This window comes from Ascaphus truei, chromosome 1 (genome assembly GCF_040206685.1).
Source record: "Ascaphus truei isolate aAscTru1 chromosome 1, aAscTru1.hap1, whole genome shotgun sequence".
Classification (NCBI taxonomy): domain Eukaryota; kingdom Metazoa; phylum Chordata; class Amphibia; order Anura; family Ascaphidae; genus Ascaphus; species Ascaphus truei.
In genome coordinates this window covers 52,474,994-52,590,619 of record NC_134483.1, presented here as the reverse complement: position 1 = coordinate 52,590,619, position 115,626 = coordinate 52,474,994, and the positions used below count along the sequence as shown (strand labels likewise).

General features: G+C 46.9%; 1 protein-coding gene across 4 annotated transcripts; it reads left to right on the top strand.

Moving 5' to 3' along the window:
* The first annotated feature begins 19,627 nt into the window (after positions 1-19,627).
* On the top strand, positions 19,628-96,880 carry CAPSL (calcyphosine like). Of its 4 annotated transcripts, none has more exons than XR_012799372.1 (7): positions 19,628-19,768; positions 52,338-52,474; positions 68,627-68,804; positions 80,836-81,045; positions 82,255-82,358; positions 92,336-92,395; positions 93,228-93,314. XR_012799372.1 is itself a non-coding variant. In XM_075588134.1 (6 exons), the coding sequence occupies exons 2-5, from the start codon at positions 52,338-52,340 to the stop codon at positions 82,354-82,356; spliced, it is 627 nt and encodes a 208-aa protein (XP_075444249.1). In that variant the 5' UTR covers positions 19,628-19,768; the 3' UTR covers positions 82,357-82,358; positions 93,228-96,880. The 4 variants fall into 4 exon arrangements, 2 of the variants coding, with proteins under 2 accessions (XP_075444249.1, XP_075444267.1); XR_012799374.1 differs by having other exon boundaries at positions 92,336-92,405; positions 93,228-93,301; XM_075588134.1 differs by lacking the exon at positions 92,336-92,395 and having other exon boundaries at positions 93,228-96,880.
* Positions 96,881-115,626: the final 18,746 nt, after the last annotated feature.

Sequence of the window (115,626 nt, the reverse complement as noted above, 5' to 3'; positions counted from 1 at the left end):
TGCTGGGCTGTTAGTCCACTGCGGTAGCAGCCGAAGAGCCTTCCTGTGATTCCCCACTTGTCTGGGGCGGATGATGCGTCACTAGGAGGCGGGACTTCCGGGTGGATGTTGCGTCACTAGGAGGCGGGACTTCCGGGAACGGCGCTCCTTCTGTCTCAAGCCTGGATCAACTGCGTAGCTCACGTCTTCCTTCACCAGAATACAGCTCTAAAAGATACCTTCCCAACGCGTTTCGTGCGCATGCGAACACTTCCTCAGGGACGCGTTGGGAAGTTACCGTGAATAGGAGTTTCAAAACACGTTGGAAGGTTTGTGGTCATCCAGGGACACCGTAGCTGCACACACTAGGCGGTGACGTCAGCGGAGGAGACGCTTGGAAATCATTTTGCTGGTATTGAGACCACGAGGACATCAAGAAATCTCCCCGCACCTAATGAACAGACGTCCAGCACCCCTCAGCAAGCGGATATCCCTGGCAAAAGACCCCGTACCACTGCACATGTCCTACTCAAGGACAGTTAGTAGGATTTCAGTTTTTATCATCGGCGGAGCAGCACGGCTTCATTCAGCACAAGCGCTGGGAAGCCATCATTCATTCATTTACTTAACAAGAGTTTATCTACTGTTTATTAATCAAAAATACATTTTACATCAATTGTAGATGCAATTGTTTTAACTATTAAAATGCTCTTTATACTTTAACCCAAGTCTTATATTGTCCAAAGGGTAATACACTATTGTGGTGTTTTTTGCATTTCTCTTGTCTCCCTCTCTGAGGTTTTCACCTAAGAAGAAAATATTGCACAAGACTCTGTTCCATCCACCATTCCTCAGCGCCACAAGAGGTTAATCCACACGCATCTTCTAATCTGGTTGGAAGATCCCAGATCAACCTCTCAGGCAGCTCAAGGACTACCTTCGTCATAGACTGTATCTCAGGTTTTGTTCTTCTGTTTGCACTATCATTTTTGTACAACATTGTTTACACTAGCGCTCATTTACACTTATCATTTTACCCCTAAGATAGCCTGGGGAAAGACGATCTGTGGGCAGAGCAGAGGGGGAGAAAGCCCATTTGGGAGAAAGGCTGGGGTTGCTATAGCAACTCACTGAAATGTCTAAGGAAACCACAACATGTAGCAATAATGTTGCATTTCTGATACAGCAAGCTGCTGGGACAGGGGAAATAACACTGTGTCTATCACAGGGGCACTGTGTGTGTGCACAGAGCAACACACATGCAGCTGGAAATGAGAAACTGACAGGCAGAACTGCAAAGAAGGGGGGGGGGGGGTGGAACAGAAATGTAGTTCTTGTTCCATGACACTCCCCGTCTGGTATTCTAGATATATGTGGAACATATGTGCAATATAACATAACAATTCAAAGTTCATGTCCACATAACGAGGTGATACCGGCCGGTACCACTGGTGTTGAAATCCCTTGGCAAAGTCTTTTAGCAAAGGATGTTGGGTGGATGAACCGGTCAAGGTTAGCTGGGTTCACCACAATGTCTTTCTGTGAAAGTCTCTGGCACTGTTTCCTTTCAACTTTGTGAGAGAACAGTCCCTTTGACTCTGTAGTTTTCTCTACAGAGTGCATCACCTCGTGGATGTGCCAGTCGTGGTAGTTTGTCACCCAATCACCTGGCGTTTGGCGGAAGGGGATGGCCCTTGGTTCCTTTCAGAAGCGGATCAACGCCCCTGGAAGACTGGTTGTCAAGTCTGGTCCAGTGAGTAGTGCCCCGTTGGGAGAGGCTTCTTGGTGCTGAGCATTGGAGCTGAACGTTACCCAGATCTGGCTGGGTTTCTGACGGTGGTGAACACCAGATGATGGGAGGTGCCGGCATTTTTTTACCTTCCTTCAGTGAAGGCGCTGGCTCTGCGGAATCTCTTCCGCATGAAGACCACAATTTGATTCTTGGTCTCCGGCTCCCTTTGTGGGTTGCGGCGGAGCGAAGTGAGCTTAGAGATGGCAGGTTCTCTATTGTTCAGGAGGCGTCTTCTTGGTGAACGGAATGGTAGCGGGTTCACCCAACTGCCCGGTCCGTCTTTAACGAGCTCCTTGACTGTTAACCTCGGGAATCCTCTATCTTCCCTTGGTGGTGTTTGCTTGTCGTCGTCCCTTGTTGTCTGGAACGCTGTGCAGCGTAGGTCATCGGTGCATTCCTCTTGCACGAGAACATCTCCACGTAATTTGGTGAAACGCTTTTGTGTCTCTTTGTTGACTGCCCTCAGGAGGTTGTTCTCTCCTTGGACATAACGAAAAACAGTCACTTTTGCCCTTGTAAATCCCTTTGTGAAATGTCTTTGCGACTGTCTCTTTTTTGACGTGTGAGAGGACAGTCTTTTTGACACTGTGGCTTCACCTGTAGGGCGCAATCTTTTGCGGCTATGCCAGCCGTGACAGCTGGCTGCTTTATCGCTTGATACTCTGTGGAGAGGAACAACTGTACGTCTTAGCCGTGCCATTGCTCGCGAGAGGATTGTTCGATTGTTTGTCTTTTGGACGATCCCTTTGTCGGTCACCTTTGGGAGGTTACTTTCTTCCTTCAGTGGAGTCGACTCGTCATCCTTGCTTATCTGAACCGCTAAGCATCCTAGGCCATTGTCACATCCCCCCGATGTGAGGATGTTTTTGTTGATCTCAGGGGTGACCTTGTCTTTTCTCTTCACTTGGCCCTCCTGTCACTTGGAGATGGCCAAGACATGGTTCAGAGAGAGATGTGTGCCCACATTCTGTTACCACCGTTCTGCGGGCGTCAACATAGTCTTGTCCGTGCTCTTTGTCAGTGCACGCGTTGCCCACTATCACCCATCCTAGGTCAAGTCTTTGGGCGTATGACACGTTGTGGGGTCCGTTATGCTGTTTACGGACTTTATGTACCCTCATGATGTCCCTACCGAGCAGCAGCAAGATCTTGGCGCCTTGTTCTACCGGCAGGATGTAGTTGGCTATTCCTCTGAGGTGCGGGTAATGGCGTGCCACGTCTGGTGTGGGAATCTCGTCCCTGTTTGTGGCCATGTGGTTGCACTCGATGAGTGTGGGGAGAGCTATCTTCACGCTGTTATCCACCGAACGTATGACGTAACCGCATGCTATTCTCCCTGTTGACTCAGTTGACCCTGCACAGGTTCTGAGGGTGTAGGGTGAGGCATTGTCTTGTAAGTTGAACAAGTTGAAGAACTCCGTCTTCGCCAATGATCTGTTGCTTTGGTCGTCGAGGATTGCATACATCCGAATAGCCTTCTCAGGTTGTCCCTGGGGGTGCACTGCGACAAGGCATATTTTGGAGCAGGACATTTTGTAGCATTCTTTTCCGCAAACCTCGGTGCGCTGAGATGTGACGGATGTTGGCTCTCTTTCTCCTTCCTCCCCGCCATGCTCCGCTACGGACGATGGGTTGTTGAGTTGGTGGAGTGTCAGCGCCTCTGGATGTAACGATGCTTGTCACTTTTGCACACTGTACATTTGATATCTTCTTTACAGTCTCTGGTTAGGTGAGTCGTGGAACCGCAGCACCTGAAGCAAACTCTGAATTCTCCAAGTAACCTCTTGCGTTCCTCTAGGGACTTCATCCTGAACCCAAAGCACTTGTTAAGTGGGTGTGGCTTCTTGTGTATGGGACATTCCCTCTTTGGGTCCCTTGGTTCCTCGTCTCCGGCGACCGATTGATCGGGAGTAGCTTGGGTCGTGGGAGGCACGTCCGTCCTGTGGACCGAGATGGGTGTTTGGGTGTTACCGTATCTCGCCACTGGTCTCTCAGTCCTCAGGCTGCTTGCACTGTGTGTGGTTTGCACACTTAAGATGAAACTGGGATCGTTCCTTGTTCCTTGTTCGCGAATGAAGCTCAAGAAAACTGAGAATGGGGGGTAGGCGACTTGCTTCTCCCTTTTGTATTTGGAGCCTTGTGAAGTCCATCTTTCTTGGAGGTTGTAGGGTAGCTTCTCCAAGATTGGTCTCACTCCACGAGCTGAGTCCAAGATGTTGAGACCTGTTAAGGAATGGTCTTTCCTTGCAAACTCCAGCTCTTGCAGCAGGTCCCCGAGCTCTCCTAACTTCGAGTAATCTTTAGTTGTGATCTTGGGGAAGCTGTCGACTCTTTTGAAGAGTGAATCCTCGACTGCTTCGGGGCTACCGTGGCACTCTCCTAGCCTTTCCCACACTAGGTCAAGACCTACTTGGGCTTGGTTCGCGTTTGCCGCCCGAAGTCTCTTTGCGTGCTCCCTGGATTCATTCCCCAGGAACTTGAATAGCAGGTTGAGCTCCTCCCTTGCTGAGAAGTCTAAGCTGTTGATTGCGTCTTTGAACGTGAACTTCCACGTCCGGTAGTTCTCAGGGCGGCCGTCGAAGCTGATGATTCCTGTTTGCACCACGTCACGCCAGATCATGTACTTGGCTATGTCTGTCAGGCCTGAGGCATCGGCGTGTTGGTCGCGTCCTGAGGTAGTTGCTGGGAGGGTCCGTGCGGTCGCCTCTTCCTTGGTGTGGACGCATGATGACTGCTGGTCAGTGTGAGGGGCTGTGTTCTCCCGTGTGGGTGTACCTGGATTGCGAGCCTGTTGTGGTGCATCCGTGTGCGCGCTGGCGTGTGGATCACTGTTGCGGCTGTGGCTATCCCAGGCAGCATGTCCCACTGAAGGAACAGCATCTTCTCCTCGTGGAGCTAGCAAGTCTTCGGTGTCTGTGGAGTCACTCCCTCCGTGTTGAGATGGCGCGCTGGTGTTTACGCTGAAGAGGCTCCTTACGTAGTCTTCAGTGAGTTGGATTGGATCCTCTGAGGCTATCCGTCTGTACGGTAGCTCCCCGCCGTCCTGTCTCGCAGCTGCTTCTAAGACTTCGGCTTGGGCTATGGCGGCAGCGGCGTCCTCTTCTTTGCTTAGAGATTCTAGATCCGCGTCTAATTCGGCCTTTCTATGCGCAGCAGTGGCAACATTGGCAGCGGCGGCGTTCTGCTCCTCCTCTTCTATGCGCACTCTTTCTGCCCTTACGGCTGCCTCTCTCCGACCATATTCGGCCCTGGCACGTGCGGACTCTGCAGTGGCTCGCGCCTTGGTAGCGCTTGCATTTGCGCTGGACACGTCAGATTGCGCTGATTTTGCAGACCTTGATGAGTGCCTTGATGTGCTGGAGCGCTGCGACGCGGTCTCCAGGAGGAGCTCTTTTCTAACGCTTTGCGCGTCTGTGATAGCGGTCCGCACGCGGCTGTCACGTGTACGGTCAATGTTATTTTGTAGGTCTCTTTCTTGCAGGCTTTCGCCGGTTTTGGCTCTGGTCAGGTAGGTGATGTATGTCTCTGACAGCCCTTGGTAGCACGAGTGGTTAGATTTTATTTGAATAATTGCCTGCGCGAGCTGTTGTGCATTATCACCAATACTAACAACATTGCGTAACTCTAGTGCGGTTCTTTCCCAAGCCTTTTCTAATTTAGCGCGGTGCGCTCCAATGTCAGTCTCATATTTTTCGCGGGCCTTTTGTGTCAGTGTGACTGTCTGTTTAGGCCTTGCTTCTGCCTGCACCTGTTGCAGTTGCGCAGCAGTCTCTGTGTCTGAGTGGCTACTCTCCTGCGTGATATGTGGTGAGGCTCTGAGTTCTGCCATGCTGTAGGTGTGTGTAGGCCTTTAGCCAGTGCGTGTGGCATGCGGTCTTTTACCTGTGTCAGCTATGGGCGACTGTCTCAGATGATGCCGATCGGTGTCCTGCAGCGTTCAGCGTAGGGGTAGCTGTACTCACAGGTGTCCGGTGGCTCTGACCCGTGTCTTGGCGGGTGTCCGGAGGCATGGCCCTTGGTGGCGCTGGCTGTGGGGACGTGCGCAGGGTAAGGTGAGATGGTAATCACTCACTATGGAGCTGTGCAGAGGGTGAACTCGGACAGAGAAAGGCAATCACGTTTTGTGTGAGATGCACTGTCTGTCTGCAAAGCTGCTGTCTTGTGTGTAAGGTTGTTTGCTGGCTGTGTCCAGTGTGAATCTGCTTGCTTATTTGTAAGGCTGCAGGCTGTGTGCAGTTTGCTGTATAAAGCTTTCTGCCCTGTCTGGCAGTGTAAAGCTGCTGCTGTTTGAAAGGCTGCTCTGTGTTATCATAAAGTCTAGAGTATCAGCTCCTGTAAGTGTCTGTAAGGCACACTGTATCCTTTTCCCTATTCTGGAGGCCAGGGTCATATGTAGGATGATTAGCCCAGATAGGTTCAACTCGGCCCTCTTTTCAAAGCACTGAAGTCCTGTATCTTTTCTTCACTTTATTTGGGGAAAGCAGCATAAAAGACAGGCACTTGTAAAGAGATGTTGGTGTTTAGATAATGTCTCTCTGTGGGTGCTTTGTAGTTAAGGACAGGTGAAAAGGGTAATCCTGTCACTAGAGAAGTTACAGAGGGTACTCACTCAGCCAGTGATGATGGTGGAAAGGAAGTCCCAATGTATGCTGGGCAGCAAGATAGCCTGGGGACAGACCATCTGTGGGCAGAGCAGAGCGGGAGAAAGCAGACTAGCCATTTGGGAGAAAGGCTGGGGTTGCTATAGCAACTCACTGAAATGTCTAAGGAAACCAAAACATGTAGCAATAATGTTGCATTTCTGATACAGCAAGCAATACGAAATATTACTGTTTTAAACATAGGGTTCTTAACATCGGTAGCTCCAGGCACCTTCCTGAGAGGTAACCCTAGTTTTGCAACAGGACAGTCAATAGTAAGTACCCCAAGTCTTGTGGAAGACATAGGGAAATATAAGTCCATCTTAAAGACGTTTTTTTTAAAAAAAAGGGACACAGCGGGTATTACTGAAAATTCCAAATGCGATACCCCTGAGTTCGTGGTAGTAGACTTGCAGTCAGTAGTGGATACCCCGAATACTGTGGGCGAATCAGGGTGAAACAGTATAATTAAAGGAGTGGACATCCCAGACTTAAAGTCATATTTATGTAATGGGTATTCCCCCACCCAACCGCATATAGAGTATGTGTGAGGGGGAACCTATGTGTTACCAGGTGTGGTGCATATACCTGCAGGTTCACAAAAGACCTGAGCCTCCGCTTGCTGGGAACCTGGGGTGCTCCCTGGAACGTTTCTTGATCAACACCTCCACCTGTGCAGGATTCTAGGAGTATAGAATGTCCCCTACACAGGACCCGCATATAGTAATCACATACACTGGAGTATAGCTATAACCATTTACTATGTGCAGCATCAACATAACACAATACACTCACATTAACCATATGTTATCAACTCAATAACTGTACCAACGTCTCAAGTGTCAGTCACTCCCGCTTAGGAGCGTACCCCCATGCCCACCACCGTGTACCCCCACACCGTGTCCACAGTATAACCCCTTGTCCCGTGGTCAGCGCTGCCACTATGTGTGAGTACTGCCACTATGTGTGAGTACTGCCACTATGTGTGAGTACTTTGTTGGTGCACTAATAACAATACCTGCCCGGTGCGGCGGCACCTGGCTTTAAAGGATCTTCACAAAGGATCAGTCGAGTTCCTGCACAACATCCAGGATCCACCCGCGTGGTGATCCATCAGGGGCGATCCCACCCTGAAGATAGCCCAGTTCTCTTAAAGGCGTAGGCTTGAGCCCAAGCCTCTTGGCGGGAAGCGCAGCATCCGCTGTGTCCCTAACTAGCAAGCAGCTAATGGGGCAGGGTCCCTAACCTAGGGCCTGTCCCTACAGCAGCACAAGATATAAGGTGGCTCAGGACCTATCTGGGGTCTAGGGGGCTGCTGGCCTAATGCAGCGGGTCACAGACCCCTGCACTCACCTCCTTCCCCTGGCGCTTCCTGGTCTTGACTGCCTCGCTTCTCCAGCACGCAAAATGTATTTATTTCCTGCAAGCAGGGAGCTGTCAGGATCGCCTTGACCTCCTGCTTAGCCATAGTTCTTCTTTGTCCACTGGGTGTGCTGCTGTCTTCTGTTTCCTCTTGGTTCCTCTGTCTGCCTGTCTGTCTTCTTGTTGCTCCTGTCTCTGTCCTTTATAGCTTCTGCTTCCTGGTTTGTTCAATTGCCTTTGCTTCAAGTCAGTACTCCTATGCACATGCCTCTGTCTTTGATTCCTGATCTGTTCCTGTACCTGTATTTGAGTCTGTTCACAGTAAAGGCCCTTGCTAGTAATCTGGCTTGTCCCTGTTTGTTCCTTGCTCCCCGGTCTCAGCCCCTGCTCCCTGTTCTCAGTCCCTGCTCCCCATTCTCAGTCCCTGCTCCTGGACCTGTCCTGCCCCGCCTGTCCTGTTCCAGTCTCCTCGTTGCCGACCTCTGCTTGTTACCTGACTTCGCTACCTGCCGCCTGCCTCGGACCCCTGCTTGTTACCTGACTTCGCTACCTGCCGCCTGCCTCGGACCCCTGCTTGTGACCCCTACTCCGCTCGTGCTGTTCCGGCCACCGGGATCCTACCCGCCACAGGAGTCTCCCGTGACAGGAGCTCCTGTAGCCCTATTGGCTCCCTGGTGTCACGGGGGTGATGGTGAGGCTCATGGGACTTATAGTCCCTTCCAAGAGCCTTCCCTGGTAGGCTAGGGTTCGCGCGCTATATCCCTGCACATGCGCAATGTCTCTGCTGGCCGCTGCGTGTACTTTTGCACTGCGCATGCGCAAACTTGCGCAAGATGGCGGCGCCCTGCTCGGGAGCCGCCGGGGACCTCCGGAGCACCGGAGTGCTCCCTGCTCGGCCCCCACCCTCCAGAAGTGCCGGCGGGTCTGTCGAGTGACCCCCAGCAGCGGAGGTAACGAGGGGAGGAGGGTCGCGGGGCAGAGGGGGGACAACCTGGCTACATCTAATTATCCCGGGAATAAGATCAATAGGAAAATCGTACGAACGATGTAGGGGAAGAATCTCCGCTTGTACCTTGTTGAACACATCCAGGTATTCGTGATACACAGTAGGAAGGTTAATAGATTGGAAGAAACAGGATCCAGGCCGGCCAACACCACGACAGGAGACTTCTGGGGAGCGGTATCCGTGGACGAAGACCATTGGAGAGGCAGAACACCGGTCCAGTCAATGTGCGGATTATGGAGTTGAAGGCACGGTAATCCTAAAATAATTTGCACAGAAGGAGATTGAAAATTATCGAAGATGATTACCTCCTTATGGCCATCAGCCAGGGTCAAAGTGAGAGGGATAGATTCCCAAATGATAAATGCTGGCTGGAGTGGTCGGCCGTCAATGGCCTCGAGGCCAATGGGAGTCTTCCTTCTGACCATGGGAATTTGGTTCTCTGAAGCGAACTTCTGGTCCAAGAAGTTACCACCCGAACCTGAGTCGATGAACGCTTCCACCTTCAGAAAAAGGTTCGGACCCTCCAACGTAGCAGGAAGCATCAACTTCTTAGGGAGAGTGTCAGGGGGAGATGGGCAAGGAGAGACAGTACCCAGTAGAAGCCCCTCTACCTCTACTGGGTGTGCCCGTTTCCCGGCTTCAGGGGACAATTCTGGAGACGATGTTCCGGAAAGGCACAATAGAAGCATAGTCGATTCAGGCGACGCCGCGCTCTTTCCGTGGCCCGAAGCTGCTGGCTGCCGAACTGCATCGGTTCCGGAGATTCCAGTGCCAGGAGCGGAGTTGTAGGCAACCTAGGAGAAACAACAGAAGAGGGAGAATGAGAACAACTCCTTTCATGCCGCCGCTCCTGAGTACGCTGATCCATGCGTACACTCAGGGTAATCAACTCCTCCAGGGAGGAAGGCCGGACATGAGTCGCAAGGTCATCTTTCAACCTATCCGTGAGTCCATGCCAGTATGTGGCAGCGAGTGCCTCGTCATTCCATTGGACTTCAGCAGCCAGCGTGCATAACTCAATGGCGTATTTGGCAGCGGATCTTCGGGCCTGAGAAATGTGAAAAAGAGAGAAGACGACTGTCTCACGCCGTGCAGGAGTATCAAATACTAGTTGGAACTCGCGTCTGAAGAGAGAGTAATCTTGTGTCACTTCACTTTTGCGCTCCCACACGGGGGAAGCCCAGGCGAGAGCATCTCCGATTAACAGGGCGTAAATATAAGCTACTTTGGCGCGGCCAGTAGGAAACAGGGAGGGGGACATCTCAAACTGCACCTCACATTGGTTTAAGAAACCACGGCAAGTAAGGGGGTCCCCATCGTAACGATTTGGAGAAGGAATCCGGGGCCCAGGATTGGCGTAGGTGGTGGTCACTAGTGTAGTGCGAGCCATGGGGTTCTCCTGAGGGGAGAACTCGGCCAATTGCTGGGAGACAGTAGATAATTGTGAGCTAACGAATTGCAAGGTTTCTAAGAAAATTTCTATGACGATACCGGTACCCACCTCAGGGGGGTCTGCGTTTGTTGGGCTCTGCATAATGTCACGCCTGTATGCTCGCAGACCTGGCAAGACCCCAGTACTGAGGTGGGAAAGGTATTACACCACACACCCACAGCAGTGGGAGCAAGCCCGGAGTGTGGTATAACGTTGCTGGGCCTGTTGAAAGAGTAGTTAGTAATACTTGCAACGTCCTTAGTAGTATGCGAGAGGATAGTCGTGTCCGTGTGCCAATGTTCAAGGGTTCCAGAAGGTAGATTCGTCGGGGTACAAAGCCAGGTCCAAGGATTCCAGAGAGCAACGTGGTAGAGAGCGTAGCAAGGTTCAAAGGGGTACAGAGAGCAGAGTCGTCAGAGCAAGCAGGGTCAAAGCCAGGGAAATCCAAAGGTAAAACACAGGAGCAGGATACAACAGGAACACAGAGGGAGCACAGCATAGGTCAGCACACAGGGAAACAGGAACTATGCAGAGCGAGGAAGAAGTGGACAGACAGGGATTATAAAGGAGGGTGCACCAATGACATAGAGGGGAGGAGCAGAGAGAGAAGTGGGAGAAGATAGGGATAGGTCAGGAATAAGAGAGGAGGAGACAGAGGGGGCAATCAGGGGAGTAACCAGTGGAGAATGGGAGGAGGGGTCAGGGTTGTGGCAAGGTTGCGAAAAGGAACGTGTGCGCGCGTCCTCTGTAAATTGAGGATGCGCGCGCACAGGCTGGGAGAGTGAGATGGCCCGCAGGGACCGGGAGGAGGACGCAGAGGGCGAGCAGAGCCCGGAGGAGGAGTGTGTGCGCGCGCCCTGCGTGAGCGGAGGGAGCGCGCGCACAGGCCGCGTCACTAGGCGCTCGGAGCGCCGCGCTGCGGGAAACGTGCAGGAGGAAGGCAGAGGAGCGGAGGGGACCGCCAAGGATGGCAAGGTATTGCTCGTGAGCGCAAAGGGTGACTGAGAGTGGGGAGCGCTATCGCAGGGGCTCAGGGACCGCGTGGATGCGCGTGGTCTGCTGGGCATGCGCTGAGGAAGTGGGAGAGAGGTAGAAGGAATGGGACAGGAGTGGGACAGGGTAGAAGGTTTAACAGGAGATGGGACAGGGGAAGCTAAGGAAGGGGAAGGAATCCCCTGGATCGTCACACGAATACTCTTACAGGACTCTGTCCCCAGGCTCTGGTCGGTTATTCTGCATTCCTACCTCAGCCCTGCGGGTGCGCCTCCTGATGCGAGATGAGCACCGTCACATTTTTCTCGGACAAACATGGACCCCGCTGAGGTAGTGCGAGCCGTATCTCTCCAAGGAGATCATGAGACACATCTCGCCCTGCAAAACCAAAATCTGGCACTCATTTCAAGCCAATTTCAGGACATTTTTACCCGGCTGGAAACACTCCAGGTGTGTTCTAGCCCTGCACGGCCCTTAGCGGAAGCTTCTCCAATGCCAACCCCTTTACTCCCTACGCCCAGGGAAGCATGGATATTGACGCCTCTGCGTTATGGAGGGGACCCTATTGCGTGTAGAGGGTTTCTGAACCAATGCTCAATTCAGTTTGAACTCCAGCCCTCCATGTTCAGCACTCACCGATCCAGGGTACCCTATGTAATTTCCCTACTAACAGATGAGGCCTTAGCCTGAGCTCCCCTTTGTGGGAGAGAGAATCCCCACTGATTAATGGCTTTGTTGCCTTTCTCCAGGCATTTAAAAGAGTATTCGATGCCCCCGGCTGTGTCTCCTCCGCTTCTGCTTCACTCCTTTGAATCCGACAAGGAATCCGTACCGCAGACCAGTATGCCATTGAGTTCCGAACCCTTGCTGTGGAGACGGGCAGGAATTATGAAGCTCTGGGGGCAGAATTTTTGCAGGGGTTTTCTGAATGTTTAAAGGACAAACTGACTTGCCGGGATCTTCCCAAAGATCTGGAGGAACTAATTTCCCTCTGTATCAGAATGGACCTCTGGATACAAGAACGGCAGACTGAGCGAGCTCAGTCTCCCAAAACCCCAACAATTTGGCTAGCTCCCCATTTGAACGCTCCTCTTACTGCACCATCGCCCAGATGAGGAACCGATGCAATTAGGAGATACCAAATTACCTGAGTAGGAGAGAGCTAGGAGACAAACCAGGAGGCAGTGCCTGTACTGTGGGCTAGGGGGTCATCATGTCCGAGACTGTCCTAAATCAGGAAAACCCCAATGCCCGGTAAAGATAGAGGAATATTCTGCCGGTTTCACTCTCCTCGGGACCAGCATCCATCTTCACTCAGGCATTTGTGGATTCGGGAGCCGCAGGAAATTTCATTGACCGCGCATTTGCGGAACTCCACTCCATTCATCTCCGCACTAAGGAGTTTCCACTAGCAGTAGTGGCCATTGACGGAAGACCCATGATACCTGGGACCATCACTCACGAGACTAATCCTCTGCTGATTTTGGTTGGGGTACTTCACAAAGAAACACTGTCCTTTTATGTCATATGCTCTCCCTCGACTCCAGTGGTCCTAGGACTTCTCTGGTTGCGGCACCACAACCCTAGGATCGATTGGGCACCCAATCAAGTGAACGCCTAGGGACAACATTGCCATGGATCCTGTCTCCCGGTGTCTTGCACTATCTCCGAGGTCTGGCTACCTACCGAGTCTTCCTTTTCATGTCTGCCACTTTCTTACCAGGATTTTGTCGATGTATTCAATAATAAATAGACAAAGGAGTTAATCCCACACCGAACTTATGATTGTGCACCACCCCCTGGAGGCTGCACTTACCCCCTTTCGGAACCAGAAACCAAGGCTATGCGTGAATACATTTCGGAGAAACTTCAGCGTGGGCTTATCCGCAAATCAAGCACCCCTGCTGGTGTGGATTTCTTCTTTGTTTCCAAAAAAAGAAAACTCTCTCAGGCCGTGTATCGATTACAGAGGCCTAAAGAAAATCACCGTAAAAAATTGGTATCCTCTACCCATCATTCCTGAACTGTTCGACCGCTTACACAAGGCCACGATCTTCACCAAACTGGATCTCTGAGGAGCTTACAATTTAATTTGGATCAGAGAGGGTGATGAGTGGAAGACAGCCTTTAATACCCGTGATGGCACTACGAAAATCTAGTCATGCCATTCAGCCTTTGCAATGTACCGGCCGTATTTCAAAATGTTAGCAATGAGATTTTCCAGGATTTACTTGACCAATTTCTCATAGTGTATCTGGACGATATCCTTATTTTTACCAATTCTTTGTCCGAACATCGGGCACAGGTTAGACTGGTCCTCCAAAGACTTCGGGGGCCCTTCCTCTTTGTCAAGCTCGAGAAATGTCAGTTTGAACAAAAGATTTCCTTCCTTGGGTATTTGATCTCTTCCCGTGGGTTTGAGATGGATCGTGCAAAGGTATTGGCAGTACTGGATTGGCCTGTACCTATAGGCCTTAAACCAACTCAAAGATTTCTTGGGTTTGCCAACTACTACCAACGTTTTATCAGGAAATTCTCCAAGGTGATTGCACCCATTACGGCTCTTACTAAGAAAGGGGCGAACGCTAAGATATGGCCCTCTGAGGCTCTTGTAGCTTATGATACGCTCAAGTTCGCCTTTTTGTCCACACATGTGCTGATCCATCCAGATCCTACGAAACCCTTTGTGGTTGAAGTAGACGCATCTGATCTGGTAGCCAGAGCTGTGCTTTCTCAAAGAAGGATTTTCAGGGGAAACACCACCCCTATGTTTTCTTTTCCAAAAAATGTTCTGCCACAGAAAGAAATTATGATGTTTGGAATCGGGAACTTCTGGCCATGAAAATGGCTCTAGAAGAATGGAGACATTTGCTTGAGGGGTCAACTTCACCGATCACAATCCTTACAGATCACAGGATCCTCGAATACATTGAAGGAGCAAAGAGACTCGGGATGTGTCAAGCAAGGTGGGCTCTCTCTTCTTCACTTGGTTCTACTTTTTGATCTCTTATCATCCGGGATCCAAGCATGTCAAGGCAGATGCGCTATCCAGGCAATTATCTCCTGACAGTTACGAGGAGATTGAGCAGGGACCCATCATTCCATCTTCACAGATTATCTCTGCCGTATCATCTTCACTTCTGCAACAGATTTCACAGGCTTAGGCAGAGGATTCCAGGTCAACATCCACTCTTTCATCCAAACTATTTGTCCCTCCCCACTTTCGTAGTGAAGTGTTGCGATGGGGTCATAACTCCAAGATGGCTGGTCACCCGGGAGTTAGGAAGACATTTGATTTCCTTTTTCGGATCTTTTGGTGGCCAGAGATCCGCAAAGACATGAAAGAGTTTTTGACAGCCTGCGTTGTATGTGCCCAGACTAAGGTGCCGAGGACATTACCCTACGGGTTGCTCCAGCCCATGCCAGTCCCCACCCGCCCGTTGACCCAAATTTCCATGGATTTTATTGTAGAGCTACCACCCTCCAGGGGTATGACTACCATACTGGTAGTAGTTGATCGCTTTACACGCCAAGCCCACTTTGTTGCTCTTAAGAAGCTACCCACAGCTTCAGAACTATCTGAAATCTTTATTTAAAATATATTTCGTCTTCATGGAGTCCCGACGGATATAGTTTTGGACCGCGGATCCCAATTTGTCTCAAGATTTTGGAAGGCCTTTTGTCAAAGAAGGGGCATTTCCCTCCATTTTTCTTCTTCGTACCATCCCCAGTCCAACGGGCCGAGTTTTTCCGCAACTCTACGAAGCATGATTCCACACTGGAATCTCCGTTCTTTTGTGCCTACAGGTACCATCCTGCTCCCCTTCCTTCATCCAGTCCTCTCTCCGGAGTCCCTGCAGTGGATGATAAGATCCAAGAACTGCAATCACTCTGGAAGAAGATCCAGACCAATCTGACCAAAGCCGCCCTCCAGCAAAAAACCCAGGCGGATAAACGTCGATGACCACCTCCCCCGTTTCAAGTGGGAGATAAAGTTTGGTTGGCTACAAAAAATATCTGACTGAAACTGCCCTCTTCCAAACTCGGACCCAAGTTCATTGGCCCTTACAAAATTCTGAAATAAGTCAACCCGTTGGCATTCAAACTGGAACGACCAGATAACTTAAGAATACCTCCAGTATTCCACCTCTCCCTCCTCAAACCGTTTGTCCAGAATGCTTTCTATCCTCCTATTCTACCGCCTCCTAGACCATTTATGGTGGAAGGCCAGGAGGAATTTGAAGTACGCCAGATACTGGATTCCCGTAACTCCCGGGGCGGGCTACAATACTTGGTCCATTGGAAGGGTTATGGACCCGAAGAGAATTCATGGATCAAATCCGAGGATGTCCATGCCCCCAGACTGATCCGAGCATTTCATCTGAGATTCCCTGCCAAACCGGCTTAGATCGCCCGGAGGTCTCTGCTAGAGAGGGGGGTACTGTAAGGATTCTGCTCGATCCATGCCGGGTTTTCACTACGGTTCAGGTTTTCTGTCTCTCCTCCCCTATCTGCTCACTGTGGCCATTTTGGGTACTGGCAGTCTGCTTTATAAGGCTGCAGTTACTGGTGGGAGTAGCCGAGCAAAGTTCTGTTTGCTGCAGCTCCGTTTGATCTTCGCTGTGACACCGACCTCTCTGCCTTCTGCCTGCCCTGACCTTTGCCTGTCGCCTGGATCTGCATCTCTGCTGCCTGCCCTGACATTTGCCTGTTGACTGAACTCTGCACCACTGCCGCCAGCCCTGACCCCTGCCTGCTTAACAACTACAAATACTCTTATAGGACTCTGTCCCCGGGCTCTGGTCGGTTATTCTGCATTCCTACCTCAGCCCTGCAGGTCCACCTCCTGATTCGTGATGAGCACCATCACAAGCTCCACGTGCGTGGCCTGGACGTGAGGTGAGAGGGGATTGGTGTTGGAGACCCTGCGCCGTGGGACCTGACCACCCCCCATTCTACTAACAGCATCCCCTGGTTACAGGCCTGTACCAGGAAGGTACCAAGTGCACCAACGATACAAGGGGGAGGGTAGCGCTGCCCTCACATATACATTTGGGACAAGGGAGGTTCTATGGACCCCGGGTTCTAGGCGCCAAGGACACCCTAAGTGTTGTTGGGGAACAAGCACCCATACTGTATTGAGTTATTGTATTTCACTTTGTTGTATGTTGTTATCCGTTGGGCATTTCTGGGGAACCCAGTAAAGATTATATGATACCTGGTTGTGAGTGTGATTAATTGGGGGGTATACAGTATAGGTATACCAGTTCTCGTGAGGAACTATCCCGCTGTAACAGGAGACCAGGTATTTACACCTTTTTACCGGGTTCATTCACTGAGCAAAACAAGATAGTAAAACAAATGATCATTTATTCCATAGAAACAGAAGTACACACAGTGGATTACAAAATACAGACGAAAACACACTTACTGGGGGTCTGGGCTACAAAACTGGACTTTCCTAGGTGAAATGGCACATAAAATAAAGTCTTTAGGTTGACCAGGACTTGTCCCGGAATGTCCTGGAACTCAAATCGGCATAAAGTTCCTGACACCACCGCTGTATCTGCTCCGGAGATGCCGAAATTCCTTGACCTGGACATCCTGGTACTCTTTTCGGCTTGCAATCGCCACCTCGACCGCTACATTCTATTCTCAGAACTTGGCCCCGAAAAGTGGGACTTTGAAAATTTCTCGCCTTGAAATTTCTGAAGCCGGCTCGCTGCTATTTCTCCCTGAGCATCTTTTGGTGATTTAGAATTTGCCGCTGCTGTCTTGGCGCTTAGAATCTGTGTGAATCACGCATACACATTGGCTGTTGGCTTTCTTATAGTATTTCAGCTTCATTCATGAAATACTCCAGCCAATCCGAGCGTGGGAGAAATCCTACCAGCCAATTAGAGCATTGCCAGTCTATCTAAGCCAGGTAAGCACGGATTCGGATTCTGACAAGGGCATGCGCCAACTTGGCACCTCTGCCCCCTGTCTGTCAGAAGCCACCCACGGAGTTAAGCACGTTCTATAGTGCTGGGCGCGTGCTACGCCGCGCGCGCCCGCGGATTTTTAGTTGGCTGCCGTTAGTCAGCCTTTCTATAGATGTGCCGCGCGCACGGCAGGAAGAGGGGAGCCGACAAACAGCGGCGAAGATGAAGAAATTCATCTTTTCGCGACGCTGCCTGCGCTCAAATGTATGCATTGTTGTGTATGTGTGTATGTATGTATGCATGTATGCATGTATGCGTGTATCCGTGTTTATATGGATGGATGTATGTGTGTGTGGGGGGTAAATAACTGCACACACAAAAAAAAAATTATTAAACTTTTTTTTTAATTTAAAAAAATCTTACTTACACTCACACAACATATACACGCATATACACGCACATACACTTACCTGCAGCTCCCAGCTCTATATACACGGAAAGCATGCGGCACGTGCACGCGCGTTCACATAGGAACGCGCGGCCGCACGGCCACATCCTGTATAGAATGGCCCTTAGGCTCCTCAAATACTGGGTTGGGCAAATAGTTGTCCGATGACTTCTATTCATCCCAGGACGTGAGTACTTGAGGCTAACTCCGCTGCCCAAATGGCTTTGACACCTTGGCAACCTCTGAAGCTTTCATGTCCGGGACCCAAGCGGACTTGGTGGCACCAAGCTTGGTAGCCACATGGTCTCTCGGAACTATGGACCTGGAAGTCCCCAGCTCATAATACCGTACACAAGCATATGTACTGTTAAAAAATTATGAAACAGAATATATTTTCCCATATTTTTTCTAAGTCCCAAGGTAGAATGAAAAAACGTTTAGGTTCATTCCCAGGGCTGTATCTCAATCTCTTTGAAAACCGGACTTAGGTTTCATAAAAACCCTCACAACCTCATATATGGTAGGAGTACCCCCAGAACCTCTATACTGGTTCTGGGGAACCGGGCATCGAACTGGGGATCCCTCTATTACTGGGGGGACCCCGGTACCATTCTGGGGATACTTTACACCCCCTATGCCCCGCTTACCTTTCTGGTCTGTGCTGAAGCAGGGAGTCCTAGTGGTGAGTCGCAAAGCGTTTCCAGAGCAGGATTTTGACAGGAGCATTGTGCCTACATGTTTCCGGGCTGCCTGACCTGTACATTATAGGGGCACCCAGAAACTCTGGACCCCAACTATTTAGGCACAATCTAAGACTTTCTCCGCAAAATCCCCCCTGAAACTCATAGCCTAGCAATCTCTGCTTGCTGGCATTCCAGGAAAGGTAAAACACATATACATTCTTTATTGTCGCACAATCACACACATTGCATGTACAACAAATGGGTTCAAGAGCTGACACTCTAAAACCCCAAATATGGATCAGAGGTAACCAGCCGGGCATAATACCTTTATTGATGGCCTGGTTACCCCCACACCGTCACACCCGCCAACGCAGGAATCCTCACGGGTGAAGGCGCTGCACCTATTAACCCCAGGCTCCCCAGGAGCGGAGGCTTAGGCTCCCTGTAAGCCAATCAGGTGGCACCGTAGTACCTAACGCCTGCAGTTTCCCTCAGCAGTAGGGAAGGGGTGTAACACTAACAAGAAATGTTAATAATAAACAGCTTTTCAACAGAAAAAAAAAAATATTGGCAACAAGTGTACTTGATCTGCATTTTTTACATTGATATATAAACAGCTTTCCGCCTCCAGCTGCTTGTTAAAAGCGTGCTCTGTGCAGCAGAGGCGTTCTCCCAGCGCCCAAACAAGAATTAAGAGTACTTAAAGATACGTGGCATGAGCTCCTTCACCCCGTCAGAGCCCCACTGACGTGCAGCGTACGTCATAAAAAGTGGCACCCTAGGGGCCCTTATGGTGTACGCTGTACATCACGATCTTTTGCGCAGCTTATTTTAATGATATAATCCCTTTCATTGTGGGAGAAAAGGGATACTTTTAACAATTAGCCCCAAAACAAGTCAAACACGAGGTAACAGTACCATGTATTAAAGCATTTAGTTTGTGTATGAATACAAAATAGGGTGGATAGAAAAATAGTGTGAGGTAACAGTAAAGCCCCCACACCGTTCCTGCCAAGGGTCCTCCCCCAAAAAAGCTAGCCCCTAAATCTGCATTTATTTACCTTAATCATTCCATTTTAATAAAAGAGAAGAAAAAATGCAATATGTTTTTCCTGGCAAACAATGGATCCTATGGCATAGAATGGGTTAATCACTTCGGTTGTAGCAATATAAACAGTGATACAGAGGGGTGGGGCTAGTGCCCACTGCAAACACCCACTGCACTGAATGGAAATCCCTCTGTGCTTGTCCATCCCAAGCCGTTCCCATAGCAACTCCACTGTGCGTGCCTCCAAACTCCAGCAACAGGCACGGGCAGGGCATGTCAAACAAAGACAGGCAGGACAGCCGGCCAATCGGCGTGCAGTGTTCACTTTGAGAACCAATGAGAAGAGAGAGAGCAGCCAAATGGGTGGTCCTGCTGCACCTGCTGAAAGAAGGCTGCGTCCATAGTTGCAGGTGGAAGCTACAGGTTGCAGCCAGGAGGATCCCCAACTTCTGGGACTTAAGGTGATCTTAGTATCAATTAACCAATACACAGGCCCACATTGTGGGTTATCTCCCTTTCTAGACTTATGTATATGCAAGCTCAGGGGTCGGAGGGCAGGTACCCAGAACTCAAGCTGCATGATAGTTGGAAACGATGCAAAAAGGATGCACAAATACACACACATACGTTATATTTTGCATGAAAAACAAACACACTGCGATTCAGTAGTTATTTCCTGCATTGAAAAGGAAAGTTATTGCGATAAAGAGTCACATAATTTGCTTTTAAATTTTTAGAAACATTTTTTTTTAAACCAAGAAATGCAGGAATTATCTGGAAAAAAAAGGACCATGGAAATATATTATTGAATGTATTGGAAATTGCCTTTTTGAAGGGGAAAGCACTACATACAATAAGGGTACAATAATAGAAGTTGCTATGTGAACCCAGGTATTGCAGTTTATTTGGATAGTGCCTTATTTATTTATAATAGATGTTACCAGGTACAATTACCTGGAGAGTTACCTCTCGGTTTTAAGTATTCCAGGATATTGGGGGCCTACGCACTAGGATTGTATTTGCCATTTCCAAATGTCACTGCAAAGAAGTACAGGCATACCCCGCATTAACGTACGCAATGGGACCGGAGCATGTATGTAAAGCGAAAATGTACTTAAAGTGAAGCACTACCTTTTCCCCACTTATCAATGCATGTACTGTACTGCAATCATCCTATATGTGCATAACTGATGTAAATAACGCATTTGTAACAGGCTCTATAGTCTCCCCGCTTGCGCACAGCTTCGGTACAGGTAGGGAGCCGGTATTGCTGTTCAGGACGTGCTGACAGGCGTATGCGTGAGCTGCCGTTTGCCTATTGGGCGATATGTACTTACTCGCGAGGGTACTTAAAGCGGGGTATGCCTGTAATGCAAACCGTCATAAAATGTGCGTTGTAGAGGCGCATGCGCGATGGCAGTGAGTATGGATGCATGATTCCAGTGCTCCATGCCCCGCTCATAATATAAAGAATTAAAATACCTTCACTCTATACTGAACTGCTAGAATTTAACTACCATAACTCTACTAAACTACCAGGATGTCAAAACGGGCAACAAAAACGCCGAAATCAAAGGGGCTCCCGCTATATTTTAACAGCGCAAGGAGCAGCGCGGCGGAGGCCATAATGGCGCCGAATTCAAATCAGGGCTCTGATTCGGAACGGGAGGGAGAGAAGGAGGACGGCGAGAACGCTGAAGACAGGCCAGTTAGGCTTGGCGATTTCAATCGTTTATATACCGACCTAAAAACCCTCTTGCAAGCAGAAATTAAAGAGCAGGGGAGGGAAATCTGTAGCTTGGGAGAGCGCACAGGTCGAGTTGAGACCCAACTTGACATCGTTACCACTGCAACCAAAAGCAATGCAAAAAAAACATCAGAGATGCAGATCCAAATTAATGACCTGAAAGAAAAGCAGGAAGACGCAGAAAATCGGGAGCGTCGCAATAATATAAGGATACGGGGGGTCCCTGAAGAAGTGGGGGATTGCGAGGAATTTGTCCTGAGATGGATGGGGGAATTGCTGCCGGATACCCCCAGGGAAAGATTGGAGATGGATCGCTGCCATAGAGCCCTGAGAACGAGGCCGACGCAGTCAGATCAACCGCGGGATATCATAGCGCGGCTGCACTTCTACAAGACCAGGGAGGCCATCCTCCAAAAGTCCCGCGCCACCCCTACCATTGAATTTGAAGGAGCAAAATTGCTCATCTTCCAGGACTTATCCCCCCTAACCTTGCTGCGACGCAGGGCCCTGCTCCCAATCACAAAAGTGCTGAGGGACAACAACGTCCGATACCGTTGGACTTTCCCTTTTGGTTTGTCTACCAGCAAAAATGGACGGGCCCTTCACATGAAGGAGATTGGGGAGGGAGTGGTGTTCCTCCAGAAATTAGGCCTCAAGGGGACCCCGCCAGTGCCGGTGGAAGAAGAAGAGGAGATCCCGGGCCCCAGCTGGGCAACAGCGGGACAAGCGCCCCGGTCTCCACGGAATAAAAGATGAGTCGCAACAAGGCAAAGTCTCTCTAATCCTCAGTGTTGGGGTATTAAGTTTCCCAGTTATCAGTTTTAAGTTCCCTGTTATATCGCTACGGACTTAAGCCCGCTTACATTACAGCAAGATCGAGCTTGATTTAAGGTTCCAGCTGGAGGGGCAAAAATCCTCGTTTTCCCACCTGTAAAAGACGCTGTACTCACCTGGACGAGAGAAACAGGAGGCCCAAAGATGGAGGCACCCACGAGGTGAGAGAAAAACCCAGCTTGGAACGCAGGAGCAGGAAACCACCATCAACCTGGAGGAGAGCGCGAACACAGCCGGTCTGGACGAAAGACGCTCCCAAAATGGCGGCGGCCGGATGTCCGGGCGCCAGTAGAGGAAGTGCGCGGGCGGCCATCTTGGAGGAGGCAGAAAGACCCTAAGGACGTCAGGAGGCGGCGACGAGCGTCACGCGGGCGACCCGGCCTGGCGGGATTTTCAATTTTCGCCGGTCCCAAGCGCCGCAACTGCAGGGGCAGCAGCAGCTGCAAGCGACACACCGCCGGAACGAAGAAGGCCCAGCGGACACACCCCGGGAGGGTACCCAAGGGTGGAAGGCCTAGGAGGGGGGGGGAAAGGAGTCCCACACAGGGCTATAAGGGAGGGAAGTTAAGATCAGCGGCGGAAGGCAGGATAGAATAAGGGTAAAGTAGGTGGAGCATATAAGAAGGAAGATATAGCCGGGGGGAGGCAGAGAGGGTGGAAGAGGTAAGGGAGTAAGCGGGGTGGGGCAAGAGGAAGGCATAAGGGAAGTGATGGAAACAGGAGGGAGACAGATGGAAGAAGCAAGTGGAGTAGCAGTAGAGAAGAGGGATGGGAGGGAAGAGGGTAAGGACAAGTGGTTATACCAGAGGGAAGAAGGGAGAGGAAGTATTGAGAGGGCAATAGCAAGTAAATGAGATACAGGGAAATGGAAAAGGTTAGAAAAGAGTTCGTTAGGGAAGGGAGTCCGAAGAGAAAATAGAAGGGAGAGATAGTACACCAAAGAACGTTCTCTAAGAGAGGTGGAAGATAAAGAGGCCACCCGTCCAGTTAGGGAAATAAAGGGCAAGGACGCAAGAGGTAGCACTTAATACTGTGGTTAGCGATAAACCCAGGAGTTATAAGTTATAAGTTATATAGGTATTGTGCAAGTTTTTGGTTTAGGAGCGGGGCGGGAGCAGAGGGATCTCTGCCTGCTCTGCGGTCCGCATGGGCCAGGGGCTGGGAAGGGGTTATCCCAGCGAAGTCCTTTGGGAGGGAGGGGGTTCACGAAGTGAGATAACATCGGAGAGGGCCCAGTGGCAGGTGCCCAGCCCCCAAAGGCAATGGAATCCGAGCCAAGGTGGCGGGGCCACAGCTCGGAGGACACTAATTGTTTTTTGTTCTATGTGTGTCTTTCCCCAAGTTTCCCTATTGTTTCCCCCCAACCCACAGGACCCACCATCCAAAGATCAGCGTGAGTGCTACAGGTCGGAGACGGCTCTTCCTCAGTCTCGGTTCCTGGCGAAATATACGCTTCCACCGCCCCCCGGCTGCAGGTTCAGTCCAAGTCAAGGATGAGTAACGATTTGATCTTTATTTCCCATAATGTCAAGGGATTCAACAACCCAATAAAGCGCAGAATTGCCTTCAGGGACTATGTTCGCAAAAAAGCGGATATAGTGTTTGTTCAGGAGACACACTTCTCCAAGTCGAATCACCCCAACTACCTGGACAGGCACTTTAGGACAATGTTCATGTCCTCTGCGAAAGTTAAGAAAAGAGGAGTGGCAATACTAATCCACCGCAGAGTGCCCTTCCAGGTAGTTAAAACATATAAAGATGTGGATGGACGCTATGTTATCGTCACGGGCACAATTAACAACCAAGAGGTCACTTTGAGCTCAATCTATGCCCCCTGCGAACAGACACCGCAATTCTTCACATCATTTTTTGATAAACTACACAAGGTGGCAATAGGTTGTATATTCCTGGCAGGAGACATGAACCGCACCCTAGACCCAGACTTGGACAGATGCACGGGGACTAACTTACCACAGAAACAAGACGTACTAACTTTACATCAAGGGCTCCGTGATTGCCAGTTAATTGACATTTGGAGGGAACATCACCCCTCGGAAAGAGCATACACTTTCTACTCACACCCCCATAACAGATACAGTAGGATAGATTACTTCCTGGTCTCTAACAAAGCGGTCTCCATGGTCTCCCATTCTGGGATCCATGATATTTCATGGTCAGACCACGCACCAATTGAGCTGCGATGTGCTTTGCGGCTGCTGGACAGACCGGGGGCGAACTGGAAATTAAACGAGCTGCTGTTAAAAAATCCAACATCGGAGCGGGCGATAGGAGATAAAATTAAGGAATATTTCGAAATCAATACAGGAAGCGTATCTTCCCACTCTACTCTTTGGGAGGCCCATAAGGCGACCATGAGGGGACTCCTAATGAATTTAGCAGCACAAACCAAAAGAGCTAAGGAGTCCCAGATAAAAGATTTGCGAGAGAGACTAGCACACCTCTCCGCACTTCATAGTCTCAATAAACAGGGCGCTACCCTAAAGGAACTCTCTGACACTAAAACTAGACTCAATTTGTTGCTAAACTCCAGAGCCGAGAGGGAGTTGGCGTGGTCCAAGCGTAAGTTTTACGACAAAGCCAACAAGCCAGATACCTTACTTGCCAATAAATTACGTAACAAACTCCCTAATTATAGTATCTCCTCCATCCGCACCAAGGGGGGGGACCTTACCTCCGACCCTAGAAGAATTGTCGCGGAATTTAAAAATTTCTATGAAGTTCTCTATGATGGAGGTAAGGTCAGCCACACACAGAAAATAGGAGAAAAAACCCAGAAGTTCCTAAAAGAGGCACGCCTTCCCAAATTGAGCAGGGCAGAAAGGGAGGCACTACAGAGTGACTTTACATTTGAAGAATTGTCAGAGGTTATAAAGGCCCTTAAACCAGCCAAAGCTCCGGGACCAGATGGTTTTTCAAATTTATATTACAAAAAATTCCTTAAAATACTAGCGCCACAGCTTCTAAAATTATTTAACGAAATTCTAGCGGGGGGCTCCTTTCCATCCCAGATGCTCCAGGCCTCAATCTCCCTGATCCACAAGCCAGGTAAGGACCCGGTAGACTGTAAGAGCTATCGGCCCATATCCCTGATTAATTCCGATGTGAAAATATTCTCTAAACTATTAGCTAACAGGGTGGGCATTGTCCTACCAGGGCTAATCCACCCGGATCAGGTGGGATTTATTGGAGGAAGGCAGGCGGCAGACAACACAAGACGGATCATAGATTTGATCGATCTGGCCAATAAAAAGAATATCCCGTCTATGCTGTTGAGTCTGGATGCTGAGAAGGCCTTCGATAGGATCGATTGGTCCTATCTGAGGGCAGTACTAGGAGCATTCGGTTTCGAGGGACGCCTCCTAGAAGCCATCTTGGCCCTGTACAAAGGCCCCACAGCTAGGGTGCGCCACCAGGGCTTCCCATCGGAGCAATTTAACATCTGTAGCGGGACGCGACAGGGGTGCCCCCTGTCCCCTCTGCTGTTTGCATTATGTATAGAACCCCTGGCGGCTCATATTCGCCTAAGCCCAGATATATCAGGGATAGACGTAGGGGACCAATCCCATAAAGTGGCATTATACGCTGATGACGTGATACTGACCCTGTCGAAGCCGCTCACTTCCCTGCCCAATGTCTTTGAGATTCTGGGAGCGTTCAGCCTCATTTCCGGGTTCAAAATTAACCAGACGAAGTCTGAAGCCCTAAATATTAGTCTCCCGCGCCCAATGGAGAAATTACTTGAACTAAATTTTAATTTTAAATGGCAAGCCTCCTCTATCAAATACTTAGGTATCCAAATTACCAAGACATATGACTCATTATACAAAGCAAATTATCCCAAATTATTCCAAGCTTTAAGAGAGGACCTGAGGGTGTGGGCGGGGTTTGGAATTTCCTGGTTTGGACGAATTCATAGCATTAAGATGAATCTCCTGCCAAGGGTGCTTTACCTGTTCCAGGCCCTGCCAATACCATTGGTGCGGGCAGATATCCTCGCCTTACAGTCAAAGATCATGAAATTCATTTGGCACAAGAAGAGTCCACGAATTGCTAAGAGTATACTAACCAGGCCCACGATTAGAGGGGGACTAGCGGTACCTTGCTTGATGGCATATTACAAAGCAGCAAGATTAGGTCAGATTGTCCAGTGGCACCTTGACCCGTCCCTGCGGAGATGGGTGGCACTGGAGAAAACCTGCTGTGCTCCAATAGAGTTGAATAATTTAATTTGGCTGCCACAACGCTGCGACAACACAGTGGGAGTGCTGCTACGGACCATGGTGAACTCTCTGGCGGTGTGGAGGAGTTCCAAACTTAAACATAAACTAACGACAAAACACTCCTTGATGACCCCGCTATTCGATAACCCAGATTTCGCCCCGGGGATGGCCGGAGGGCGGCACTTTAAAATTTGGATACAGTCGGGATATAAGCGACTAATGAATCTGAAGGGGCCTCAGGATATTAAAACATTCGAACACGTCAAATCAGAAAAAGGCCTTCCAAACACTGAATTATTCCGCTACCTTCAGATAAGAGCATTCTATAACAAATTTCCAATTAGACCAGCTAGGACCAATTTTGAGCAGCTGTGTTCCAGAGCAACGGACACACGGGGACTTACCTCTAGATTATACCGGGAAGTGATCTGTCCAAGTGGACCTGACGTCGACAAACTGAACTACATGACTAAATGGGAGACAGACCTAGGGGAGACTTTAGAGGACAAAGACTGGGAGTGGATCTTGCAGGCGGCGGCCAAAAGCTCCATCTGCTCAACGTTAAAAGAGAACGCATATAAAGTCATGATGCGCTGGTATCACACCCCATTACGTCTGTCTAAATTCGTCAGCGGGTATTCCCCGCTCTGCCCAAAACAGTGCGGGGAATCAGCAGACCTAGTCCACATGCTGTGGTCCTGCCCGAAGGTACTCCCGATTTGGGAGCGCATTAGAGCTTGGGCACAAGGTATCCTCGATTTAGAGGTTCCCCTGGACCCGTGGCTGTTCTTACTGGGCAGACGGGCCCGGGGGCTGCCAAAATCGGCACACAAATTGGTGGCACATATGGCCACAGCCACTAGGTGCGAGATCGCAGCAGTGTGGATACAGCAAGATCCACCAGTCTTCCCCAAAATTCGAAACAGATTATGGCAAGTTTGCCAGATGGAACAGTTGACTAGCTGGGTCAACGACTCTGGCCGAAATTTCTTAAAAGTGTGGGAGCCATGGCTCACCCAATCCGACATCCCCGGGGTAGATGCCAGCACAATTTTGCAATAATAAGTACAAGTGCGTTCTCTGGTGACGGAGCGGAACATACTATAACATAGGCACGTAACAGGTAGGATCCCCTCGACTATTAAATCCAGAACCAAAAGGAGGAGTCGTCAGGTGTCTCAAAGAAGGGCGCAGCACGGACCAAAAGCAGACCTTCCACTACCGAAGAACACGGTGGCAGTCCATTCCCCCCCCCTACCCCCCCTCCTTCTCCCTCCTTGTTGTTTTTTTCCTCTGTTGTCTAGTCTTTGGTCAGGTGAGTCAGGTTTGTCTAGTCTTGTGAGTGCATGTTGTAAGTCCCTTACTGCTTTTGAGTGATTTTACCCTTGATTGTGAGAGCGAAAAGGGTAAACCTCGGGGGGTTTCAAATTGTTTTATTATGGGATGTGGCATAACGTACCTGTTGTGAAACCCAATAAAAATCTTGAAGTTGAAAAAAAAAATGTGCGTTGTATGTAATGTATAAAGACTTCACACGTGACACATAATTTGTTGTTTGAAATGATTTTTTTGGACATATTGCGTCATGTTAAATACAATTGAAAATGAAAATAGAATTACGTGCATATTTTTTATAACTAGTATTAGTAAATATAATTAGTGTAATATTATTTATAATAGCCATACAGTGATTATAATACAGTTAGCCTATAAAATGCTACATCCGTGCTGCGTCAAATACATTTTTGTGTTGATACATAGCCTTCTTAGTGCCCTTGTGACATTCCGGGTACGCTATGGGCTAATTAATGTTCCTTTTCCTGCGGAATGGAGCAGCCAGTCTGATCAGAACAGAAGTGAGCTCCCTGTCCTTCCTGTATCCGGGGGAACAGCCACGTCAGGTGAACGCTCCAGGACCGATCACCTGACACGGAAACTGAGAAGGTTAACAAACTTTTTGGGGTTTGCGACAAGTTGAGCTTGTTGGACGATTTTGATGCACTTTCTCCTTTTTTTTACGTCGCACAGAAACATTCTTTTTTAGAACATGCTATTATCATTTGTGCGCTCAGCATTTCCGGATTGTACCATTGTAGTAAACATGGTATGTTGGTTACAAACGTCTCTGGTATTTAAAGGGTTAAGGTGATGCCCAATATTTGACATACTGATTTGCTATTATTTGTTTTGCAGCAGTGATGCGCCTCCTTGTGTGCTGTGTGCTGTGTGCTGTGTGCTGTGTGCTGTGTGCTGTGTGCTGTGTGCTACGGGTAGATAGGTGAATTGATTGGTTACTTTTCACATCTAAGGCCGTGTGAGTGGAATAATTTTTAACCAAACCTCCCTTTGCTATTGAACAGACTTGTTTAATCAGTGGCAGAAAGGAAGTATGTCATCCATGCATGAAAATAAGGATGTTGGAAATAAATAATGCCATTAACCCGTATGCATTACTGGGGTCCACAGTCTTCTTTTCCTTTCAGATAAAATAAAGATGATTCCTTATTCAGTTTGAGTAGCCCTGAAAAGGGGCAATTCCGTGTGGTTAGCCCCCAAAAAGCAACGCATTGTAAATAATTTAGCGATCTAATTTGCTTTTTTAAACTAATCTAACGGTGCTAAAAACAAAGATGTGGCTTGTTTCTTTTCTCTGAAAATTAATTATAAATTGCATTTCTCTGGCTGGACTGTTTGTCAGTCAAATGTTTTCTTTACCATTATCCCCCCCAGCCTGTCCACACAGTGACATCAGACAAGTAACCAAAGGAAATCAGACTCCTTCCTGCAAGGCTCACCAAATGTACAAATATTTAAAATAGTTATATTGGTGTCGGATTTGGGCAAAACAAAGGTATCACTCACCCAGATGTAACCCCTTAAACATATCACTGGCGTTAGTACACATTGTGTCTGGGAGGATTGTCCCTTTAAATAAAACACGTATCAATATTTTTATTCCTAATGTTTTTAGTGTGCGGTTTTACCACCTTTCCGGACCTCTAGTCCTGAGGTTATTTGGGGGAGTGCGAGTGACAGGGAGATGAAAAAGGTAGGTGTAGTAATGTTTATGAAGCAGGTATGGGGCCCAGTCTATAGCTGGGATTATACACTCCGCTTGTTTGTATGCCGTGCAGCGCGGCTCTAGCACAAGCGGTATGTAAACTCTCCTGGAAAGAAATGTTCAGGAGATAAGGGGTGTGGTCGGGGCGCGTCCGTGATGTCACGCGGCTGGTTTGCCCTTATTAGCTGAACCGCCACCGTGACGTGGCCAACGCTTTGCCGCCGGCGCGCCAAAAGACAAAAATCCTTGTCTTTTGAAAACGCGGTAATGCCATCGCGCTCTGTCGTGTGTGTGCGCGCAAGCAATAGGGGCGGCCTAATAGGGAGTCTGCAATTTGTTTTTGGCGCCCATGCGCGCGAGCACAAAAGCACGGAGTAAAGGCTCAGCCTGAGGGCTCGAACATGGTGCATTGACAGCGCTCAGCAGCGCTGACGCTCATGCTTTTTTTCTGTCCCTGCATGAGCGTCAGCGTGCGCGCTTTTGTGCCGGGTGGGAGCCGGGCGGGAGGCGGGGCTAGCGCGCCACGTCACGGCGCCGACGTCACGGACTGCCATTGGCTTTTAGCAGTCACGTGACCGGCCCTCCGCTTCTCTCAGCGGGAAAACTTAAATTTCCCTTTCGGCTGCAATTCCACACGCCTCCGCACGCCAGCGGAAGCGTCGACTAAAGCCGTGCTGAAAGGGATAATGTTTCCCCTCAGCACGGCTCAGCGCGCCTCAGCACGGTGTTTTTGACCATGGCCCTGGCCTAAGGCTGTGCCCAGGAGCGCTGACCCGTGCTGAGGCGCGCTCACGCTCGGCACTGAGCCCCTGCAGCCGCAATGAGAGCGGCTTTAGCAGGTGCTCGCTTCCGCAAGCGTGCGGAAGCGTAAGTCTTAGGAAAATTTTACATTTTCGTGCTCATGGGAGCGCAGGGCCGGTCACGTGAGCGGTTCGCCCAATGAGGCCGAACCAGCTCCGTGACGTCACTGGCCCGCCCCCCGACACGCCCCGACACGCCCCCGGATGGCGTGCGGACCAAGGCCTCTGCACGGCTGCAGTCCTATGGATGCAGCCTAAGACTCGTTACTTGGCTGCATTTATTCACTGATGGCCACACTCATTTGGTACAGTGGGCATGTTGACCAGCTCTCCCTACAAATCAGAGAGGTCCCTGATACTGAGATAAGAAAGGGAGCATTTTCGACTTGATCCCTGATAAAAACCAAGAGGAAGTCAAATTAAGATAAGTGATATTGCTAATTTTCTTCTGAAATGTATATGCTAGGGGCTTTTTCATGTGTTGACCTGTATGTTACATGGTTAGTCTCACTATTATATTGGTCTCTCTCAATTATGTGCAAACTCATCAGGATGTCAGTCTTGGTATAGGGCAGTATAAATCATTGGTGGGCAGTCTCCAGGGTTGCCACCTCTCCGGGTTTGACCCGGAGACCCCGGGTTTCGGGTACTTAGCTACGGGTTTAGCCCCTCAATCTCCGGGTGGCGGCGTTTCCGGCATTCTCTGGTATTCTTCTGCAATTCCCCCTCCAACTGCAGCGAACTTGGCTGCGCGGCGTCAAATGACGTTGCGTTGTCATGACAACAGGACGCTATGTTACTGTACGTCATGACGCTACGCAGCCATGTTCATTGCAGTTGGAGGGGGAGTTGCAGCAGGATGCCGGGAGAATTTTTTAAAAACATTCTCCGGGTTGGCCATCAGTTGAAAGTGGCAACCCTGGCAGTGTCACTCATTGGTATTGGGTAGGGTAGTACAATGGTGGGCAATCAATATGATAAAACCTCATTGAATACAGTTCCTGATGTGAAAGCTTTCATTCCTGATTTGTCTTCCATGTTTGGTGGTATATAGGTGGTGTATAGGAAGGGGGGTGGTGTACCCGTTACTTTACTCTTATCTGTTCCTGCGTTATTTGGGTCCATGCCAAGTGAGGAGCACCTACACACCAATCCAAAGAGAGGCAGGAGTCAGACCCCAAGAACAAGACACCAGAGTATAATTGGAGGGGAATATGGATACACTTTATTAAAAGGGGAAGAAAACGCCAGGAAGGGTGACCAGGGGAAGAAGTGAAAAAGTGAGCGGTAAAATAATTAATGAAAGACACTAAAATAAAACGATTATACCAAATATTTCCTTATACACTCACAGTAATAATATGCATATATAAATATATTATGATTACCTTCTAAATTCCTTAAATGATCTCCAACTTTTAACTAACTTGTTAATACTGTATATGAAACCCCTATTTTGCATAAAAACTATTTAAAGTTCTAATGTCCCTACCAATACCAGACTTTATTTCTAAGGGATTCCTGCACCCTCCTCTTCCCCCTCAGGACAATCCTTGAGGTAGTGTGTGGTATCACAGTATTACAGGCCCTGCAATAAATGTATTTATTCCAGAGAAGGGCCTGTGTTTCTACCTGAGATATCTATTGGAGTTTAAGTGCTGGTGGTCACAGTTACAGAGACAGCATGCATGCTCGACTTGGGAGATGTGGTGCAGTATTACTGACAATGTCATTTACGGCCACCAACTCGTTTACCGGTTATTCCACTGTTAATGAAGTTGTTTTTGCTGCTCCCTGAGTGGAGTGCTTGTCCCGTGACCTCTGTCCCACGTCCTCGGGCTGCTCCGCGTCCTGGTCAGTGTACGCTGTCCAGGATCATTGGGTTTTGAGCTAATTACATCCAAGCTTAACCCTTGTTTTTCCTAGTGTTACTATTAACTCTTAACTCTATGCTCTGACCTTGTATTCTGTACTGCCTTTCACTTTGGTTTCCTGTTCTCATTCTCCTATTAACTTTTGTGGTCTATTCTTATTATCCTTCTTTTTTTCTTATTCTCAGTCTCTCTGTTCGTCCCTTCTTCCATTTTCTTATCTCTTTTCTTTCCCATTTACTTACCTTACCTTACTTACCTACTGTCTTATCATCTCTCTCTCCTGCCAGCTGTCTACCGTACTGCCGTACTGCCGTACTGCCGTACTGCTGTCTACCGTAGCTAACGCCCAACTCACTGTTCCCAACTATTACTACCTCAACTCTACTGACTATCACTACCTAGCCACCTGCTCATCTCTTTCAAGACAACTGAAGTTGGGCTTCCACAGAGAGATTTAATTAACCCTGTAGTAACAATGTACTTGTAAACTGTGAAAAATAAATGTTTTCGTTTTATTTTGCTTTGCAGCAAATAAAAATATCACTTGTGAGCACATTCACATGTCTCAGACAGGTCCACAAACCCGCCTTTCCTCAATTTTGAAGTGAAAATTCTTTGCTGGCACCTTCAGAGTCTTGATAGGAAAAATCTCTTGTGTTGCAACAAAATTATAGGAAAATAACAGCCATCTAAGTAGACGTAACCTGAAGACGGACAGGGTTCCTTTATTTTTTTAATGTAAACTCACAGAGAGGAAATCTGCCGTCAAATGTTGCAGTCCCTCAAATTGGTGAGAACACTACAATTCACAGCACTCTAGAACCAAAGCGAGCTAATGTAGTGATATATTTAATACGTTTAATGGAGTTGGCTGGTGCTTCAATAAAAACAAGAATATTTTTATTCACCTTTGTTAACTTTCTAACACCACTGCATCTCCTCGGTGCATCAATAGAATCCACACAATGATAAGTAATTAGCTAAGTTGCCGATAGATCCGTTCTCCTGTGATCGATCGGTGAAGATTCGGCTCAGGGGTTCAGTAAATGGCTGTCAGTGTAGCAGAAGAGGACCAAAGATGCAAAGTTATGTGGGGAAGATCATGTGACCAGGCCAGTGGCATAGCTAGACATGGCAAAAAAAAATTTCAGGGCTCCATTAATATTAAAGAAAAACGAAGCGGTGCAACTCCCATGCAGTGAAGACACAGACCAGGACAGTGTCACTCAAGTGTAAGCTTTATTGACACCCGACAGCCCCAGAACCACTCTGACACGTTTCGCATGGTACACTGTGCTTTGTCAAAGCACGGTGTACTGTGCGAAACGCGTCAGAGTGGTTCTGGGGCTGTCGGGTGTCAATAAAGCATACACTTGAGTGACACTGTCCTGGTCTGTGTCTTCACTGCATGGGAGTTACACCGCTTCATTTTTCTTGGATCTTTTGCCACTCATCTAGCAGGAGCACACCGGAGCAGCCAAGCGTCTCAGTATCCTAACAGTGAGTACTTCATTTACTCGGTCCTTTACCCCATACAAGACTTTCCTCACTCCAGAGGCTATTGGGGGGACTGTGACACTGTCATTTATGGATACATGAATACTTCATATGTGACGCCGATGGCTGTTCAAAAAGCAGTTTAAAGATTTTATTATCATTACACTTGGCCAGCCTTGAGAAGCGCCACTAGGGGGTGTGAGACTCCCATCTTCTCCACAGTTTCCATTAATATTAATACTGACTGTAATTTTTTTTCTCTTTCCCCATCCTCTCCCTGATCCTCTCTCTCATCGTCCGCTTCCCCTCACCAGCTCTCACCCTCACCAGCTCTCCTCTTCATCACCAGCTCTCCCCCTCATCATCATCAGCCCCCCCTCATCATCATCATCAGCTCCCCCTCACCAGCTCTCCCCCCTCATCATCAGCTTCCCTTCACCAGCTCTCCCTCTCTCCCCCTTAGCTCTCTCTCTTCCCCTCAGCTCTCTCATCCTCAGCTCTCTCCCATCCTCAGCCCTCTCTCTCTTCCTATCTGCTCTCTCTCTCCCCCTCTGCTATCTCTCTCCCCTTCGGCTCTCTCTCTGCCCCTCAGCTCTCCCTCCCCCTAGCTCTCTCCTTACCCCTCCGTTCTCTCTTCCCCCCTAAGCTCTCTCTTTCTCCCTCAGCTCTCTCATTTCCCCTCAGCTCTCTCACTTCCCCTCAGCTCTCTCTCTTCCCCTCAGCTCTCTCTCTTCCCCTCAGCTCTCTCTCTTCCCCCCAGCTCTCTCTTCCCCCTCAGCTCTCTTTCTCTCTCCCCCTAGCTCTCTTTCTCTCTCCCCCTCAGCTCTCGTCTCTTTTCCCCTCCGCTCTCTCTCCCTTCCTCTCAGCTCTCTCTTTTCCCCTGAGCTCTCTCTCCCTTGCCTACCTTTGGCGGGAGGAGATGATCAGCAGAGCAGGCAATAGAGGAGTTAGGCCTCGCTCAAACAGAACGCGATGCGACGTCGCGCGCGCACGTTCGCCACACTTTCGCTGTGTTGTGTGGGAGTTTTCAAACAGAAAACGACTCCCGACGGCGAAGTGCAGCGTTGTCGTGGCTGCAACTCTAGCTTTCAACTGAAGTTGAAATTTCAAGCGGCAGCCGCGTCACATGCACTTCGCCAACCAATCACAAACACACACACTTTTTTTTTAAAGTTACACCCGCAATTGCGTCATTCTGTCAGCTGGGGATCGCCCAGCAGACAGAGGCTCGCGCGCCCGTGTAGCAGCCTGTTTGATCGAGGCCTTAGGAGTTGGGCTGTGGTAGCAGACACCGGAAGTAAGAAAGACTTCCGGGTCAGACTGCTAGAGGGCGTTCCTCCCTTGCCATCCTGTTCTGCTTTGCTGATTCCTCTACCGGCTTCTGTTTAATGCCGGGGCCTGCCGCCACAAACCATCTCCCCTGCCTGTCTTGACAGGGGGGGGGGGGGAGAGCGGGCCCATAGTGCACTATCATGTTATATCCCAAATTCACGTTATAGTCGTAGGTCTATTAGAGCTCCCTTTACCACTTTTTGGTTTGAGAACTAGAGACCTGCCTGATGGGGTCAAGAACTGTCCAGTTGCACATTACTATTGGTAAGAAGTCAGGTTGGGCAAGTAATACAGAGGATCGCAGACCTTGCAAGAGCCTCAACGGTGACGCTTATATACAGTAAGTTATGTTTTCTAGGTTAATGATCTTGGGAGTGGTGGATGTTTTTGAGGCACAGATTTAAATGAAAAAGTAACACATAAACACATTGGTCTTTAGCTTGCCTTCCCTCTCACAAATTCACATCCTATATTTCTAAAACCCTTCCAAAAAAAATTGACCAAAAGAAACTAGTGAGAAACAATTATTAAACAACGAGTTGGCGTTTTCATGGTGTTTGTTTGTAACGTACAGTAATATTGGTGCCGCAATTATTTAAGATTGTAGCAGATTAAGCATCTGATTAGAATGCGTTTCAGCGGGTCTGAAGAAGGAAACAATAAAGTTAAAGTATCCCTGAAAAGGGTACACGAGGGTAAATGAAGTTCAAAAAAGACACGTCGAGTTCAACCTATGAATGTTGTTAAACCTATGTAAACTTTAGACAACAGATACTGTACGTAGCATCGGTCTAGGACATTTGGTCGCGGCCATTTCACCGCGGCCGATAGGGCACCGGCACTTCGCCGCTATGCACCCCGCTACCGGAAGCTTCCGCCACTGGCCACTTCACTGCTAAGGTAAGTGCCTTAACCTAAAACAACCTACCCTAAGCCCTTATCCTTAAACCCCCAAACCTACGCCCTTACCCTACACCCTAAACCCCCCCAAACCTACACCCTTACCCTAAAACACCTTACCCTATACACTACCCTAAGACACCTTACCCTACGCCCTTACCCTAAAACCCCCTACCCTATGCACTTACCCTAAACCCCCTTACCCCACTTCCTTACCCTAAAAAACCTTACCCTATGCCCTTACCCTAAAACCCCTACCCTATGCACTTACCCTAATAACCCCTACCCTACACCCTTACCCTAAACCCCCATAACCCTTGACCTTACCCTAAAAACCCTAACCCTACGCCCTTACCCTAAAACCCCCTATCCTAGAAACTTACCCTAAAACCCCCTACCCTACGCCCTTTCCCTAAAACCCCCTACCCTAGGCACTTACCCTAAAACACCCTACCCTACGCCCGCACCCAAAAAACCCTACACCAAAGCAGTTACCCTAAAACCCCTTACCCCACGCCTTTTCCCTAAAACCCCTTACCCTACATATTTACCCTAAAACCCCTTACCCTAGGCACTTACCCTTAAACCCCCTACCCTACGCACTTACCCTTAAACACCCTACCCTAGGCACTTACCCTTAAACCCCCTACCCTACACCCTTACTCTAAAACGCCCTTACCCTATGTCTTTACCCTAAACACCCTATTCTACGCACTAACCCGAAAACCCCTTACCCTACGTTCTTACCCTAAAACCCCATACCCCACGCCCTTACTCTAAAACACCCTACCCTACGCCCTTACCCTAAAACCCCCTACCCTAGGTACTTACCCTAAAACCCCCTACCCTACACCCTTACTCTAAAACGCCCTTACCCTATGTCTTTACCCTAAACACCCTGCTCTACGCACTAACCTGAAAACCCCCTACCCTACGTTCTTACCATAAACCCCTACCCTTAAACCCCCTACCCTACGCACTTACCCTAAAAACCCCTACCTTACGCCCTTACCCTAAAAACCCCTACCCTACAACCGCACCCAAAAAAACCCTACCCTAGGCACTTACCCTAAAACCCCTTACCCACGCCCTTTCCCTAAAACCCCCTAACCTACGCCCTTACCCTAAAACACCCTACCCTAGGCACTTACCCTAAAACCCCCTACCCTACGCCCGCACCCAAAAAAAACCCTACACCAAAGCACTAACCCTAAAACCCCTTACCCAACGCCCTTTCCCTAAAACCCCCTACCCTACACATTTGCCCTAAAACCCCCTACCCTACACATTTACCCTAAAACCCCCTACCCTAGGCACTTACCCTTAAACCACCTACCCTAGCACTTACCCTTAAACCCCCTACCCTAGGCACTTACCCTTAAACCCCCTACCCTAGGCACTTAACCTTAAACCCCCTACCCTACACCCTTACTCTAAAATGCCCTTACCCTATGTCTTTACCCTAAACACCCTAGCCTACGCACTAACCCGAAAACCCCCTACCCTACGTTCTTACCCTAAAACCACATACCCCACGCCCTTACCCTAAAACCCCCTACCCTAGGTACTTACCCTTAAACCCCCTACCCTACACCCTTACTCTAAAACGCCCTTACCCTATGTCTTTACCCTAAACACCCTACTCTACGCACTAACCTGAAAACCCCCTACCCTACGTTCTTACCATAAACCCCTACCCTAAAACCCCCTACCCTACGCACTTACCCTAAAAACCCCTACCTTACGCCCTTACCCTAAAAACCCCTACCCTACGACCGCACCCAAAAAAACCCTACCCTAGGCACTTACCCTAAAACCCCTTACCCACGCCCTTTCCCTAAAACCCCCTAACCTACGCCCTTACCCTAAAACACCCTACCCTAGGCACTTACCCTAAAACCCCCTACCCTACGCCCGCACCCCAAAAAAACCCTACACCAAAGCACTTACCCTAAAACCCCTTACCCCACGCCCTTTCCCTAAAACCCCCTACCCTACACATTTGCCCTAAAACCCCCTACCCTACACATTTACCCTAAAACCCCCTACCCTAGGCACTTACCCTTAAACCACCTACCCTAGCACTTACCCTTAAACCCCCTACCCTAGGCACTTACCCTTAAACCCCCTACCCTACACCCTTACTCTAAAATGCCCTTACCCTATGTCTTTACCCTAAACACCCTAGCCTACGCACTAACCCGAAAACCCCCTACCCTACGTTCTTACCCTAAAACCACATACCCCACGCCCTTACTCTAAAACACCCTACCATACGCCCTTATCCTAAAACCCCCTACCCTAGGCACTTACCCTTAAACCCCCTACCCTATACCCTTACTCTAAAACGCCCTTACCCTATGTCTTTACCCTAAACACCCTACTCTACGCACTAACCCGAAAACCCCTTACCCAACGTTCTTACCATAAACCCCTACCCTAAAACACCCTACCCTACGCACTTACCCTAAAACCCCCTACCCTACGCCCTTACCCTAAAACCCCCTACCCTAGGCACTTACCCTAAAAACCCCTACCCTACGCCCGCACCCCAAAAAACCCTACCCTTGGCACTTACCTTAAAACACCCTACCCTACGCCCTTACCCTAGGTCTTTACCGTAAACACCCTACCCTACGCACTAACCGAAAACCCCCTACCCTACGTTCTTACTCTAAACACCCTACCCTTAAACCCCCTATACTACGCACTTACCCTAAACACTCTACCCTACGCCCTTACCCTAAAATCCCCTACCCCACGCCCTTACCCTAAAACCCCCTACCCTATGCCCTCACCCTAAAACCCCTTACCCTAAAACCCCCTACCCTACTCAGTTACCCTTAAACCCCCTACCCTACACCCTTACTCTAAAACACCCTACCCTACACCCTTACCCAAAAACCCCTTACCCTAAAACCCCTACCCTACACCCTTTCCCTAAAACCCCCCTACCCTCGGCACTTAACCTAAAAACCCCTACCCTAGGCACTTACCCTTAAACCCCCTACCCTACACCCTTACTCTAAAACCCCCTACCCTACGCACTTACCCTAAAACATCCTACCCTACGCCCTTACCCTAAAGTCCCCTACCCCACGCCCTTTCCCTAAAACCCCCTACCCTATGCCCTCACCCTAAAACCCCCTACTCTAAAAAACCCTACCCTACTCAGTTACCCTTAAACCCCCTACCCTACACCCTTACCCTAAACCCCCTACCCTACGCCATTACCCTAAACCCCCTACCCTAAAATCCCTACCCTACGCACTTACCCTAATGCACCCTACCCTACACCCTTACCCTAAAACCCCTTACCCTAAAAACCCTACCCTACACTCTTACCCTAAAATCCTCTACCCCACACCCTTACCCTAAAACCCCCTACCCTACGCCCTTACCCTAAGACCCCGTACACTTCCCACTTACCCTAAGCCCCCCCTACCCTAGGCACTTACCCTAAAACCCCCTACCCTACGCCCTCACCCTAAAACCCCCTACCCACCACCCTTACCCTAAAACCTACGCCCTCACCCTAAAACCCTGTACCGTAAAACGCCCTACCCTACGCACTTACCCTAAAACGCCCTACCCTACGCACTTATCCTAAAAAACCCTACCCTACGCACTTATCCTAAAAACCCCTACCCTACGCACTTACCCTAAAAACCCCTACCCTACGCACTTACCCTTAAACCCCTACCCTACGCACTTACCCTTAAACCCCCTACCCTACGCACTTACCCTAAAAACCCCTACCCTACGCACTTACCCTAAACCCCCTACCCTAAAACACCCTAACCTGAAGCCCCTACCTTAAGCCCTTAGCCATAAATTAACCCCCTACCATAAACAGTAACAACAATTACTTTAGTAGTGTCCGGCGGAGGGGATTTCAGCGCGGGATCGGCTGCGGCGGTGGAGTGAGTCGCGGTGAAGCACCAGTGCCATTTGGTCGCGGTAAAACCGCCGCGACCAAATATCCAATCTGTGTAGCATGGCCATCTAATTTCAGGCTACCAGAAGATTGATTCAAAGAGATCAGGCTGAGTTTAAAGAAGCTTCCCACACACAACAGGCAATATGTGTTTATTTTTTAAACAATTCCATAGAATGTTTCTATCATTCCACTGAATCAAAATACTGTGAATACAAATATAGTATGAGTACAGTACTTTATCATCTGACATAAAGCCACAGAGAATATGTGTCATTGTGTTTAAAAATTAAAGGAAAAAGCAGTAATGCGGTCACAGTTTTGGCTGTGAAACCGGCGGGTGGAAGAAAGCCCCACTCCGGTTGCTAAATGGGAATCACTGACCACGTCTCATACGTTGGGAAATTCCTAGTCATGAGCTGAATGACTTCCGTATCTCAGCCTGCTTCTGTTTTTTCTTTACCTCAAATATATCAATCGTTCTCTTGGTAAGCTGAGTAGTGCTAGTCTGTGAGGTTCCTCAGGGATGTGATTCTTACCACTAAAACCTTTTAATCTACGTTTTGAAGACTTTACTCCGTTTAGTGTTAGATGGGGTTTTCTTTTTTTGCACTGGAGAAGTCAAAGTTCATAAGGAAGTCTCCAGAATATTAATACTCACAGTGCTGCTGCTTTACCTCTGATCAGGAGACTGCAGTCTGTTATCCGTAGAGATACAGGGCTATTTTAAACAAGAATGCACCAGGATTAAAGTTAGAAAAACAAGACTGGACCAAAGTTTAATGATGATATAGAGTCAGGCTAGCAGTACTGACATCAGGGCAGGTCCTCGTTGCATAGAATAAGGAGATTGCATCTCTGTAATAAACGCTTATTCTTACACAAGCATTATTTCTTTCCATAGTTAAAAAAACAAAAACATTTGACATAAGATTTTACATAACGCAATCTACATCTTTCTTTTAATTCTTTTATTTTTCTTATATCTTATTGTATATACAAAATACAGATAACCCCAATGCTACATCCATGGCAAATCATATAGTTAGAAGATACTACTTTTGTGTGTGCATGTTTTTTTTTATACTTCTGAGCAAGAAATCTTGATTAACTAATTAATATTACAACCACAATGCTTTCCCCATTCATATCTTACCTGTTTCAGAATGAAAAGTATAAGCACATATATACCTTTTTTAATCGACTTGACACATTGTACATTAACAAGCACTAGAGCTAACTTTCTTTCTTAGGCTGCGCTTATAGTGCTGGCAACGGCGATGGTGACGTCACGCTGCGGTCGATGGAAAAATCATATAGAGATGACTTCCAGCGATCGCGACCAAGCCGTCACTCCGTCGTGGCGCGCTTACTATAAGCGCACGCGATGGCGGCAATGTATTTGTTTTGATGCGATGTCGCATTGCTGTTGCCGGCACAATAAGCGCAGTCACATGAATTTATGATGTTTTAATAAAGTATTTTCACGTATCTCTGGATTTGCAGGTATGTGGATCATGTGTAGAAGTATTTTCTGGTCCTTGTGCATAGAGATGTGCAGATTTTTTGTGGTAGTTTACAAACCAGACGAAAATGGCCTCAAATAATTTTGAGCGGTTTGCCAAATTTCACCAAGCATTAAAAGTCAATGTACAGTACATGGTAATTTATTTTAACTTATCTTACATTTCATATACTTCTGAAACGATAAATATATACTATGGCACACATACTATGTGGCTTGTGCAGCTGGGAGTGAGTATAACCATACAAAACTTAGAGTCATGCAAATACTTACTACAATAAGTAAGGCAAATCAATGAATAATGCTGGTGCTCCTTGCTAAAAGGACAATCCTGCAAAGTCCCAAGTGACAATGGTATATTCAAAGAATAAGCATGGCACAACAGACTTGTACAGTATGCAAAAGGGTGTTTAATAAGCTATAAAATCTGTTTCGGCTGCCAAGCATCGTTTGTCAGGGTGAGGACCCTCACCTTAACAAAGGTTGTTTGGCAGTCGAAACATTGGATTTTATTGCTTATTAAACATCCTTTTGCATACAGTACAAGTCTGTTCTGCCATGCTTATTCTTTGAATATACTGTAGTGACTGTAAACAAACAGATACACACAGAGTAAACAGCGATGGTGAAAAAAAAAAGTATAGTTATATTGGCAAAAGAGCAGGTTTAAGGGGAGGTGACGTGAGGGTGCTCGCCATCAGGAAAATACTATTCATGAGTGGGACACTAGGGAAAACACCAGGAATGGCTACTATTAAAACATCAGTGCTACTTGTGCCCCAGCAGCCTTTTAGTAGTAAAATAAAGCAACCTGAAAGGAAGGTTTCAACAGCAGTATCAGCATCAGTAATTCAGGACATACCTGTACAGGTCCGCATGGTCAAACATGTTGTCCAGAAAGAAATGCATGTTGCTGGCACCTCTTAAAGTGGCTTAGAGAGATGTTCCATCCATATCAGAGTAAGTAGACATGTTAGTAGTGTACGTGGGTGAGTGTGAGTGAGAGTGAACAACCTGTCATGGTAGAAACTTCAGTTTACGACAGGCAGAGTTTTCTGACACCAAGAATTAAAGGAGGAGCAGGACTCAACCTTTGAGGCTTCTCCAGAGCACCAGAAGATGAGGAGGGGTTAGGGTCAAACTCAGAGCCTTTTGCAACAGATGACGGTGAGTTGGCGGTGGTGACGACATTAGTGATGATGAGTGTAAGGAAATCAGCAACAGCACTTTTTGGAGGCATACTACCCCGTCTATGCAGTGTTTTGATCATTAGACCCAAAAAGTGGCTGATTTGTTTCCAAATTAGAGGGGTTATTGACTAGTGGCTTTCTTCAATTGGGCCTTGAGGTTGGTCTAGTGGCAGGGGTAATGGAACCTACATTGTGGCAGCATTACATCAGGGCAACCTGATTCACTTTCCCTGCTTTGCCCATATACTCAACTTGTAGTTATCTGGGTTTTTTTAAAGCAGTTTGAGGAGGTGCAGAGAATATTACCAGCATCTAGAACAATCTGAACCTACTATTACATAGCTTGAAATGCCTTCTGTTGTCTGCAGACAACCTGTCATGCCAGAAGCTCAAAACAGAGGTACCCACTCAGGGGTACTCAATCCTTTACATGCTGCAGCTGCTCTTTGAGCAGCAGAAAGCAGTGAATAACTACATCAGGGGTCTCAAACTCAGTCCTCAAGGGCCACCAACAGACCAGGTTTAATGGATATTCCTACTTCAGCACTAGTGGCTCAATCAAAGACTGAGCCACTGATTGAGCCACCTGTGTTGAAGAAGGGATATCCATAAAATCTGGCATGTTTCTGTCCCTTGAGGACTGAGTTTGAGACCCCTGGACTACATCATGGAGAACTCTAAGCTTGTACAGGGGGCATACTTGTTGCCCAACCAGTGGCACCTGATGGGAGAGCTGTGTAAGCCACTGAGGACATTTGAGGAGGCCACATCTCTGGTCATCTCTCACAATGCTCACATTAGCCGTATCATCCCACGTATATTCCTTTTACAATGGACTCTTGGTTGCATGCAGCATTAGTGTGAGGATAATGATAATGTTGAATTTATGAGACTGGTGGGTGCCATGCTCCACTGCCTAAGAAATAAACTCAGTGTAGTATTCATTAAAACTAAGGGAAGAATATCTTCTGGCACTTTGTAGACAGTTGTTTCAAGGATCCAATTTAACATTTTGTGCCGAAGGGGAGCAGACTTATGTCTAGAGTGCCAGCTTTGTTGAAGGGGGGGGAAGGGAGAGAGATGGCTATGGTAAGAATCATCACAAATAATGGGAGTGACATCAAGAAGCATCACTTGGTGATTATAAGTATGTAAGTATAGGGGATACTCCTTATAGTAATGGCAGATGCAGTTATGAGTCTACTTTAAGTGGTAATTCTACTTCAAGCCAAGGCATGGGGAATGGGTGTGAAAGTGGCAAGGGTAGTGTTAATAATAACTTTAGTATATTAATAACTTTATTTCATATAGTGCTTTTCTCCCAATGGGACTCAAAGCCCTCCACAATTACAGTATAGTGCGCAGTACACAGCACATACAATTTTGTACAGACACAATCCCTTCCCAGATGAGCTTACAAACTATGTTTTGGTGCCTGAGGCACAGGGAGATAAAGTGACTTGCCCAAGACATGTTGCCATATTATTGCATTGTGCATACTTGTGTTGTGACACAAGCTATGTCTGACCCAACTTTGACCTCATCCAAGGACATACTTCTCCTATTTTCATTATTTCCATATGAAAAACTCATACATGTACAGATTACAGAAGTGTTGTGTGTGACTGCAGGCATGGGGACTTTCTTAAACTAAGCATAGGATAATACATTGGTTGAAGGATTGGTGACAGAGTTGGGGTAAATGGTGTGCACTCAGAGGAGGGATATTACAAATTGTCTGGAACGGAAAGTAAGCCTTTTTGCAGATGGCAGAAAGATCTTCAACAGGGCAGACATTCCAAGAGGTTAACCCAAATAATTATTGATTTATGTAGATTGGAGGAATAGTCAAGAGTATGTGAATTGAATGCCAAAAAAAGGGCAAAATAACGTACTGCGGCCGCAAAAAAAGGCAGACTACAGGATTAATGGCTCTATAATGTTAACTGCTATAGAGCAGGGGTGCGCATACATTTCCCCCTGCGCCCCCCTGCCTGCTCTTTCCCCCCTGCACGCGCCCCACCTCTTACCTTGTCTCCGGCGTCAAAAGACGCCGGGTGGTCATGTGACGTCGCGTTGCCATTGCACTAAGACAAAGTAAAAGAACGTACAGAGGCCTCGGGCGGTCCCCCGGCATTTACTTTAAATGCTTTGGGGAAGAGTGCGGGGCATCTGTAAGCGCCACCCAGCGCCCCTCAGGTTGCGCATCCCTGCTACAGAGGATTGTTACATTTTTTTTTTTTTAAAGTGGAGCACAGTGGAAAAAAACGGTAAAGAGACTGGACCACGAGCCGTGAGAAAAAATGTTTATTTAAACTCCAAAAATCGCAGGATACCAGCAGTCAACATTGACTGTGCTCCGCTGGTATGCTGCGATTTTTGTAGTTTAAATAAACATTTTTTTCTCATGGATTGTGATCCAGTCTCGTTACCGTGTTTTACCGCTGTGCTCCGCTTTTTGTTGTTTTTTCTGCTCTAGGTCCTTCTTCCGGCTCGAGCATGCTTTTACCAGGAGCTGCAAGGCAGCATTAACTCGCTACAGGACTCAGACAACTGAGGAACGTGATTCTATGTACAGATTTTATGTACAGTAGGAAGTGGATCCACAAATTTCCGTTGTGTGGTTGACCAGGTAATTTATTTTAAAATCTCTGTGTAATCTTATCCTCTGAATTCCCCCACAGGGGGAATCATAGAAATAAATGGCACACCACTGTTAATAAAGGCATGCAAGTATAATTCTGCTTCTGGTGCTTACCTCCCAATGGTCCCGGCGTCTCACGGCTGGACCTGATAATGGCACAAAAATGAAGGAAAGGAGGAGCACAGGACTCAGACAACTGAGGAACGTGAGTCCTTTCTATGACTGCGTCCAGGGTTGAATGGAGCCGGGCAGAGGCGCGCGGAGGCTGAGGGAAAGAGGGTGCTTTCCCTGGCCTTAGACCGCGCGCCGTCCGGGGGCGTATCGGGGGGGGGGGGGGCTGTGACGTCACGGAGCTGGTTCGCCCTCATTGGGCGAACCACTCACGTGACCGGCCCTGAGCTCCCTTGAGCGCTTGAATTTAAAATTTTGCTAAGACTTACGCTTCCGCAAGCGAGCCCCTGCTAAAGCCGCTCTCATTGCGGCTGCAGGGGCTCACTGCCGAATAGCAGCACTTATGCGCTGACCATGCCCGAGGCCTATAGCTTGTCCTCCTTACCCTATGCCTTAGTGTGACAGCAGGAATCATTTGGGGACCGGTCAGCTACGAGGTTGGTTACACCGCCGGCGCGGGTTCACATTGTGGGTTCTTGCAGCATGTCTCTCCTCCCCCTGCTCCTCTTCTCCTCTTCTCCCCTACCTGCCTTGTTGGTTCACATATACACGGGCTACGAAGATTCAGCAGTGTTTATTCACCATCATCATTATATCTGGACTTTATTACAGTCATTTGTTTTTTTTCCAGTCAATATGTGCATCAATACAATCTGCACATTGACAAGTGATTAGCTAAGATGCCGATCCGTTCATATACCTATTGGAAGTAGGAGATCACTACACCTCACGTGTTGGATGTAGGAGATTACTACACCTCACGTGTTGGATGTAGGAGATTACTACACCTCACGTGTTGGATGTAGGAGATTACTACACCTCACGTGTTGGGTGTAGGAGATTACTACACCTCACGTGTTGGTTGTAGGGGATTACTACACCTCATGTGTTGGATGTAGGAGATTACTACACCTCACGTGTTGGATGTAGGAGATTACTACACTTCACGTGTTGGATGTAGGAGATTACTACACCTCACGTGTTGGATGTAGGAGATTACTACACCTCACGTGTTGGATGTAGGAGATTACTGCACCTCATGTGTTGGATGTAGGAGATTACCACACATCTCCAATTGGGTATTGGAGCCTGCTACAGTAAGCATTGTTACGCCGATGCTCGCCACAAACCGGGACCGGACCGCGGGGCTGAGGTGGGGTTATATAATCACCGACCTGAGTCCACGCAGACTGATCCGGAGTGCGCAGTTCGTAGTCGTACATCGCAGGGTCAGGATTGGAGAAGGCAGCATCGTCGTTATGGAAGCAGGAGTTCGGCAACAGGTAGTCAGGATTTCCCCGCTTCAGCTTAGGAGCGTGAGCGCGGGGGTGGCTTCTGCGCGAGGAGCGGCCTCGGCCCATGACGCCGATCTCAGCAGGAGGAGACAGCAGGCTGGCCGAAGTTCACCGCAGGGCAGCGTCGGGTAGAACCAACGCTTCAGCGCAGAAGTCCAAGGCAGGTCACTGCAAGAGGATCGCAGCAAGCCGCAGGAAAGGAAGGGTAGCCACTGCTAGGAGGGAATGCAGCAGGTACCGGTGCTGGCAACACGCTTCAGCACAGACGTCCCGGGTAGGCCACTGCAGGAGAATAGCAGTAGGCCAGTGCTGGCATCAACGCTTCAGCACAGACGTCCAGGGCAGGCCACTGCAAGGAGATAGCAGCAGGCCGCAGGAAAGGAAGGGTAGCCACTGCTAGGAGGGAATGCAGCAGGTACCGGTGCTGGCAACACGCTTCAGCACAGACGTCCAGGATAGGCCACTACAGGAGAATAGCGGCAGGCCACAGGACAGGAAGGGTAGCTACTGCTAGGAGGGAATGCAGCAGTACCAGTGCTGGCATCAACGCTTCAGCACAGACGTCCAGGGTAGGCCACTGCAAGGAGATAGCAGCAGGCCAGTGCTGGCAACAACGCTTCAGCACAGACGTCCAGGACCAGGCCTCTGGATACTCAGGAACTTGGAAGGTAAGAACGCTAGGAGAGAGGCCTGGGGTGGTTTGTGGCAGAGTCAGTAACATAGAGATATGAATAGTTATGCTCGGCGCTGGTTCAGAGCCAACGCCTAGAATATAAAGGGCGGAGATCCAATCACAGGAGGAGGGTGTGTGAGAATTCCTCCAATGAAGTAGCACAGGGCAAAAGCTGCAATGAGAGGCAGCACCTGTGCCATAGATTGCCAGAGGAAGCCTGCAACTGCACAGGTCTGCAAGGCAAAAGTCAAAGCCAGTAGTGGATTCCTTACAGTACCCCCCCCTTCAGGTGAGACCTCCGGACGAACAAGATCCATCACAGATTTGGGGGACATGGAATTGTTCCTAAACCTCCTTAGGCGAGAGGTGGCGTTGAAAGCCCATAGTTTGTTGGGATTCCTTACAGTACCCCCACCACTGGGTGAGAAGCCTGGGTGAACAGGACCATTCATAGGTCTGGGAGACATTGAGTTGTTCCTGAAGTGTCTCCGGCGAGAATTAGGTCCACAATCCAGATGTACATTGGCGAGTGCCATGAAAGACAGCGGTGGTACTGCAGTTCTTGGTACATGGACAATGGGACCTGAGGGCTCCGGAATGGGAACATCGGAAGGACAGTAGCCAGGTGTCCGGTGCATAGTAATAGTCCAAGAGTACGGGACACAGGACACAGATTGTCGGACAAAAATGGCAGAGGGACCTTCAGAGAAGGCAATGTCTTTGGTGAAATCAGCACGGAGGAAGTTGCGAGAGTCTTTAGCTTCCAAGGAATTCCGGGTGGTGGTTAGCAAGGGAATGGGGCGGGAGGGTTCACTACACACTATTGCAGCGGTACTTTTGATACCAAGCAGGGTTGCTATCCCAAGCAATTTGCGAGAGTCTGTAGCAGTGTGTATGCAACTCTTGGTCATGGTACTGGCAGTTGAAGAAGGATCCGCTTCCTTTGGTTTGTGATCTTTAGAGAGAATGAAATCCGAATTTGTGGCTTTGGCGAAGGACATAATAAGCATGTCTATACCCATAGTGGAACCATAGAGAACAGGAACGGACGCTTCAGGTAAAGCGACGAGGTCCAGTAAGGGTGTCTTCGTCTTAGGGAGAGGCCAATTGCCATACAGAATGGGCACTTTGGGCACCGCACAGAGACCTGCGAGTAAGGAGTCTGTTTGAAAGGTGAGAAAACAGATTTTATCCAAAAAACAAGGCAGGCGGTTACGCGGTGCATCAACCTTAGGGAAAAAAGTCTTGGGGTTAAAGCTGGGTGCCTCCAACACAGAGAAAGAAGACAGAGAACTAGAGCTTGGCTTCGGAGTGGAGGTCCCAGGTACCCAGGTCTCACATGATACTGTGGGAGAAGCAATGCAAATTGTTACTGTTTTAAACATAGGGTCTTTAACATCGGTAGCTCCAGGCACCTTTTTGAGAGGTAACCCTAGTTTTGGGACAGGACAGTCAATAGCAAGTACCCCAAGTATTGTGGAAGACACAGAGAAAAATAAGTCCATTTTAAAGACGGGATCTTCTGAAAAAAGGGAACGTTCCAAATGCGATACCCCTGAGTTCGTGGTAGTAGACATACAGTCAGTAGTGGATACCCCGAATACTGTGGGCGAATCAGCGTAAAACAGTATTATTACAGGAATGGGCATCCCAGACTTTAAGTCATTTTTAATCATCCCGGAGGCTGTGGCATGATCCGTGAGAGAAACTGGGGTAAACTCTCCAACAGACACAAGGGATATCTTGCTTGTTACAGAATTGGGTCCCTGAGAATCCCTAGTGAGGGCATCAGACTCCATGGGAGACTTAGTGACAGGGGTTTTGGAACTGATTAAAGGAATTGCAGGTATCACAGATTTAATAGGAGAAATACCTTGCAAAACAGAAATTTTAGTAAAGGTGATAGGCATCACAGATAGGACAGACAGAAGTAAGCTAGGCAAGGTTGCTTCTATAACAGAAGATTTGGCAGCGGCAAAGCTTAACTCAGCGGCTGCTGGAGAACTTTTAACTACAGTGAGAAGGGACTGCAGATTTACAAAGTCAGGGATAAAGGGAGTCTCAAACTTGAAAGCCTGATCCTTCAAAAAGAAGGGCCCTAACTTTAATGGTACTGAGGGAGCAACAGCAGATACGCTGATCTCAGTAGGGGTCACTTGGAAAGGAGCATAATATATACTGTTCGCTTTAAACCCTAGGATTTGAGAAGAGGAGAACTCAGACAGTGCAAGTGGGGTAACCACGCCTGTGCTGGTCTCTGAAGTGGGTATTTGGGAAGGAGTGTCTGGGACATCAGAAACGACAACAGATTCCACGAAAAGGGGTCTATGCTCAGAAGCAGGGGTCTCAGCTCTCTGAGTGACAGACGGGGTGAGTGAAATACCTAGGAGTAGGGATTCTGCGAACAGGTTTAGAGAAACAAACGGCTCCAGAGTACTTTTTACTGGAGCCAGTATTATTGCCGAAAGTTCAGGGGGCATAACCCCGAGAATTTTAGCCGAGTCAGAGGACAAAAGGGGTTGATCCTCTGAGGCTAAGGAGGTATCCCTGACTGACGAACTAAAGGGATCTACCAAGGAAGATTCACAGGGCTGACCTGCAGGGGTTAACATAGGAAAAACCCCAAGGGTTAAATTACTCTGTACCTGAGAATCAGAGCAATAGAAGCTAGTCTCCGAGAGTGGGGTCATAGGGGGTTCTGCCTCTTGCCCTAGGGACCTATCATTAGACTGCGGAATACTAGGGTTAACAGTAGGAACCTCACAGAGCAGACTAGCAGGGGTTAATACAGAAAAAACCTCGGAAACAGAGCTTAGAATTTTTGGTTTAGGAAAAGAGGGCAAACAGGACTCATTCTCTGGTGCTAGGGAAGACACACTGACCTGGGGACTGCAGGGATTTACAGTGGGGAACGCATAAGCCTGACTAGCAGGGGTTAAGACCGAAATAACCTCAGGGACAGAACTTAGGGAGGTTAACTCAGGATTAGGGAGCGTGGCAGCTTCTTCCTTAGCGGGCAGCGACAGAGAAATGGTTTGACCATTCTTAGGAGAGAGAGGTAACCCCACAGGTTTAGTAACAGGACTGGTAGCACAGAGAATCTGCCAAGCAGCAGCATAGCTGGCAAGGAGGGGATCCTGTTCTATTATGTGAGTGTCTAGTGTTGAGGAAAATACATGGAGTGTATCTTGAGACTGAGCCAACATGAGGAGGGCGCTCTGTTCTACTAGATGAATGTCCAGTGATGAGGCCAGGGCATAGATTGCCTCTTGGGCGTCGGCCAGTTCCAAAGGGTACACGTTATCCCAGGTTAAAGGGGAATCAGGAGAGCGAATACAAGCAGCTAGAGACTGTTTTAAGTTCAGGATGCAGTAAGCCTTAATAAAGAGATCACAACGGCATTGTCTTTGCAAAGGGGTTAAACCTTCATACGTCCACAGTTCATCAACCAGGGGTAGTACTTCACACAAATACTGGCCTTCATAGTGGGACTGATACGCAGGACGGGACATAACTTCAGTTGGAAAATTGCCATCCCCCGCCACGGCGCGGTCCGGTTTTAACGGGCCGAGCATACTGTTACGCCGATGCTCGCCACAAACCGGGACCGGACCGCGGGGCTGAGGTGGGGTTATATAATCACCGACCTGAGTCCACGCAGACTGATCCGGAGTGCGCAGTTCGTAGTCGTACATCGCAGGGTCAGGATTGGAGAAGGCAGCATCGTCGTTATGGAAGCAGGAGTTCGGCAACAGGTAGTCAGGATTTCCCCGCTTCAGCTTAGGAGCGTGAGCGCGGGGGTGGCTTCTGCGCGAGGAGCGGCCTCGGCCCATGACGCCGATCTCAGCAGGAGGAGACAGCAGGCTGGCCGAAGTTCACCGCAGGGCAGCGTCGGGTAGAACCAACGCTTCAGCGCAGAAGTCCAAGGCAGGTCACTGCAAGAGGATCGCAGCAAGCCGCAGGAAAGGAAGGGTAGCCACTGCTAGGAGGGAATGCAGCAGGTACCGGTGCTGGCAACACGCTTCAGCACAGACGTCCCGGGTAGGCCACTGCAGGAGAATAGCAGTAGGCCAGTGCTGGCATCAACGCTTCAGCACAGACGTCCAGGGTAGGCCACTGCAAGGAGATAGCAGCAGGCCAGTGCTGGCAACAACGCTTCAGCACAGACGTCCAGGACCAGGCCTCTGGATACTCAGGAACTTGGAAGGTAAGAACGCTAGGAGAGAGGCCTGGGGTGGTTTGTGGCAGAGTCAGTAACATAGAGATATGAATAGTTATGCTCGGCGCTGGTTCAGAGCCAACGCCTAGAATATAAAGGGCGGAGATCCAATCACAGGAGGAGGGTGTGTGAGAATTCCTCCAATGAAGTAGCACAGGGCAAAAGCTGCAATGAGAGGCAGCACCTGTGCCATAGATTGCCAGAGGAAGCCTGCAACTGCACAGGTCTGCAAGGCAAAAGTCAAAGCCAGTAGTGGATTCCTTACAAGCATACATGGCTTGTGTCAATAAAAGCTATCAATATATTTTCTTTGGCATTCACTTCATAAAGGTTATATCGCCTGAAAATGTAGTAGATGTTATAACCCCTATTAATTTGAAATAACGAGTGCGTTACATCTTTAACCATTGCTTTAATAAACTCTACTGTTAAATAACGCGCCAGCGAGAAGGGATCGCGTTACCAGGAGCGGTAACGTCTATTATATATGTAAATAAATATTTTAACTAGTGCAATTTGTTCAAACGTGTAAGGCTCAGATTTTATGTACAGTAGGAAGTGGATCCACAAATTTCCGTTGTGTGGTTGACCAGGTAATTTATTTTAAAATCTCTGTGTAATCTTATCCTCTGAATTCCCCCACAGGGGGAATCATAGAAATAAATGGCACACCACTGTTAATAAAGGCATGCAAGTATAATTCTGCTTCTGGTGCTTACCTCCCAATGGTCCTGGCGTCTCACGGCTGGACCTGATAATGGCACAAAAATGAAGGAAAGGAGGAGCACAAAACTTCAATAAGGTGTTCACAGCATCAGAGCTTTAGTACAGATAACGTTTCAGGACTCATGTGTCCCTTCCTGTTGGGTCTGAGGAAGGGACACATGAGTCCTGAAACGTTATCTGTACTAAAGCTCTGATGCTGTGAACACCTTATTGAAGTTTTTCAAAACTCAAATCAAGTCTCCTGTGTGCTCCTCCTTTCCTTCATTTTTGTCCCCCATAGGGGGAATATAAAGTATTATACTAAGCAATTGGTGATAACATTATTGGCTATTCGCGTCTAATGCAAATATGCTGCTTATTACAGATGTCGGGAACTGCAAGGCATGATCGTGAGATGGCGCAGCAGTCTAAAAAAAACCTTGCCGGCTGCACAGATCCTGTTGAGAAGCTGCGTCTCCAGTGTCTGTCCAGGGGTTCCGCTGGCATCAAAGGTTTGGGCAGGTAAAGGAAAGTTACATTTTGCAGTCTCAATGTTACATGTACTTTTCAGTGAACCATAGTTCATGTACTATACAGTGAGCATTCAGGGCTTTGTGCTTCAGATAAACAAAACAGAAGTCTTGGTAGGTCTAGTTTATTTGTAGAGGTCATTGGATATATATACATCTTTTTTTTTTTACTGCAACAAACACTATGTATGTGTCCAACTAGAGCAGTTCGTGATTGACATGAAAGGTCACCAAGAAACTATAGGCCATGCATGAGGCCTCTAATGGAAAGAGCAACATATGAACAATTAAACAATCAAGAAACGATACACAAGGTTCTCGTGTGTAATTTAGGTCACTGTCCCAACCTACAAAAAAATATATCAGTTTAACAGTTTTGCTAAACAGCCTTTATTTCAGCACAAACACATATGTGCAGAGCTTGCAAGAGGCTTACTTACATATGGTATCAAGCTCTCGTGACATCTCTAACACTACTGCTTTGACTCTGGAACTTTTTCCCCTGGCTTTCCCCAAGTGCTGCTGTCCTCTGCCTTTTGTTCTACAGCAGGACTAATCAGCACTCATCAGTGTGCTTCCACAGTGGCTCACAGCTCGGCATTGTGTAATAGAACTGGGCCAGTGTGGCTAAAAATAAAGAAGGCAGTAAGTAGCATGACAGGTCAATTTATAAGTAGCATCTCATCAGATGCTGCTAAGACTTGTTACTGCATCATGCTCTGAAAGCAAAACATAGTAAAGGGTTTTAGTCTGAGGAAGGGACTCTGTGTCCAGAAACGTTACCTTGTTATTGGCTCTGATGTATTAATACACTTGGAAGTCTTTTGATACTACCAAAGTCTTTTGTGTGCTCCTTCTATTTTTTGTTCATTACTATTACCTGGGATCCAGCTTTGGGACGCCGGGATCTGCAGGAAGTAAGCACCAAAAGTAAATACTTTGTCAATTTATTTACTTTGAAACAGTGGTGTGCCATTTATACCTCCTCTTGTACTGAAAGAAAAAAAGTGCTGAGCAATTTTTCATCATATACTGTACTAGTGTAGCACATACAAAGTGCAACCGACAACTGCCAACTGGCAGGTAGATGGCCCGGTGAGGCTTCCAATGTTTGCATTAGTAAATAATCAGAAGGTGACACTGCCTACGGTGAGTGACATTTTCCCCTGCAAAATTGGAACTTCTCAAGTGGTGCTCGTGTCCAATAGAACTTCGGTGCACACATTATACGTAGGCCTGTGATAAAAGCAGTGTGGCGCCCCATGACAGCACTATTAACTGTGATGTTGTTTACATAAACTCTATATAGAAGTTGCATGCAGATGTTGTACTATACACGAGCACCCGCCACCCAGCAATGCTTGAGGAGATCCGATGTGTGTAACGCCCCAGTTAGACATGAATTAATGGGTTATTTCCTGGCATATTCATTCTCTCTTCTCTCTCTCTCTCTCTCTCTCTCTCTCTCTCTCTCTCTCTCTCTCTCTCTCTCTCTCTCTCTCTCTCTCTCTCTCTCTCTCTCTCTCTCTCTCTCTCTCTCTCCTCTCTCTCTCTCTCTCTCTCTCTCTCTCTCTCTCTCTCTCTCTCTCTCTCTCTCTCTCTCTCTCTCTCTCTCTCTCTCTCTCTCTCTCTCTAGGAGAAATGCCAAGATTGACATAATCTTAAATTATGGGAAGATAACGTTAAGCCTATTTGCATATAATTAGCTAGAGTACTTAAAAGTACTGATTTTACCCTCGATGGTGAGAGAGAAAAGGGTAAACCTCGGGGGGTTTCAAATTGTTTACAATGGGATGTGGCATAATGTTTTTGTTGTGAAACAATAAAAATTTTGAAGTTGAAAAAAAAAAAAGTACTGTCAATCCTCAAAGAATACCATATAAGTCGTCGCTACCATAAATCATCACAAACAAAAGATATAATTAATACACCAGGGAATTATGAATGAGACTTTCTGACTTGAAATCTAAACTTTTTAAGAAAAAAAGTTTTTCTACATCTAGATGTTTAGACTCAAAGGGACCTATTCTAGTAGGTTTGATAACTTTGCTGCTATCTTGAACGATGTGGCATGTTCCCACCGAACGGTTTGTCATTTGTGTCATTTCACAAAGAATCTGAAGCCGGCAGGTAGGAAAATGCCAATACCCGCTCGGGGTAGCAGTAATGTGATCTCAGTTTTTTTCTAAGTTCTCCCCCTGCGATCTTCTCACAATCTGAGCTACATAGAGAGCTGCACAGTGAGAGCCGCCTCTCCCTGCACAGCTCTCACATGCGATTGCAGTGTTTTTATTTAAATTTGAATACTAGTGCGTGGGAGCAGGGGTCTCTGGAGCTGAAACACATTAATTTCAGGTCAGGGGATCCCCTGCTTCCCGAGTTACAGGTCCCGGTATGGGGTGCCGGTATCTCCTATGTGTTTAAATGTCCCAGACACGTGACGCGGGAGATTTAAACATTGCAGAGGGATACCGGTACCCCATAACGGGGCCTGTAACTCGAGAAGCAGGGGTCCCCGAACCTGAAATCAATGCGGTTCAGCTCCAAAGACCCCCTGATCCCTCACACTAGTATTTAAATTTAAATCAAAACAGCTTAATTCCCTTAGTGGCTAGCCACTAAGGCAATTAAGGAGGTAAACCTGAGTACCCTGTTTATTGGTGGCAGAGGGGGTGGATGAAGGGGTAGTTGCCCCAGGGTGGGTGGTTAGGCCTGCCGGGAAGGTTGCGGGAGGAGTTAACCCCCTTTACTACGATAGTTTTTCTGTGCAAAATAGTTTGTCATTTCCACCCTTGGGCAAAAAACACAAAATAGATCAAAATATGCTTGGTCCTGTGTATTTATTTACTCCCCCCTCCTCCTCTCTCACTCTCCCCCCTCTCACTCAATCCATGGAAATTAATGCTCACAGTCGCATATTGAGAAATGTGTTGAGAGAATGTCAGGTCTCTGAAGTGTATATGAATTAGCAGGAAGAGACTAAAATAAATGCGCCCATATTGGTGGTTATACATTAAAATGCGATAGTTCAGATCGGAACACAATGCCAAGGAAACTCCCTTCAAAGTCAGTGTGATCATCTGTGCGATATTCCCCCAAACAGCACTGTCTCAGTTAATTCAATTTCCCCATTTGTGTATTCATCCAATGTGAGTGTCAATAGCCATGTCTCCTGTGCTTATGTTATACCATGTATAAGTATGGCCCTTTGCTTTCTGCTTAAGAGTTTTGCTTGTCAATTTTAACCACGTACATATTATTAGTGAATGGTGAGAAGGAGTGGCTCGGTGAGTAAAGACACTGACTGGCACTGAGTTTGAAGCAGGGGAACCTGGTTCAATTCCCGGTGTCGGCTCCTTGTGACCTTGGGCAAGTCACTTTATCTCCCTGTGCCTCAGGCACCAAAAACACAGATTGTAAGCTCCACAGGGCAGGGACCTTTGCCTGCAAAATGTCTCTGTAAAGTGCTGCGTAAAACTAGCAGCGCTATACAAGAACATGCTATTATTATTATAAATCTTAGCACTTTATCCTTGCACTCATATAAAATCATATGCTCCACCCATAAATGGTATAATATGGCATTTTTAAGGAGGAAAATGGGACCAGTTTATGATTGCCATTCTGTAATTTCCAAATTTAGCTTAGCTTCTATTGGTCTCAAGTACTTGTCAAAACATTATAACAGTAAAGGTAATTTGGAACAGAGCTGACACCGTGTTAGACAACAGTGTTATAACAGTGGAAATTTCAGTATTTAACTAAAATCATTTGGGCTGTGTAAGAACCAACACACAGAAAACAGAAGAAAAGAAAAACAGAAGTAAAGTAGAATAAAGATGTTATCTACTACAAAGGTTGTTTTATTTAAAATGTGTACACTGCAACCACCTATATTTAACGTACGTCTAGTTCTTGTGAGATTATTGTGTTACGCTGAGTGATTGCCATGTTAAACATTGTTTTTTTAAAACATTAGACTCTGATTTAAAATATAATGTTTGAATTTAATGACATGTGAATAAAGCAATGAGGCTTGGCATTTCACAGTAACCCTTAGTAGAAGGCAGCCTCAAGGAATATTGTCCAGCTTGATTGAGAAAACAGGAGAAATGTAATTAGGGTTGTGTCGTTGTTTGCAAACTCACAAACACGGGTCGTTGAAAATGAGTAGTTTATTGTAAAATATAGTATGATCATACATCTTCAAAAGTCAATAAGACTCTCTGTCCAAGCAGGCTTATTATACATTTTTGATTCCTTTGTTCAAAATAGGTTACCAGGCAGATTATACTAACCACTCCTTAATTCTTAAACCAGTCATTTTACATATCATTAAGACCTGGTTAAAACTGGATGAAGAGAGAAGGTATCCCATGGGGGGAAGTGCAAACAGTGCATATCTTGCTGAACCGAAATGAAAGCGACGGTGGCTGGATCAAAAATTGGTAAAAAATACTCTTTATTTGGTCACATCACATCACAAAAACACTCGCAAAGCCCTGTGAGAGGAACCTCTGACAAAGGGCAGGCCAGCGTCAGAGGTTCCACTCACAGGACTTTGTGAGTGTTTTTGTGATGTGACCAAATAAAGAGTATTTTTTTACCACTTTTTTGCACTTCCCCCCCACGGAATACCTTCTCTCTGGACTTACGGAACAGCTGCACGCTGATTACAGGACATATTACTGCCAAGTGTGAGTACTTTAAACGTCAAGCAGTTTATATCTCTCTAGTACTCTTACGTTTATCCAGTCTAGCACCAGGGGAGTGATTTTGACATTGGGTGTTTGGTGGTGGGGGCCGGTTGTTCATTTAAGTTGGTCAGCCTGGTCATCCCACTACATTGCCTTTATTTGGTCGTGTCTCCCCTTTATTGGAGCATTAAATATGACTGGATACACTGGCAAGTATTTCACTTATAAGATACCTGTATCGTTGCTGATATCTTGCTAGACCATGATTATTTGAAAATGCTACATTGTTTCTGCATCAAGATGTTTTATGCTCACTTTTAGGAGCACAGATTCGGAGCTCTCCTCCATTTTTTCTATTAAAACTGGATTATAACTGCTCTGTAAAAGGAACCAGGTACAACCTTATACTAGTATAGCCAGTGTCCCTCCGGTCCCCCTGTCTCCCGGTTTCTTTCCCCCTTGCGTGTGTGCTGCTGCGGGGGTTCCCGTCGACCTCAGTGACAGGGCGCCGCCATCTTTGTGTTCGCACGTGCGCGGAGGCTTGCGGATGCGCAGAAGTGATGCGGTGGCCATGTTAGGGTTGGCGCGCAGAGTCGTGCGTGTACAGGGCGTCGTGCATGCGCAGATGCCTAAGCAGCGGCCATTACATGTAGAGCCTGAGCAGTGGAGTGTCAGGGAAGTAGCGGCGGCCATTACATGGTTACACAGGCGCGGCAGACATAGCGCACGCGGCCCCAATGTTAAAGAGGGCTATAACGGACTACAACTCCCAGCAGCCTCTGGGGACGGCCCTTTCACCCACATCACGTGCAGCCACACAGCAAATAGAGTTTGCAGCTTCTCCTGTTGGAGAAGGATACAATGTTGCACAGAGATCACGCTAGTCAGTTGGTGCTGGAATAAGGTAGGGGAAGGGTGTGTAGGTGCAGGGAGCAATTGGCCCCTTGCACTCGGCCAGAAACCCCCCCTTAGGCCCCAGCTAGACCCCACTCCCCTTCAGTTTGTGACTGCTTTAGCGAAGGCCCCTTAGGTAGAGACCTTGCCTTGTTAGCAGTCAGCTTAGTTAGGGACACAGCTGCATTGCTGTGTGCTCTGTCAAGAAGGGTCAGTGTTGCTGTGAATCATTCTCTGCAGAGCAGAGACAGAGACTGTCTGAGCGTTGAGCTTGCTCAGAAGGAGTCCCCCATCGTTGAGGCTTCGGCGCTGGACACAGACGGGTCCATTTCCACAGTTCTGCGGTACCCGGTTGCAGGAGAGCCGGGCAGGTATTATTCAAGTCACCAAGTGCACCACCTATACATTTCATCTTAGTGGGCAGCGCTGTCCCACATGTGAGTGGGGTTGTGGGACTCTTGGGACTTTGGGTACAAGGACTTTGGGAATACTGTGTGGGGTTAAGGTCCTGCGAGGTGTTTGGATAGTTGTGCTTAGTAGTGTAACAGGGTGACACTGAAGTTATGTTCTGTTGATGTCATATTGTTGATGCATGTGTATTGTGTTATCTGCCCATATAGTAAACCTGTGTTATATATACCTTGGTGTATGTGGGTCCTGTGTAGGGGACATTCTACACTCCTAGAATCCTGCACAGGTGGAGGCGCTATAATTATAAGATCGTTCCAGAGGATTCACCCCAGGCTCTCACTAGCGGAGGCTCAGACCTCCTGTGGGCCTGACAGGTATATTACACCACACCTGGTAACATATAGGTTCCCCCTCACATACACTCTATATGCGATTGGGTGGGGGAATACCCGTTACACTAGGAATGTGGGCGTAAACTACAGGCACAGTCGTAAATCTGCCAAGAGCAAAACTCACTCACACCCCATTCTTACACACTAAATCAGGGGTGGGGAACCTTTTTTCTGCCAAGGGCCATTTTGATATTTATAAAATCATTCGAGGGCCATGCAAAATTATCAACTTAAAAATTAGCCTGCTATATTTGGTCAAACATTTAATTAACTCACCACTAATGTGATGGCTGGAACTGCTTTTTGGGTGACTGACTGACTCTTGGGTGGTGCGTGACTATGACTGACTGCACACGTACACACACGTACACCGGGCAGGGGGTAGGGAAATCAGACTCTCAGACCCACTCTCAGACTCTCAGACCCACTCTCAGACTCTCAGACCCGCTCTCAGACTCTCAGACCCGCTCTCAGACTCTCAGACCCGCTCTCAGACCCGCTTTCAGACTCTCAGACCCACTCTCAGACTCTCAGACCCGCTCTCAGACCCACTTTCAGACTCTCAGACCCACACTCAGACTCTCAGACCCACACTCAGACTCTCAGACCCACACCCAGACTCTCAGACCCACACCCAGACTTTCAGACCCACACCCAGACTCTCAGACCCACTCTCAGACTCTCAGACCCACTCCCAGATCCACTCTCAGACCCACTCTCAGACCCACTCTCAGACTCTCAGACCCACTCTCAGAACCTCAGACCCACTTTCAGACTCTCAGACCCACTCTCAGACACTCAGACCCACTTTCAGACTCTCAGACCCGCTCTCAGACTCTCAGACCCACACTCAGACTCTCAGACCCACACCCAGACTCTCAGACCCACACCCAGACTCTCAGACCCACACCCAGACTCTCAGACCCAGACTCTCAGACCCACACCCACACTCTCAGACCCACACCCAGACTCTCAGACCCACACCCAGACTCTCAGACCCACACTCACTCTCAGACCCACTCTCAGACCCCCATCTGTAGTAAGGCCACTTAACTTTTCAAATGTTATCTCAAGTTTTTTCATTGATATAAAACAAGTCTCTCAAACAAGTCCTCACCTCTTGTAGTGCCATGCATGGCTTCCAGTGACAGCAGTTCCTCTCGCGTGTCAAACTCTGCAGTTATCCCACGAACGAAAACGCGATTATTTTGCTTTGAACGCTGTTCTCCTGTGTGAAGCTTTTTAGTCAGATCTGGAAGAAAGCAGTATATGTTATTTTGGTGTAGGTATAGGGCAGTTAAGATAAGCCAAAGTGTGGGTGGAAGAGAGAGGGTGACAGAGTGGGTGTGGGGGGTGGGTGGTGACTGACACTCGGGTGACTGACTGACACTCGGGTGACTGACTGACACTCGGGTGACTGACTGACACTCGGGTGACTGACTGACTTTGGGTTGTGGGTGACTATGACTGACTGTGGGTTGGTCTCTGTATTCACACTCACATTCTCAGACACACCAGACACACACACCTGAGTGGGGGGAGGTTCGGGGAAATCACACACACACAATCACACACACAAAATCACCCACACACACACTCACCCACACACACAATCACCCACACACCCTCACCCACCCACACACACAATCAACCACAAAATCACCCACACACACCCTCACCCACCCACACACACAATCACCCACCCACACACACTAAATCACCCACACACACAATTACCCACATACTCACCCACAAAATCACCCACACACACAATCACACACTCACCCACACACAATCACCCACCCACACACACAATCACACACTCACCCACCAAATATCACCCACACACACACTCACCCACACACAAAATCACACACTCACCCACCCAATATCACCCACACACATACTCACCCACACACACACACACTCACCCACCCACAATCGCACACACCCAATCGCACACACCCAATCGCACACACTAAACAAGAATGACAATCAGCTGCAAGAAGTGACAACTTGAGATTCATGAGATCACACAGTCATTTTATGGGGGGTCTGCAAAAGTTAATCATACAACTTTTATTGAAGTCAAGGAGACCAATGATGCTGGGATTAGGCTGCGTCCACGCTAGCGCTGAGCGGGCGGCGCTTGGCGAGGTGACTTGCATATATATATATATATATATATATATATATATATATATATATTTATATATATTGTGACAGGGTCATTGACTCCGTGTATGTGAATAGGAGATGGCAGTATGCATGCTATCCAGTAAACGAGGGGTTAACTCAGCTTGTCAAGCAGACCACAGGTGATTTGAATTAAGCTCATTCACCTGCTTTAAAAACAGGAAGAGGAAATGCCTCTGGGGCGGCAGTCTCTCTCTGAGGCATAGAGGGAAGACAGAGGAGTGTTGAGACAGACACATGCTGCTCAAAGCGATCCTGTCCCAAGAGGGAAGAATAAAGCTCCCAGGTAAGGAGCCAACTGCGTTTGCTGTACATTATTGGGCTGGAATAGGTTAGCTAGCCAGCCAGATAGTTAGCCTGCACTTTTGTTTAGCTAGTACCCCGACCGGGGTTAGGATTTTGTTTCGTTTCAATTTTTAAAGGGACAGTGTACCCATTGTTTAGTTACCGTTTTTGGACAAATAAACCCACCAGCATTATTTCACCGGAAAAGACGTGTTGTCTCCTCACTTACCACGGCCATCCTGCCACACGTGGTGTCAGAAGTGGGATGTCGAACACCCTGTAAAAGGGGCGGAGATACAGATTGCGACTGGTGGAATCTGTCCACGCGGTAGCTGCCACTATGGAGGACGTTGTGAAGGCCTTACTACACAGCACCGCTGTCCAGCAAGAAGCTGACAAACAGGGACAGGAAAGCACGGCTGCACAACGCGAGACGAATCGGATACTTGCAGCCCAGCTTGACATTATTGCAGACACACAGAAGCAGCTGATTGAGCAGCTGGCCCAGATTAAAATGGGCTTGTCAAGTACGGCCCCGGCGAGGCCCGTCCAGGCGAACGAGTACCTGCAGAAAATGACGCCGCACGATGATGTCGAGGGATACCTCAGGTCCTTTGAGCGAATCGCTTCCCGGGAAAGGTGGGCCCGCACCAAATGGGCTGGGATTATCGCACCCTTTTTACTGGGGGAAGCCCAAAAAGCGTATTGTGACCTTGATGAAGAAGCCGCAGCAGACTATGACTGTCTGAAAAGCGAAATCCTTGCAAGGATTGGTGTGACTCCCGCAGTTTGTGCGCAGAGGTTCCATAAGTGGAAATACCAGGAACAGAAGCCGCCCAGATCCCAGTTATGGGATTTGATTCACCTAGCGTCCAAGTGGCTAAAACCAGAGGAACATAGCCCGACACGGATCCTTGAGATGGTGGTGTTGGACCGCTTCATTCGAGCGTTACCCCAGGACCTTCAACAGTGGGTGGGGCAGGGAGATCCCCTCTCTTATGATGCCATGGTAGGCGCAGTGGAGCAGTTTCTGGCTACCCGTGAACTGTCACGCCCCACTCGCACAAACTACAACCCACGTCCCAACACGAACAGTAGAGGCCAGCGCTGGCGCCAGGACCCACGACCGTTCGCACGATTTGAGCGGGTGGAAGAAAACCCGGATAGGGACAGAAACTCTAAATTTCAGAAAGGGTTTCAAGAACGAACTGGGCCAATTGTTTGTTTTGAGTGTGGGGAGACGGGGCATATTAAGGCTCACTGCCCACAGTTGTCTGAGCCAATGGAGTGTGCATATGGTTCTGTGAAGTCTGAATTTTGTGGAGTGGTGGGTATGACCCGCGAGGGAAAACGTACCCACAACTTCCTCACCACGGTGATGTTAAATGGAAAACCAGTCTCCGCACTGGTAGACTCAGGGAGCAATATTAACTTGGTATCCGGGAAGTTGGTTAAGCCTCTCCGGTTACACCAGGGTGAGAAGTTGCGGGTATTATGTGTACATGGGTGTACGCTTCCGTACACCACAACTCTGATAAAAGTAAAAGTCGAGGGGCAAGTCATCGAAACTATGGCAGCAATTGTACCAAAGTTACCCCATTCCCTAGTGTTGGGCTGTAATTTCCCTGGTTTTGACACCCTGATCAGAGGACAGCTCACCTTAAACAATCCTACTCCAGATGAGCTTTTTCCATTTACAGACCCCGAATTAGTCGCCGAGGTGTCTAAAACCCCTATGTCAAAACGAGAACGTAGGAACGGAAAAAAAAGAGGTACACCCCCACCCCAGTTAGCACTGGTCACTACTCCTAACGGAGGGAGACCAGAGGGAGAAGAGTTGTCCGAGACAGGGCCTGTTGATGCTCAGGTGTCTGAGTTACCCGTGGAGGTAACCGACCAAACTCCAGATGAGGAAGGTTTTGGAAGTCTAGAACTTTCCCTAACTAACTTTGGTAGAGAACAGGCTAATGATCCCCAGTTGAAAAATGGGTTTAGCCAGGCGGTAGAAGTAATGGGGTCCCGGTAGAAGGAACCACAAAGGAATCCTACCCATATTTCTATATTAAGAATGATTTGTTATACCATGTGAGCCAAGAGGAGGGCCAAGAAATAGAAAAATTGTTAGTACCCAGTTCATTAGTGAAGTAGGTCCTAGAGCTAGCACACTCTCATTTGTTGGGGGGTCATCTGGGCGTAGAGAAGACACAGCAAAGAATCCTAAAAAGGTTTTACTGGCCAGGGATATATAATGCAGTAAAGAGATTCTGTGCCTCTTGTCCCGAGTGTCAGTTGACAGCCCCCCGACCAAGTTTGAGGGCCCCATTGATCCATAGGCCTATTATTGAGGTCCCATTTGAGAGGATTGCCATGGATATAGTGGGTCCCTTGGAGAAATCTGCCAAGGGTCATCAGTACATTCTGGTGATCCTAGACTATGCCACTCGATATCCAGAGGCACTACCTTTACGTAACACTTCCTCCAAAGCTATAGCTAAGGAATTGTTACAGGTATTCTCCCGACTCGGGATACCGAAAGAAATTTTGACAGATCAGGGTACCCCGTTTACATCTAAGCTTATGCGAGACTTATGTGTAGAGCTAAAAATACAGTCCCTAAGAACCTCTGTGTACCATCCGCAAACGGATGGACTGGTAGAACGATTTAATAAGACGTTGAAGATGATGTTGAGAAAGGTGGTCGCTAGTGATGGGAAGAACTGGGACACCTTGTTGCCTTATCTCTTGTTTGCTATCCGAGAGGTGCCACAGGCCTCTACGGGGTTTTCCCCATTTGAACTCCTGTATGGGAGATGCCCAAGAGGGATTCTGGATAGCCTCAAAGAAGAGTGGGAGCAACAAGCTGTGTCAGGGAAAAATGTTGTCCAATTTGTGGAAGATTTGAAAGACCGTATTGCGCATATTACCCCCATAGTCAGACAGCATCTAGAAGAGGCACAGAGGGCCCAACGGAACCTTTACAACAGACAGGCTACGGTTCGCAACTTCTGACCAGGGGGCCGAGTAATGGTCCTTGTTCCCACGGCCGAAAGCAAGCTGTTATCACATTGGCAGGGGCCATATGAGGTTCTAGAACAGGTCGGCCCAGTGAATTATAAAATTCGACAGCCAGACCGGAGGAAGGTAGAGCAAATCTATCACATAAATTTATTAAAATCCTGGAAGGATAGAGAGGTACTGTATGTCTGTCGGTAGTAGCTAACAAATCCAGGAAAGGGGAGGAACCACTTGTTCAAATATCGGCAGAACTTACGCCTGAACAACACAGAGAAGCTGTAGATTTGGTAAAAAGGAACAGAGATGTATTTCCAGCGTACCAGGGAAAACTAGGATGATTTCTCATGATATCGTCACCAAGCCAGGGGTAGTCATTAAGATAAGACCTTATAGAATCCCAGAAGCTAGAAGAGGGGCTATTCAGTCAGAGGTAAAGAAAATGCTAGATCTAGGCATAATTGAGGAGTCCCATAGTCAATGGTCCAGCCCTATTGTCTTGGTACCTAAGCCAGATGGGACAATACGGTTCTGTAACGACTTTAGAAAAGTAAATGAAGTCTCGAAGTTTGATGCCTATCCTATGCCACGGGTAGACGAGTTAATTGAGAAGTTGGCGAGGGCTCGTTTTCTAACCACTTTAGATCTTACAAAGGGTTATTGGCAAATTCCCTTAACAAGGTCAGCAAAAGAAAAAACGGCCTTCTCCACACCTGATGGTCTATTTCAGTATACTGTTTTACCCTTTGGGTCTTCATGGGGCGCCTGCAACCTTCCAATGGTTGATGAATAAATTGTTACACCCACACTCGAACTACGCCTCAGCGTACTTAGACGATGTGGTAATTCATAGTCCAGATTGGGACTCATATCTAGAAAAGGTTGAGGCAGTGTTAAGAACCTTTCGGGAGGCGGGTCTTACAGCCAATCCAGCTAAATGTTCAGTCGGCCTAGCAGAGGCAAAATATCTTGGCTATGTTGTGGGAAGGGGGACAGTAAATCCCCAGCTCAATAAAGTTGAAGCCATTGAGAGTTGGCCCCGTCCCCTTAAAAAGAAACAGGTTAGGACGTTTCTAGGCATTGTAGGTTACTACAGGCGATTTATACCCCATTTTGCAACCTGGGCTGCACAGCTTTCAGATCTAGTAAAGGCAAAGGCACCTGATGTTGTAAAATGGAACAGTAATGCGGAGACCGCATTTGTAGACCTATGCACAACGCTCTGTAGTCACCCAGTCTTGGTAGCCTCGGATTTTACTAAGGAGTTTTTTCTACAAACGGACGCCTCCGAAGTAGGTCTCGGAGCAGTACTGTCCCAGTTTGTAGGAGAAGAGGAACACCCGGTCCTCTATTTAAGTCGCAAATTGTGTCCCCGCGAACAAAGATATGCCACAGTGGAAAAAGAGTGTTTGTCCGTAAAGTGGGCAACAGACACATTGAAATATTACCTTCTAGGCAGGTCTTTTACACTCGTAACAGATCACGCACCACTACACTGGCGACACACTTTATTCGAGCTCGGCTAGTCCCACGAATTCGGGTATACCCGGGTGTATTGAGGTTTGTGACTGTTTTCTGCCCGAGTGCATTGGGTTATTTTCCAGGCAGGGATTGAAGCATTTTATTCCCGCTGGCTGCAATACTGCACAGTATATATATATATACTGCATTACAATTCATGAATTTATGCCATCTGGTAGACACGCGAAGCATTGCAGCCTATTAAATCCTAATCATTATCATTTAACAGATCAGCCGCCCGTCAGCCAGGCATGAACCCAGGCTGGGAAGGCAAACGCAACGGGGCTTGTCAGAGGTGAGGAGCGGCGCATTCCAGGTATCTGCCAGGTACAAACTGGGTATTTGCTCGAATAAAGTGTGTCGGTGCAGTACAGTGGATGCACAGAAATAAAGAAAAGAACTCGAGAGTTACTCGTTGGTTCCTGTCGTTGCAACCTTTTAACTTTACGATCCAACATCGGCCAGGCATACTGCACGGTAATGCTGATGCACTCTCTAGGGTGCACAGTCTCGGTGCACGGGCCGCTCCACTCGGTAACGTTACGCTGGGAAGGGGGATATGTGACAGGGTCATTGACTCCGTGTATGTGAATAGGAGATGGCAGTATGCATGCTATCCAGTAAATGAGGGGTTAACTCAGCTTGTCATGCAGACCACAGGTGATTTGAATTAAGCTCCTTCACCTGCTTTAAAAACAGGAAGAGGAAATGCCTCTGGGGCGGCAGTCTCTCTCTGAGGCATAGAGGGAAGACAGAGGAGTGTTGAGACAGACACATGCTGCTCAAAGCGATCCTGTCCCAAGAGGGAAGAATAAAGCTCCCAGGTAAGGAGCCAACTGCGTTTGCTGTACATTATTGGGCTGGAATAGGTTAGCTAGCCAGCCAGATAGTTAGCCTGCACTTTTGTTTAGCTAGTACCCCGACCGGGGTTAGGATTTTGTTTCGTTTCAATTTTTAAAGGGACAGTGTACCCATTGTTTAGTTACCGTTTTTGGACAAATAAACCCACCAGCATTATTTCACCGGAAAAGACGTGTTGTCTCCTCACTTACCACGGCCATCCTGCCACAATATATATATGCAAGTCCCCGCTCACGCGCGCATATGCGGCGGGCACACACGCTCACCGGCGCTTAAGTAAACAATTTTTTAAAAAACTTTCTAGGTTCCCCTGCAGCGTCCCCCCCGCCTAAAATTTGTTTAAGCGCCGATGAGCGTGTGTGCCCGTGCCTACGCATCGCGGGAGTGGGGGCTCGCAAGTCACCTCGCCAAGCGCCGCACGCTCAGCGCTAGCGAGGACGCAGCCTGTGTGTGGAGGAGGACCGTGTAAGTGCGCGGGGTCCGTGGACGTGCGCATGGGGGGGAATCAGAGCAGGGTGGATCAGAGGAGGACCGTGTAAGTGCGCGGGGGGGATTCTGAGCAGGAGGGGATCGGAGGAGGACCGTGTAAGTCCGCAGGGGGGGGATTCTGAGCGGGGGGGGGTATTCTGAGCAGGGGGGGTATTCTGAGCAGGGGGGGTATTATGAGCAGGGGGGGTATTCTGAGCAAGGGGGGGTATTCTGAGCAAGGGGGGGTATTCTGAGCAGGGGGGGATCGGAGGAGGACCGTGTAAGTGCGCGGGGGGGGGGGATTCTGAGCAGGGGGGGATCGGAGCATGTGCCCTCCTCCACAACTGCTGCCCGGTGTGTGGAGGAGGACCGTGTAAGTGCGCGGGGGGTGGGGGGGGGGTCTGAGCAGGGGGGGATCGGAGCATGAGCCCTCCTCCACAACTGCTGCCCGGTGTGTGGAGGAGGACCGTGTAAGTGCGCGGGGGGGATTCTGAGCAGGGGGGGATCGGAGGAGGTCCGTGGACGTGCGCAGGGGGGGAGGGGGGTTATTGGAGCAGGAGGGGATCAGTGCAGGTGCCCACCTCCGCAACTGCTGCCCGGTGTGGAGATTCAAGTTTCTTCCTCTGCAGACTCGCTCTTCTGTGGACGTGCTCCGTAGGGGGGATGGTCTTGGAAAAAAAAAAAAAAAACTCTTGGCAATATGCCAACACGCGGCAGCCAATCAGGAAAGGGGAAGTTTTTTTTTTCCCCCCTCCTTTCTTGCGAGCGCGGGGGCCGGACCACCCCTGCACTAAATGGATACTAAAGACATAAAAAAAATCAGACAAAATAGAAACAGAATATTGCATTCAATCCTTCTCCAGAGACCCCCCCCCCCCATTTCAGTAATATCAACAGTATCTTCATTTCAGCAATATTACTTCATCAGATGTTTTTGAGATAAAACAGCAATAGGTTTGACCACATACACAGATAGTTCAGAGGCCCTCATATTCAGAGAATAAGTCCATTAAAATGTTTTGAAAAGCAGCCTACAGTATGTTGCAAAATGATTTACAAATACTGCACAACTTCATTCTGTTACCTCACAAGCCTGACATGTCCAGCATTCTCGCAGTGGTGTGAGTTGTTTTTCTGACTTGTGTCAAGTAGCACAAGATCCCACAACTTGGGGGGTTTTAAAACTGCGGGTTCAACTGGCTAATTTCTTTGTTCTGTTTAGAGTGTTATTTATGGTAAGAAATTGTTTTAACCCTTGCAATGCAAACACTTCCACTGTGAAATTGTGCGATAATAAAAAAACAACAAAAAAAAATTCCGTGAAAGGAGAATATGTGAACTTCAAAGTAGGTGTCTGCTAATAAAAAAATCCAATGTGTCTTTTGGAACATGAACTTGTTTCTGCAGAGTATTTCGAATTATGGATGACGATAACAGCAGGACCCTCGACTTCAAAGAATTTCTAAAAGGACTGAATGATTATGGCGTGATGATAGACAAGAAAGAAGCTCAGGAACTTTTCTCCGTGTTTGACAGAGACGCAAGTGGAACAATAGACTTTGATGAATTTCTTGTCACGTTACGGGTGAGTCCAATTTAGGGTCAATTTTTTTCAATCGTGATTTGCTTCTACTGCAAAGTATTGATAGAAGGAGAAGCCTTGTCATTTATAGATAGTAATGTTTTCATTTCCTTTTGTTTGCCAAGTTGTCACATACAAATGTGTGAACATTTTCTTTGCTGCTACTGTTGGCTCCATGTGGTATAACCCAATACATACCATAAGCCCTGTGCTGTGTACCGCGCACTATACTGTAATTGTGAAGTGCTTTGAGTCCCTTTGGGAGAAAAGCGCTATATGAAATACATTTGCTATTATTATAATAATTATTATTATTATTATCAGTGGTCGACAAATCACCAAAAAATCTACTCGCCGAACAAAAAAATCTACTCGCCACCTAGTACCACACGTGTGCTGCTTGGGCCAATATTTACTCGCCACAATGTTAAATCCACTCGCCCGGGGCGAGCAAATGTATAGGTTTGTCGAACACTGATTATTATAATAATTTGATTCTACCTTTATCAACAAAAGATGCATCTTTTACATCTATTTCATATATTGTGTTTTTACTTTAATGGAATATCTGAAAGAGGTAAGGGCCTGCAGCGTATACAATATTTTTGCACACGAACTCAACGGATCTAAGAAACTTAAGTTTGTCTACCCACAGGATGTTAGAAAAGTATTCAGAGGACTCTCCCACAATGATGACTATTCACTGCCCTTCTCTCAGTAATAGAAAATAAAGCTTCACCTTATTTACCGTGGTACTGTGAATAAGGCCTCTCCTATGGTTGTTACTGTAAGTTATAGGGCAATAATTCAGACATGGAGCTTTGGAGGCATGCACGGGAACTCCCATTTAGGTCAACGGAAGTTTCTGTGTGGTAGTACCCCAATCGGTACCATTGCAGTTTTATGAATAACCTCCCAAAGGCATGTAACACTCCTGGTGTTCCCAGCACTCCAAAAGAAAACAAGAAGACTGATGGTGTATCAATAAAGAGTGTATATTGCAACAATATGTAAAGGCAAACAGGGATATAAAAAATGACTTCAGGTACAGCCTGAAGGGGAGTGAGGGAGGGAAACGTGAAATCACAGAAAAATGGGAAAAGGGGAGGGAAACCCCTAACGAGGAAGGAGATGCGGGAAAAAAAGATGCGGGGGGCAATGTTTCGGGATGGTTCACCCCTTCTACTGGCCCGTGTTCCTGTAGCTTCCGTGAGTGGACTACGGTACTTCCCTGCACCCTCAAAACCCAATCCTCCTCCTGACAAAGATAAAAACAAATGGCGACACACAACGAGGGGGTCTAGTGAATACAGGCAATTTAACATGCAAATGAATAAGTCACTTTTAAACAATGCAGTCAGACCTGTGTGTCACACTATAATAAAAACACCTAACACAACCTGCGGAGAGGAGACAAAATCTACTACAAAATCTACTACAGCAAGCCTTGGGTTAAGGACAAGAATAAAACAATTGAACAGACTACATAGATTCACACGGCCATGCAACCTGCCGTGGACTGGGTCACATAATGTAGACACCCTGCTATTCTACAGTTGGTTTCTTTTGCTCAGCTACAGAGATGACTTTGGTCTCAGACAGGATGTCTGAAGCTGTATAGCTCCCATTGGTGACTCAGAGTCACTGAGTCAGAGTCCATACAGTCATTGAACGGTAGGGCTGCCTTCACCACATACTTTCTGAACCTCCCAAAGGTACATGCAGAATGTCAGTATTAATACACCGCACAACATTCAGGAGGACGAATTGTAATAGAAAATCAGCACTCGTGCTACAGATGTCTATGGTTGCTGGAAGCACTAATCCCTTTGCAGCATTGATGTGGAGCGTCTCCCCAACTAACTCCTAAAACAAGGTGACCCCTGAACCAGGGGACACCTTGTGAAACAACAAGAAGAAAATGCACACAATGCGCACCAAGGATTAGTAATATTGTACAAAATCACAACTGTGTAAAAATGAATTGCAAATATTTATTAAAACAAAAGGTAAATACAGTACCAGAATAAACATGTGAAGGAAGCATAAGCCGAGGGGATCCAACCCCACCTCAGTATGATGCTCAATATAGGGCTCAACACAAACAAACCCGCACAATATTATATGAAGAAATCTCCCTAATATGCACTGAAACTAAACAGACAACATAACGGATAAAAATACATTGTTGCCCTGATCTAGGGATATAATATATACCCAAGAGACAATACTATTGCAGAGCAAATGCCTATCGAACTGAAAGGGGGGGACGGGAACTTACACAGGACGCGCGAGCGGGCTCCTGCTGGTTCTCGTACAAGGGTCCGGAGCACGCCGACCTGACGAAGCACGTAGTGTGAAACGCGTAGAGGTTACGACAGGTCACTCTGCGCGTATGCTGTTAGGCTGCGGTCCCAGTAATTACTACAGGGCACGTCTCGGCGTGCGCTGTGCGATGAAACTCCGCCCCCAGTACCTCCGGTCCCAGTTGCTGCCGTGATGCACAATTTCCTCCTGCTCTGCACGACCGCTTTTCAGGGCGGCGGGGGAAATTGAGTTTAGTCCTAGCGACGGCATCACGTGGGTCATTGAGCACCAATGAGATGCTAGCTTACCTTAGCCAATCAGAGAAGAGGGAATAGCAGCCAATCATAGTGCTGCTTTTTTTTTTTTTTACTTGAACAAAAAAAATAAACTTTAAAAACCCCGAAGTAGTTCATATATATATATATATATATATATATATATATACATACACACACACACACACGTATATATAATATATATACACACACACACACACACACACACACAAACACACACACACACACACACGTATATATATAATATACACACACACACACACACACACACACACACACACACACACACACACACACACACACACACACACACACACACACACACACACACACACACACACACACACACACACGTATATATATACAGGCAGTCCTCATTTTACAACGCTTCGCTTTACAACGAATGGCTTATCCAACGCTATGCAATGCATACCTATGTTCATTTTTACAACGCCAAAACGGCTTATCCAACGCTCTTACGACGCTTTGCAACGTTGTGTATGTGTGTATATATATACACATTCACATAAACAACGTTGCAAAGCGTCGTAAGAGCGTATATATATATAATATTATACTTTATAATATTATATTATACTATATAATATATTATTTATTATGTTATATTATATATATAATACAGTATATACACTATATAATTTATGTGTGTGCTGCATATCTTGTTGCCTGCATAAAATATTTGGTATATTTTAGTGTTAAAAATAGCAAAGGGTGAGAAATGAATCTCTTGATGGTGCTTCTAAATCCAGGATTGTGCAATGTTGGCCATAATGCTTAGGAGACCGGGGTATATTAATTGTATATTTAATGTGTGGATGTGTGACAGGGTATATGGCTCACCATATGAAGCCTAACAAGGACAGAGCAATAATAACCACTTTAAAAGTGAAACCACATGGAAGCCCCTATATAAAGAGACTCCCAGTGCAATCACTATGTGGATAAAACATATCCTGTATCATAGGCTGGAGCCCTGCACATACCCTATAGTCACAATAACCATAAACATAGTAGGTCACTCACATATTAACCCCTTCTGCTCCATGACAGCGTGCATCCGTTCCGTTTTGTAGGTATAGTATATGTAGAAAGATGGTGGAGCACTGCAAAAAAATAGGGCTGGAGGCAGATCCGTGAAAAATAAAAATGCTTTAATCCAAATGCATGGTAGCAACAGCTACATTAAAAGGGTCCTCTAACGCGTTTCGCGCTTTAGCAGCGCTTTATCAAAGAGTGTTAAAAATGCCTTCAGGAACGGGACCTTTCATTTAAACAGTGTTCCTATGGGAAAATGTGTTTCGCTTTACATCGTTTCGCTTTACAACGCCATTTTGAGTAACACATTGTGTCGGATAACCGAGGACTGCCTGTACACACACACATATATACACACACACATACACACATACACATATACACACACACACACACACACACACACACACACACACACACACACACACACACACACACACACACACACACACACACACACACACACACACACACACAGACACACACACACACACACATATATACACACACACACACACACACACACACACACACACACACACATACACATACACACACACGCACACTTATATATATATACACACACACACACAGACACTCTGGCATTGTAGGAGCTACCCGCACGCCTATGTGTAGTTGGCCCTCCTGCCCCCCGCCGGGGGTTAATGGGAGGCTAGTTGCAGGGTGTGGCACGCAGGGTGTGGCCGGCTGCACAGCGTTTCACCCCCGCCCTGCTCAAACTCACCAGGTTAACCCCTTCCGTATGGGATCGGACTGTAAAAGGCTGTAAACACACCCAGAAGTACTACTACTTTTTATTTACACACCCAGGAGTAGCGCTACTACCTCCATCTAGTAATCTGCATGTGATTGAATATTTATTCATTACAAATCAATATTTGAAAGAATTGTGCAATAATTTTAATCAATAATGAGACATTTTATATAGGACACACACACACACACTTACTTTTCCGGGCCCCACTGACAATCAGGAGATTAAAGGGGAAGGGGGGGGGGTGTGGGGGTGTGACAAGGTGACAGCTTGATGTCCAGGGGACAGGAATGTCCCCACCCCATTATGGGTGAGTGCAATAAGCCCCCTCTTCTCTCCCCAGTGTCACAGCTGTGACCTTCCCCGTGTGACACCTACCACCCCCCCCCCCCAGCGTGTGACACTGCGGCTTAAAGGGCCGGTACCTTATCCTGACCCTGCAATTCTATTTATATCTGCCAGTATTCAGGTGTATGTACGTGCGGGTCTCTGGGTTTAGGAGTACGCGTGTCTGTATTTACGCGCGTCTGTTTTTTTACACACGCATTGGTGGGTCAAAATTTGGTGAGGGGGGTATGTGGTGAGGGGGCTTGTGTGTGTGTGGGGGGGGGGGGTTGGGAAATTGTGGTGTTGGAGGGGAGGCGTGGGATTGAGTGTGAGGGGGAGTAGGGTTTGAGAGAGGGAGTGAGAGGAAGGGGGGCAGTGAGTGAACCAGAGAGGGTAGGTGATTCAGCGGGAGGAGTGAGGAGGGGAGAAGTGAGCGAGCGAGATGGGGTGTGTGCAAGATAGAGGGGGAGAAGGAGGGGGATTGTGAGGGAGAGAGGGGGGGGAGAAGAGGCCACGCCCCCTTGACGCACGTCTGCCGCCAGTCTTGTCTGCAGGGGGAGTCCACAGATCGCGTCTTTGACACATGCACACGTCGCCCCCCCGCCGGGCGCGCGTGCAACAGAATGCACTGGGGACTCAGCCTTAGGCTGAGACGGGACATGCAGGAAGTCTGAGCGGTGGTAACATCTCTGCAGTTGGCGTGCTCCGGACAATTGTACAAGAACCAGCAGGAGCCCGCTCGCACGTCCTGTGTAAGTTCCCGTCCCCCCCTTTCAGTTCGATAGGCATTTGCTCTGCAATAGTATTGTCTCTTGGGTATATATTATATCCCTAGATCTGGGCAACAATGTCTTTTTATCCTTGATGATGTCTGTTTAGTTTCAGTGCATATTAGGGAGATTTCTTCATATAATATTGTGTGGGTTTGTTTGTGTTGAGCCCTATATTGAGCATCATACTGAGGTGGGGTTGGATCCCCTCGGCTTATGCTTCCTTCACATGTGTATTCTGGTACTGTATTTACCTTTCGTTTTAATAAATATTTGCAATACATTTTTACACGGTTGTGATTTTGTACAATATTTCTAATCCTTGGTGCGCATTGTGTGCATTTTCTTCTTGTTGCATTCAGGAGAAATTACAAAAAGGGGAATTAGGGAGCGATCAACTAAACCATACTGATTGGATTCGTTGATTTATCATTTATTCATTCAATTCGGTAATTATAAAGTGGGTGCAAACTGTGAACTGAAAAGTGAATCAGTGAAAGAGGGGAATACAAAGTGATTGTGCCCCAAGGAAATTCACTTAAATGCACATCACTAGTTAAAATATAACTTTTATTTAGTTTTGTTACTTAAAACATATATTACCAGATGTGTGTGTAACTGTTTTAAAAAGAAATTAAATCAAATGACAAATGCACCAAATATCACCTCACATACATAAATACTCATACACAATAAATAAAGGTAGGGTGATGGGGACTAGATGGTGCAAACAGCCAAGGCGGAGTAACCCACCAAAGCAGTGAATAGCCCTAATGGTGTGTTAATAATGCAAACAGTGAAAATGGGATAACTAATGAATATATAAGTATCCCATTAAAGTTAAAGCAATTACTTACAGACAATATTACTAATAGGAAAGCAAATACACTTCCCTCACTGTTGCAACACACATGAATAAACCTCTGATGGTAAATAAAGGCTATAACACTATTATAATGGATGTAGAACACTGTATTAAAACAGCTCCATAACGGAGCTGGTGACAATATTAAGTGCCCAACGCATGTTTCCCTCCAATTACGGAGCTTCGTCCGTTATGGAGCTGTTTTAATACAGTGTTCTACAGCCATTCAGTGCTGCTATGTCCTAACCCTCTATATTGTTAACAGTAATAACAATGCATTATTTACATGCTACTATAAAACCTATTCATTAGTCCATTAAGATATTTATAATGTTTTATATAAGTATGTCACAGCACTTTTACTACTATTGTTGCTTTTTTTTTGTTTGTCCCAATTTATTTATCATAAATTGATTGCGCTTAATTAATTAAAACCTCCATATATGTTTCAATGGGGGACATCATTCTCTGGGCAGATTCCTTCTCTTCTAAATAGGCCCTCTCTATAAGGAGCAGTTCCGTTAACCAGTAAAACAGGCCATTGCCATTAGCTTCTAACTCCTATTTTTTTCTTTACTAGTTGGGAACCGGGCATCCCTTTTAGCAAAGTGCAACTATTTTCAGCTCCAGGTACTCTCTGGTCCCCGAAATAGTTACCAGGTTTAAATCCCTCTCCGGGAGAAACAATAATACAAAATGCAATGACCCGGCGCTCCAGGCTACAACAATACCCCAGTCCAATGATTAGTCCAAATGGATATGGAAAGTTCTTTTCAATATTCCAGCTGATGGAGAGATGATGATCCAATTCCTGGCTGTTAGTACCGGACTCCTCCTAGTGAATAATAGACAAAAAGGAAAAGACTATTGCGCAGCCACAAGAACCAATAAATGACTCCACGACAGATTAAAGTAATTAATTTACAGATTTTCTGTGTTGTTCCTTTGAGACAATCTGTGCTTTAAACCTCTTCTCTTTCAGATATCACGAATCCCACGTGTTGTATGTCATTCATCCAGGTTTTCTATCTGTTCACAGCATTACCACTCAGACATGGTTCCCATGTGTTCCCAGAAAGGAGATAACATAGAAGATGATGGTGCAGATTGATAAAAATTTATTACAATGAAAAATAAAAACAGCCAAAGACTTACTCACATAAACCAGGCTGTGTTAAAACAGCTGACAACGTGCCGTCCGCAGCTTGATACAATCAGGTATAGCAGGCTTCTGGGATGATGGCACTTTTGTTATTTGCAAACCCTGAAGTGGCGTCTATCTCTATGCAGTTGCTCTGCGAGATCCGCCCCCTCTATTTGCTATTGCTATCTCTATCTCAGCTTGAGGTGGCCAGCACTACACACTGTGCTCTCCTCTCCTCTCTGAGTAACCGCCGTCAGCCCGCGCGCAGCTCAGTGATGTCACACTATGGCGTCTCTCCTGATCTCTCTGCTCCTGATGACCATGTCAGTTCTAGCTCCTCCCTCTCCATACGCGTTTCGTGACGCAATGTGGTCACTTCATCAGTGGATGAGGGGGGAGTTGCTACCTACTGATATATATACCCTGGAGGGTGATGCATACTAATTACAAGCTAATTGATTAAAAAGCAGATAAACTGAATAAAATTGCACACATACTATTTACATGACGTAAACCACTAGGGAATCATCCCTGGGATTAAGTGGCAATGCACCAAGCTCATAAAAGTGAAATTTCCTGCCTTTCCAAATATAGAATTACAAAATGAAAACAATTGTTGCATGATTGATTATTGTATAAGACAGGGAGGGGTTAATCTATCAAAAAGGAGGCCAGATCGAAGTCTATATTTAAACCATGTGGTGACAAGGTTTTGAGAGTGTAAATCCAGAAGGTCTCCCTTCTGGATAAATGGGTTAACCTGTCCCCTCCTCTCCAATTGGCTTTAGGGCATTCTATGCCCCTACATATCAATCCCTCTGGATTTTGATAGTGTGTCTAACCACTTTAAAAGTAAACACAATGTGTTTCCAACCCCCTTTTTATATTGTATACATGCTCTGCCAATCTACGTTGGAGCTTCCTCCCTGTCCTCCCCACGTACCGTAACCTGCAGGGGCATTCTAATAAGTATACGCAGTACTTACTCTTACAGTTAATAAAAGTGTTTACATCGTAACTTTTGCCTGTCACGTTTGATTGAAATTTACTGCCTTTAACACTGAAAGAACAACCTATGCATTTGTTACATGTAAAGAAACCTTTCAGGTTGGATAACCACATGGTGCTACTTATTTTAGGCCCACTAACGGGACAACTAGGTGATAATTTACTTTTCAAGTTGTCAGCACGTTTATAAACAATTTGTGGGTATTCTGGCAGGAATGTGTTCAATATTGGGTCTCTCAGAAGGATCCCCCAATGCTTGTTTATAATTTTCTTTATTTCTGGGGCCATACTATTGAATTTAAAAATCTTGTCACCACATGGTTTAAATATAGACTTCGATCTGGCCTCCTTTTTGATAGATTAACCCCTCCCTGTCTTATACAATAATCAATCATGCAACAATTGTTTTCATTTTGTAATTCTATATTTGGAAAGGCAGGAAATGTCACTTTTATGAGCTTGGTGCATTGCCACTTAATCCCAGGGATGATTCCCTAGTGGTTTACATCATGTAAATAGTATGTGTGCAATTTTATTCAGTTTATCTGCTTTTTAATCAATTAGCTTGTAATTAGTATGCATCACCCTCCAGGGTATATATATCAGTAGGTAGCAACTCCCCCCTCATCCACTGATGAAGTGACCACATTGCGTCACGAAACGCGTATGGAGAGGGAGGAGCTAGAACTGACACGGTCATCAGGAGCAGAGAGATCAGGAGAGACGCCATAGTGTGACGTCACTGAGCTGCGCGCGGGCTGACGGCAGTTACTCGGAGAGCAGAGCACAGTGTGTAGTGCTGGCCACCTCAAGCTGAGATAGAGATAGCAATAGCAAATAGAGGGGGCGGATCTCGCAGAGCAACTGCATAGAGATAGACGCCACTTCAGGGTTTGCAAATAACAAAAGTGCCATCATCCCAGAAGCCTGCTATACCTGATTGTATCAAGCTGCGGACGGCACGTTGTCAGCTGTTTTAACACAGCCTGGTTTATGTGAGTAAGCCTTTGGCTGTTTTTATTTTTCATTGTAATAAATTTTTATCAATCTGCACCATCATCTTCTATGTTATCTCCTTTCTGGGAACACATGGGAACCATGTCTGAGTGGTAATGCTGTGAACAGATAGAAAACCTGGATGAATGACATACAACACGTGGGATTCGTGATATCTGAAAGAGAAGAGGTTTAAAGCACAGATTGTCTCAAAGGAACAACAACACAGAAAGTCTTTAAGTTCATTACTTTAATCTGTCGTGGAGTCATTTATTGGTTCTTGTGGCTGCGCAATGGTCTTTTCCTTTTTGTCTATTATTCACTAGGAGGAGTCCGGTACTAACAGCCAGGAATTGGATCATCATCTCTCCATCAGCTGGAATATTGAAAAGAACTTTCCATATCCATTTGGACTAATCATTGGACTGGGGTATTGTTGTAGCCTGGAGCGCCGGGTCATTGCATTTTGTATTATTGTCTGAAATGAGTTTGTGAGGAATTTGTTAGGCATAGACCCTTTGGCAGCTTTCACTTAGCAGTAAGCTTATTATTCACTTATTGTATTTAAACACATATATTTTTTTTGCGCTGAGATATAGGGTTAATCATTTTTAAGTTAATTGTTATCCGGGAGAAACAAAATGGCTGCCAAATCTAAGACCAATAGGAAGCTACAACATCATCAGTTGTGGCTTCCTATTGGATGGCCATTTAAATCCCCTTTAAAGACCAGGAAGTAACTTCACCAGTAATGATCTCTGGAACTGGGAAGGTCCCTGTAGATGAAAACAGTGGGGCTCAGCTCTCCGATTCCAACCCTTTAAACAAAATGTGGGCTACTTAGGGAGGATTGTAACTGGAAGGTTATCTCACCTCATCCATACAGCCTTCTTCTGGGTGGAAAACTGGACAATAACAAGGTTTTTTATCGCTCAAGTTCAATATTTTTATCGAGGCAAATAAGTAATTTGCATAAACGACACATTTACAGTAAACACTTTTTCTTGAAAACACGAGCAAAAAGATAAATATCTTGTAATCTTGGGGAACCCCAGAGCTGGAAACTGCGCAGTTAGCTCCAGAGAAACCCTCTAAAGAGAGAATTGCAGTTTTAAAATTCAATGTTGATTAAATGTGCAGTCTCTCCTGACCAAAGTGACCTAATGGCAGTAGCATGTTTAATACAGTAGGTTAAATAGGTTTTTGAATTATATTGAAAAAAAAATATATATATATATATATCTATATACAATTTTATATACTTAAACTTTTAATGTTTCCATAGTTGTCAAATGTTTTGGGTAATTTTTGCAATCTCCATCTTAACTCATTTCATTAGATCAGACTGTTTATAGATTCTAAAATGCATACGGTAGGTAGTACTGCTTTAAAGCAGTACTAATTCCTCCCCTATCCTTTTTTTGCCATCATAATCAGAACTGTGGGGAGAGGGGTGGTTGAGGGAGTTAGGGGGGGGGGGAGAAAGGGGCCTCTGGAGATGGACTGCTCCACTCTCTACTCCCCAGGAGCCGCCAGTTCCCAAGGAATGTACCTCTTAATTTGCTGTTTGTTGAATTCCCTTTTTAGAAATCAAACTGACCTCTAATTCAGCTTCACTTCCACAGGCAAATAAGAAGCTGTGACTTAATTGGGGGATGAGGTCTCCTCTTTCTAGCGGATGACCTCAGTGGCCATCTTGATTGGTTCTTTCATTTGACTGCCACATTTAAAGGTTGATTTCGTTGTAAGCAAGGGGTTCCTGGGACTGAGAATAAAACAGTTAATCTCCAGAGGCTATTTTCAGATGCCAATTCTAAATTCTTCTCTTTTTCCATTGCATTCCATGATCTCCCTTTAACCTCCTTCTATCCAATCTTCTCCCTCACCCCACCCTCCCCAATGCCCATGATCTCCCCAACCTTCACCACTTCCTAAACTTTCCTAAAGTCCATCCAAAACCCTCCAGTCACCCACCTCACCGATCCAATCGCCTCCACTGTCCACACTGTCACCAAGCCTAAATCCAGATACCTAACCACAACCCCTGCCTACCAACCAAGCAAGCTCTGAATGCACCTGGCCCGTAGCCTGGCCATAATGTTCCCACCCCTGTCCACCACAAAGACATCTTAACCATTGCTCTGTGCTCATCACATAAAATGTTCCATATGTAACCCCATCATTGTTTTACTAACTAATGTGCAATGCCCTTGATAAGGGCACTATATAAATGTTGTTATGAATACATACATTCTTTCATCTTCTTCAATCTCTTCTTTGTTCTTCTACTTTCTTCTTCTTCTCTTCTGGCCTCTTCTTCATAGACTGTGGCTCTCTCAGGCCTCTGCTGCCCTTTTATATGTGGGTCATAGGGCATGTGCCAGCCTAATTGGATTCATTCAACATGCCCTGTGATACAGTATATACTATATCTTTATTACCTACATGTTCAAGCAAGATTATCACTGATACATAACTCTTTCTTTGTAGCCAGCAATGTCTAATGCCAGAAAAGAAGTCATCATGCAGGCGTTTAGGAAGCTGGACAAAACTGGCGATGGTGTTGTAACCATTGAGGATTTAAGAGGAGTATATAATGCAAAATACCACCCAAAGTATCAGAATGGGGAGTGGACAGAAGATCAAGTTTTTAGGACGTTTCTTGATAACTTTGACTCACCTTATGACAAAGATGGACAGGTATGTAATTAGTTTAGAAATACCATATTTTGCTATCTTGAAATTGTACTTTGTCATGTCTTATCGATTTTTTTATTTTGGAATATTTATGAGGAAAGAGAGACAAAGATGTACATCTCATTCTCAATTATATCCTATTAAACATAACAAGGCCTTCCACTTTAGTCCACTAGTTGTAGAAGTAAAAATAAAAATAAATTAAATAAAACAATAGGGGGTAGGGGGGAAACAATAGTAGAAATAATGAAATCAAGGCTAAATTCCTCAATTATCTAACTATGACAAGCCAATCTCAGATATCCTCCTGCTATGTGTTTAATAATAGATGAGATGAGCCATTCAGCTTCAGATAAAGTACAAATAAATGGACTGGAGGCAGCAATATATTATAATGTGGGCAGAAAGTAGGGTGAGGTGGAACCAATAAATACATGCATTAAATCATTCAAGCAGCAACCCCCCATATTTTTGGACTATTTTCAGCCCCGGGGACTCTCTTCCTAAGTTACTTACCAGTGAATTTACTGGGTTTAAATCTTCCTCCAGGGGAAACAATCAGCCAATAGGAAGCCATGACATCATAGGTCGCGACTTCTTATTGGATGACCATTTAAATCCCCTTGTAATTTCACCAGTAGGTATATCAGGGACTGATGGGGCCTTGGAGCTGAAAATATTGCTACTCAGCTGTTTCACAATTCTGTTAAATAAAGGGGGAGATAGTTAGGGGGGATTGCTGCTTTAAGGAGGAGTGTAAAGTGAACATGAAGTGTTCATAATTATGATTATTAATTAGTATGACTAAATCACTTAATGTAGAAATACTCTGGGGCTATGCCTTAATCAATTATACATATAATTAGCAATAATTAAATATATATATTATGGGCTAATAAGTAGCCATTGGCAGTTCCTATAGTTTTATGGGGTGATTTGAAACGTTATAATTTTATCATTATTTGTAAACTATCTTTTATTTAAAGACCGGTCAACAAAGCTCCATTCTCGAGATGGGGGTTTTCTATAACTATTTTGTGTCTACAAAATGCAGTTAGCTAACCTTAATCTATCTCTATAGAGAGTGAGATTTTATCTTAGGTTGTGTATCTTTAATTCTTCTTTGATTTCCTGCTCCCCCTCAGGAATTGGTACATTTCCAGCACCATGTTGTTTGTGTTTATTCTCTCACATTACTTTTTATCACATCAGGTTACACCGGAAGAATTTACAAACTACTACGCTGGGGTCAGCGCTTCAATTGACACGGATGTTTACTTCATCACCATGATGAAAAATGCCTGGAGACTTTAAGTGTATGAATTTTGGGGATATCACGAATGCACAATTACATTTAAGCTGAGAAATGCAGTCAGATGTACTACAAAGGTTACATTAACACTATATTCACAGGTTGTCATATATTTCAATGTTTCTTCTTTCCAATGAATGGCTCCCTTGTGTTATTTGGCTCCCGGCATATAAAGATGTCCAATATTTCCTTAATAGAAAACATAATTCTGCTTGAAAAAATTTTTTTGAGCCATAAAGAAATGTACAATGATCATATTTTGTTGCATCATTTTATAAAATAAATGACATATACCAGGTATACAAACGTAAGGAACTAGTAAGATGTGGTATTATAATTTTAATCATAGTTAGAAATGTAGATTTGCAACAAAAAATATAGTACATGATACATGTATTTAACTTATTGATAAAAAACAATCTGGAACCAATAAACATAAAATCTGCAGTACAGGGCATTGAAAACAGATTAGTTGTCTATATAAAGCAGACATTGCATATTTATTAATAACACTGCTGTCTCTGTCCAACTTATTTGGATATCTACCACATTGCATATAAGTATACATACGATCTGATGATCACATAGTCTAAGTACTAACTCACGCCTGTCTAATTCTATAAGCAGGTAATATTTTCATGAATGCATCACTGTCATTTACTGAGCCATATTGATCGAATAATATCAACTGGGCTTCAGTTATTTGATTAATTGTGCTCAAACAGCCTATAAATATGTTATGACAACATTATATAGACACATCAATGAATTAGTAATGCAAGGTTGCAGTACAACCGTGAGACATATTTCAAGCACTATCAATTTAGTAGTCACCTGTGAAAATAAATAGTATTAATCCTAACGTCACACATCTGCCTGCAGTTCTCACTTGATTGCACTGGGAATATAACATTCACAAATGCATGTTTTGTATGTTTGATGAATAACCACTCACAAAAACGATTCTAACCTTTACCAAATCAAAAAAAGTTTTTTTTGTTTTAAATTTTTGTACTTAACTGCAGGGCTACAGTATATTGGCTTTTATTGTATGATTTTTTAAATTCAATCTCTTAACTCCTTGCAGATTCCCGAAAGGATTTACATTTGACTAATAATTTATCGAGAAGGTTCTATGTAAACAACAAACATGAGGCTCTGCGAGCACATGCCAGCAACTTTTGTTCTGGGCCATAGCATGTCAGGATTCCGGAATCCTCATATTACCCCCTGATAGAATCAGTGTAAAGAACATGTAAAGCCCCGCCACCAAATTTCCCTTCGTGTGCTTGCACTGCTGTACTGTATGTTGTTGCTGTCACAAAACAGCTCTGGGCTACTTTGTTTTCTCAATGCTACAGCACATCTCTTGTGGTCTCTTTCCAAACCTTATAGCTTTGAAAGCATTTGATAAGTTTGGTGGTGTATCAATTGGACCACCCTATGAATAGTTTGAACTGCTCCACTGGCATTATCATACTTTCTTCCCCCTGCACTACAATATTAATATGAGTCATCTAGCACATCAATTTCGGGAGCACCTGAGTTCCTTGTCCATTTATGACCTCTTTCCCTTGCTGCCATATGCTATATTGTGGGCCATGCTCACTCGTTATTGAGCTGTATCCACAGTTGGTCTGTCACATGCTAAAACTCAAGATAAGTAATCTATTTTAGATTTGTGGTGGCACTGGCAACAGGTCTGAGTGGGTGAGTGTGAAAAGATGAGTCCGTGGCTATACGTAATGTCCAATGTTGTTCTTGGATGAGCTTGCTGCTCTTGCTTCACCTATAGTCTCTCTCCTCTGCCTTTAGAAAGAGCACACGTGTAGAAAAGGAGCTCATAAAAACAGTTTATAATAGCTGATCACAGTAATTGCCTTCCTCAAATAAATGTAACCATTGGTAAAGCAAATATAAAGATTTTATTTTCATCAGAGACAGTCTTCTGTTTCTTCTTAATTTGGTCACTCCCTTATGAGGACTGCATAATAATTATGGGCACCCCCTCTCTGTTATTGGATCATGGATGACAGAGACTGTGAGGGCACTTTTACTGTGATAGTAAGTGTCTTGTGAGTGATAGCTCACAAAATGAAAGCCATAAAGGAAGCAAAACACTGCCCAAGATACAGGTTGCCATGCACATTCTTATACAATTGAATATAGAGACATTACTTAAAAAAAGGCTTAGATTTGTCTGACTTCAATACAAAATATTAATCTCCAAGATATAGAAACATAAAGTTTGACAGCAGATAAGAACCACTTGATGCACCGTGTCTGCCCATTTTTCTATCTGCTGTAAAACCCCAGACCCGATTTGATCCCAGGCTTTCTATTGTATTTAGGATAGTATTATGTGTACCCACAGCATGTTTGAATTCCATTACAGTATTAGCCCCTACCACCATTTTTGGAGACTATTCCATAAATCTACCACCCTTTTGGTGAAGAAGTACTTCCTCACATTTGCCCTAAGCCTGCAGTTCCAGAGAATGACCTCTTATTCTAGCACTCCTCTTTCTTTGGAATATGCTTCCCTCCCGTACTATGTTGAATCCCTTTATAGATTTGAAAGTTTCTATCATATCAACCCTGTCCCTTCTATCCCCTAAGCTGCACATATTAAAGTCTTGTCTGATAAGAGTTATATTGTAAATCATGTACCATCTTAGTAGCCCTTTTTTTGCAAAATCTCCCATTTCTTTATGTCCCTCCAGAGATATGGTCTCTAGAATTGAACACCATTGCTTTGTTATATTGTTTGCCTACTTTTAAGTCTTCTGAAATAATGACCCCTAGTCCCTTTCCTCTTTAGCAGTTGACATTATAATGCCATTAATCCTGTATTCTGTCATTGGATTTCTGTGACCCAATGGCATTATTTTGCACTTTTTGGCATTAGATTATACAGTAGTTGCCACACTCTTGGCCATTCCTCCAATCTACCTAAATCCTTAGTAATTTTGTTTACACTCCCCGAAGTGTCAACTCTGTTGCAGATCTTTGTGCCATCTGCAAAAATACATACTTTCTTCTTCAAACCATTTGTAATGTTAGTAATAAAGATATTAAAGAGTACCATTCCCAGTGCAGATCTCTGAGGTACTCTACTGGTTACCTCCCCCTCCTCTGAATGTATATGTACTCTCTTTACCACAACTCTCTGTTGCCTCTCCTTCCACTAATGTCTTATCCATTGTAACACAGAGTCCAATTCCAAGCATCGCAACTTGTCAGTTTTCTATGTGTGACAGTGTTAAAGGCCTTACTAAAATCTAGGCAAGCTACATCTACTGCTCCACCCTGATCTATTACCTTAGTCACCCGGTCAAAAAAATCAACTAAATCTGTTCAACATGATCTCCCTCCAGTAAAACCATGCTGCCTGGGATCCTGTAGGTTGTTGAACTTTAGATAGAATTGTTGACTATCAACAGTGTTTTCAATAATTACCCCACTACTGATGTCATGCTGGCATTCCTCTTCCCTACTCCCAGTTTTGTGAAGTGGGACAATGCTTGCTCTTCTCCAGTAATTTGGAATTACACAGGTAAATAGTGACAGGTTAAATAGATCTGTTAATGATGCTGCCAGTACACCCATAAGCTCTTTTAATATCCTTGAATGTTTCTCATCTGGCCCTACTGACTATCTCCTCTGTAACTGAACTTGTGTTCAACTCCTTTCTGTTCATATTCCTGTTACTCAACTGTGGTCCCTGCCCTTTAACTTCAGCTGTGAAGTCTGAGTCTACTTATATTTCCTAAAAGCTGTCTCTTTAGCTTTAACAATATCTACCATCTCCTTTTAGAACCATATCGACTTTCTTTCCCTTGTATTCTACTACCTTGCCTGGCACAACAGTCTGTTGCTTTTAGTTTTTCCCACTGCTCCTGCACTCCACTCAAATACCTCCACCCTGCCAAAGAATCGCTTGAATAATTTGCGATATCTGAAAGGTCAGCCATCCTAAAATGTAAAACCTTAGATATTAATCTTTAAACATGGCACCACATTTGGCTCACTTTGGTGCTACGAGAGATTTGGCCCCATTCTAACTAGAATCCAAACTGTAATGCTGGCACATGGCAGCTGGATCTGGTAGCTGATTAGCTCCAGTTTAGGTAGGTTGCACACAAGTAGACACATTAGCTCCCTGCTTTTGAAGTGGTACAGCCACTTTTATCCAGACTGAGGGGCATATTTAGCAACCTATGCTACACCATATGACATCTTCCAGCACGGTTTATGACCCTTTACAGCTTATTCAAGTGAATGTATATCTTTATTTATATAGCACCATCCATGTGCTTCACCTCCGTAATACACCAAACATAATATAACAGATAATGGGAATAAGCACTTAAGACCTAGAAGTAACAATAGGAAAAGAAGTGTCTGCCCTGAAGAGCTTACAATCTAAGTGGGGAGACCTTGCAGAGATGGTTGGAGGGTGTTCTGGTAAGTGTCTCTGCAATGGGTCAAGGTCAGTGCATATGAGATGTATAGTATCAGCCAATGGAGCTACCCATATGCTTTATTAAAGAGATGTGTTTGAAGATGGGTCTTAAAGGTGGAGAGAGATGTTGCTAGTTGGACATTGAGGGGAAGGGCATTCCAGGGTTGTGGGGCAGTAAGTTAGAAAAGTTTTAGGCGGGTGAGGACTTTAGATACAGAAGACATCCTTGAGCAGAAGGCAGGAGTCGGACAGGTATATAGCGAGAAATTAGAGATATTAGGAGGGACAGAAAAGTGTATAAAAAGAAAGAAAACAACCCACGTCGTGCTCTCAGAGAAAACTCTTGTGGGTATTAGAATCCCAGTTAATGGTGTTAAAACCAATGTATATCAATAAAAACAGATACAAATATATAAAAGATAGGTAATATATGGGCAGCAGTAGGAAAAAATATACCTTGAAAAATAGTTGGTGAATGAGAGAGAGAAAAAGGAGGAATAGTCACTTTGAGTAATTGCTGAACCAGGCGCTTGCTGCTTTACATACGGGAAATCCTTGACCCCAAGAATGATGAAGTAAAGAATGCCTAGAAGAAAGCGCAAAGAAATGTCTTCATGCTGAAATAAGTTTGGAATTTTAATGGATAAAATAATAATTGAAATACACTCAGTGCATGCGAGCAAAGAATGACTTATCCGTCTCCTTTCCTCCTACGCGCTTCGCTAGAACACAGCTAGTAAGGTATCTCATGAGTGAAGAACCACCCTGCTGAAATACCCTCTACTGCTGCCCTATTGGTTGATCAGATAACCAATAAGTGCTATCAGGCTTGAAGCTTAATTGCTAAACACACAATCCACTTACTACCTGTTGGCAATCGGAGTAACACTGTGCCAAAACATGCTTAATCCTTGATTGTTAAACACACTATCCTCTTACTACTTGCTAGCAATCAGGACTAAGACTGGGCCAAAACATCAGTGATGATAATAATAAATCATATGTAGCCCATCTACCCCCCCCCCCCCCCCCAAGTGAGATTGAGAGTGGAATGCTCTTTTCAGCTACTCTGGTGCTGTTTCTTGACCTGCTGGTAACAGGAGGGCTGAGCGCTCCGCGGTGGTGTGGGGAGAAAGCAGGACAGGAAGGACAGGTTACCTTGATCTCTCTAGTGCAGTGCCTCCAGCCAGCAAGGATCCCCTGTAGATATTCAGGGGATGGACCCCTACGGACACTCCTTCATTCTCAGAGACAGGAACACACACAGCATATCTTTTCTGTTCTTTCTTCACAGGCAGCTCCAGTACAGAGAATAGCAGGGTTCACAGGTTTCTCATCATCCTCTGCCTATTTCTCTCCATGTTGTGTAACTCAGAGCTCTGCCCTAAGCAGCATATTTCCCCTCCCTCCCAGCCCCTCATGGGTGGGAAGGAGAGACCTCTCTCTCTCTTCTTCTGCTCACTCTCACTCTTCCAGAACTCAACTGATAATTTAGGAGGATGTCACAATTTGTATATCTTTGGGGAGTGTCTCTAACTCTGACTCATAGCAAGCCAGAGCTGGATACAGATTGGCCCACACACACCAGGGGGCGTTCCAACCAATATCCACCCCTCAAATTGACATCCTCGGAAGTTGCTAGGCCTGCCCTTGAATGCTGATGACATCATTCAAGACTGTAACACACACACACAGGCCTAAAGAAGGAAGTAACCTTTCCACTGCTTGCACTAACAGGACTGACAGAGGAAAGGCCCAGAGGAAAAGGAGTAACTGCCGGCAGGCTATATTACACATACATAATTGATAATATACAATTATATCATAAACATTGAACGCCAGATAGCTAGTGTAACACATCAATTGGAGTGATTATCTCAATTCTTATGAATCGGGGATACTAGTACAGCCATATTGATGTAAAACATATTACAAATACTGAGTTAATTAAAAAATATAAAATATATAGAAATTCAGAAATTGCTATATTAAAACATACACACATATAAGTAGGCTTAGATATAATTGTGAAATAACTACAGCAAATACATACATTCACATATTGGATTAAAAAAAAACCTTGTCATCATTCAGAGAGATGGGGAATATAAACAAATACATATAATAATTAATTCCCTATAAACTCAATTTTAGGTGAACCACATAAGCAGATATAATGAATAATTAACTAAATCTGAAATAATAATAGACTAATGGGTACCTAAAGTGCAAAATATAATACATTAATGATAAAAATTAATGGGAAGGATAAACATATATACACATTTATATACATACATACATACGTACATAGGTATAGGGAATATATACACATACATTGACTTGTGTATACATCGACAAATATGTATGTATGTATGTAGTATTCCCAGTGATTACTTACACAGCAGGATCTGGGTTTAGTGCTCTTGTTCTAATGTATGTATATCTTTATTTATATAGCGTCAAAAGTGTAGTCAGCGCTTCACAAAGAATACAGTACAGGGAATTATAATAATACAATAAGCGCAGTAAAATCAGACAATAGGAAAGGAAATCCCTGCCCCGAAGAGCTTGCAATCTAAGTGGTATGTTGGGAGACTTACAGAGACAGCAAGTGAGGAAATAAGTGCCGTAGATGGCAGTGCTTGGCCACAATGGTTGGTAGGAGTGACTGTGGGTGTGGGACAATAGCCATGAGTGCAGGCTGTTGGGATGCTTCTTTTGTGAGGTGGGTTTTAAGGTTAGTCAGTATTAAATCAGATAGGTTAACATCATTAGCAGGGGAAGAGGTGGCAGGGAGGTGTGGGTGAGAGCAGGTGTGTATATGGCTGGGTCCAGGATTGGGAGAGATATCCCCAGCTGCAGGAAGGAGTAGAGAGAGAAAAGGTGTGAATAGAGTATTTGTGGGCGTGCTTTTTATTGAGGTGTAAAGAAGTTGTTGGGAGAGAGGTGTATAAATAATGGCGCTGTGTATGGGCACAGACATAGGTGGAGGGGAGGACAGATGAAGAAATGTGGATAGGAGAGGAGAGGGGAAGTTGGAGAGAACAGAGCTATACGCATTTATATTTTATAAGATAAACAGGTAACAGACGTTGGTCTGAGTAGAGAGTCAAAGACAGAGAAGAAGCAGTGTTGGTTAGACTTGTTAGTGTTGATTAGTGAAAAAAGTATGTTTGTTTAGCCTGGTAGAGGACAGCGTCGAAATAGGATAGATTTATAGTGATGGAAGTCTGCTAGAGTATGAGATTCAGAGGAGCGAGTGCAGGAGCATAGCATGTTTGTGTTTGGAAGTTTAGCTAGGGTTTGGGATTAAAAAGGCGAGAATGACAGAGAAAAAGAGGGGCATGTAGATTAAGAGAGGAGGATAGGGCAGAGTTGTAGTTCATGACTGGGTTGCCAGAGTCCGTAGCAGAGCAGAGAGAGGAGAGGGAGGAACGCAAAGAGCTGGTAGCTTAATGAAGTGCGCGCACGTCAGAAATGAAGGGTAGATGGGGTGGGGAAGAGGAGAAGTGAGAGAGAAAATTAGATGTCAGAGAGAGGAAAAGGAAATGGGGAAATCAGAGAGAGAGGTTTTGTGAAAATCAGGTCATTTTTATGGGTGCTGACTGCACTCCATTGGTGAAGGCCAAAAGAAGAGGTTAGATAGAGAGAAACGGGATGCCCAAGGGAGAGAGGGGTCATCAATATGGTAGTTGAAGTTCCCAATGAGAACAGAAGGGGTGTCAGTGGAGAGAAAGAAGGAGAAGCCAGGATTCAAAATCAGAGAGCAAGACAGGAGGGTGAGTAGAGTAAAAGGGCTGTGAGGTGCCTTCAGGCCCAGAATGTTTTTTTTGGAGTAACACCTCTTAGGAAGAAGGTCCTTTCTGGTCCATTGACTTGAATTGGCCTGTGAGGTGTCTTGATTCCCAAATGTCAGCTGAGTAGAGTATTTAGTAGCATCTCTCCAAGAACTTTGAAACTAAACATGTAAAATCTGCCTTATGAGGAGAGGCTAGCTAAATTAGATTTGTTTACATTAGAAAAGAGGCATCTAAGAGGGGATATGATAATATACAAATATATTCGGGACAATAGGGTAGTTTTCAAAATATCTATTCATCCCACGGGCAGTACAAACATGGGAACATCCCTTAAGGTTGGAGGAAAGGAGATTTCACTAGCAACAAAGGAAAGGGTTCTTTACAGTAAAGGCAGTTAAAATGTGAAATTCATTACCCACGGAGGCTGTGATGGCAGATACAATAGATATCTTCAAATAAAGGTTGGACATATTTTTAGAAAGAAAGGGTATACAGGAATACACCAAATAAGTAAACATGGAAAGGATGTTGATCCAGGGAGAAATCTGATTGCCATTATTTGGAGTCAGGAAGGAATGTATTATTTCCCATATGAGATATCATTGGATAATGTGTCACTGGGGTTTTTGTTTGCCTTCCTCTGGATCAATATACTGTAAATAGGGATATAGGATAAAGTATCCGTCGTCTACATTTTTCATAGGTTAAACTTGATGGACATATGCTTTTTTCAATCTCATCTACTATGTAACTATTTCATTTTGAAGGTGCCACTAGTGGTCAAATAAAGGCCATTAAGCAGAATTTCCACGTATTGGATATGTGGCCTCTTGGAGGGCTCCTCTACTATAGACATTCCAACCAAAACTTTGTTTTGTTCGATGCATTGAAAAAAAAAAATAATAATTGTGCAAACGCTCGTTCTTTATACCAATTGATCTTTTTGTTTTACTGGAATTTCACCATTGAAGTAGATAGAGATGAATAAAGTCTCAATAATGCTGTCAGAATTCTATTTAATGTTGTATACAGTAGGATATATAGTGTGATTTACATTTCATGCTGCTCTGGTAAAGATTCCAAGATCAGGTTCTCTCAGATCAGGTCTAAAATAAAGCATTTAAAAAAAGATTGTGAAACATAAATGTTGTCCTATAATAGTAGAGTTAAGGAAACTATTATTCACATTATTCATGTCAAACTGTTCATTCCAATTAAATGGAAAATGTGAAATCTTAAAAGAATATTACAATGAAAGGAAAAAGCTACGATTTCTCCTCTTAAGTTTCTTCCTATTAGGGATAAATGTATGGTTGCGTTCTGAGTGCATCCTCACTGGATCCTACTAATAACAGATGCACTATATGAACTTATTTATTATTTTGTAAACACTACAAAAAAAAAAGGAGTGTGGCTCAATTAGAATAGACATTGACTCGCAAACAATGACACTGAGTTTGATTCAGGGGGCACTGGTCCAATTCCTGGTGTCAGGTGCTTGTGACTTTGGGCAAGTCACTTTATTTCCCTGTGCCTTGGGCACAAAAAACATAGATTGTAAGCTCATTTGGGCAGGGACTGTGTCTATAAAAATTCCTACAGTGTGTGTCTTGTGATTGTGCTATACTGTAATTGTGGAGCACTTTGAGTCCCATTGGGAGAATGTGCTATGTGAAAGAAACGTATTATTAATTATTACACTATTTTCCCCAGGAGATGATGGAGGATTTCTAAGAACACATATTCTGCAGCAGTGCATTCCCTTAGTGGCAGGTGAAACATGGTGAAAAACAGTTTTGCTTTAAAAACAATATTGCTGTCATCTATGAATTTTCTTTCTCCACAGGTTTTGAAAATATTTGTATTTCTATCTTAAGCATGTGGCACATGAATCACTAATAACCTTTTCCTTTCTCGTACTAATTCTAATTGTGGTGGGCCTATTATTTGTAGAGGAACTTTCAGACAGCGAATTGCGGATCAAATCCTCATCCTGAAGTAGATCATATTGAAATGTTTGTCTTTTTCAATTCTGTGAATTGTTTGAACCTAGATTAAAATAGTTAGAATATAGATTAAAATAGTACAAACTTTTAATGGGATGATTCATTGTGTCCCTAAACCTTGTAGACTACAGAAAGTTGGCAGAAATAGAGCCATCAAGCTTATGCAAATACAATGTAAACACAGGTACACTTTACATTCACGATCTACTGCTTTCCACTAACCTTCAGAGTGGGCTTTAAAGAAAGACTTCTGCTCAGTGATCAGTACGCACTCTGTTCCAATTTGATTCCCAGCCTAGATTCTGTCATTTAGTCGCGTTTCTGTACTTTATTATGATCAACATTTATATAATCTTTTATAATTCTTATAAAATGCATACTAAAGGACCCTAGAAAATAAAACATTAAGACATGTCCACTACCAAGCAGTGGTGTTTAGAACATGGTAGGACTTTTGTAAAACATTTACCAGCCCAATAATATAATGAAACTGACTACAAAATATTCACCAACTATCAGCCAAGCAAGTTTCAAACACTGTGCTAATAATTATGAAATCAGAAGTCAGACTAATTGATTGTTTTACATTCTCGTTTCAGGTTACAAAAGATGAATTTTTGAACTATTATTCCGGAGTTAGTGCATCTATTGACAGTGATGCCTACTTTGTTCTGATGATGAGGAGCGCCTGGAAATTGTGATATATGTATATTTTAATGTTATTTTATGATTATCGCCTGTTTGAACCATGGATCATGTACAGTACAAAGAAGCAAATTGCTAGAAAAAGACCCACAATTCACACAATATCAAGTCTTGAAAACTGAGCTAAGATTTATTTATTTTTTCCCTGAAATGCTTGGAGATGCAATTTAGGGTGGGCACACTCACCGTGGACAGGTTTGCCCTTCTAGCTGCACGTCTCGCCAAAGATTAATGTTTGGGTGTGGAAAGCCGGACTTGTGCTTGCCTTATTTGCCTTTGTATTAGACCACTGAAATGAAGGTCCCTATTCTAAAAACAGATCTCTTCCCCCGAAAGGTTTTCAGTGATTTCAACTAATTCTATAAAGAAATAAAATATCTGCTTAAAAATCAGCTGAATCCATCCCCCTGCCCACCATAAAAACAAATCTGAAAGAAAATGGCGATTTAAAACTCCAACAAAAATACAAAGAAAAATGAAGCGAAAATAAGAGCTATGTACAGTATACAGGATAAGTACAATTTATTAACTCAGCTTCTTTATGCATTTTAGTTGCTCCTTAGCTCCCTCTGCAATTATAATGTTTATTTTCCATCTCTATGGTAATTTTGCCTATGTGGACCAGCTGGTACCCCACACCCCTGATATTGGACATGAAAAGCATTATGGAGTTTATTGAATACAATCTGAGTACTGGGTTTTCTGAAGACAGCTCATTTCAGGGCAGGTTACTCTTTCTTGAATGTAGTATAAAAAAGACTTGACACAAAAAATGGCCGAATCTGCCTTTTCGGAGTGTATTAAATAGGGCCCTTAGGTAGCTTTAAATCCATTTGTTACTCAGCTTTTCACCTTATATGGTCACCAGTAGTGGATTTCCCATTAGGCTGGGTAGGCTATAGCGTCGAGCATTCCATTTTTTGGTGGAGGAAATGTGCTATGAGTGTTACCTTTTTCGAAGTGGGCGCCCTCCTGTAGCGTTGTGTCATCATGGTGACCCAACTTCAAATGGCGCCACGTCACCACATGACGACGCATTGCCATGACAACGTGGCATCACATGCTGCTGTGACATCACTATGCTAGGTTGGAGGGATGTGCTGAGCCTACGGGCAGCAAAAACATACAGTATATGGATATATTACCAATCACTGCTAAGCTACAGGAGCCTGGAATGCAGTGAGCGGTAATGTATTACAGGCTCCTCTTAAACCATAGGAGTTGAAGCAGAAGTTCTGTAGGTGTTCAGTTTTGTATTTCCTTCAATGAAAATGCTGCAGTGTCCAATGATGAGTATTTATATTTCCTTCCAGCTCTCCCAAAGCAAATATAACTTCAGAGAAACACCCCCTTGTAAGAGTCTATTAACTAAGCAGTGATAACCATTACCAGTTTTTAACAGCCATTCACTTGAGCAGCCATTAATGGTAATGGCTACTTGACCTTAAAAAATAGATCCTGGACATCAGAGCAAACCCAGGCTTGGAGGACGACCTCCACTTTGTCTGCACCCCAAAGAAGGCTCTGGAAGCAGCTTTTTCCATCTTTCTTAGAGATTAGACTGGAGAAAATGGGTCAGCCTTCTGCCTTATTGTTGAGCGCTATATATTTAAGGTGACACAAAGTGGACCCCTTTGAAAAATAATTGAATATTCCTCCCACAGACTTTCACTTGGTCATGTTGATCCTTTATGACACCTTCAAAGTCCCTCACTTTTTGTAATAACTAATAGGACAGTTCACCTCTATCTCAATTATGTAGTTTGTTGTTGCTCTCTATGCAAAGCAAGTGGATAGGAATAATAAGTATAGTAATATAATACAATAAAGCTGCATGGATAGGGAGCTAGGCAAACATGTAACAGGGGGCAAATCCTCTCAGGGTATACAAATAAACACAGAAAAATACAAATAGTTCAATAGCGTTAAGAAGAAACAATGTTTCGAGGAAAAATGTGTAGTTGATACACTCATAAGTGTCGTAGGTATTCCAGCTTTGTAAAAGAACACTTTGCTGTGAATCTGTATAAATGACGCTGTCTTCCAAATTCACTTAAAAAATGAGAAAGTTTTACTGAAGATAAAAAGTAATGCAATTTGAAAAATTCAGAAACTTATGTGAGTATCAGGAATGTGGGACACACAGGAGGGGTCCAAAAGGGATCGGCTAGCTGCTGGAGCTAGTATGCTAGTCTGTTAGATCCACTACAGCTGCAATCCTTCTCAACAGGTCCGTCAGGTCTGCGCAAACGCTCGACAGAACTGAAGTGTCAGCTGGGCTTGTCCTTTCTTTGGTTGGTCTCCTCTGTTCTCGCCTCTGTGTCTTAAGGCTGCGATTATACCAAAAAACGCCTGTGGTGTCTCCCGTAGCGACACAGCTCGGCGCAAAAAACAAGTTTCATAGAAACGTGACAAGTGCCTATACCAAATTCAACTGTCTCCCTGTTTGCTACTGCAAAGCGGGAGACAGTTGATGCTTTTTTTAAATTAGTTTTTGCGCCGCGTGGTGTCACTACGGGAGACACGACGGGCGTTTTTTTGGTATAATCGCAGCCTTTGTCATAAAACAGCTCAAATACCCAAAGCAGTAGATCAATATTTATTGCGTTGTTCATCCCTTTACGTGAATAGTATATTTAAAAAGGTGCCTTCTAGTCACGTTTCTGTATTTAAATTGTAAAGGGTAAAAAGTGCTGTCTTTGCAGCTACCGATAATGCTAGACACCTTACAGCCCTTTCAAGTCAATGAGAGCTGTAAGGTGCCTTCTTTCATCAAAGGCGTCTTATGGCAGAAGACTGCTTAGTAGATATGGGCCTAAGTGAATGGGCAGCTAGAAGTCTTCCAGTGTTGGAATGTGTCTTACAGATGCAGCCAGGATATTAGAACTCTTGCCTTGGAAATTTCAGTTTGAATGGGACTGCAGGGACCCCTGCTGTGTTAATCTGATGGGCCATTAAGAATCTCACAGAAATGTTGAGTCATTTACTGTGAGACTGCCCCAGAATCTCCCAGGTACTGTACAAGTGTTCTAATACTCATGGCTGCATCTGTATGCGATGGCACTGCTTGATAAATATGGCCATGCATTCATGAAAGCAATGCAGTTTGCACATCAACCCATATGTGCCTTTGAACTATTTCTATTAACCTTAACCCTTTCAGCACAAAAACATCTGTGGCACAAAGTGTCACCAGGTCCCTGGAACACGACCGCGGATTCCCTATCCTTGTTACCTGGAATGGAAGAGAAAGTTCTTCTCTTTTGTTCAGATCAATGATGCTGCAGAATGGTAGAAACTATCAACAACATGGAATTAAAAATTTCAATACAGACCAATTTCTGTGAATGTACTTTTTACATTAAAATGGAAAACTTAGCCATTGAAATTCCAATTATGAATTATTTTAAGTGCAGAAAATTGCAACTAATCTGTGGTTTTCCTAAAGTACTGTATAATTTGGATAAATATTTCAAGTATGTGTTACTGTTTAGTGTGCATATTCAAGTAAATGATTATTAAACCATACATATAAATTATCTTTTTATATTAAAATGTTCCTAATATATCTCGCAGTGTGCTTGAATGATTTTTTACGTTCCTTATCCTGTGTTTTTTTTTTTAAAGTGTAATGTGTATAGAAAAAAAAACAGAATATTGAAATATTTCATATCTACAGAAAAATCATGGAAACAGGAGACCATCAAGGAAGCCAGACATCTAACTAATAACCAATGCAATCCCAGGTGATGCTAATTATTTAATGCCCAGGTGCCTACAGATTTTCTCTGCTCCAAAAAAAGGAATCACGTTATGTTATATAGTTATACAGTTAGCAATGCTTGATCGTTGTGTGAAGGAACAGTTCATTTGCATGCAGTTTTTGGCAAAGAGAAATGAATACTGTATGTGTGAAGGGCCCTTGCTTGCTAAAAGGCCAGTACGGAATTGAAAGGTGCTACCTTTGTAATCATACAAGTGTCCTCACTCGCCATTAACCCTTTGAGTGCCCTAGGACAAGGCTGCTCAACTCCAGTCCTCACAAACTCCAAACAGGTCAGGTTTTCAGGATAACCCAGCATATGCAGCACAGGTGGCTCAATCAGTGGCTCAGTCGAAGACTAAACTCCTTCCTGTGCTGAAGCAGGGATATCTTTAAAACCTGACCTGTTGGGGGGTCTTGAGGACTGGAGTTGAGCACCATTAGTCTAGAACGTTGCTACTATGTCATGGGTTCTGCGCCCCCCCCCCCCCTTGTGGGCGCTCCATGACATTAGCTTCATCCCCCTCCCCCTCCAAAATGCTAGTTTTCTTAGGGGTGCACGGAGGGAGATACACCAACTCAACTTTAGAATTCAGATGTATGGGTACACTGGGTAGGTTTAGGTAAGGCAAAAAGGAGACTCTAAGCCAGAGGATCACTCCATAGTAGGAGAGTAGGCAGAGACTGTAGCCTCCAATGGTGTGCACTCACAAGTCTGTAATGATTGTGTGTAGTGCTAAGGATTGGTGCTGTGCTCAGAAATGAGTAATGTGGTAATTAGAGTAATAACAGAGTCCCAGACAGAGTAGTCTAAATTAGATTCCTAAAATAAAATACTTGAATAGAATCCTAAGGAATAATAAGATCACAGAACAGTACAAACACATAGGGGCCTATGCAGAGAGCAGCACTATTTCGAAATTCGCCATTTTTTGGAGAAAATCGCGCAGAAAGCAGCAGAAAATGGCGAGTTCCGAAAAACGCGCCAATTTTTCTTTTCTATTTGTAAAACTCGCCTCGCGGCTGGCGAGAACCTCAATCTCGCCAGTTTTAAAAATATCCGTATCACTCGCGTCTGGATCAATACACTCCAGCGCTTAGTGTAGACTCCAATGTCTGTGCGTCTGACGTCACGACGCTCCCTGACGCGTTTCGTCAGTCACGGCTTACTTTCTCAGATGCGAGTGCTACAGGCACCATCATTACGGGACCTCTTTCTTGGACTAATATACAACACACCTGCCTTGTGAATCTGCTGGGACGGTGCTCCTTTGCCAACGGAGCCTGGGACGGCCCCAAGAGTCTGCAGCTTGACCGGATGGTGTTTCCAGCCCTGGGAATCTGCTGTGACGTCGCTCCTTTACCAACGGAGCCTGGGACTGCCCCAAGAGTCTACAGTTAAACCGGATGGTGGTGATTATATATATCACATATGCTTGATTTTATTGCATTTTTGTAAGTGCGTTTTTTACCCCCCTCTCTCCCCCTTCCCCCTCATTAAAACTTTTATACGCTATGGGCGTGCGCTCTCTCCTCTTTTTTCTTTTTTATATATATATATATATATATATATATATATATATATATAAAATATATATATGTAACGGGTATTCCCCCACCCAATTGCATATAGAGTGTATGTGAGGGGGAACCTATATGTTACCAGGTGTGGTGCTTTACCTGTTAGGCTCACAGGAGGGCTGAGCTTCCGCCACGGGGAACCTGGGGAAAGTATAATATGAGTAACCTCATACTCGTTGCAGCGCCTCCACCTGCGATGGCTCCCACCAGAGGGGGAGTGGTTCCTCGCAGGACAATATAAATCACTCAACACACAGTATGGATAACCACTAATGCCTTTACTAGTGTGACCGTACTCATGCATATCAATAAATCAACAGGTGTCCCTCCCAAGAGGAGACACTACTAATGCGTCTCGCAGGACGCTACCTGCACCTCCACCGGATGATCCCACCCAGTGTCCAGTAACCCCACACAGTATCACCCAACCCTCAAGTGAGATAGATATGTGTGACTGCGCAGCCACTATGTCCCGTGTGAATGTGATATGACTCATTGGTGCACTTGTTGATTGTTACCTGCCTGGCACTCCGGTGCCCGGGCCTGCCACGGAACTTCACAAAGGATCCTGATGTCGGCTGAACACAGGAACTACTGTCCGGGGCGATCCCACCCGGATGACTACAGGAACTACCGTCCGGGGCGATCCCACCCGGATGGCTGCGGCAGCAACAGCGAAGGTCTGCGCCCAAACCTCTGGACGGACGCGCAGCGTCTGCTGGGTCCCTAACTGACTCTGAATAGTAAGGGGCAGGGTCCCTAACCTGGGGCCTGTCCCTGACACAACTCACTCTACTGGGTGGCTCAGGGCTGTCTCGGGCCTAGGGGGCTGCTGGCCTAGTGCAGGGAGTCACTGACTCCTACACCCTACCTCCTTCCCCTGGCTGCTCCTGGCGCTGACTGACTTCTCCAAAACCCCGCGAAATGTATCTCTTTTCCCTGCAGGGCAATCCTCTAGCCCTATTGGTTACTCGGGGGCACCTGGTGCCTTTCCCCCTAAGCCTCCTGGGAATTGTAGTCCCATTGAGGCTATTTCTACATTGGGGCCGCGTGCGCGATTCTTCTGCGCATGCGTGACTCCCATAATGGCACCCCCCGCTAGCCGGTGCGTCGCCGAGCCTCCTACGGCTCGGATCGCTCCCTGCTCCGGCCCCCACCTTTGGGAACAGCCGGTGGGTCCGTCGCTGCCTCCGGTGGCACCCGCGACCGCGCTGACCCAAAGGAGGGGGGTCTCTGGGAGCCGGAGGGCACCGGGGCTACATATATATATATATACAGTGTTCGACAAATCACCCAAAAATCTACTCGCCCAACCAAAAAATCTACTCGCCACCTAGTCCCGCCCCCAACCCAGCCCTAGTCCCGCCCCCAACCCCGCTCCTAGTCCCGCCCCCAACCCTAGTCCCGCCCCCAACCCCGCTTTAAAATAAAATATATAAATAAAATACATTTAATAAATTCCTAGTCAGAACAACATTCATTTTTGACATAAATGTATTTATTGTATTACATTATACTACAATTAGGCCTTGTTACGTGTGTGTGTGCGTAAATTTCAGATCTAGAAATAAAAGCCAGATGTGAATGACTAGTTTCCTGAACCTCTTAACCAGTGTCTGGATGTCCCCGCTTCACAATATCTAAAGCAGTAATCCCGCCTGGGATCTTACCTGATCCGCAGTCCCACAATGTCCAGGTACCTCATTCCCGCGATGTTATACATTGGAGGGGATGTGTTCCCTACCTGTCTTCTGGGTTAGGGGGGATTCCGATATCTTCCGTGTGAAACTTGAGTCAGATCTGGAAGACAGCAGTATAGGTTATTTCGGTGTAGTATAGGGCAAGTAAGATATATAGGGTAAATAAGAGATCCAGAGTGTGGGGGGGTTAGAGAGAGAGAGGGAGAGAGAGAGTGGGGGGGAGAGAGAGAGAGAGTGTGTAGGGGGGGGGGAGAGAGAGTGTGTGGGGGGGAGAGAGAGAGAGTGTGGGGGGGAGAGAGAGAGAGTGTGGGGGGAGAAAGAGAGAGTGGGGGGAGAGAGAGAAGAGAGAGAGAGTGGGGGGAGAGAGAGAGTGGGGGGAGAGAAAGAGTGGGGGCAGAGAGAGAGAGTGGTGGCAGAGAGAGAGAGAGAGAGAGTGGGGGCAGAGAGAGAGAGAGAGGGGGCAGAGAGAGAGAGAGTGGGGGGGCGGGGAGAGAGAGAGAGTGGGGGGGAGAGAGAGAGAGGGGGGAGAGAGAGAGAGAGAGAGAGTGGGGGGAGAGAGAGAGAGAGAGTGGGGGGAGAGAGAGAGAGAGAGAGAGTGGGGGGAGAGAGAGTGGGGGGAGAGAGAGAGTGGGGGGAGAGAGAGAGAGAGTGGGGGGAGAGAGAGAGAGTGGGGGGAGAGAGAGGGTGTGGGGGAGAGAGAGAGGGTGTGGGGGAGAGAGAGGGTGTGGGGGAGAGAGAGAGGGTGTGGGGGGGAGAGAGGGTGTGGGGGAAAGAGAGAGTGTGGGGGGAGAGACACAGAGGGGAGAAACGGTGGGTGACACACACAGAGGGTGGGTGATACACAGAGAGAGGGTGACTGACTGACGGGGGGGTGACTGACAGGGGGGTGACTGACGGGGGGGTGACTGACTGGGGGGGTGACTGACTGGGGGGGTGACTGATTGGGGGGGTGGTGACTGATTGGGGGGGTGGTGACTGATTGGGGGGGTGCCTCTGGTGTCACACACATACACATGCTCCCATACACACATACACTTGCTCCCATACACATACACACATACACTTCCTCCCATACACATACACACATACACTTGCTCCCATACACATACACACATACACTTGCTCCCATACACTTGCTCCCATACATTTGCTCCCATACACATACACACATACACTTGCTCCCATACACTTGCTCCCATACACTTGCTCCCATACACATACACACATACACTTGCTCCCATACACATACACACATACACTTGCTCCCATACACATACACACATACACTTGCTCCCATACACATACACACATACACTTGCTCCCATACACATACACTTGCTCCCATACACTTGCTCACACACACTTGCTCACACACACACACACACACACACGGGAGGGGCGAAGGAAAGGCCGTGACCAGCACCACCACCACGCTCCTCCCCCACCCACCCGCGCCCATCTCCCGCTCGTGGGGGGGGGGGGGGCAGGCCGACACCACCCCCCCCCATACCTCACGCAGGCATATTGGAAGCTTTGCAGAGGCAGGGGGGGTGGGAGGCACGTGGCGAGGTATCCCCCAGGGGACAGTCAGCCCCGCAGTGGCCGCCACTACCCTGCTCCCCTCGCCGGCATGTCTTCACAGTGCGCGGCCAAGCAGCTTTGCAGACTGCTTCTTCCCCCCAGCCCGCGGCGGCATGAAGCTAGCTGGCGGGGAGGCGGCAGGGTAGGTGGGAGTCACGTGGTGAGGGCCGAGGGCCGAGCCCCCCCCCGCATGCCAACCGGGCTGCCAGCAGTGGGGACCTCCCGCCCCGGCCAGCGATCGGTGGATCGAGGGGGAAGGGGACAGGAGCAGGGGACAGGAGGAGGGGAAGGGGACAGGAGCAGGGGACAGGAGGAGGGGAAGGGGACAGGAGCAGGGGACAGGAGGAGGGGAAGGGGACAGGAGCAGGGGACAGGAGGAGGGGAAGGGGACAGGAGCAGGGGAATGGAGGAGGGGAAGGGGACGGGAGCAGAAGAAGGGGACAGGAGCAGGGGACAGGTGGAGGGGACAGGAGGAGGGGAAGGGGACAGGAGCAGGGGACGGGGACAGGAGGAGGGGACAGGAGAGCTGCCGCGGTGGGGAGTAGGGAGCCATGTAGGGACCAGGGGGATCGCATGGCGAGTACTTACTCTTGATGTCCGGGCAGAAAGAATGGCCAATCGTTGGGGGCGGCTCATATAGAGCCTGCCGCGTGCCCACAAAGCCTGGGAGCGCGCGCCAAACAGCAGTCAGGTAGGGAGTTTTTTTTTTTTTTAAGCGCGAGCAGGGAAATTTCAGCGCGAACGGGGGAAATTTAAAAAAAAACACGTGTGCTGCTTGGGCCAATGTTTACTCGCCTGGGGGTTAAATCCACCCGCCCCGGGCGAGTAAATGTATAGGATTGTCGAACACTGTATATATATATAATATATATATATATATATATATATATATATATATATATATATATACACAGATGTAGCCAGGTCCCCCCCCTCGCGCGCTCACCCCCCTTCCTTCTGTTCCGCGAGCCGCGCGTTGCTGGGGTTGCCGGGGACGCGAGCGGGCCGGTTGCCGGGGACGCGAGCGGGCCGGTTGCCGGGGACACGATCGGGCCGGTTGCCGAGGACGCGGTCGCGTTGCTGGGGCCGCGGCGGTACGGGAAGCAGGGCGCCGCCATGCCTAGTGCTGTTGCGCATGCGCAGATGCAGGAGACAGCGCGGGAGGCCCCCACACAGCTCACGCACACGCAAGGCGGGAAGGACAGCCCCCAGGGTGCACAGGGGCAGAGACACGTGACGCCAGGGAGCCAATCGGAAGGCTGGATTCCCCTGCTCCCAGTTAGATACATTTCGCGGGGTTTTGCAGCTAGGCAGGGACTCAGGATCCGGACCAGCTAGGGGTAAGAGGTGGATGCAGGGGTCAGTGACCCTCTGCATAGGCCAGCAGCCCCCAAGGTCCCAGTTAGGTCCTGAGCCACCTAATAGCTTGTGGAGCTTAGGGACAGGCCCTAGATAGGGACACTGCCCCATTATTTGGTCAAGTAGTCAGGGACACAGTGCTGACGCCGTGCGGCCCTGCGAGGTGGGTTCTGGGCTCAGAACACCACCAAAGACCCTAAGACTAGGAGAGACATTGTTCGCGCTGGACTTTCAACCCACGCGGTGTGGAGGACAACGTCGGATCGTGCGGATTGATATCGCGGTACCCGTGGCTGGAGCCCGGGCAGGTAACCTGCAACTCACGTGCACCAACCAGGCCTATCACCAGACATAGTGGCTGCGCAGTCACACATACACATGCACAGTGGTATTTGACTTTGGGGGTGCGAGACATTTGGGTGGGGGTTACTGGACACAGGGTGGGATCACTCTAGGGGAGGTTAGCGTCCGCCGTGACGCCTGAGGTGGTAGCGTCCGCCGTGACGCCTAGTGTGATTAGCGTCCGCCTTGACGCCTAGTGTGATTAGCGTCCGCCGTGACGCCAGAGGTGGTAGCGTCCGCCGTGACGCCCAGAGTGGTTAGCGTCCGCCGTGGCGCATGACGGTTGTGTTGATGTATGTAGATATAGTTGGTTATGCAGTAAAGCCAGTCCTGTTTTACATTCGTTCGCTTTGTGTGGTTGTTTCCTGTGAGGGCCTCCTCCCACTCCGTTGGGATCCCTCCCAGGTGGAGGCGTTGCACCTAGAGATGTATAAGATGTATGTACCCCAGGTTCCCCGTGGCGGAAGCTCAGCCCTCCTGTGAGCCAACAGGTAATGCACCCCACCTGCGTAACCTTGCATGTTCCTACACCTCCACAGTATTATCTGCGAGTGGGTGGGGGAACACCCGTTACATTTGGAGGCGCTGCTGAGATCAAGTCCTGGGGTGCCCTGTTCAATTTTTTTCTAAAATTGCCCGATTCCTATTTTTATCATGTCCGTGCCGTCACCGCAGGATGTCCATGCCTGGGCCTTAGCGCACCAAGTATCCCCAAGACGTGCGGTTGCAGTGACCGGGGTAGCACTGGATACAGACTTATCTACAGTGCGCACGCAAGTAAGAAGTTGCCCGGGGTTGGCCACCGCCCGGGTGATAGACTATAAACTGGATGTTGCTGGCCGGGGGATCACCTGTCTCCTGTACACCATGAGTGACATATGCTTCGAAACGGCCCCCCATGTATTAAACCTACCCGAGCCCTCCGCAGAGGACTGCCGCATGATCTACGCTGACTCTCAATCTCCTGAAGAAGCGTCCACTAGTACTGGATTACACCCGAGCCAACGAGTGACCAGCACGCCTCACCGGGTAGACCCCCCTAGGGTCTCTTTCACCCCAAGCGGATTAGGAGGTATCGCCAGCTGGGCAGGGAGCCCGCTCATCCCACCCAACCCTGATCAACGGCCTGGCAGGACCCCAACCATGTCTAGCGTAGGAACTGGGAGCAGTAGTCAGGCCCTTAGTGGGAATCTTGACGTGAACACGATAGCCTCCCAACTAGTAGAAGCTGTAACCATTTCGACGCAAGCACAGAGCTACCGGAAACTCAAGGCCTTCTCTGGGATTCTGCCGACGCCCACGGGAGAAGAGGGGATCGAGGCATGGAGGGACCATACGCTTCAAATCATAGAGGAGTGGTCGTGTTCCGAAGCCAGCAAGAGGCAAAGACTGGTCGAGTGCCTTCGAGGCCCCGCTGCTCGGTTAGTGCGGGCGCACCGGAGCGTAGAAGGAGAAGTTACTGCCCAGGAACTAGTGGAAATGCTAATTAAATCCTTTGCCAGAAAAGACGACGAAGATGAGCTACTGGCTCAATTCAAAGCCCTCCGACAACGTGAAGGACAAGATTTATCTGCCTTCGTTTGTGACCTACAGCTGTCCCTGGGCACCCTCCTGGACAAGCATATCATTTCCGCGGCCGAAGCGGACCGATACCGGTTCAAACAGCTACTCAAGGGGTCGTTGCCTGACCACAACATAGCTATAATGATGCGGGCCGCCCCGGTCGCGGCAGTATCCCCTAAATATGGGGAACTAATGGATTACATAAGAGACCATGAAGTGCAGCGCCATTTCCATGAATCAAAGAAACCCAAAACTACCCCCAAAACTACCCCCAAGAATGACCCTGTGGTCCCCTCGGCCACAAAGAGTAAGAAACCTGCCACACCAGAGGAGGAAGCGACCCCCAAGTCGTCTGTTCGGGAAAGTCATAGTTCTGAGCGGTCCTCATCCACGTATAAGGGTCGTCCGGACCGCCGTGAGGTATCTTGCTACAACTGCGGGAAGAAGGGCCACATCTCGTACTATTGTCCGGAGAAGGAGGACCCACCGGAAGAAAAACCTCCCAACAGAAGAAGCACAGCCCGATCGATGGTGTGCCGCGCCCAGACTGTCGAGCCTGATGTGAACACCCCTCAGGGAACCACGGATTCCCCTGCTGACGCTGGCCCCAGTGGGGACGCCTCACCCGGTGAAGCTTGCAGTCAAGTGGGCCCCGCGGCCATCGTACCCATGGTAATAGAAGGGATATACGCCTCGGCTCTATTGGACACCGGGTCACAAGTGACCATAATATATCACAAGTTCTATGACCAGCACCTTCAACACTGCCCTCTGAGGCCGGCCGAACATATGAAGGTCAGGGGATTGAGTAATGAAGACTACCCCATCGATGGGATTGCAAGGGTCCAGCTGGACATACTCCAACTGAACACCGGCAAGAAGCACCCTATGCAGGTAGCGGCCATGGTATGCCCGGAGCCCCACGACCATTGCAAATACCCCATCATCCTGGGAACCAATGCGGACATAGTGCAAGCTATAATCTGAGCTTACTTGAAAGAGACCAACGAGCTGCCGCTGGCCGATTCGCTCCTAGACCCCGTCTTACGAGAGGAGTGCCATCGGGTATATGCCTTGGGGACCTCTACAATCGTCAACGAGGACTGACAACCATATTACCAGGGGGAGTGCAAAAGATGGCCGTCTGGTGTTGTTATCCTGACCGAGACCAGAACGACCAACTGTTCTCGCTGGAGAGTGAGCCTGAAGAAGAAGAGGTTCAGCGAGGGTATAGAGTACTACCCGAAGTGAGGGAATGGACGGCTAAGATCCCTATTCGAACCCACGTGTATGTGCAGAATCTCTCCCCCTTTCCGATGGAGTTTGATGTTGACCAGAAGTTGGGATGCATATATCCGGTCAGCCCGGTGGGAGCCACGCCTCAGGTGAAGGCGGCGGCCGCGCACGAGCGGATAGTCGATCTGGACTTCAATTTCGGCGAGTCGACACTGTCTACAGAGTGGAAAGAGCGGTTGACCACCCAGTTGCTGCAACGACGACATGTGTTCTCCACGAGCGAGATGGATGTGGGGTGCAGCCGCAGTGCGCAACATACCATTCGGATGAGTGATGCCACTCCGTTCCGGGAACGTTCTCGTCGCCTTGCCCCTCTGGATGTGGACGATGTGAGGAACGCCATACAAGACATGGAAACCGCTGGGATTGTGACGGAATCACGAGGACCTTACGCGTCGCCCATAGTGGTGGTGCGGAAAAAGAACGGGTCCGTACGACTGTGCATCGACTACCGAACACTGAACAATCGCACGATCCCGGATCAATACAACCTTCCGCGCATTGAAGAGATCCTGAACGCGCTGAATGGAAGTCAATGGTTTAGCGTGCTTGACCTCCGATCAGGGTACTATCAGGTGCCCATGACGCCGGAAGACCAGGAGAAAACAGCTTTCGTCTGCCCCCTGGGATTCTATCAATTCACCCGTATGCCCCAAGGTATATGTGGGGCGCCTGCTACGTTCCAAAGGTTGATGGAAAAGACCATCGGAGACATGATTCCCCGGGAGTGTCTGGTTTACCTGGACGACATCATTGTCTTCGGGAAGACCTTAGAAGAACACGAGGAGAGGCTGTTGAAGGTGATAGATCGTCTTGGCCAAGAAGGGTTGAAGCTATCACTCGACAAGTGTAGGTTTTGTCACACCTCGGTGACCTACGTGGGACACATCGTGTCTGCCCAGGGGATTGCTACTGATCCAGCCAAGGTAGAAGCTGTGGTGAACTGGCCGCGTCCCGATAATGTCACGGAACTGCGGTCCTTCCTCGGTTTCTGTGGGTATTACCGTCGGTTCGTGGAAGGGTACTCTAGTCGAGCTAAACCCCTGAACAATTTGCTGAAAATATACCCTGGAGAAAGGCCACGTCGGCCCGTCAACCGTTTGGCGATAAATGGACGCCGGAGTGTGAACGGGCCTTCCTGAACTTGAAGAAAAGTCTGACTGAGGCACCAGTGCTCGCATATGCTGACCCAGAACAACCATATGTCCTGCATGTGGATGCCAGTCTTAATGGACTGGGTGCTGTCCTGCATCAGAAGCACCCCGAAGGTCTTCGGCCTGTAGCCTACGTCAGCCGCAGTCTGACACCCAGTGAGCAGAGATACCCCGTCCACAAGTTGGAGTTTCTGTCTCTCAAGTGGGCGATCACCGAGAAGCTCCACGATTACTTGTACGGTGTCACCTTCGAGGTAAGGACGGATAACAATCCCCTCACGTACATCAATACGTCGGCCAAATTAGATGCAGCCGGCCACAGATGGCAGGCCGCCCTCAGTAACTACCGCTTCTCCTTGAAGTATAAGCCGGGGCCATTGAATATTGGGGCGGACGCCCTCTCCCGAAGGCCAGGACTACTCGCTACCCCCGATGACGAGGAATGGGAAGAACTTCCCGGCCCCGGAGTGCGGGCTATGTGTAACACTGCAGTCATAGTTAATGACCAAGTGGCCTTCTCCGAGTTACGAGTGGCCGACTCCTTGGGATGCCAGTCGCAGGCTGTCCCCGCCGCCTACTGCGACCCAAAAGGGATGCACCTCACGCATGACAAGGTGTTCCGGTGGAAAGATCTGGTAGACTACCAAATTCGAGATCCGGTCGCTAGTATCATCCGGCACGCCGTTGAAAAGAGGAACCCAGCCCTTCTGAAACGTGCGCCCAATGACTTGGTGGCCTTGCTCATGCGAGAATGAGACAAATTTGAAATGGACAATGGCTTGCTCTATCGGGTGGTGCAATACCACAACCACCCGGATAGGAGACAACTAGTCCTACCTAAGAACTTACAATACCTGGTGTTGAAGTCCCTACACGATGAACACGGGCATCTCGGTGTAGAGAAGACTTTTGGGCTAGTCCGAGACCGGTTCTTCTGGCCCAAGATGCGGGAAGAGGTGGAACAACACTGCCGCCGTTGTGCCCGGTGCGTTCAACGCAAGACGTTGCCTACCAGAGCAGCTCCCATGGCCCATCTGAAGAGTTCTGGTCCAATGGACTTGGTGTGTATGGACTTTTTATGTATCGAACCGGATAGCCGAGGTATCAGTAACGTGCTGGTCATCACGGACCATTACACCCGATATGCCCAGGCCTTCCCCACAAAAGACCAGAAGGCTATCACGGTCGCGAAAGTTCTATGGGAAAAGTTCTTCGTTCATTACGGTCTTCCAAACCGACTCCACTCCGACCAAGGGCGAGATTTTGAGAGTACTCTGATCCGAGAATTACTTAAAATGCTGAACGTCGCCAAATCCCGGACGACTCCGTACCACCCCGAAGGAGATGCTTTGCCTGAACGATTCAACAGGACCCTGTTGGACATGCTTGGAACTCTGAAGGGAACGCAGAAAACAGAATGGAGTCGTCACGTAGAAACGTTGGTACACGCGTACAACTGTACTCGCCATGAGTCCACTGGGTTCTCCCCGTACTTCCTCATGTTTGGGCGGGAGGCAAGACTCCCCGTAGATGTGCGTCTTCGAGTCTCAACGGATGGGGTACACAATGCTACCCATTTCAAGTATGTGCAACGGCTAAAGGACAGTTTGCAGCGAGCTTACCAACAGGCTGAGAAGTCTACAGCTAAACTGAATGCTGGCAATAAGAGACGATACGACAACAAAGTCAAGTATCGAGAGTTACGTCCAGGGACGCTGTGTTACTTCGTAATTTGGGCGTCCCCGGAAAACATAAACTGGCAGACCGGTGGAGAGATGGCGTATATGAGGTAGAGTCACAGATGCCCGGCCTCCCGGTCTATCGCATCAAAGACACAGACGGCCGGGTAAAGGTTTGGCATCGTAATCACCTTCTCCCTATCCCCCAAGTGGGAGACGAAGAAGAAGAAATACAGGCCACACCGCTCAACGGTGAGTCCGATCTATCAGAGGTGGGTCAAGAGACTGTAAATAACGAGACCCACTCTGAAACTCCGGGAGACCCTATGGAAGGACCCTCACAAAGGGACCATCCCGCAGGAGGGGCATCTCCTGAAGGAGTTACGGGTAAGGGGCCCCATAGGCCAATGCCTACTAAGGTGGCACCAACAGGCCAGCCTTTGGATCCACAGAGCCCGTGCTTTGTGCCTAACAGAGACTGTTCAGAGACATATCTCCCCTCAAGGGAAGAGGCTGAGCCTCAGGACTGTACTTATTACTCCCCAGAGGGAGTTGCTGAAGAACAACTCCATAGGAGCCAAAGGGTCAGGTACCCTCCAACTCGGGTAACCTATGATCAGATGGGGGCACCCCATTATGAGGCTCAGCAGTGTTCTCGGAGTAAGATACAGTCTGTGATTGTGATGCTCAACGAATTATGCAATCTCGTTTAGAGTTACCTGTGCTAAGTTGTATATTTTGATGCATTTTTATTATATAATTTCTGTACGGTTTGAGTTATTTATCCCAAGCGAGGTCGTTGGGGTTTTTCACCAGGGGGAGGATGTAGCCAGGTCCCCCCCCTCGCGCGCTTACCCCCCTTCCTTCTGTTCCGCGAGCCGCGCGTTGCTGGGGTTGCCGGGGACGCGAGCGGGCCGGTTGCCGGGGACGCGAGCGGGCCGGTTGCCGGGGACGCGATCGGGCCGGTTGCCGAGGACGCGGTCGCGTTGCTGGGGCCGCGGCGGTACGGGAAGCAGGGCGCCGCCATGCCTAGTGCTGTTGCGCATGCGCAGATGCAGGAGACAGCGCGGGAGGCCCCCACACAGCTCACGCACACGCAAGGCGGGAAGGACAGCCCCCAGGGTGCACAGGGGCAGAGACACGTGACGCCAGGGAGCCAATCGGAAGGCTGGATTCCCCTGCTCCCAGTTAGATACATTTCGCGGGGTTTTGCAGCTAGGCAGGGACTCAGGATCCGGACCAGCTAGGGGTAAGAGGTGGATGCAGGGGTCAGTGACCCTCTGCATAGGCCAGCAGCCCCCAAGGTCCCAGTTAGGTCCTGGGCCACCTAATAGCTTGTGGAGCTTAGGGACAGGCCCTAGATAGGGACACTGCCCCATTATTTGGTCAAGTAGTCAGGGACACAGTGCTGACGCCGTGTGGCCCTGCGAGGTGGGTTCTGGGCTCAGAACACCACCAAAGACCCTAAGACTAGGAGAGACATTGTTCGCGCTGGACTTTCAACCCACGCGGTGTGGAGGACAACGTCGGATCGTGCGGATTGATATCGCGGTACCCGTGGCTGGAGCCCGGGCAGGTAACCTGCAACTCACGTGCACCAACCAGGCCTATCACCAGACATAGTGGCTGCGCAGTCACACATACACATGCACAGTGGTATTTGACTTTGGGGGTGCGAGACATTTGGGTGGGGGTTACTGGACACAGGGTGGGATCACTCTAGGGGAGGTTAGCGTCCGCCGTGACGCCTGAGGTGGTAGCGTCCGCCGTGACGCCTAGTGTGATTAGCGTCCGCCGTGACGCCTAGTGTGATTAGCGTCCGCCGTGACGCCAGAGGTGGTAGCGTCCGCCGTGACGCCCAGAGTGGTTAGCGTCCGCCGTGGCGCATGACGGTTGTGTTGATGTATGTAGATATAGTTGGTTATGCAGTAAAGCCAGTCCTGTTTTACATTCGTTCGCTTTGTGTGGTTGTTTCCTGTGAGGGCCTCCTCCCACTCCGTTGGGATCCCTCCCAGGTGGAGGCGTTGCACCTAGAGATGTATAAGATGTATGTACCCCAGGTTCCCCGTGGCGGAAGCTCAGCCCTCCTGTGAGCCAACAGGTAATGCACCACACCTGCGTAACCTTGCATGTTCCTACACCTCCACAGTATTATCTGCGAGTGGGTGGGGGAACACCCGTTACACATATATATACATATATATAAAAAAGATAATAATATGCAATCCCTGGAGATAGTGCTGCTCCTGAATAAAACTCAATCCAAGTCCAAAGTAGAATAGCGACACAGATTTCGGAGCGCAAATAAATCCAAGGACATCGAACACACACACACACACACACACAAACACACACACAAACACACACACACACACCATTTTAGAAAATATTTTAAACACAAAGGAAATGTACAAAAATTTAAACTTTTTATTTATAGCATGTTCATATACATTTGTTGTAATTAATATATATTGCTTGGAGAAAAATAAACTTGAAAAGGTTCCTTTTAAACTGCTGTATAATTAAGATGCATATTGTTTCAAAACGGCTTATGTAAAGTAGTTTTAGATGCTAATTACATTCTTTGCGTATTTTGTAGACAATGTAAGGTGTTCTGTAAATCTCATACTATTTACACAATTCACCAAAGTAACATTACATAATGAAAGTACATGAAAGTAGTGGACGGCAATATTATAAAGCTACTACTCATGAAACACAATGCAGCTGAGGTCCTGTCTTGCAGCATATGCACCATTATGTGCTAATCAAACAGAAGTTTTTCAAGCAGCAATCTCCCCCTCACCCCCCACCCCAATAAAGCAGCAATCTCCCTCTCCCCACCAACCCAATAAAGCAGCAATCTCCCCCTCCCCCCCCCCCAAAAAAAAAACCCCTCCAAATTTTTTTAAATTTTTTTTTTTTAAATCATACCTGAATTATGGTGTCTTCCGGAGCTAAACTGCGGCACTGAATTGATTGTCAAGATATTTCATTTTTTACTTTTGTCAGTACTTGAAAGGAAACATAGATTGACAAAGCTCTGTTAACTCACTTTACATAAAGCTCTGTTAACTCACTTTACATGATGTTAACCTAACTTGACATCACGTTGAGACTAGCAATGTAACTATAAAGGGACAATAACATAACGTATAGCATTATCGATAATAGATGTTGGTGGTAATGACATGCAAATGATACACAGATGAGCCCTTATCATATCATTGCATCTTCACTGAAGTCTGTTAAGGCTAACAGAGGGTCTTAACACCACATTAGTTAGGTCATACAGTAGCTAAACTGGCACCAAGCCCATACAGACCATGAAATAGGGCTTTTATAGGTTCTGCAGGGTGTCATAGCACAGTTAGATGGAATCAGACCTGCAACGTCTCCAGTAATGCCATGTTATTCTGGGATTATTACTTAATTAACGAGACATTAATTTAGTACTAATAAGATGTAGAACAGTCATTGTTTTTGCATATAATTAGCTTTGGGAATATGTATGAACTTCGGGGAACATACATTGATGTCTGTTACTGTTTCAGGTAACGCCACGCAATGAGCCCTGGTTTAATGGAGCTCTGTAGATGTAGCCCAAAGAGGGTCACTTAAGTCACAAAATCGGAAGCTACAATATGATCTCACGGCGTCTTATTCCTACTGGCGCCCAGAGTGAGTTTGACCCCAGCGGAATTTAAAAATGTTACATCTTCTAATCTGGAGGGATCCCATAGCTAGGAGTGCCACTGTTCAGCTCCATTTCAAATAAGGTAACATATATATATATATATATATATATATATATATAATATATATATATATATAAATATATATATATACAGTGCTTGACAAATCACCCAAAAATCTACTCGCCGAACAAAGAAATCTACTCGCCACCTAGTCCCGCCCCTAGTCCCGCCCCTAGTCCCGCCCCTAGTCCCGCATTTAAAAAAAACCCTAAATGAAATAAATTGAATAAATTTCTAGTAAGAACATTCGTTTTTGACATAAGTTTATTTATTGTATTACATTATACTACAATTAGTCCTGGTTACGTGTGTGTGTGTGTGTGTGTGTGTGTGTGTGTGTGTGTGTGTGTGTGTGTGTGTGTGTGTGTGTGTGTATAAATGTCGAATCTAGAAAAAAAAGCCAGGTGTGAATGACTAGTTTCCTGCACCCCTTAACTAGTGCCTGGACGTCCCCGCTTCACAATATTTAAAGCAGCAATCCCGCCTGGGATCTTACCTGATCCGCAGTCCCTCAATGTCCAGGTACCCTCATTCCCACAATGTTATACATTGGAGGGGATGTGTTCCCTACCTGTCTTCTGGGTTAGGGGGGGTTCCGATGTCTTCCGTGTGAAGCTTGAGTCAGATCTGGAAGAAAGCAGTATAGGTTATTTCGGTGTAGTATAGGGCAGTTAAGATATACAGGGTAAATAAAATATCCAGATTGTGAGACAGAGAGAGGGTGAGAGAGATGGTGAGACGGAGAGAGGGTGAGAGAGAGGGTGAGAGAGAGAAGGTGAGAGAGACGGAGAGAGAGAAGGTGAAAGACGGAGAGAGAAGGTGAGAGAGACGGAGAGAGAGAAGGTGAGAGAGACGGAGAGAGGGTGAGAGAGACGGAGAGAGGGTGAGAGAGACGGAGAGAGGGTGAGAGAGACGGAGAGAGGGTGAGAGAGACGGAGAGAGGGTGAGAGAGAGGGCGAGAGAGACGGAGAGAGGGTGAGAGAGACGGAGAGAGGGTGAGAGAGACGGAGAGAGGGTGAGAGAGACGGAGAGAGGGTGAGAGAGACAGAGAGAGGGTGAGAAAGAGACAGAGAGAGGGTGGGAGAGAGATGTAGAGAGGGTGTGAGAGAGACGGAGAGAGGGTGAGAGAGAGGGTGACGGGGTGAGAGAGGGGCTGAGAGAGGGGCTGAGAGAGGGGGTGATAGAGGGGTTGAGAGAGACGGAGAGAGGGTGAGAGAGAGACGGAGAGAGGGTGAGAGAGACACGGAGAGAGGGTGAGAGAGACACGGAGAGAGGGTGAGAGAGAGGGTGAGAGAGACGGACAGAAGGTGAGAGACAGAGAGAGGGTGACTGTGGGGGTTGGGGTGACTGGGTGGGGTGATTGGGGTGTGGGGTGATTGGGGGGTAGGGTGATTGGGGGGCTGGGGTGACTGACTGGGTGTTTGGGTGGGGTGACGGGGTGGGGTTATTGGGGGGTTGGGGTGACGGGGTGTCTGACTGGGTGGGGATTACTGACTGACTGGGTGGGGTGACTGGGTGACTGGGCACAGGGCAGGGGGGTGGGATGACTGACTATGACTGACTGGGTGGGGGGGGATGACTGACTGGGTGGGGGGATGAATCACTGGGTGTGGGGGGATGACTGACTGGGTGGGGGCATGACTGAGTGGGTGGGGGGATGACTGACTGGGTGGGGGGATGACTGACTGGGTGGGGGGTTGACTGACTGGGTGGGGGGATGACTGACTTGGTGGGGGGATGACTGATTGGGTGGCGTGGGGGGGTACTTCTGGTGTCCTACATGTTCTCTCTCTCTCTCTCACACACACACACACTCTCTCATACCCATAAACACACTCTCTCATACACACACACACACACACACACACACTCTCCTACCCATACACATACACACACACACACACACAAACTCTCCTACCCATACACACACACACACACACTCTCCTACCCATACCCATACACACACACTCACACACACACACACACACACACACACACACACACACACACACACACACACACACACACACACACACACACACACACACACACACACACACACACACACACTCTCCTACCCATACACACACACATACACACACACTCTCCTACCCATACACACACACATACACACACACACTCTCCTACCCATACACACACACACACACACACATACACACACACACACTCTCCTACCCATACACACACATACACACACACACACACACTCTCCTACCCATACACACACACATACACACACACACACACACTCTCCTACCCATACACACACACACACACACACATACACACACACACACACACACTCTCCTACCCATACACACACACATACACACTCTCCTACCCATACACACACACACACACACATACACACACACACTCTCCTACCCATACACACACACATACACACACACACACACGGGATGGGACGGGGAAACACCCCGCTACTACCTGCCGCCCCGCGCGGGCAGCGGGAGCGAGGGGAGGAGGGGGTGTAAG

Bases quoted from the DNA above. Each gene is read 5' to 3' on its own strand.
- CAPSL (XM_075588152.1), top strand. From the start codon at position 52,338: ATGTCGGGAACTGCAAGGCATGATCGTGAGATGGCGCAGCAGTCTAAA. The intron at 52,475-68,626 runs GTAAAGGAAAGT...TTGTTTCTGCAG, and splicing joins GGCATCAAAGGTTTGGGCAG to AGTATTTCGAATTATGGATG. The intron at 81,046-93,227 runs GTATGTAATTAG...TTCTCGTTTCAG, and splicing joins CTTATGACAAAGATGGACAG to GTTACAAAAGATGAATTTTT.